The sequence below is a fragment of the Stenella coeruleoalba genome (genome assembly GCF_951394435.1).
Source record: "Stenella coeruleoalba genome assembly, chromosome: 17".
Classification (NCBI taxonomy): Eukaryota; Metazoa; Chordata; class Mammalia; order Artiodactyla; family Delphinidae; genus Stenella; species Stenella coeruleoalba.
Genome location: NC_137163.1, coordinates 52,223,661 through 52,367,839, shown reverse-complemented (window position 1 = coordinate 52,367,839; position 144,179 = coordinate 52,223,661).

The following is a 144,179-nucleotide window of genomic DNA, read 5'->3' as shown; positions in this document are numbered from 1 at the left end:
CATGCTGTGTACTTTAAACTTATACCATGAGGTATGTCAATTATTTTTAATAAAACTGGAAAAAATGGGAAGAAATGAATTCCTTTTGTGAAGCAGGGATAGTGAAGGCCATATGATGCATTTGAAAGGCCAGTGGAGATAGGTTCTAAGCCAGACTCTAACACTGACTGGTTGTGTGACTTTGGATGTGGTTTTTAACATCACAATACAGCTGAAAAGACAAACCACTCAGTTTCACAAGTAGCAAGCAATAGAAACAGAATTCTTAAAAGAAATAAAAATGTAAAATAAACATGAGAGATGCTCAACTTCACTCACGGTTAAAGAACTGCAAATTAAAATGGTAAGAACAAATTATTTCCATTTGTCAGAATAACAGAAAGTGTTTAAATATTGTTAAAGGTAAGAAGAAATGGGCACCCTCACACAGTGAGGGTAAACATAAAATAGTGTAACCTCATTTTTCTTAATTTAAAAGTTTTTTCTTATGAAAAATTTCAAATGCACATAAGAATAAAGAGAATACTATAAAGAAATTCCATGTGTGACACCTAATAATTGTCACTAATTCCTCGGTATCACCTAATAACTGCTGATCTCTCTGATTGGCTGAAAAAGTCTTTTTTATATTTTGTTAGTTATTATTAATAACTAGATGAGCTCTGTTAGGTCTGCCTTAACTCTTTAAGTCTCTTATTTAAAGCTATCCCTAATCTTTCTTCCCTTGTACATGATATTGGTGCATAAAAAACCAAGTCAATTGTGGGATAGAACGTTCCACAATTTTGATTTGTCCTTTACATTTCCTGTAAATGGGCTTGATTAAATTTTGGTTCATCTCTTTTGTAAGAATACTTCATAGGCAGTGCTATATACTACATAGTGCCTCACACTGAAGATCATACAATCTTCTATTTCTCACATTTAGAGATGCTGAGATTGATTAGTGGATTTAGGAGATAACTCCCTGATGTTTCCTTTGTAAAGATCCCCATCGATATTCTACTTAATGATTACATCTATTGGTGTCTTTCTTCTGAATTGATTGTCTTAGAGATTGCAAAATGTTGATTTCCAATTCTAATATCCCTTTAACATTTACTAAGCTGGAATTATTTCATAAAGAAAAATGTTTCCCTTATCAAATAGGATTATTCAGTTATTTGGAAATATAATGCATATAGAAATGCCATAGGATGAGTACTCAATATTTCTCCCTTTCTTGACAATTTTATTATGTGTTATTAGTGCCTAGTGTAATCTTTCTGAAAGATTATACACACACACACACACACACACACACACATACACATATTGATGGTTAGTTGTATGTGTCAACTAACTGGGCCATGGGGTAGCCAGACATCATTTAGTCAAACATTATTCTGGACGTGTTTGTGAGGGTGTTTCTGGATGAGATTAATGTTTGAATGGGTAGACTGAATAAAGCAGATTGCTCTCCCTAATCTGGGTGGGCCTCATCCAATCAGTTGAAGGCCTGAATTGCACAAAAGGGCTGAACCTGTTGTGAGCAAGAGGGATTTCTCCTGCCTGATTGCCTTCAAACAGGGCATTGGCTTTTTCCTGCCTTCTGACTTGAACTGAAACATCAGCTCTTCCTGGGTTTCAACCTTGCTGGCCTTTGGACTGGTACTGCGCTATCAATCCTCTTGGGTCTTCAGCTTATTGAATGCAGATCTTGGGACTTGTCAGCCTCCACAATCATGTAAGCTAACTTTTTATAATAAAGTTCTTTTTTATTTTTCCTTATAATACATCTCTTTATATATATGCTTTATATATGTGTGTGTGTGTGTGTGTGTGTGTGTGTGTGTGTGTGAGTGTGTGTATGTAATGCTTGTGTCTTCCCTCTAAAATTCATATGTTGAAATCCTAACTCCTAGTGTGATGATATTTGTAGATGGGGCCTTTGCGAGGCGATTGGATAATGAGGGATCCTATGGGTTTAGTACTCCTAAAAGAGACCCACAAGGAGCTCCTTCATCCCTTCCACCATAAGGGGACACAGCAAGAAGTCAGCCAACCATGAACCCAGGAAGCAGGTCCTCACCAGACACTGAATCTGCCAGCACTTTGCTGATGAGCTTCCCAACTTCCAGAATTGTGAGTAATAAATTTCAGTTGTTTATAAGGCACCCAGACTGTGTTATGCTATTATAGCAGCACAAACAGACTAAGATATATATATGCAACACCATCTAAGTATAATGCTATCTAGTTTCTAAATGCCAAATTAGAGCATTGACATTATAATATGAGGTACCCCTAGGTCTGAGAACCTTGATTTATTTTAATGATAAAGAAAAAATTATTACTTGCCAATGGGTTTGGAAATTAATAGAAATCTATTATTTGTTGTTAAGTCTACTTGTCTTGGTACTCTGGGTCAGTCCTTGAAGATATACACAACTTGATTTTTGAGATGTTATCTGAATGAACAAATTAATGTAAAATATTTAATAACCAATTTATGTTAAATAAAAATAAGTTATATTGTTAAATTTGTTGTTTAAAAGTTAGAAGTCTCTTGAGCCCCTATGCTGCCCTTGGGTGATTTTTATAAAGGCCATGAGTAAGTCTGGTTGTCACTGGTGACAACATAGAAAAGTCCTAAAACCGAGTTAATTGATTTATTTGAATTTTGAATTAAAAATACGTGCCACAAAGTCCTTTGCAGAGGTGGGATGTCAAATCATAAAGCTGCAAGCAAAATATTTGAAATCATACACTTTAGTAATGCTTCAAGGGAGAACAGTATAGACTTAAAAACAAGCAAGGAAAAAGCAAACCAAACCCTAAGACCTTCTTCAGAACTCACTGAGAGATCATCAGGGTCAACATGAACTTCATGTTTCCATTACAGCCTGGTAGTCCCTCCCCTTCTGATACTCTGAGGAAAGAGATTAAAATTTATACTTTAGGAGTATTTTTTAGTCTTAGACTCTTTTAATTTTGTCTCTAGATCTGAAAAAAAATCAAATCTTAACTTTCACTAGTTAAATGAGCATTTGGATCCTTAAAACTGTTTATTGAAAATCTTGGTATGCAAATCCCTATGGGCTATTCCCTAAATCGGTTCAGATTTCTGCCTAGGTGGTTTCCTCAACAAATAGGAGAGGAGGAGAAAAAGGATACTGTAGATCTTTTATCATTCAGGATGATGGACTAAAACAGAAATGAGTTCAAGAAAAGTTAAAGACAAATATATTGCCAAAAGAAAAACTGAGGCATATTAAAAATTTTAACCATTTATTGAGCAAAAATCAATTCAAATTGGGCAGCAACCAATCTAGCAGATAGACAAGAGCTCTGTAGGACTTCCCTGTGGTGCAGTGGTTAAGAATCTACCTGCCAATGCAGGGGACAGAGGTTCAAGCCCTGGTCCGGGAAGATCCCACATGCCGCAGAGCAACTAAACCCGGGCACAACTACTGATCCTGTGCTCTATAGCCCGCGTGCTACAACTACTGAAGCCTGTGCACCTAGAGCTCCACAACAAAGAGAAGCCACCGAAATGAGACGCCCGCGCACCGCAAGGAAGAGTAGCCCCCGCTGGCAGCAAGTGGAGAGAAAGCCTGCGCGCAGCAAAGAAGACCCAACGCAGCCAAAAATAGCTAAATAAATAAATTTATATTAAGAAAAGAAAAGAGCTCCAAGGACCTGTACAAAATGAAAGACTTGTAGAGGCAGAAGGGAGCAGGAACAAGGAACTTACACTAGGAAAAAAAAGCGGGTTGGTTATTCCAAGGTTACTGTCCTTTGGGGGATGGTAGGGGTCTATCAGGCAGATTATGTAACAGTGCTGAATCATGCAATTCCTGATTGACTGGTTTAAGATTCCACTTCTGGGAAAGCCAAAACTATAATTAAGTCTGTTTGGTGCCGTGGGACTTAGCATAAGCAACTCCATTTGGGGCCAGTTGTCTTGTTTTTAACAATATCCTAATTTGGAAATCAAAGAAACTAAGGCTATGTTTCGCCTCTCAGTTTATTTTCCTTTTTAAATTGTTATTTTGATAAAATTTTGGCCTAAGTTGTTGAGATTTAGGGGGAAAAAAGGGAGATTTTGATTTTAACCAGATATTTGTGTCCCTTTAGGCTACAGATAAAGAGAATCTCAGAGGGCAAGGGGCAGGAAGAGAGACAGAGTGCTGGAGATAACTATAAAGGAAGTGGAAATAAACTTTTTTTTTTTTCAGGTTAAAAATAGTTTGGCAGGTCTAAGTCTTAATGACAATAATTTGCTTTTGGGCTTCCCTGGTGGCACAATGGTTGAGAGTCCGCCTGCCGATGTAGGGGACACGGGTTCGTGCCCCGGTCCGGGAAGATCCCACGTGCCGCGGAGCGGCTGGGCCCGTGAGCCATGGCCGCTGAGCCTGCGCGTCCGGAGCTTGTGCTCTGCAACGGGAGAGGCCACAGCAGTGAGAGGCCTGCATACCGCAACAACAACAACAAAAAATTGCTTTGCCTCTCTTGTCATTGAATAGAGTTGGTTAATGTTCTCTCTCACCCTCAAGCCTTTAGCTCCCTCACTTGTTAACCCATCCGTACCAACCATTTACAATGTTGACAGTAGTACAAAATAGAAAGCAAAAATTGGACCTTGTTTGAATGCACTTAAATTCTATTCAGGCAGCAGTAAAATTCTGCAGAAGCCAAAAAGCTTTTCAGGAGTATTCAGGAAGTTAGAAATCTAATTCAAGCCCTTCGGGAAAAAGACTTTGCTGATGAGTCCAATAAAATTTTTCTGAATCTTGTTAATGACCACGTTCATGCAGCTTCATAGATTTTAGGAGGATAAAAGGAGTAAGTGAAAGCAAAATAAAAGTAAATTTGAAACACACTGAGTAAGAAATTTATAGCACTTTCTAAAACAGTGCTGTCCAGGAGAACTACAATGTAAGCTACAAATGTGAGACACATATAATTTAAAATTTTCTAGTGGCCACATTAAAAATGGAAAAAAGTAAAACTAATTTGAGTAACATATTTTACTTAATCTTGTATGTCCAAAATGCTGTTTGAAATACTTACATAATTTCAACATGTAATCAATATAAAAATTATTGTGATATTTTCACGTGTTTTACACTTACAGCGTATCTCAATTTGGACTAACCACATTTCAAGTGTTCAACAGAGACATGTGGCTAGTGGCTACCCCACTGGTCACTGCAGTCCTACAGCATGAATCCTGGGGTAATGAGCAAAGCAAGTGGTTTGTGGTCATCAGGTGTGAGAATGGAAACCTGGTTTGACTACTTGAGCTGTTTCACTTGGTCAAATTACTTATACTCTCTGAACCGCAGTTTTCTCATCTATAAAATCACAATAATATTTACTTTGAAGAACTTTGTAAATCTAAAACCAGGAAGCATGGCTTTGTCATCTTGGTTTCTTTCCTCATAGCCTAGGGAAGGATTTTTGCACAAAGAAGGCATTCAATGAATTCTGATGGAACTGAATAGAGTTTGAAAATATCCTCTCAAATGAGGTGAATTGTTGTATCAATGGTCTTATATCCTCCCTTTTCTGTAAAATATTTTGTTTCATATTCAAGGTACAATTTTAGAAGCAAAACAACACAAATCCCTTTCCTATAACACCTTAAAAGCAAGTGCTTTAACAATTAAGAGTAGCAAGTATAGCAGCATATTTAATAGATGTGTTTATTTTAAATCCTGAAATAATTTTCTGCTTTTCAGATCCTAAAAAATTATTGATGACAATTATTTTTAGATTTTTCTACTAAAATATGAGACAACAAATGTAGTACTTGACAATATAAAACATTATTTGGGAAATATTAAATAACAATAAACAACATGTGCCCAAAATGTAGCAACTTTCAAAGATGATTTTTATTATCTTGGCAAATAAATTTTGCAAATGAGAGTCTTGGACATGAGACAGAACTATGTTTTGTCAGTAGCTGGAATTCAGTTGTATAATCAGTGATCAATCTAAATCAAAATTATGTAATGAATTACTGATCAGGCAAGAGACCCAATGAATTTCTAATAATTTCATAGGGAAACCAAGTAGTACTGAAGTGTTGCCATGGTTCAGAACACATTTAAATCTAAAACATGGGCTTAAATCTAGTGGGTAAAATAAAAGGAAAGGAGAAGGGGCACATCAAAAACAATATAGGAAATCACAGCTGCTCAAGAAGATGAATCTTCAATTGGCTCCAGTTCATTGTGGTTTGTTCCCACTGAACCTGAACTTGAACTGTGGGGCATGGGACTGTACTTAGGCCCTCTTGAAGCAGATTAAGAAATAGAAACCAGTAGGACTAGGTCATGATAAAAATATCTACTGGGACCGATGATAGAAGAAATGTAGAATTATTATCTGTGAAAATAAATATAGAAAGCTAAGCTTACCTAAAATGCATCTGTTCTTTCCTCCAGAGGAAAGAAAAAGACGACTTATAATTAATCGACATCTTACTTTGTAAAAGTAAAATGTTTCCAATATTTTGAATCAAATGTGAGAAAAGAAGGCCTTGCTTTAGAAAGCCAAGCATAAAAAATGCTGAGTGGTTTTTGGAGGAATCAGTAATAAATGCGGGCAGGCAAGAATCAAATCAGTGATAATACAATTACATAAAAAGATTTGATTATAATAAACATGAAGACAGCAATCCCCTGTATTACAATTTTTGCAGCATTTGGCATTTTTGAGACATTTGTAATAGCTTAGAGGAAAACACATTACAAAATGCTTCTTCCATCTAACAAGATTTCAAGTCTACCTAACCTAAAGTTAGGATTATAAATTATATCTTCAGTTTAATATTAGCCAAATTAAAGTTGTCAAAGTTTTCCCTAATTAAATGAATGACTAATTTTATTCTTAAAAAATAGGTCTTTACTCTTGTAAAAAAAAAACTTTTGGGGGTAATCTTTATTTAGGAATTACTTCCTCATCTTTAAAAATATTTACTGAACACCTAATTGAGACTTGTACATAATATGTGTCCCATAAATTTTGATGACTGAATGAATTAGTTATAATTAAAAAATTCAAATCAGTTAATAAAACAGAATAATAACATAAATGGAGAAAGATTAATATGTAAAAGTCAGGGTTCAGATTTGTACCTTCTTGAGGAAAGAAAACATTTTGTGAAAAATGCAAACACTCTAAATTTAAGTGGTCATTTATTAAATGCACTTCCTGTACTTCAGATATTATGTAGTCATTCATAAGTAAAATTCTGAAAATAAAAGAAATGTAAGAATTTTGAAATATTGAAATGTAAGAATTTTGAAATATTGAAACACACATTATGTGTTTTTATTTCCAGGGTCAACTGAGGTAAAGCAGCCACCTTCCATTTGATCCCAGTTGCTTCTGACAACTGAAAGCATGAAATTGAAAGTAAAGTGAGACATATCTGTTCTTTTTTTGAATACATTTTGCCTATATATTGCCTTCATTATAATTGTTGTGGTCAAAAGCCATAAGATCTCTTTATAAACTCTATAGCCTATATATATTCATATACCACCTCATATTCACATATATTCATTTATCAATTTCTTAAATTCAATGTGATTGTACAAGCACCTAATTAGAAATCAAATAAATACATTAAAACATTGGCTAATCACAAGGACAAGAAAACGATGTTTTGAATAAACATTGTGGATTATCTTATAGATATTATCAGCTTTCAGTTCTAATTCTAATGGTCTACTAATAATGGCCCTTTAAATTCAGGTTCTGGATATACACACTGAACCAAGGACTTTGCAGTATATTGTATACTCTGGGTTTGTTAAGTGGGGATATTAGTCAAACATGTCCTAATTTATACTTTAGTTGTGAGCATTAGTGGGCTAATGTCTACATAATTCACTCCATTTTGGAAAAGTGGTGCATATTTAAAAGATGCCATTGTTATCTAGGTAGAGCAAGGTAATTGTGCTATTTTTGCTTGGCCATTAAAAACTTGCCCAGAAAAAGGTAAGGCACACTTCAAAACAAACAAAGGACCAACTAATACCCAATGCTAGGATGCCATATCAGCCTAGACTAGGCTCTGAAAAGATTTTCAGGCTAAATATTATATGTTATTATATCTTAAAAAATCATTTAAGTTTGTCTTAACTGTAGTTGGGTATTTTATGAATTAAATGAGAAACTTTATCTTTCTAAAAGCTACAGATCTTTCTACAAATGTGGCAACCTGATTTAAAAAGGTAAAATGTTGGATTACATAGTTTTTGGAAATACAATTAACTGGTTTTTCGTCTATTTTAGCACTATATATAACACCACCTGAAACAGTCTCACCACATAGAATTATATGCACAATTGGTTTCTTGAATCATTTTTGTGTGTGTTCTGTGTACATGTGTCTGTGAATATAGAATTCAATGATGAGATTTAAAATGACTTTAATTAAAATTCAAATTTTCCATGCAGAAATAGATGGTGAAAATGAGATTGTATCTTAGGGATATTATGGAACCTACCTCTCCCATATTGCAGATTTTGTTGGGAGCTCCATTAACTTTAGGATTTTCTTCTCACTACTTTTTTTTTTTTTTTTTTTTTTTGTGGTATGCGGGCCTCTCACTGTTGTGGCCTCTCCAGTTGCGGAGCACAGGCTCCGGACACGCAGGCTCAGCGGTCATGGCTCACGGGCCCAGCCGCTCCGCGGCATGTGGGATCTTCCCGGACTGGGGCACGAACCCGTGTCCCCTGCATCGGCAGGTGGACTCTCAACCACTGCGCCACCAGGGAAGCCCCTTCTCACTACTTTTACTTAACAATTACAAAAGTGATCCAAGCTGTAGATAAAATGAGAGAACAAACATTATTAATTTAATGACTGATTGTGTGGATAAAGCAATATTTTAATAATACTAATAGGAATAGTAATACTATGCCAAATAATAATGGTGTCATATTAATAAGCTTTCACTGTGATGTATGTAAAATATTACATTAATCATCTTACTTCACCTCTACAGGAGGTGAAGGTATATTTTTATCTTAATTTTATAGAGAGGAAACTGAGCATAAGAAATTAATTTGCTTGTGGTATGTATCAGGGCAAGGATATGAAGGTAATTTGACTCCAGAGCTCACACTAATTTTCCCTTTGTTTTTCATACTATGTTTAATATTATAGAAAAATATTATGAAAAAAATCCCGTATAATTAGAGTAGATTGTATTATTGTTCCTAAATATTCACTGCCCTTCCCAGGGGAAAGATTTTACTTCCTGGCCTCATTGATGTCAGGTTTGGCCCTGTGATTTTTTTTTTGGTCAATGAAATGTTCTATTTCCCAGTAGCAGCTTTAAGAGCCAGCACCTGGTTTGCCATACTCTTATTCTCCTTGGCCACAGGAGTAGCCATGGCCCAGAGAGGAACTGTTCCATCAGAACAGGTCCTGAAGTGAACATGAAAATAGGGAGCACAGCCATGATCAACCCATAATGCACATGCAGCAGGAACTATAATAAATACACCTTTGCTGTTGTAAGTCACTGAAATTTTGGAGCTGTGGAGTTATTATTAATGTAGTATAATTTAACTAGCCTACACTGACACTTACAGAAATTGGTGCCCACAAAAACAAAGCCAGGTTGTGAGTAGAAAGGAGCAGTTACTTGAGGTTGGTCAAATGGTAATTCATGGTGTGAAATGGTGAAATAGTTCATAAAACTGTGGCCTCTAATAACTTAAAGAGCAATAATGCTCCTAATGGGCTTGTTGCTGTAGGCCAAAAAGTTGGGAAACAGTGTTGTGTGTCTTAGTTGCTGCTGACTGCATTTGATAAGGTACACTTGACAGAGAAGAGCTAGAAAAACATTGGCCAGTTTGCAAGAAGGAATGAAGGAAATAGAGAAAGTCAAGAGTTTTGGGAACTTGCAAAGTTCCCAAAGGGAACTTTGAATTTCAACTTTGGGTTGGAAGATGCTACCTATTCTCAACTATAACCCATGAACGCTAAAACTGAGACAGCTTTGGTATGACGAGGGGAGCCAATTAAGATTCAGCCAAGAACAAATCAAGCATATGGCTATCACATCCTTTGTTAAAACCCTTGAATTGATCAATGCGATACACAGTACATCTTGCATTGAGCAAAGGGCTCAGAGGAAAGAGACTAATAGTGTGGCACTGCTAAGGAGGCATGATAGGCTCAACATACCTGAATTAAGTGCAGGTAGAGGGGCATGTCGACTGGCAAATAAGAGTTGTTGGAATCAAATAGGCAAGAGGCCAGTTATGTTTCTGAGTGAGTGGTACCATCAAAAAATACCCCATGGACTAAAAGAGACTGTGATTTCTTGAAACTTGGGCCCCTAAACTTCCATGGGTAGAAAGCAGACTGAGAATGCATCTCAGCCCCCAATGAGCATGATCTCCAATATTTCTTTCAGGTGTAACCAAAGAAAATAATAGAAAGGAAGACCTCTCAGAGGGCAGTTAGAGCCTGCGGAAAATAATGAACTTCAGAGCTATTCCCAGGGGTGGAATCAGAGAATTATCAAGGAACATTTCTACCTTTAGGTGACTTCAGACTTTCATAGACCATTGACTGCTGTAGCTCCCATTCTTCCCTCTTCTGATTCAGAATACTTATTGCAATTATCCTGATCCTGCTCAGCCGTTGTATATTGGATGTCCATGGGGTTGAGAATTTATTAATAGGCCTTCAGACCAATGTAAAAACCATCATGAGCCCCTGGATTTTGAGCGTGATGCCATGACTAGTAGGATTATCTCCGATGGGCAGTGGGTAAGTGTGGTCTGTATGTGGGAGTTGAGAGAAGTGAATATTTGTGATATTTAATGTCCCTCCCTAGAATCAGGTTATACTATCCCAACCCACAGATGTCAGGCTTATACATGTGACTTTCCTCAGCCAATGAAAGAAGTGAAATGAATAGAGCAACAGCTGAGGTTAATAAACATAAAGCATGAGCAAGAAATAAACATTTGGAGTCATTTGTTACTATAACATAACTTAGGCTATGCTGACTGATACAATATATATTCATTAACTAGTTGATGTAACACTTATTAAATAATTGCCATATGCCAGGCACCTGAGGTGCCAAGATGTTGTCAGAGGAAAGCAAATGAGGTAGAGTAAAAGGGCAACTACTTATACCCGATCTGAGTGTAGAATACCTGCTGACAGTTCAAGATATGGAACTAGAAAATGCACTTTTATTGCTTATGATTAATCATATATATTTGTGTGTGATTTGTGTGTGTATATTTTTAAGCTAAGGGGAGCAGAGCGGGTTGAGCAGTACTATGACATATGTAGCATACCTCTTAGATGTGTATTTCCTATCAAAAGTTCATTTTTTAGACTTCCAATAAAGCTTCATTGTCTCATAGAAAGAAAAAAGAGAGAGAGAGAGAGAAAGAAAGAAAGAAAGAAAAGAGGGAGGGAGGAAGGAAGGAAGGAAGGAACGGAGGAAGGAAGGAAAGAAAGAAAAAATGAAAAGCATCCTCAGAGCATCAGGGGAGCCCTGGCTGGCTTTGTTGCTTCTATTTTCAGCCTGCCCTGCATCTGTCAGACTGGGTCAGTGCTGAATGCCAGAGGCAAGATGGCCTCCTTGGCAGAAACAAGACAGTGTAGTAGGGATGTTTTATAAAAGCTGCACCTAAAAACTCAGAGAGTATATAATGGAGTAATTTTTACTTTTAAAGGGACTGTGTTGTGAACTCTTAAATATCAAAAGACTTCGAATTGAGGAGATCCCACAAATGCCCTTGATCGAGTGAAATAAGCACAACCAGCCACCTTGCTTTTCTTTCAACACATTTTAGTCTGGGCATTGCAGTGCTGATGCTTCACACTCCGTAAAGGTCAGTGCTCACTAGATCTTTATTTGGAAAGATTATCTGTCATCACAATGTCTTACAGTACAATTTAGTGACAGGGTCAGAAACAAATCCTGAACTGTAGATCAAAGGAATATCTTAGAAGGATAAGAGGGATTAACCTTGATTCTTGGGTTCTCATAATCATTACACAGAATTGCTAATTAATTGTGATACCTTCTTCCCAAAAGGCACTACTTTGTTGTTTTTGTTTGTTTGTTTTTTCTTTTTTTATTTTTTCGGTACGCGGACCTCTCACTGTTGTGGCCTCTCCCGTTGCGGAGCACAGGCTCCGGACGCGCGGGCTCAGCGGCCATGGGTCACAGGCCCAGCCACTGCACGGCATGTGGGATCTTCCCGGACCGGGGCACGAACCTACGTCCCCTGCATCGGCAGGCGGACTCTCAACCACTGCACCACCAGGGAAGCCCTGTTTGTTTTTTTATTAAGTGTTTCTTAAGAAACCAGATTGATCATCATACAGTTTCTTTCTGGCTAATAGTCCTAGCCTTTCAATTCTCTTTTAATTCACTTTGGTTTTTATTCTATCTGAATCCACAAAAACCCACTAAGTGTTCAGGAAGTTGCTGTCTTTAATGTCTTTGGCCCTGGCTGTGCAGGAAGATTTGTTTCCCCATTGGACTAACTACCATATCTTTGCTAGATATTTCATCATGTATCAGAATATTATTTTTAATAATTGTGGGACCTTCCCTGGTGGCGCAGTGGTTGAGAATCTGCCTGCTAATGCAGACACGGGTTCGAGCCCTGGTCTGGGAGGATCCTACATGCCGCGGAGCAACTAGGCCCGTGAGCCACAACTACTGAGCCTGCGCATCTGGAGCCTGTGCTCTGCAACAAGAGAGGCCGTGATAGTGAGAGGCCCGTGCACCACAACGAAGAGTGGCCCCCGCTTGCCACAACTAGAGAAAGCGCTCGCACAGAAATGAAGACACAACACAGCATAAATAAATAAATAAACTCCTACCTCCAACATCTAAAAAAAAAAAAAAAATTGTGGTAATAATACTATTGTTGTTTCCTTTATCAAGCACATAGTCATTTATGAGCCCTGTGAAGAGCACTTCGTAAATACTTATCAGTGTGTTCCTCGGAATACAGTAAATAGATCCTCAAAACACTCTGTACAAATAGAGGTGATTAGGCAAATACATTTCAAAAATGTTCCTTATTATATACCTTGCTTAACTACTTAAACACTCTGAAATTTTTTTGTAGTTTTTTTAAACGATTTTTTAAAAATTGAAGTATAGTTAATTTACAACGTTGTGTAGTTTCAGCTGTGCAGCAAAGTAATCAGATAGATAGGTAGATATAATTCAGATAGACAGGTAGATATATAGATTCTTTTTCAGATTCTTTTCTATTATAGGATATTTAATATGGTTCACTATGGTATACAGTAGGTCCTTGTATAGTAGTGTGTATAAATTAATCCCAAACTCCTAATTTATGCCCCTCCCCCATCCCCCTTGGTAACCATAAGTTTGTTTTCTATGTCTGTAAATCTGTTTCATAAATAAGTTCATTTATATCATTTTTTAGATTCCACATTTTATATTTCCTAATTTTTTAAACCAGAATTTTCTCAAATTAGTACCTATCAACATCTCAAAACCAGTGTCTTGTGGTACACTCCTTGCAAAAGGCAATATTGTGTCAATTCTTTTTTATAGAAAACTGGGAAGTTAGACATTATTATCCTCATTTGTAGATATATAGTTAATTTCAGAATGATTGGAATTCTTGCTCGGTTGAACAAGTCATGAAATAACAGGGTTGGACATCAGATATAAGACTGTCAGATTCCAAGGCCCATGCTCTTAATCACTCTGTTATTACTACTTCAACATTGCTAGTGTTTTAAAAAACTTAGTTTAAAACAAATATTTTCTGACATTTAGCTCTCCCAATCCCCACAAATTGATTGACTTCAAATGTACCACCTGGATTTGAAGGGAGATAAGATTTGCAATGCTCTGTAACCTCCTTAGCCAGGTGTTTTGCTTCATAGCACTTTTGTGACTTCCCTTTTGGCGACTCAGTTTAGTGATGTTCTGAAGCAGTCCTATACTGGCTTCTGAGAGTCAATTGTTAAATTTCCAGAAATTTTCTGAGTTAAACAGCCATTATTCAAAATTAAATTACATAAACCTGTAATTAAATGTTATATTGAAAACAAAGGCATTAAATGCTCCTAACTCATCAATTCCTAATTATTTTACAACATTTCACTATTATCTATGCTCTTGAGATTGTAGGGGAGTGAAATTAGCCACCCAAAATATCTCTTTTGTATGTGATTTTGAGCTGAAAACAATTAAGAAACAGAAGACTCCGTAAATCTTTCTTTTTACCTCTCCTTTAGCTGCCTAGTAGACCCGAAACTAACACAATGTTATAAACCAACTATATCTCAATAAAAAATAATTAAAAAACAGAACAAAACAAAAAGAGTTTAGAGAAAGGATCTGTTCTGGAATAGAACTATCACCAGAGCTACTGCAAAGAATACGGTCCTGGTGTTGTAGGGGCAACTCTAGGCAACTGTGTTCAAATGCAGGAGGCTAAGAAATGAATGTTGATACTTCTCTGACTTTAAAATTCAATAAAAGTCTTTCTAAAAATTGAATTTAAAAGGATTTAGGGCTTCCCTGGTGGCACAGTGGTTAAGAATCCGCTTGCCAATGCAGGGAACATGGGTTTGAGCCCTGGTCCAGGAAGATCCCACGTGCAGTGGAGCAACGAAGCCTGAGCGCCGCAACTACTGAGCCTGGGCTCTAGAGCCTGAGAGCCACAACTACTGAAGCCCACACGCCTAGAGCCTGTGCTGCACAACAAGAGAAGCCACCACAGTGAGAAGCTCACGCACTGCAACGAAGAGTAGCCCCTGCTCACCGCAGCTAGAGAAGGCCTGCACGCAGCAACAAAGACCCAACGCAGCCAAAAATAAATAAATAAATTTATTTAAAAAAAGGATTTAAAATCTTAAATTCATTTAGATGATATTTGGTACTTGCTGTTCTCTGACACAAGTGCTTTGATGATTGCTTATTTTTAGCTCACAACCAAGTATTTCTTTATTAAATTTAAAATATCCCAGCTGTGAGAGGTGGCACTTGCTCTCAAAGTGCTTCCTTAATCAAATTATCACAGAAAAAGTGTAAAATTGTCACTCTTTCGAGTGTTACGATGAGTGGCTGGACTCATAGAGGTCAAGGAAGGCTTCTCTAAGGAAGTGGTACTGTGAGGTGTGAAGTATTAGGAGGGAGGAGGGGGGAGGGTGAGCTACCTTCTGGGTAAAGGGAGTGGCATGTGAAAAGGCCCTGTGGTGGAAGGGAGCATGGCAAGTAGAAGGGAAAGAGACTTTTGTGGATGGAACAAAGAAAGCAAGAAGAAAGGGGCTTCCAGATGAGGCCAGAGAGGTAAGGATGACCCAGATCTACATGAAAGCCATGTTGCTGATTATTGTATTTTACACTAAAAGCAGTGGGAAACCTTAGGTTGGATGTGGCAGTAGGGGTGGGAGGGGAGCAATGCATACTGACCTGAATAAGGTATGGTGTGCATTCTAAAAGATCAAAGCTACCTACAGGGTAAAGAAACAATGGGGGAGGATGCAGCGTTGAGGCAGGTGGATCAGTTAGGAAGCTGTTCCCAGGTAGGTGAGAGAACAGAATACTTTAGAATAGAGAAGTAGTGGTGGAGAAGGAATAAAGTAGATGGGCACATTCAGGAGGCAAATCGCCAGGATTTTATGTAATCTCTACTGAAGCACAAACATTAGTGTTTCTCACAGAAGAATAAAAAAGCCATTGGCCAGGCCTCACTAGAGTGTGTGCAGTAGACACTTTTTCTAGCAGTTGGAGGGCATTTGTGCTGATCAGACACTCATTTGCCATGTTATCATGTGGATTGAGAAACACAGGCTTACATGTATCATCTGTGTCCAAGAAACAGAGCAAAGCACATTGGTTCAGACATGAAGATGTCAGGCGCTGAGTTTGCCTTTCAGGCTCCCATGGGGAATAACCACTGTGCCAAATGCTGTGCTTTATACCTCCTTGTCTCTGAGCTCTCAAGTCTTCTCCTAAGGGAAGGCTGGTTAAGGCTTTCACCTTTCATATATTTAGATCAGTTTAGTGTTATTTGGATCAAGTAACGTCGAAATATGTTGGTACTTTAAAACAAACTTAGCGTACAGAAATTAAAAAATAAAATGTTGAGAGCATTAAATTTATTACCGGTATAATTTCTAAGTCCTATATATTGTGACTTAGCTATCTTAAATAATTTTAAGGCAGACACTTTTTTACTTGATTTTTAAAATATTTTTATATTGGGGAATATTTTCAACTAACAAAATTAAAATTAACATCACCCATTTTCCCTGCACCATACACATCTCTCTCTCTCTCTCTCTCTCTCTCTCTCTCTGTCGTCTGGTTAGAAATACACTTTCTGGTGTTTCTAGCAGCTGTGAAAACTCCGAAAAAAATATACATGTATTTACTCAGAGAGCACTAAGAAATGGCAAATTACTCAATTTCAAAGCTTTCAAAAATCAATTGTGCAAAAGAACTCTTTAAGTATCCACTTAAATGACATAATTTTTTTTTTTTTTTTTTTTTTGCGGTACGCGGGCCTCTCACTGTTGTGGCCTCTCCCGTTGCGGAGCACAGGCTCCAGATGCGCAGGCTCAGCTCACGGGCCTAGCCGCTCCACGGCATGTGGGATCTTCCCGGACCGGGGTACAAACCCATGTCCCCTGCATCGGCAGGCGGACACTCAACCACTGCACCACCAGAGAAGCCCTGATGGTATTTTTAAAAGGTTCACTAAGTTTCTGTTTTTTCCCCACAAAGGAAGTCATCCTCTTTGCTTTTTTATTTTTTGTCAGTTAGAACATGGTGGGAACGTGTACCTATTGAGCAGGCTGAGAGAAGCTATGACATTGATTCTGTGAAATAATATACTCCAGTGGCTGTTGAATAAAGCTTATTGCTTTTGAAAACCACCATCAGATTCTTAAAGCTGTGTGTTTACCTTTCATTAGGTAATTGTTATTCAAAATCATTGTATCCTTGTGTCCTATTATTGATACAAGGGTTTCTCTACTTGGTTAGGGAAATCCTTGGGCTGAAATTTATTTTTTTAAGGGGTAAAAGCTACTATGGTTGTAAGCATGAATGTACACTAGATATGTTTGCTCTTCAGATTCAACATATACCTTACATCCTCTATACATAGTGCTCAGTTTAATGTTATACTCTACTGTATAGGAAAGCAAGACACAGCCGTGCTGTAGCTGGATCACCAAGCTCACAGACCAGTTCTAAGGAAGACTTCATTTGGTAACTAATGGAACAAAAAACAGGAAATAGAGCTTTAGCTATCTCAGTGAAAACAGAGAATGATACTCCCGATTTTATCCCACTTTTTACAATGAGATGAGAAAGGAAATGGTCAATAAACACTGTATCAGAGGGACTTCCCTGGCAGTCCAGTGGTGAAGACTCTGCTGTTTCGACTGCAGGGGGCACGGGTTTTATCCCTGTTCCGGGAACCACGATCCTGCAAGCTGTGCAGTGTGGCCAAACAAAATTTAAAAAAACAAAAAACACTGTATAAGAAAAAATCGCAGAATAATTTTACTTGTAATGCATATTGTCAAAAATTTTTTTGCATTTCCCATCCTGATGCCCTTTTACAGATAATCAAGGACATGGAAGCTGCTGGAAAAAGAGAAAGGAAGGAGGAATGTTTGCTATTTTACAGTGATGTAATTGTGTTTTAGAAAGCCTAGTGAAATGAGGTTCCAGGAGTTAAATAGCCACACTTACTATTAGATGTTTTGTAAGTATTTTCATCTGTTACAAGACTTTTCCTAAGTTAAGTCTGATATTGGAAGAAGTAACATTTTGATTACTTAGTGTCATGCCCTCTTATAAGCACTTTGTATGTTTTATTTCATCCTCACAACAGGTTTGTTAGAAGGATGTCATTATTAGCTTCATTTGCAGGTAAAGAATCGAGGTACGTACAGGGAGTTACAGGGTAACTTATTGTCAGAGGCCTGATAAAAGGGTGGTAAATGCATGTTCTCAATTTGCTGAACCAGTTGCTTATAAATATGTTGTGAAGTTGTGAAATATATGCAGGTTGTGAAAAAGGTATCATGCAAACTTCAGTGTTTTGTAAAAGAGAGGTTCTTTTCTCAAATATCATATAAATCTATTCCTGCCTGCTTTGTCTTATTTATGCATGAGTGTGTGTATCACGTTTTGCTAAATAGGATTACACTGAAGACTAGAAGCCAGGGCTTTACACTTCTAATTATTCTAGAATTCAGTGAAGACATATTCAAAAGAAACAGCATACAAATTAACTCTCTAATTTGCCCCTGTTCTTTCTCAAGGAAAATTAAGTTGTCTTCCAAAATCTGGATGAAGGATAACATATAATATCAGTAACACAGATTTGGTCAGGATAGATAGCACTGAGTCACAGGTTTAAACAACTAAGCTTTATTCTTAGAAAGCATGACTGTAAGCAACTCAAAATCTGTACTAATAATCCCTGGCTTTACTAAGAAATATAATTAAAGCCATAAGCTCTTTAAATAATGGAGTGCTATTTTTCTGTGCCATGAACTCACAACATGAACTGTATGTTGTGGATACAGTTGTATTCGCATGTGTATCTTATTTCCCACCCATCCTGTTAACAAATAGCTCCAAATATTTTCATTAAAAAAAAATCTGTCTATAGCTAAATTCAAACGAACAAATTAAACAAGGTAAAGCCACATACTGAATCCTAACTCTTGATATATCTCCTCATGAAGATAGATTGCTCTCTAATCTGAAAAGGACTGGTTATATGATTTGTTTTATCCTCTTTAGTGAAGGGTAGACAGACCCTGTTGTCACAATCCCACCGTCAGAATGTAGAGTATTTCTTCTGTTTCCTTTTGTGCTCCTTTGCTAAACAATGCCTATCTAATTAAATTCCTCTCAGTCAATACATTAACTTTAGGTAGAATTTTGAGAGATTTTAAAACGTCTCACTGTACAGCTCACTCACCTACCAGTGAAGTGTACACAGACATGCACTCACTGTACTTTAAGAGCATGTGGTTTTCATAGCATCCTTGCGAGAAACATATAGTCTGGAGTACCACTTCCTGAATGTGAATCCTGTGACCACCTTTGTAAACTTGGGCAAGCCATTTAAATTCTTTGAGTCTCAGTTTTCTCATATTTAAAACTGAAAAACTAGTAACTATGATGATTTTTCACTAATATGTTCTAAGCAGTTCAAATGTGCCAGGCACTGTTTTAATCACTTTACATACGTTAACTCACTTAATCCTCACCACAGCCCTAGGAAATAGGTAGTATTATTATTTCCCCCATTTTAGATAAAGAAATGGAAGCACAAAGATTTACTCAGGGTTATACCAGATAACTGTCTCATCTTTATTTCAAATATTGATATTTTCTTCACCATGGATTTATTTGTGTTACTTCTTATTTTTTAAAATATTGCATTATTTATCTTGATAATTGAACTTTTTGTTGTCCCCTTAATTTTGTACCTGAAGTGAGTGCCTTCTTGTTTTACCCTGGTCCATGGCCTTGAATTACGTATCTCTGAGTCTTTGTAGGCTTTAGATGATGCATGTAAAATACTTTGCTTTGCCAGTAGCTTGTTAAGTGGTAGCCGTCATTATTATTATTCTTTCATGTAAATGAGGAAAAAGAAGATCTAAGTAACTTATAAATAAGCATATAATGGCACATAATGAAGAAGAATTTAGAGGTCTTACCTCTCTCTTCACATAATAGTATATAACTTAAAAAGTCTGCTTTTATCACTACAGTTACCAAAATTTGTATAATGCTTTCTCCTTTTACAAAACACTTTAATGTATAATATATTAAATATGTAGTATATAAGTAAATATATAATATATGTAAATATATATTTGTATGTATATAAATATGTATATGGTTTGTGCTTTATAAGAAGAAGATTAGGTAGATAGGGAAAGTAATTTTATCTTCTTTTTAATATACAAGAAAACAAGGACTCAGTGGGATTAAGTGGTTTGCTCAAAGGATGCAGCTAACAAATCATGAAAAGCTTTACATTGTCTTTTGCATCCATTTAAGGGAAACTCTTAGTAACTGCAGGAGCCAGACACTTTCCTGCCTCAAAGTCTATACAATGTCAGTTTAACACAACTTCTGCCCATTCCACTTTCGGTTCTTCTGCAGAAAAAGTGATGAAGGGGATAGAAAGGATGGGGGAAGTGCTACAAATTACTGAATCTCACAAATCCTTTGTTTTCTCCCTAAAGGAGCCATAACCGCTGATCCTGTGGGGGCCAGGCTAGGATGAGCACCAGTGGAGGTGATGGTTGTACTTAGCAATGAAATAAAGAATTAAAATTTTTTTTTCTTCTTTGTTGCTTTTACATTTTCAAAGTTCTCTGTCAGAAACTGCATTAGTTTTGTAACTTCATTTGGGAAATGGTAAAAAACAAAAAATGTTTTAGTCTTTAGTCTGAGTGTCTTTAAACCCTGTTACCCTTTATAGATATGCCTAGAAAACTTGGGTAAATGATTGTTGTAATTTTATTTCCTCAAATAATTTAATTTTAAGGAGTTTTATTTTCAGCCTGGGCTTTATGATTAATCTGATCTTGTCCTTTCTCATTTCAGATTTTGATTATAGGTCCCTAAATATGGAAGGCAATTAACCACAGTACAGAAGGTAATGCCCTTAATTTTTCAGAAACAACACCTAGTCTCATGACTTCTGAAATCAGCTGTTCATACTTTGCTCTTATAGGGAAAGGGCAGTTTTTGTGCCCCTCTACAAGAAAAATGGAAACAGCAAAGATACAATGTATAGCATCAATAAAATAGTCATAGAGGAAAGTGTTTTTTTCTTAAGCTTTCATCTATGGATTCTCTCTTTTTTATTATTCTAATACTATGAGATGATCCCTATTACTCAAGTATTTTAAATTCTGATCTTTTTTTCTTTCATTATTTTTTATTGGCGTTTCTCACTTTGAAGTCAAAACACCAAGATCATAAAATAGTGAGGAATTATAATTAACAACCATGGAAAAGTCAATGACATTTGGTATAGGATAAGTTCATTAAATTGACTAGTTTTCATAATTTAATATTCATTATTGAACATTCCTTTGATCAGAAGTATCACCTAGTGGCTAACAGAGTGGACACTGGAGCCAGTTTGCTTGGCTTTGCATCGGGCAAGCTCTGTGACAGAAGGCAAATTCTTTAATCTTGCTAAGCCTTAATTTTGTCCTTCATAAAATGGGACAAATAATAATATATATCTCATAGGATCTCTTTGAGGATTAAGGTAGTTAAATTATTAAAGAACATAGAACAATGCCTGGCACATAGTAAGTACTCTGTAAATGTTAGCTATTATTATGATGGTCAGAACTGAATACAATGCCTTATGGTATAGTGGTTCAGAATGAGCTCCCCCAAGAAAAGAATTTTGTTACTTTTGCATGAGGATTATTTTGAGATAAGGGCAATTGAGACCCTGTAGTTTCAAGAGAAACTACCACCCCTCCTTTACCTACCTAGAGAAATTTTAATTGAGTATTTTTCCCAGAAAAAGAGTTATCACTGGAGGTAAATTTTACCTAAGTGGCTGAATCTATAAGGCAGGGCACATATCTAATTACCAAACATCTACTCTTCTTGTCATTCTGTGAATGACCCTCCTGTCCTTGGATGCCCCAGGCCCATATCCCATTCCTTAGCTCAGGATGGCATATACACCTCATTTTACCCTACTGTTTCTGAACCTCTCATATACGTGGGGTTCCTGTATATGCAAAAGCTAAATTTGATTTTCTCCTATTAATCTGTCTCATGTCAATTTAATTCTTAGTACAGCCAGAAAAAACAAGTAGAGGAAAGTTTTCTTTTTCTCCAACACTGGTTACTATAATGAAGCTGTAAGATAGACATTAGCTCCAATTTTGTACACGAAAATTACTCACACTCTATGAAGGTTGACTGGCTGTAGTATGAAATAATAAGGAAGGTTGTGACTTAGGTTATGGTATGGCCATCTACCATATTCCCTAAACAGTCAACCAGTAATTATCTCATTCAGTCATTCATCTACACGTACTTCCTTCAGTATGTCTTTACCACTATGAAAACACTGAAGAAATAACATTTTACAGACACCAACACACAAAAACATTGAAGAGAAATCTCAAGTCCTTTGGAAAGACTGAGCTTGGACAAGTCAGATAAAGCTTGAGATAAGCATTTTGTGAAGTGTAGGACTTGGATTTTGGAAGAAATGGAAAGTCTCTACAGGTAGAGAAATAGCGCTCATAAGGCAAGGTGAGGGGATCATATTACTATATTGCTAGTTTAATGTGTGTCTTCATCAGACTTTATGAGAACAGAGACCACTCCCATCTTGCTAAACGTGACATATTTGGTGATAAGCATCATGGTGATAAGCACAGCAGGTATTTAATAAATATTTATTAAATGAATGAATGGGAATGAGCAGTGCATTTAGGGTACAGACCAGTAAGAGGACAGGCAGAAAAGTCCCTTTTGTAAGTTGATCCCTGGACAGAATAGAGGAGAGCAAGGAAAAGGAACTGTAATTCCAGTTAGAAAACTTACCTAATAACTGTTTTATCCTTATGTTTAACAACGTGATTTACTTTCAGTTGCTTCAAGTATTATAATTTATATCACAATTTCTCTTAAATCTCCCCTTCCCCTGAACATTCAAAGAAATAAAATTTGAAGTCAATTAAGTAGAATGAGTTCCCTACCCAATATAGCCAGAATTGATTTCCTATTACATAAAGAATATAACACTTTGGAAAACATTTTACATTTTTATGGGTTTTTTAAATTTAGTTTTTATTTCTATTAAATTTTTACATACACACACACAAACACACACAGAGTCAATTTTTTAACCTGCATTTTTTTCCCACAAGCTGTGAAAAAATGGAGCACTTTCTTGAAGGTAATCAACTTCACTGCAATTTCTTTTGCTATCCAAAAGCAACCATTTTCAACTTTTTAAGTTAATTATTTGGAGATTTACCACCACTTCTCTTAATAAATGCTGACAAACTTTCTTCTTAATTTTTCATATTGGTTCATTATTATGGACTCTCCCCTATGAAATATAAGGATTGGCTCTTGTTTATTCCCTCCACACTCCTTTCCACAACACTTGCCCTGTTCCCAAGCACTGAATATCATCAAACATTTGAGTATTTCAAACAGAAGACTCTGCTAGAGCCTTCTGACCTTCTCCAGTTTAGAATGGAGTTGTGTGGGATCACTGACAGCTATAATTTTGGAATCTCCCTTCACTATAATCCTGGAAATCCCCTTTGCCTCTCTTATGTTAGATCCCTTGATTCCTGAATTCCATGTCTACCTCTTCCTAGGTTCATTTCCTCTTTTGATGAAATACATCTTCTAGTAGATTCCTTATAAGTGGTATATAGAATGTAAATTATTGACATACTGCATATCTGGGAATATCAACATTCACACATAATTAATAGTTTGGCTTAAAATATTTGGAAGTATATATTTTTCAGAATATTGAAGATATTGTTCTACTGTCTTGTATTTTCCAATGTAGTTTTAGAGATACTCTTTGTCGTTCATCAAAGGAATTCTTTACCCTTTACTCTTTAATAATAGACTTTCTCCAATTCTTCCTTTTTTCCTTTCTCTCTCCCTTCCGTCCTTCTTCTTTCTTTCTTTCTTTCTTTCTTTCTTTCTTTTTCTTTCTTTCTTTCTTTCTTTCTTTCCTTCTTTCTTTCTTCTTCTTCTTTCTTCTGTCATATCTTCTCTCTATCCCCAGTTGTCTGAATTTTCACTTACTGTGGATTTATCTTCATCTATTGTGCTCAAAATTTGGTCAGACTTTTTAATTCACAAATCAATGTCTTTCAAGTCTGGGAATGTGTCTTGAATTACTTTATTTGTTATTTATTTCCTTGTTTTTCTCATTCTAGACCTCTTATTATTTAGCTGTTGAACTTCCTTGAATTATCCCCTAATTCTTTTATCTTTTCTTTCTAAATTTTCCATCTCTGTTTTTACCTTACTTCCTGGGATATTTCCTTATCATTACTGTCTAACCCTTCTATAACATCAAAAAGATACATTAGAAAGAAGAAACACTGAAAATCAATGGTCTAAGCGTCCATTTCAAGATGTAAGATCAGTGAATTAAGTCACAGAAAGTAAAAAGAGGAAAATAGAATTTTGAGCAGAAATTGACGTAGAAAACAAACATTTACAGGAGAGATCAACAAGGCAAAAGTTGGTTGTTTTGGAGAGAAAACTAAAATGTTACAAACCCCAAGGAATACTTAACAAGAAAAAAAAAAGAGAGGAAAAACAAATAACAATTGTCAAGAATAAAAATGTCATCACTGTATATCCTACAAAAATCAAAACAATAATAATAGTACAGATAGAGAGGGGAAGATGGCGGAAGAGTAAGACGCGGAGATCACCTTCCTCCCCACTGATACACCAGAAATACATCTAAACGTAGAACAACTCCAACAGAACACCTACTGAACGCTGGCAGAAGACCTCAGACATCCCAAAAGGCACGAAAGTCCCCACGCACCTGGGTAGGGCAAAAGAAAAAAGAATAAACAGAGACAAAAGGATAGGGACGGGACCTGCACCAATGGGAGGGAGCTGTGAAGGAGGAAAGGATTTCACACACTAGGAGCCCCTTCACGGGCAGAGACTGCGGGTGGCGGAGGGAGAAAGCTTCGGAGCCACAGAGGAGAGCACAGCAACAGGGGTGCGGAGGGCAAATAGGAGAGATTCCCTCACAGAGGATCGGTGCCAACCGGCACTCACCAGCCCGAGAGGCTTGTCTGCTCACCCGCTGGGGCGGGCGGGGCTGGGAGCTGAGGCTTGGGCTTCCCTCGGAGCTCAGGGAGAGGACTGGGGTTGGCGGCTTGAACACACCTTGCAGGGGGTTAGTGCACTACGGCTAGCCGGGGGGGAGTCCGGGGAAAAGTCTGGACCTGCCAAAGAGGCAAGAGACTTTTTCTTCCCTCTTTGTTTCCTGGTGCGCGAGGAGAGGGGATTAAGAACGCTGCTTAAAGGAGCTCCAGAGATGGGCGCAAGCTGCGGCTAAAAGAGCAGACCCCAGAGACGGGCATGAGACGCTAAGGCTGCTGCCACCACCAAGAAGCCTGTGTGCGAGCACAGGTCACTATCCACACCCCGCTTCTGGGGAGCCTGTGCAGCCCGCTACTGCCAGGGTCCCGGGATCCAGGGACAACTTCCCTGGGAGAACACACGGCATGCCTCAGGCTGGTGCAACGTCATGTCAGCCTCTGCCGCCGGAGGCTCGCCCCTCATTCCGTACACCACCCTTCCCAAAGCCTGACTGAGCCAGAGTCCCCGAAGCAGCTGCTCTTTTAACCCCTTCCTGTCTGAGCGAAGAACAGACGCCCTCCAGCGACCTACACGCAGAGGCGGGGCCAAATCCAAAGCTGAGCCACCGGAGCTGTGCAAACAAAGAAGAGAAAGGGAAATCTCTCCCAGCAGCCTCAGAAGCAGCGGATTAAAGCTCCACAATCAACATGATGTACCCTGCATCTGTGGAATACCTGAATAGACAACGAATCATCCCAAATTGAGGAGGTGGACTTTGAGAGCAAGATTTATGATTTTTTTCCTCTTTTCCTCTTTTTGTGAGTGTGTATGTGTATGCTTTTGCGTGAGATTTTGTCTGTATAGCTTTGCTTTCACCATTTATCCTAGGGTTCTTTCCGTCCGTTTTTTGTTTTTCTTGTTCTTTAAAAAAATTTTTTTTGTAATAATTATTTTTCTTTTTATCTTACTTTATTTTATTTTAAATTCTTTCTTTCTTTCCTTCCTTCCTTCTTCCCCCTCCCTCCTTTCTTTCTTTCTTTCTTTCTTTCTTTCTTTCTTTCTTTCTTTCTTTCTTTCTTTCTTTCTTTCTTTCTTTCTTTCTTTCTTTCTACACTTTGTCCCTTTTATTCTGAGCCGTGTGGACGAAAGGCTCTTGGTGCTCCAGCCAGGAGTCAGTGCTGTGCCTCTGAGGTGGGAGAGCCAACTTCAGGACACTGGTCCACAAGAGACCTCCCAGCTCCACATTATATCAAATGGCGAAAATCTCACAGAAATCTCCCTCTCAACACCAACACCCAGCTTTACTCAACGACCAGCAAGCTACAGTGCTGGAAACCCTATGCCAAACAACTAGCAAGACAGGAACACAACACCACCCATTAGCAGAGAGGCTACCTAAAATCATAATAAGTGCACAGACACCCCAAAACACACCACCAGACATGGACCTGCCCACTAGAGAGACAAGATCCAGCCTCATCCACCAGAACACAGGCACTAGTCCCCTCCACCAGGAAGCCTACACAACCCACTGAACCAACTTTCACCACTGGGGACAGACACCAAAAACAACGGGAACTACGAACCTGAAGGCTGCCAAAAGGAGATCCCAAACACAGTAAGATAAGCAAAATTAGAAGACAGAGAAACACACAGCAGATGAAGGAGCAAGATAAAAACCCACCAGACCTAACAAACAAAGAGGAAATACGCAGTCTCCCTGAAAAAGAATTCAGAATAATGAGAGTAAATATGATCCAAAATCTTGGAAATAGAATAGACAAAATGCAAGAAACATTTAACAAAGACCTAGAATAACTAAAGATGAAACAAGCAATGATGAAGAACACAATAAATGAAATGAAAAATACTCTAGATGGGATCAATAGCAGAATAACTGAGGCAGAAGAACGGATAAGTGACCTGGAAGATAAAATAGTGGAAATAACTACTGCAGAGCAGAATAAAGAAAAAAGAATGAAAAGAACTGAGGACAGTCTCAGAGACGTCTGGGAAACTATTTAACACACCAATATTCCAATTATAGGGGTCCCAGAAGAAGAAGAGAAAAATAAAGGGACTGAGAAAATATTTGAAGAGATTATAGTTGAAAACTTCCCTAATATGGGAAAGGAAACACTTAATCAAGTCCAGGAAGCACAGAGAGTCCCATACAGGAAAAATCCAAGGAGAAATACAAAAAGACACATATTAATCAAACTATCAAAAATAAAATACAAAGAAAACATATTAAAAGCAGCAAGGGAAAAACAACAAATAACACACAAGGGAGTCCCCATAAAGTTAACAGCTGATCTTTCAGCAGAAACTCTGCAAGCCAGAAGGGACTGGCAGGACATATTTAAAGTGATGAAGGAGAAAAACCTGCAACCAAGATCACTCTACCCAGCAGGGATCTCATTCAGATTTGATGGAGAAATTAAAACCTTTGCAGACAAGCTGAGAGAGTTCAGAACCACCAAACCAGCTTTACAACAAATGCTAAAGGAACTTCTCTAGGCAAGAAACACAAGAGAAGGAAAAGACCTACAATAACGAACCCAAAACAATTAAGAAAATGGGAATAGGAACATACATATTGATAATTACCTTAAGTGTAAATGGAGTAAATGCTCCCACAAAAAGACACAGATTGGCTGAATGGATACAAAAACAAGAACCATATATATGCTGTCTACAAGAGACCCACTTCAGACCTAGAGACACATACAGACTGAAAGTAAAGGGATGGAAAAAGATATTCCATACAAATGGAAACCAAAATAACGCTAGAGTAGCAATTCTCATATCAGACAAAATAGACTTTAAAATAAAGACTATTAGAAGAGACAAAGAAGGACACTACATAATGAACAAGGGATCAATCCAAGAAAAGGATATAACATTGTAAATATTTATGCACCCAACATAGGATCACCTCAATACATAAGGCAAATACTAGCAGCCATAAAAGAGGAAATTGACAGTAACACATTCATAGTAGGGGACTTTAACATCCCATTTTCACCATTAGATAGATCATCCAAAATGAAAATAAATAAGGAAACACAAGCTTTAAATGATACATTAAACAAAATGGACTTAATTGATATTTATAGGACATTCCAACCAAAAACAACAGAATACACATTTTGCTCATGGAATATTCTCCAGGATAGATCATATCTTGGGTCACAAATCAAGCCTTAGTAAATTTAAGAAAATTGAAATTGTATCAAGTAACTTTTCCGACCACAACACTATGAGACAAGATATCAATTACAAGAAAAGATCTGTAAAAAATACAAACACATGGAGGCTAAACAATACACTACTTAATAATGAAGTGATCACTAAAGAAATCAAAGAGGAAATAAAAAAATACCTAAAAACTAATGACAATGGAGACACGATGACTCAAAACCCATGGGATGCAACAAAAGCAGTCCTAAGAGGGAAGTTTATAGCAATACAATCCTACCTTAAGAAACAGGAAACATCTCGAATAAACAACCTAACCTTGCGCCTAAAGCAATTAGAGAAAGAAGAACCAAAAAAACCCAAAGTTAGCAGAAGGAAAGAAATCATAAAGGTCAGATCAGAAATAAATGAAAAAGAAATAAAGGAAACGATAGCAAAGATCAATAAAACCAAAATCTGATTCTTTGAGAAGATAAACAAAACTGATAAAACATTAGCCAGACTCATCAAGAAAAAAAGGGAGAAGACTCAAATCAATAGAATTAGAAATGAAAAAGGAGAAGTAACAACTGACACTACAGAAATACAAAAGATCATGAGAGATTACTACAAGCAACTCTATGCCAATAAAATGGACAACATGGAAGAAATGGGCAAATACTTAGAAATGCACAACGTGCCAAGACTGAATCAGGAAGAAATAGAAAATATGAACAGACCAATCACAAGCACTGAAATTGAAACTGTGATTAAAAATCTTCCAAGAAACAAAAGCTCAGGACCAGATGGCTTCACAGGCGAATTCTATCAAACATTTAGAGAAGAGCTAACACCTATCCTTCTCTTCCAAAATATAGCAGAGGGAGGAACACTCCCAAACTCATTCTATGAGGCCACCATCACCCTGATAGCAAAACCAGAAAAGGAGGTCAGAAAGAAAGAAAACTACAGGCCAATATCACTGATGAACATAGATGCAAAAATCCTCAACAAAATACTAACAAACAGGATGCAGCAGCACATTAAAAGGATCATACATCATGAGCGAGTGGGGTTTATTCCAGGAATGCAAGGATTCTTCAATATATGCAAATCAATCAATGTGATACATCATATTAACAAATTGAAGGAGAAAAACCATATGATCATCTCAATAGATGCAGAGAAAGCTTTCGACAAAATTCAACACCCATTTATGATAAACACCCTGCAGAAACTAGGCATAGAGGGAACCTTCCCCAACATAATAAAGGCCATATATGACAAACCTACAGCCAACATCATCCTCAATGTTGAAAAACTGAAAGCATTTCCATTAAGATCAGGAACAAGACAAGATTGCCCACTCTCACCATTCTTATTCAACATAGTTTTGGACGTTTTATCCACAGCAATCATAGGAGAAAAGGAAATAAAAGGAATCCAAATCAGAAAAGAAGAAGTAAAGCTGTCACTGTTTGCAGATGACATGATACTCTACATAGAGAATCCTAATGATGCTACCAGAAAACTACTAGAGTTAATCAATGAATTTGGTAAAGTAGCAGGATACAAAATTAATGCACAGAAATCTCTGGCATTTCTATACACTACTGATAAAAAAATCTGAAAGTGAAATCAAGAAAACACTCCCGTTTACCATTGCAACAATAAGAATAAAATATCTAGGAATAAACCTACCTAAGGAGACAAAAGATCTGTATGCAGAAAATTATAAGACAGTGATGAAAGAAATTAAAGATGATACAAATAGATGGAGAGATATACCATGTTCTTGGATTGGAAGAATCAACATTGTGAAAATGACTCTACTACCCAAAGCAATCTACAGATCCAATGCAATCCCTATCAAACTACCACTGGTATTTTTCACAGAACTAGAACAAAAAATTTCACAACTTGTATGGAAACACAGAAGACCCCGAATAGCCAAAGCAATCTTGAGAATGAAAAACGGAGCTAGAGGAATCATGCTCCCTGACTTCAGATTATACTACAAAGCTAGAGTAATCAAGACAGTATGGTACTGGCACAAAAACAGAAACATAGATAAATGGAACAGGATAGAAAGCCCAGAGATAAACCCACACACATATGGTCATCTTATCTTTGATAAAGGAGGCAGGAATGTACAGTGGAGAAAGGACAGCCCCTTCAATAAGTGGTGCTGGAAAAACTGGACAGGTACATGTCAAAGTATGAGATTAGATCACTCCCTAACACCATACACAATAATAAGCTCAAAATGGATTAAAGACCTAAATGTAAGGTCAGAAACTATCAAACTCTTAGAGGAAAACATAGGCAGAACACTCTATGACATAAATCACAGCAAGATCCTTTTTAACCCACCTCCTAGAGAAATGGAAATAAAAACAAAAATAAACATATAGGACCTAATGAAACTTCAAAGCTTTTGCACAGCAAAGGAAACCATAAAGAAGACCAAAAGACAACCCTCAGAATGGGAAAAAAAAATATTTGCAATTGAAGCAACTGACAAAGGATTAATCTCCAAAATTTATAAGTAGCTCATGCAGCTCAATAACAAAAACAAACAACTCAATCCAAAAATGGGCAGAAGACCTAAATAGACATTTTTCCAAAGAAGATATACAGACTGCGAACAAACACATGGAAGAATGCTCAACATCATTAATCATTAGAGAAATGCAAATCAAGACTACAATGAGATGTCATCTCACACCTGTCAGAATGGCCATCATCAAAAGATCTAGAAACAATAAATGCTGGAGAGGGTGTGGACAAAAGGGAACACTCTTGCACTGCTGGTAAGAATGTGAATTGGTACAGCCACTATGGAGAACAGTATGGAGGTTCCTTAAAAAACTACAAATAGAACTACCATATGACCCAGCAATCCCACTACTGGACATATACCCTGAGAAAACCATAATTCAAAAAGAGTCATGTACCAAAATGTTCATTGTAGCTCTATTTACAATAGCCCAGAGATGGAAACAACCTAAGTGTCCATCATTGGATGAATGGATAAAGAAGATGTGTCACATATATACAATGGAATATTACTCAGCCATAAAAAGAAACGAAATTGAGCTATTTGTAATGAGGTGAATGGACCTAGAGTCTGCCATACAGAGTGAAATAAGTCAGAAAGAGAAAGACAAATACTATATGCTAAAACATATATATGGAATTTAAGAAAAAAAATGTCACGAAGAACCTAGGGGTAAGACAGGAATAAAGACACAGACCTACTAGAGAATGGACTTGAGGAAATGGGGAGGGGGAAGGGTAAGCTGTGACAAAGCAAGAGAGTGGCATGGACATATATACACTACCAAACGTAAAATAGATAGCTAGTGGGAAGCAGCCGCATATCACAGGGAGATGAGCTCGGTGCTTTGTGACCACTTAGAGGGCGAGATAGGGAGGGTGGGACGGAGGGAAACGCAAGAAGCAAGAGATATGGGAACATATGTATATGTATAACTGATTCACTTTATTATAAAGCAGAAACTAACAAAAAATAATAATCATAATAATATTACAAACAAGTTTGAGCCAAAAAATGTTTAGATGAAATGAGCAATTTCTTAGCAAAGTGTAACTTTCCATAGGAAGAAAAATATCTGAAGCATTTCATAGTTACCAAATAAGCTAATCCATCATTTTAAATATTACCATAAATCAGAGAATGGACTAGGTTTTGTGAGACCTGATATTGACACAAGTTTGAAGACCTTATTTAAGGAAGAAAATACAAAATTAGAAATACAAAATTGAAAATTTCTTTGGATGAAAAAATAAATCACAAGAAAATATATGTTACAGAAACTGCCCAGTATCAGAATAAAACCACATCTAGAAAAATAATATATTACTTTTACTAATTAGATGCCTGATACACTTCTAATAATTTTGTTCTATATCATCTGTCTTAAACACTCTGATCACCTTTATAAATAATAATAATTTTGTAATATCATTTCTGTAATCTGAGAATAAGATTATTTGAGTCTTTTTTCTAGTTGAGCAAATTGTGTCATTTTATTTCTGATAGGTTAGTAAAGTTTCATATTTATAACTCATTATTTTAATACCACATAAACTTTTAGAATTACTGTCATATTTGGGAGAAACTTTTACCAACTTTCTTTAATATGTGAGTTATAAGATTTCAGGGCATTATCAAGTATATTCCTGACAGGGGAGGACTTTTATTTTGACTACTCATTGAGAAAAACTATATTCTCTGTTTACAATCTATGTATCTGATGGATGGTGGGAGAATTTTCCACATATCAGCTTCAAGTTCCACATTTGTTTCCTTTTGGTGCTAGGTGCCATAGGATAAGATTACAAAGTATACCTTTGTATTAGGATACTTGGTAAGGCAGTATAATAGCTTTATGGTAAATCTACTCCTAACACAAAGAATATCCCAGATATTTTTCCAAACAATTAATGAAGAAAGGGCATCAATCTTTCACAAATCCTTCAGCAAATAAAAGTGGAGGGGATAGTTCCCAACTTGCTTTACGAAGCTATTAAAATTCTGATCCTGAAATCTAACAAGGACATTGCAAGAAAGAAAAAATTGCAATTTCTCATGATTATAAATATAATAATATTAAACAGAGTATTAGCAAATGAAATCTAATAATATGTAGCATGAACAAGTTGGGTTTATTCCAAGAATTCTAGGTCTCAAATTAAGCTTTGAAATTAATCAGTGTAGTTCAAGACATTAAGCATATAGAGAAGAAAAATCACATGAATATCTCAATGGAAGCTTAATTGCCTTTATGGAAATATAACATTTATTCAAAATAAAAGTCATTAACAAATTAAGAAAAAAGAAAACTTCCTTAACCTGGTAAAGGACATTTATAAAAATCTTACAACAAAATTAATGGGGAGATCAGGTATGAGATAGGAATGCCTGTTAGTCAAAATTGTACTCAAGGTCTTAGCCAGTGCAACAATACAAAAGAAAGAAACAAAAGAGATGAGGATTAAAAAAGAAGAAGTAAAATTTTTATGCACAGGTGGCTCATTTGGGTATGCAGAAAACCCAAACAAATCTACCCAAAGGCCATTAGAAGTAGTAAGGGAGTATAACAACATTGCTGGATATAAGATCTCTATCTAAAAGCAACTGTAGACTCCCTCTTGTGAGAACACTGGAATCACAACTAACTGCTGAACAATCATCAACAGGAAGATACTGGAACTCACCAATAAGATACCCCACATCCAAAGACAAAGGAGACACTGCAATGAGACAGCAGGGGTGCAATCACAATAAAATCAAATCCCATAACTGCTGGATGGGTGACTCACAAACTGGAGAACGCTTATACCACAGAAGTCCACCCACTGGAGTGAAGGTTTGGAACCCCATATCAGGCTTCCCAACCTGGGGATCTGGCAACAGGAGGAGGAATTCTCAGAGAATCAGATGGTGAAAGCTAGCAGGATTTGACCGCAGGAATTCGATAGGACTTGGGGAAACAGAGACTCCACTCTTGGAGGGCACACAAAGTAGTGTACACATCAGGACTCAGGGAAAAGAGCAGTGACCCCATAGGAGACTGAACCAGACCTACCTGCTAGTGTTGGAGGGTCTCCTACAGAGGCAGAGACTGGCTGTGGCTTGCTGCGGGGACAAGGGCACAGGCAGTAGAAGTTCTCAGAAGTACTCCTTGGCATGAGCCCTCCCAGAGTCTGCCATTAGCTCTACCAAAGACCTGGGTAAGCTCCAGTGCTGTGTCGCCTTGGGTCAAACAACCAAAAGAGAGGGAACAAAGCCCCACCATCAGCAGACAAGTGGATTAAAGAAACACTCACCAATGCAACACCCAGCTCTACCCACCACCAGTCCCTTCCATCAGGAAGCTTGCACAAGCCTTTTAGATAACCTCATCCACCAGAGGGCAGACAGCAGAAGCAAGATGAACTACAATTTTGCAGCCTGTGGAATGAAAACCACATTCACAGAAAGACAGACAAAATGAAAATACAGAGGACAATGTATCAGATGAAGGAACAAGATAAAACCCCAGAAAAACAATTAAATGAGATAGGCAACCTTCCAGAAAAAAGAATTCAGAATAATGATAGTGAAGATGATCCAGGACCTTGGAAAATGAATGGAGGCAAAGATTGAAAAGACACAAGAAATATTTAACAAAGACCTAGAAGAATTAAAGAACAAAAAAACAGAGATGAACAATACAATAACTGAAATGAAAAATACACTAGAAGGAATCAATAGCAGAATAACTGAGGCAGAAGAATGGATAAGTGACCTGGAAGACAGAATGGTGGAATTCACTGACACAGAACAAAATAAAGAAAAAACAATGAAAAGAAATGAAGACAGCCTAAGAGACCTCTGGGACAACATCAAACACACCAACATTCGCATTATAGCGGTCCCAGAAGGAGAAGAGAGAAAAAGGACCTGGGAAAATATTTGAAGAGATTATAGTCAAAAACTTCCCTAACATGGGAAAGGAAATAGCCACCCAAGTCCAGGAAGCACAGAGAGTCCCAAGCAGGATAAACCCAAGGAGAAACAGGCCAAGACACATAGTAATCAAATTGACAAAAGTTAAAGACAAAGAAAAATTATTAAAACAACAAGGGAAAAACAACAAAAAACATACAAGGGAACTCCCATAAGTTTAACAGCTGATTTCTCAGCAGAAACTACAAGTCAGATGCGTGCGGCAAGATATACTTAAAGTGATAAAAGGGAAGAAACTACAACCAAGATTACTCTACCCAGCAAGGATCTCATTCAGATTAGATGGAGAAATCAAAAGCTTTACAGACATGCAAAAGCTAAGAGAATTCAGCCCCACCAAACCAGCTCCACAACAAACGCTAAAGGAACTTCTCAGAGAGATCTTCAAGATGGCAGAGGAGTAAGATGTGGATATCACTTTCCTCCACACAAATACATCAGAAATACATCTACATGTGGAACAACTCCTACAGTACACCTACTGAACGCTGGCAGAAGACCTCAGACTTCCCAAAAGGAAAGAAACTCCCCACATACCTGGGTAGGGCAAAAGAAAAAAGAAAAAACAGAGACAAAAGAATAGGGATGGAACCTGCACCTTGGGGAGGGAGCTGTGAAGGTGGAAAAGTTTCCAAACACTAGGAAGCCCCATCACTGGTGGAGACAGAAGCTGGGTGGGAGGGGGAAGATTCAAAGTCACGGAGGAGGCACAGCAACAGGGGTGCAGAGGGAAAAGCGGAGAGATTCCCACACAGAGGATCAGTGCCGACCAGCACTCACAAGACTGAGAGGCTTATCTGCTCCCCAGCTGGGACGGGTGGGTGCTGGGAGCTGAGGCTCACACTTCGGAGGTCAGATCCCAGGGAGAGGACTGGGCTTGGCTGCGTGAACACAGCCTTCAAGGGGCTAGTGTGCCAAAGCTAGCCGGAAAGGAGTCTGGGAAAATGTCTGGAACAATGGCAAGAGACCATTTTTTCGGGGTGCGAGAGGAGAGGGGATTCAGAGTACCACCTAAATGAGCTCCAGAGATGGGCACTAGCTGTGGCTATTAGCATGGACACCAGAGATGGGCATGAAACACTAAGACTGCTGCTGCAGCCACCAAGAAGCCTGTGTGCAAGCACAGGTCACTATCCACACCTCCCCTCCCAGGAGCCTCTGCAGTCCGCCACTACCAGGGTCCTGTGATCCAGGGACAACTTCCCCAGAAGAACACATGGCGAGCCTCAGGCTATTGCAACGTCAAGCTGGCCTCTGCCACCGCAGGCTCGCCCTGCATTCTGTACCCCTCCCTCCCCCTGGCCTGAGTGAGGCAGAGCCCCCTAATCAGCTGCTACTCTAACCCCATCCTGTCTGAGTGAAGATCAAACGCCGACAGGTGACCTACATGCAGAGGTGGGGCCAAACCCAAAGCTGAACTCCACAAGCTCTGCAAATAAGAAGAAAAAGGGAAAATTCTCCCAGCAGCCTCAGGAGCAGTGAATTAAATCTCCACAATCAACTTGATGTACACTTGCATCTGTGCAATACCTGAATAGACAACAAATCATCCCAGTGGACTTTGGGAGCAACTGGAGACTTGGGATTTGCTCTCTGCAACTAATTTGTTCCTGAATTTATGTTTATCTTAGTTTAGTATTTAGAGTTTATTATCATTTATTATCATTGGTAGATTTGTTTATTGATTTGGTTGCTCTCTTCCTCCTTTTATTATAGATAGATAGATATTTTTTTCCTTTTTCTCTTTCTGTGAGTGTGTATCTGTATGCTTCTTTGTGTGGTTTTGCCTGTATAGCTTTGCTTTTACCATTTGTCCTAGGGTTCTGTTTGCCTGTTTTATTTTTTTTTAGTATAATTTTTAGCATTTGTTACCATTGGTGGATTTGTTTTTTGGTTTAGTTGCTCTCTTCTTTCCTTTTTTCTTTCTTTCTTTTTTTATTACATTAAAGTTTTTCTATTTTTAATAATTATTTTTTATTTTAATAAATTTATTTTATTTCATTTCATTTTTTTTCTTTCTTTCCTTCTTTTTTTTTTTTTTTTTTTTTTTTTTTTTTTGTGGTACACGGACCTCTCACTGTTGTGGCCTCTCCCATAGTGGAGCACAGGCTCCAGATGTGCAGGCTCAACGGTCATGGCTCATGGGCCCAGCTGCTCCGTGGCATGTGGGATCTTCCCGGACCAGGGCGCGAACCTATGTCCCCTGCATCGGCAGGTGGACTCTCAACCACTGTGCCACCAGGGAATCCCCCTTGTTTTTTTCTCCCTTTTCTTCTGAGCCATGTGTCTGAAGGGCAGGCAGGTCCTCCTGCCGGGTGTCAGGCCTGTGCCTCTGAGGTAGGAGAGCTGAGTTCAGGACATTGGTCCACCAAAGACCTCCCGGCTCCATGTAATATCAAACAGTGAAAGCTCTCCCAGAGATGTCCATCTCAACATCAAGACCCAGCTCCACTCAACGACCAACAAGCTCAAGTGCTGAACATCCTATGCCCAACAACTAGCAAGACAACAACACAACACCACCCATTAGGAGAGAGGCTGCCTAAAATCATAGTAAGGTCAGAGACACCCCAAAACACACCATCAGACATGGTCCTGCCCACCAGAAAGACAAGATCCAGGCTCATCCACCAGGAAGCCTATACAACCTACTGAACAAAACTTAGCCACTAGAGGCAGACACCAAAAACAATGGGAAATACGAACGTGCAGCCTGTGAAAAGGAGACCCCAAACACAGTAAGTGAAGCAAAATGAGAAGACAGAGAAACACACAGCAGATGAAGGAGCAAGGTAAAAACCACCAGACCAAATAAATGAAGAGGAAATAGGCAGTCTACCTGAAAAAGAATTCAGAGTAATAATAGTAAAGATGATCCAAAATCTTGGAAATAGAATGGAGACAATACAAGAAACATTTAACAAGGACCTAGAAGAACTAGAGAGCAAGCAAACAATGATGAGCAAAACAATAAACGAAATTTAAAATTCTCTAGAAGGAATCAATAGCAGAATAACTGAGGCAGAAGAACGGATAAGTGATCTGGAAGATAAAATAGTGGAAATAACTACTGTAGAGGCAAATAAAGAAAAAAGAATGGAGAGAATTGAGGACAGCATTAGAGACCTCTGGGAAACTATTTAACACACCAACATTCCAATTATAGGGGTCCCAGAAGAAGAAGAGAAAAAGAAAGGGACTGAGAAAATATTTGAAGAGATTGTAGTTGAAAACTTCCCTAATATGGGAAAGGAAATGGTCAATCAAGTCCAGGAAGCACAGAGAGTCCCATACAGGATACATTCAAGGAGAAACACGCTGAGACACATATTAATCAAACTATCAAAAATTAAATATAAAGAAAAAACATTAAAAGCAGTAGGGAAAAATAATATACAAGGGAATCCCCATAAGGTTAGCAGCTGACCTTTCAGCAGAAACTCTGCAAGCCAGAAGGTAGTAGCAGGACATATCTGAAGTGATGAAAGGGGAAACCTTACAACCAAGATTACTCTACCCAGCAAGGATCTCATTCAGATTCGATGAAGAAATTAAAAACTTTACAGACATGCAAAAGCTAAGAGAATTCAGCACCACCAAACCAGCTTCACAACAAATGCTAAAAGAACTTCTCTAGGAAGAAAACACAAGAGAAGGAAAAGACCTACAATAACAAACTCAAAACAATTAAGAAAATGATAATAGGAACATTCATATTGATAATTACCTTAAATATAAATGGATTAAATGCTGCAGCCAAAAGACATAGACTGGCTAAATATATACAAAAACAAGACCCATATATATGTTGTCTACAAGAGAGCCACTTTAGACCTAGGGACACATACAGAGTGAAAGTGAGGGGATGGAAAAGGACATTCCATGCAAATGGAAAAGGTCATTCCATGCAAATGGAAACCAAAAGAAAGCTGGAATAACAATTCTCCTATCAGACAAAATAGATTTTAAAATAAAGACTCATACTAGAGGCAAAGAGGACACTATACTATGATCAAGAGATCAATCCAATAAGAAGATATAACAATCATATATATGTATGCACCCAACATACGAGCACCTCAATACATAAGGCAAATGCTAACAGCCATAAAAGTGGAAATTGACAGTAATACAATCATAGTAGGGGACTTTAACACCCCACTTTCACCAATGGACAGATCATCCAAAATGAAAATAAATAAGGAAACACAGCTTTAAATGACATATTAAGCAAGATGTATTTAATTGATATATATAGGATATTCTATTGAAAAACAACAGAATACACTTTCTTCTCAAGTGCTCATGGAACATTCTCCAGGATAGATCATATCTTGGGTCAAAAATCAAGGCTTTAAGAACTTTAAGAAAATTGAAGTTGTGTCAAGTATCTTTTCTGACCATAATGCTCTGAGACTAGATACCAATTACAGGAAAAAATCTGTAAAACATACAAACACATGCAGGCTAAACAATACACTACTTAATAACCAAGAGATTATTGGAGAAATCAAAGAGGAAATCAAAAAATACCTAGAAACAAATGAAAACACGACGACCCAAATCCTATGGGATATAACAGAAGCAGTTCTAAGAGGGAGGTTTATAGCAATACAATCCTACCTCAAGAAACAGGAAACATCTCAAATAAACAACCTAACCTTACACCTAAAGGAATTAGAGAAAGAAGAACAAACAAACAAACAAAAAACCTCCAAAGTTAATAGAAGGAAAGAAATCATAAAGATCAGATCAGAAATAAATTAAAAAGAAATGAAAGAAATGATAGCAAAGATCAATATAACCAAAAGCTGGTTCTTTGAGAAGATAAACATAATTGATAAACCATTAGCCTGACTCATCAAGAAAAAATGGAGAAGACTCAAATCAACAGAATTAGAAATGAAAAAGGAGAAGTAACAACTGACACTGTAGAAATACAAAGAATCATGAGAGATTACTACAAGCAGCTATATGTCAATAAAATGGACAACCTGGAAGAAATGGACTTATCTTATAAAAGCACAACCTTCTGAGACTAAAACCAGGAAGAAATAGAAAATATGAACAGACAAATCACAAGTAATGAAATTGAAACATCAATTAAAACAAACCAAAGTCTAGGATGAGATGGCTTCACAGGTGAATTCTATCAAATATTTAGAAAAGAGCTAACACCCATCCTCACAGCAAAAAATTGCAGAGGAAGGAACACTCCCAAACTCATTCTACGAGGCCACCATCACCCTCATACCAAAACCAGACAAAGATACTGCAAAAAAAGAAAATTAAAAACCAATATCACTGATGAATATAATTGCAAAAATTCTCAGCAAAATACCAGCAAACAGAATCCAAAAACATATTAAAAGGATCATACACCATGATCAAGTGGGATTTATCCCAGGGATGCAAGGATTCTTCAATATATGCAAATTAATCAATGTGATACACCATATTAATAAATTGAAGAATAAAAACCATATGATCATCTCATTAGATGCAGAAAAAGCTTTTGACAAAATTCAACACAGATTTATGATAAAAACTCTCCACAAAGTGGGCATAGAGGGAACCTAAATCAACATAATAAAGGCCGTATACCACAAATCCACAGCAAACACCATTCTCAATGGTGAAAAACTGAAATCATTTCTTCTAAGATCAGGGACAAGACAAAGATCTCCCCTCGCTGTTACTATTCAACACAATTTTGGAAGTACTAGCCATGGCAATCAGAAAAGAAAAAGAAATAAAAGGAATACAAATTGGAAAAGAAGTAAAACTGTCACTGTTTGTAGATGACTTGATACTATACATAGATAATCTTAAAGATGTCACCAGAAAACTACTAGAGCTAATCATTGAAGTTGGTAAAGTTCAGGATACAAAATTAATGCACAGAAATATCTTGCATTTCTATACACTAACAATGAAAGATCAGAAGGAGAAATTAATGAAACAACTCCATTCACCATTGTAACAAAAATAGTAAAATACCTAGGAATAAACTTACATAAGGAGGTAAAAGACCTGTACTCAAAACTATAAGACACTAATGAAAGAAGTCAAAGATGACACAAAGAGATGGAGAGATATACCATGTTCTTGGATTGGAAGAATCAATATTGCTAAAATGACTATATTACCCAAAGTAATCTACAGATTCAATGCAATCCCTATCAAATTACTAGTGGCATTTTTAAACAGAAATAGAATAAAAACTCTTAAAATTTGTATGGAGACACAAAAGACCCCTAGTAGTGAAGGCAATCTTGAGGGAAAAAAACGGAGCTGGAGGAATCAGACTCCCTGACTTCAGACTATACTACAAAGCTACAGTAGTCAAGACAATACGGTACTGGCACAAAAACAGAAATATAGATTAATGGAACAGGATAGAAAACCCAGAGATAAACCCACGCATATATGGTCAACTAATCTATGACAAAGGAGGCAAGGATATACAATGGAGAAAAGACAGTCTCTTCAATCAGTGGTGCTGGGAAAAGTGGACAGCTACTTGTAAAAGAATGAAATTAGAACACTCCCTAACACTATACAGAAAAATAAACTCAAAATGGATTAAAGATCTAAATGTAAGAACGGACACTATAAAACTCTTAGAGGAAAACATAGGAAGAACACTCTATGACATAAATCACAGCAATATCTTTTTTGACCCACCTCCTAGAGTAATGGAAATAAAAACAAAAATAAGCAAATGGGACCTAATGAAACTTCAAAGCTTTTGCACAGCAAAGGAAATTATAAACAAGACGAAAAGACAACGGTCAGAATGGGAGAAAATATTTGCAAATGAATCAACAGTCAAAGGATTAATCTCCACAATATACAGGCAGCTCATGCAGCTCAATATAAAAAAAAATAATAATAATAACCCAATCCAAAAATGGGCAGAAGACCTAAATAGACATTTCTCCAAAGAAGACATGCAGAAGGTCAAGAGGCACATGAAATGCTGCTCAATATCACTAATTATTAGAGAATTGCAAATCAAAACTACAATGAGGTATCACCTCACACCAGTTAGACTATGCATCATCAGAAAATCTACAAACAACAAATGCTGGAGAGGGGGTGGAGAAAAGAGAACCCTCTTGCACTGTTGGTGGGAATGTAAATTGATACAGCCTCTATGGAGGTTCCTTAAGAACTAAAAATAGAATTACCATATGACCCAGCAATCCTATTGCTGGGCATTTGCCCAGAGAAACCCATAATTCAAAAAGACTCATGCACTCCAGTGTTCATTGCAGCACTACTTACAATTACCAGGTCATGGAAGCAACCTAAATGCCCATTGACAAACAAATGGATAAAGAAGATGTGGTACATATATACAATGGAATATTACTCAGCCATAAAAAGGAATGAAATTGGGTCACTTGTAGAGACGAGGATGGACCTAGGGACTGTCATACAGAGTGAAGTACGTCACAAAGAGAAAAACAAGTATCGTATGTTAACGTATATATGTGGTATCTAGAAAAATAGTACAGATGACCCAGTTTGCAAGGCAGAGATAAAGACACAGATGTAGAGAACAAACATATGAACACAAAGGGGGGAAAGTGGGAGGGGGTGAATTGGGAGATTGGGATTGGCATATATACATATTAAAAAAAAATTGTGGCAGGCTGGTAAAGGCTAACCAAATAATTTCATCAGAGGAAAATCTGCAGCCTTCATTTGGGTAAAATAATCATTTGAAACACCTGCCCTGACAGCGAGATTAATTTCACTTTTCCAAAAGTGTGTTGTGAGCAAATATACTTCCAGGAGTTGCTTCCCAAAGGAAGAGCCCTGGGGAAAACTAAGTATGGGAAACGCTATATGTTAAATGTATCTTAAATCATCCACAACACATATTAGCATATTAAAAGTTTGTAGTAAAGAAAAAAAATAAAAGCAACTGTATTTTTGCATAACAACAATATCAGTTAGACATTAAAAATTTTAAAGGTACAAATGCAAAAAAATCCTATCAAATACCTATGAATTAAAGACGTGTAAAACCTCTATCAAGAAAACAATAAAACATTTTTGAGAAATTAAAGAAGATAGAATAAATTGAGGCATATACCATGTTCATGTATTAGAAGTTTCAATAATATGAAGGTTTGATTCCTCCCAAATTAATGAACTCAATGCAGTCCCATTAAAAAGTCTCTTCCAGCTCTTGTACTATTGACTGGCTAACTGGGTAAACATAGGCAAGTTGACTTCTGTGTCTCAATTTCCTCATCAGTTAAACGTGCCAGTAATAGAATCTACCTCATAGGCTGAAACAAAGTTGTCAGAGAACTGACGTGTGGCCTTATCGTTTTGTAAATTTGCAAAAGTAAGATATTTAAAGCGCTATAGATAACCAAAGTCACAATTAAACATGAAAACTGCAACACTAGTTATTTATCCACAATTCTTTATTCATAAAAAGACACATGAAAATCTAAATTTTTTAAGTAAGAATTTCATTTGGTGAGTATAAAATCGAGGAAGGGATTTTAATTGGGGGAAACAACTCCTCTCAAATCTAGGGAAGTTAGATGAAATAACTCTGCCACCCACAAAGTTCCATCTCTTTAGTGAAAAGATTGCTCTTCCCTCCCAAATGCATTCTCTCTCACTCACTCAACTAGTCCTGTGTGACCTCTGTGGTTCTTGTGGCTCCTTCTTTCTTCAATTGCAGTCACTTTCTTTAGATATAGTCAAGGTCTGCACTGGTCAAAGGCACATTGTGTCTTTAGGCCTTGGAGGCATTTTGTCTTCTCCCATTATGTGCTGATTTATTTAGGCAATTTCTCAGAATTCCCTGGCAGAGCCCACAAAGGACTATGGAGTTCTCTACTTTCACAAATCCACAAGCATTCAGCCAGCACCTGTGTGGGCAATGTTTTACAAAATACAGCTTTTCTCAACTTAATCCCCATTTTAGTATAAAGGATATGTATGCTTGAAGCCCTGGAAATTATTTTGATTACAGGTAGGGAGTTTGTTTTCAAGTACTACTTATAATGTTCTTTGAAATATGGCATCACATTGATCATAACCATGGGGCAGAAATACAAAGCAGCCTATAGGTGGTAGAAAAAGGGTATGGATCCAGCAAAGACTGGAATAGTTTAGTGCACAAATTACACAATCAGCATGGCAGAGACAAAGGACTTGCCATATGATCCCAACCACAACTTCACCTAAGACAATGGTTTGGTGCCAAAAGAAATCCCCCCAGTGGACTGTAGGAGGATATGGTCATCCCCACTTTGTCATTCCCAGAGACCGAGGGGATTCCACCTTCTCTTCTTTGCCATTTATTGCCTCTGACACACACAAATTAGTGCAAAGCTTTTAAAAATCTAACTTATCTCTATTCCTCATTGGGAACAAATTCTATGATTAGTTCCTTAGGTGAAACACATTCTATGTGACAATGTACTCACATTATATTTATTTATTCATTTGCCTCACTCATCTCTCAAAGTTTACTCATCGTGTCAAATGTTTCAAGAGCTGGTCAACAGGTTTGTGTTCACTTTATTTAATACTATTTTTTGTTTTCTAGATTTCACCTTTGATCCTTCTTAATATTTGAGTTTACAGGCTGAGTTCTAAACCCTACTAAGGTGCTAATACGGGCATCATTGATCTGTTACTAAGAGGAATCATGACAACTCTTGTATTAGAAAATTTTAGAAAGTTTTCAAAGGGCAACTTAACTAGTGTCAACTGAAAAAAAATCACAACCTAAAACTTGAGAATTATGTTTTATTTGTCAGACAAAACTGAGGACTTAAGCTCTAGACACAGCATCTCAGATAACTCTGAGAGACTGCTCCAAAGAGGCAAGGTGGGGAACCAGGATATATAGGAGTTTTTGCAACAAAGACCAGGTAGTCAGAACATCAAACGATTAATGTCAATTAAAGAAAACCAGATATCTCAAGTTAAGGAATTTAGGGCTTTTCTATTTATGGGAAAATGCAAGAGTCTGGGCTCACTGAAATCATTCTTTTGATATGCACCTCAGCTATTTGAGGTCAGTATCTCCTGCTTTCTCATCCTGAGTCTCCTCAGGGTGTACCACTGAATGTGGCTGCAGCAGTTGACTGCTAGATGGCAGGCATCCTGCCTCCATCCTGAGCTCCCTCAGGACTCACTATCAAGGAGGCTGTAATGTGATGGTTTGATGACTGCAACATCCTTTGTTTACTGATATGTCAGGCAATATTTTTCATTCACACTAGTAATTAGTAACTTTTATATAACATAGAAAATGAGATGGTGGCTAATAGCATTGGGAGAAGGTGACTGTATCATCTGTTTTCTAACAAATTATCACAAACTTAGTGGCTTAAAACAATACAAATTTATTATCTAACAGTTTCTGCAGGTAGAAGCCCAGGCGTGGCGTGGCTGGATTGCTGCTCAAGATCTTACCAGGCTGAAATCAATTTGTCGGCCTGAGCTATGCTTTTCATATGGGGCTTCAGGTCTTCCTCCAAGTTCACTGGTTGTTGGAAAAGTTCACTTCCTTGTGGTTGTAGGACTGAGGCCCCGATTTTCCTGCTAACTTTCACCTAGGGAACATTCTCAGTTCCTAGAATATTCTCAGTTCTTGGCCACATGGCCCCCATAGGCAGTTTACACACAGAGGTTTGCTTTGCTTTCTTCCAGGCTAGCGGGAACAAATCTCTCTGATTTTCTCTTTTTGACCAGCCAGAAAACTCTCTGTTTTTAAAGGGTTCACCTCATTAAGTCAGGTTCACCCAGGATAATCTCTCAATTTTAAGATCGAATGATCTGAGAACTTAATTATATCTGAAAAATTCCTTCACTTCAGTAAACTGTTGTTTAATTGAATAACTAGGAGAAAGTGTGAGTATACCAGGGGCCTGGAATCTTGGGGACATCTTAGAATTCTACTTATCAAAATTATCTAGGAAGAAATGGAGTTTTTTTAATGCTAGAAATCTAGAATATACAGAGAACAAGCTTCTTCTAACAGATGGATGTAAGAGATGAAGTCACAGCCTAGTCTAGGTGCAACTTGTCTCTCAGTAGAGGTTTCTGGACCAAGAGAATTTCCTCTCCAACAACCTTACCCATTTCCTTTCCACTGATGGCAAGTTTATAAAGAAATCCCTACCTATAATGAAAATAAGGGTCTTCAAGTCTTCTGAATTTGATATGCAATTATAGATCTGTTAGTTGGCCCATTTTTTTTTAAATAAACTTCATTGGTGAAGTATTACATTCATACAGAAAAGCAACAAGCTCAGAAGTGTACAGCTCAACAAATTATCACAAAGTGAACGTACGCATATAACTGCACTCAGCTCAGGAAATGGAAAATTGCCAGCACCCAAAAGGTTCTCCAATGTCCCCTACCAGGTCCTATGGCCTCCTACCTCCCCCAGATTAACCACTACCCTGATTTTTAAGACCGTGGATTAAGTTTGCCTCTTTTTCTGAACATTTTTATAATTAGAAACTCACAATAGGTAACATTTGGTGTCTGATTTCTTTCATTCAACATTATTTTTGTGAGTTTCTGTTATAAGAATATGCCACAGTTATTTTCTCCATCCTGTTGTTGATGAATCTTTGAGTTGATTCTCATTCTTGACTACAAATAATGGCTGTTGTGTGTATTCCTAGAGGTGGAACTGGTTATGAATACTCATGAGGTCTACTTTAGTAATTACTGTGAGGAGAATCCCTACCCTTAACTGTGTTTAATGTCTCCCAGTTTGAAGACTCTCTTTACCTTCTACAGAGAATAAACTTCTAGTTTTCTGCCAGAGTGGGGAGGCTCAGTCATCCAGCTTGTGGAGTGAAGGATCTGAGGATCCAGCTGCTTCTTAGTTTGCAATTCATTCTCCTTATTTTAGCCAGCCCATCTCTCTTTATCCCCCTCCAGGGGTACTTGGTGCTGTCAACTCCAGAACTTTTGGGGTTTCATCATATAAATCAGATTGGTTTTTAGCTTCTCCCACTACACATTTTAAATTTACCTTTCTCGGGCCTGCTGCCTTTTCCATCTTCCCAGTTTTCAAAATTCTGATGCTGTCATGCCCTTCTGCATTTCTTGGTCCCTCTGGGGTTTATATCTCTAAAACAAAATCCATTGTCTTTTGTTTTGGTGGTCAGTTGCAAGAGCACAAAAGAAAAGAGCATGTGTGTTCAATGCAGCCCATTTGGTAAGGTAATTTGTTTATTTTTTATTCGTTCAATGTTCCTCCTATAGTAACAGAAGTTACTTTGTATTACGTGAAATGGCTCACAGCTTCACACAAGATTATCTCCTGCTTCCTGTGGTTTGGAATTTGTTTACCTTTTTTCTGTCATTGTTTTGGACATATTTGTGCATTTTTAGCTTGCTCGTAAAGTGTCATGAGGAAACATAGCATCAGCAGCACCATTTAATATCTCAAAACCATATGTTGATAGAACCAAGATATTTATGAGCTATGACTTCCACAGTGATGGGTTAGTTATTAAGATAATAATTATTACATGTTTTATTTACATGTTTCATTTCTGGAATTATTTACGTTTCATTTCTGTTTTATGCCAGTCATCTGAAAAATGGTGTAGCTTAGATAGAAATATAAACTGTTCTGCTGGATAGATTTGGGAGGAACAGATAACACTGGTGTGATTAGCAATATCTTCCAGTTGATGGATTCCCACAGGAAGTAAAGGGGTATCTTGTGAGATGGACTCTGAAAATTATGTCAGGTTCTTCTATGCCTAGAGCCAGAGTCACCTTGAAGCAAATTAAAAAATATATATATTTTAGGTGAAATTACTTAGGGTGGCCTACATTAGTTATGGCAATGTAAGGCCAATATGTACCTTTCTATTGGAGGGAAAAAATATAGAACCATGTGTGGTCTCCCAAAAGTGACCCTCTAAATACCACCTGAATGGGAACTGGTCCTGGAAAGAAGGTAGGAAAATTTACCCAGGCACCAAGGAACTTCTTGGAAGTAAAGGGATAAAGACCCCTCTCCCTTTTGAATCTCAGCCTTAGAAAAACCTCCCTACTATGCTGGAATTGCGATGACAGGGGTCCTCTGGTAGGAAAGGACAGCACAGGCCTTGGAGGAGAAGCTACCATGAAGGAAGGTAGAGCCGGTATGGTCATTTGGGCCTAGAAACTCATGGCCAAGAGCTGATTTGGGCGCTGTGGGCAGATGAGGCTGATGCCCCTGCAGACCCAGGCTCCTCAGGCACGTTGCTCCTGTTTTGGAATCAGTAGTTGAGGATGTGAATGTAAACTAAACAGCCCAACTAGGTCGGTTTTCCAGCAGCCTCTGCAAGAATCAAAACCAGCAGAAGCTTCACTGGCAGAAAGAATAATTGTCCTTTGGACCTTGGGACCATGGGAACATCAGAGTGTTCACTAGGACACTGAGGGACAGTAATAGATACTATGGGACGGTTGCAGAATCAATGACATGAGTGGACCGTCTAGACGCTGCAGTTTTCTCTCTGCCTGGCACTCAAAGGGAGGATTGATTCTTCTGAACTGAGTAGGTTTGTGAGACTCACTATGAATACAATCCTAGACATTTTATTAATGAGTGCATGTGAATTCCTAAACAGTTAATAGAAAAAATATGAGATATATGTATATTTTCAGCTGGCAAAGCAAGTTGTACCAATATTCATTAATGAGCTCCCACCTTCCTGCAGTATATATAGAGAGAGTGTTATTAGTTAATGTCGAAAATGACAGTACCCACATTACAAGATTGTTATTTGCATTAAAGAGAGTAAAGAACACAAATGTTTAACAAAGCGCTTAACACAGGGCAGATGCTAAATAGATCTCTGCTGCTGCTGCTTGCCCAGGTTCATTCTGGTAGCTCCAAAGTGTCTGTAGCACCAGGGCATAGAAAAATCATCTATGTCATTGGCTCTGTTATCTTAAGCAACTATAATCATCCCTCTGGACCATGATTTCTTGATCTTTAAACTGCGATACTACAGCAATCTCATAGGAATCTGCAAGGATTAAACAAGGCAAGAGTCTAAAATACTAAGGGTGACGCAAATGGAAGCTCTTCTGATTTTTAGGATCATTCCAAGGAAACAGAAATCTGGTTCATTAATCAGGCATTTATATAGCTATTCCTGAATCGATCTCTGCATGTAAGTTTTTCCCATTGAGACTTCAAAGGACGGAAAGATTGCAGGTGCGTTCAGACTTTCTTCATTCCTTGAGGAACGTGCTGTTTTCCGTGATTCTTCAAGGATTTTTGTTGCTGGTATGTCTCTATGGACGTAAAATAGTGGCCAAAATATATGTTAGTAAATACTGTTTGAGTGGCTTTGAACTGTGAGTTTGACTGACTGCCCCCCTGCCTCGGGCATCCTCCTACTCTCCGGGCACAAGTTCCACTTCCTTGCTCTGTACCAGGAAGAGTTTCACAGTCTGTGCAGGGAGGGAATAATTGGAAACAGCAGAAAAATTAGTTAAGAAGAGACTCCGACTTGATGACTCAGTGACAACCCACTGAAGGAGAGTGGCAAGGTTCCACCAAGGCCACTATTTAATTCTTTGAATGCTGGGCTAATTCCAAAAGAAAACCAGGAAAAATCCCACGAAGCCAAATCTCCAGGCAGGTGAAGTTCCATAGGGCAGAGGGCCAGGCTAGCTCCTTTCTAAAAAAATTCTTGGAAAAGTGGAAAGGCAGCCCCGTTTCCCACAGGTGCTGGATAAATACCACACACCCAGCGGGAAGCCAACTCCCAGGATGCCCCACGCATGGCGCTACTCTTGTTCGTTCTCAGCGCTGAGCTCCCATCGCAGCCTCCGTGCCACTACTGGGAAGCCAATTAAGGCACTGGGAGCACTGCTGCTCATATGAGGAGGTTGCCAGCTCGGAGCCCCAGGGCTCTCTCTTCCACTCTGCTGATTATCTATTCTTTCTTACTTTCTATCATTCTTTCTGATTGTTTCCCTGGCATGAGAATGCATTTTTGTTGCTTCTGCCATTGGAATTGATTCCCTGCTCTTCCGAACGTCAGCTAACGAAGCCTGGAATGCTAGCCTCGGTCCAGGCAGTCGCTACCACCGAGTGATTCAACGCATCTCCTCCAGCCGACCCTCTCCTCCCTTCCCTGCACCCCTTCCCACAGGTCTGGCGATTAGCAAGCGAGGCAGCACACAGCTCTTCCTCCTTTTAGCTGCTCTGCAGTAAATTGAAGACTCCTTAACGGCTGCTGAATTACCTTGGAGAGAAGACAGCCCTTCTGCAGTGGGAGTGCTGTTTTCGCTGAGTCTCCACAGGGTTTCCAAACACAGTATCTCGTGCAAATCAGGCCACGTGGTGATTGTGAGAGAGATGGGCAATAACAAGGCGTGCCAACACTGAACAGAGATTTCCCATACGTGCAGGAATTTAATTATTATTCTTGAGCTATAGCACGGTGCTTTTAGATCTGCTTTATGCCTTATTCAGTATTAAGCTTCACAGTGTTTGTCATACAGGGCATAGAAAAATCATCCATCTCTCCCCTCTACATTGCCTCAGGCACATGGGCAGGTTTAAAGGTTTCAATCTTCTTTATGTTGCAAGATTCCTCGTTTTCCCTCTGTTTTGCCTCACAGGTTTCATCCTTTCCCTGGTATCTTACACTAGTGCCGTTTTTCACCTTCAATACTATTGACATTTTATGCCAAATATATATATTCCTATTTGTGACAACCAAAAATGACACCTGGGGCAAAATTAGCCCTAGCTGAGAACTGTTGGTCCAGTGGAGGACAAAATGAGGAAAGGAAAAGGATGAAGAAGGCTGGAGTCCACGTCTTAGTCCAACGGCTTCCTGGGGCATCTTCTCACTCTCAACTTTGATTCTGGAATGTGCTGTGTATTGTAGTCTGAGAGCTGGCCAGTGCTGCTGGCAAGCCCTCTGGGATAATGAGGCCAAAGCCGTCTGTCTGATCCTGAGCTGGGCCCCAAACCTGGTCAATTCCATGACACCAGACTGTGCCTCTAATCCCATGCAGCTGTAGTTTTGGAAACTCACTCTTTTGGACGACTAAAATTCTCCTGCCTGTCCTCATCCTCCAACCCTCCACCTCTCAGGGGGCTAGTGTTAGAAATACCTTAGGTGTCCATCCCCAGTCTCTTTTTGAGTATACCAACAATGTGAGTATAGAGTTTTATTTCCCATCTATTTACCCAAAAGGGAGGCATATTTTACTGAACGCTTTCTTCCTTATTAATGAAACAGAGAACTCTTTCCATATCCGTCTATACAGTGTTACCCTCTTTTTTCTGTGTACAGCTGCATAGTATTCCATCACATAAATATATATTTAACCTCTCTCTCACAAGAGAAGGATACTTGTACTATCCTTGTACAAGAAGGATACTTGTACTATTATTTTTAAAAGTGCTGTAGTAGAAAATGTATATATATATCAAGAAGTGGAATTGCTTGGTCAAATATAATATGTATTTATAATTTTGATAGATAGTGCAAAATTGTTCTCCGTAGGAGTTATAATAATTCACCCTCCCACTAGCAGTACATGTCAGCACCTATTTCTCTTCAGTCAGACCAACAGAGTACCTCTACTTTGGATTTTTACTGATTGGTGGAAAATTGTGTTTCAGTGTAGTTTTAATCTGCATGCATCTTAATTTGATGAGGTTGAGTGTCTCCTCATATGTTTGAATCATTTTAATTTACTTTCCTGTGAACCATCTGTTCATCCCTTGCTCATTCTTCTTCTGGGTTGTTGGGTTTTTTCTCATGAATTTCTAGAAGCTCTTTATATATCAGGGAGGTTAGTCTTTTGTGATATGAGTTGAAAATAATTTTTCCAATATGTCAATTGTTTTGTGTTGTTGCTTAAAGCACTTTTTCCCCTAAACAGGCTTTTAAAATAAAATTTTAGTTAGACTAACAATTTTTCCTTAATGCTTTTTGATTTCAGATGATAAAGAAATTCTCCACATTTTTCTTCTAATAGTTTTAGGATTTCCCCATTTTTAACATTTAAATTTTTGATCCATGTGGAATTTATCTTGTTAGCATAATGTGAGTTATAGATACAACCTTGTGTTTCCCATATGGTTACCCAGATGTCCAACACCATATATTAAAATATCCATCTTTCCTACATTTATTTGAGATACCACCTTTATCTGATACTGAATCCCTTCTTGTATCTGACTTTCTATGAATTGGACTTCCTACTCATTTCTGGACTTTCTATCCTGTTCCTTTAATCTGTTCATGCAATGCTGCCTCACTATTTTATACACACACACACACACACACACACACACACACACACACTCACATGTTTTAATATTTGGTCAGGCTAGTGCTCCATTATTGCTCTTTTTTTTTTTTTATCAGAACGCATTGGCTCTCTTGTTTATTTTTTCAATACATTCATTTTTAAAGGGAGCACACTAATACAAGGGTATTTTCCATGCTTCAGTAGACCCTTCAGGATTCAGGGGGCTGGACTGGGGTTCAGGGCTATGGGTCATCACCTGCTGCAAACTACTTCAAAGTCACTTACTTTCCTTTCACAAAATCCTCATGTAGTTGTTCATAGGATTTGTGGGATGTGATGAGGTGAAAGAGCATATAGAATAGGAAAATCCTACTCTCTGATTTTATATAAACCTGGCCAATTTGAAAGGAATACCCAGCAGATGAAGTGAATAGGAGTTAGTAAGCTCATTCTTGAATCACTGAATCTAGCCTGCATATCTCAAGCATTTGACTTTCAAATGTTTCCCTTCAAGTAAAAGCACTCACTCCTCTGTTGCTGCCCTCGGTTCTTCTTTTTCCCTATATTAACCTGTCTTGCTTGAGTAAAAGAAAAGATACTATGAGGACAGATGGTTCTTTCAGTCCTTTGCTATTCTCAGGAAGACGTCTAACCTAATGGTCATTTTCTTGGAGGGAAAATAGAGCAAGATCCCATATTCACTGTTTCCTATAAAAGTTCTTACTATTTCCTTGCCAACTTTTGAAACTCGTTGTTGAGCTGGTCTTGCTCGACGCCTTCATGTGCATGCCAAAGCCTGACTACAGACATGTCTATTACCCCTTCAGGCCCATTTTGTCAAGCTGTACAGAATAAGAGCTGGGATTCTGGTTGACAAGCAACAGCACCCGCACACCTTGGCAGCGACGCATGAGCACGGAATTACTAATGTGAGAAAAGAAGCGTAGCTTAAGAAACATCAATAATTCCAATGATTCATTAGGATGACATCATTTAACTATACAGTCCCAGACGCATCCTGTATTTGTTATATACTGTGTACCTGCAAACGATAATCCTGTCCTTTATTTTATAGGATTAAAGTCAAGAATTCTTGAAGCATGATACTGACTTTGAAAGTCCCAGTCACCTTGACTCATGGCAAGAACTGTTTTGTCTGAACTGATACCTAAAGAAATGATTGACAAGCACTATGTTTTGAAGGCTATGAATATATTTGTCTAAGAACAGCAGGAATTAGTCCTTTACCTGTTTAATGTCTCAAGGTGTTAGAAAAAACAACAAAACGAGCAGAACCCTTTGATTTCCTTTGTTTTGAAGATAATGCATTTGTTTAATTTGAAACATTATTTTTAGAGAGCATTATATAGTATGAAAATGATGACGGCAGCAGTAGCTATACACAAACTCTGGTGTATGAGCTGCAAATCTATGGGAATAGGCTGCTTGGAGACTGCTCCGTGGTGTAAAATCTCCTCACACGCTGAAGATCAATACTATTCTCACCTGTTAGTCTGCATACCTCAGGCTCAGAAAGGATGAAGGGAAAGAAAGGGCATGCCGTGGATGTGGTGGCAAGGCTAACACCCTTCTGCCCCACTGTTCGCACTGTCTGAGACCTCTTGCCAGCTTTGTGCCTTGGGCATCTACCTCTCCAAATGGAAGCTCACATTACTGAGTTCCTGCTTTGCTAACAACAGGAAAGGAGAAATAGTCTGTTGCCCCCCACCCCATGAACTTGTGAACACCTTAAAGTCAGTGACCACACTGTCTTAATTTCGACTTCTTCCAACTCCAGCTTTGCACCTGGTACAAAATAAACTGGCGATACATTTAGAATCATCCTCGATTCTCTGACAGGTAACTTGGTTTCTCTTCACAGTGCAGGCATCAGCGTGGGGCTTCCAACATTTCACAGTCATTCTATGTTGTGGATTTCTTCTCTAAAAATGAGGTTCAGATTTAAGTAAGTGCCATATAAAGCATTTTAAGGTTTCCTTGCCATGTTCCTACTATGATTGATTTTCTTAGAATTTACGCTAAGAACAAAAGAAATACGTGTGTTGCAAAGGTGAGGGCAGAGGTGGGTGGGGAGAATCAACCTGGGAAATGGGAGCAAGACCATTTGACCTTAGGGCTTTGCATTCTATGAAAGGTTTCTTCCAGCAAGCTGTCCAAAGAGACATTGCCCAGAAAGACAGCTTGTCTTAAGTGTTCTTTATGCCATTGTCAGATTTACTGGATAGTTAGGAGCTTTCATATTAATGTTGTTTATCAAAAGTCTGAGTTCAGAGGGTAAATTTCTTACCTCTTCCTTACCGTGGATGACGTAAATATACAAAAAAAGAAGGGTTTTTTTTTTTTTTGGTATATTTAAGGATTTGTCTGTATTAAGGTTTACATCATGAACACCTTAATCTTTTCTCCTGGGCCATGATCCTGCCTGTTTCCTCTCATTTCTCTGCAATTTGGCTGTGCCAGCTTCTTTCAGCTCATCCAAGCATTACATCAGCATCATTACAGTAGCCCTACTGCCCACATTAGAAGGATCTCTGTGTTCTATTTTAGCTCTTCGGCCCCACAGGTATGGTATAAATATGGACTATCAGACGGGCAGAGTGCCTGCACGCTGTTATCCACTATTGCTCCGTCTTTAGTCGTGGCTGGCGCAGGCCCCGAGACTCCTGTCTGTTAGACAGAATTGGTGGTGTATTTAAGGTCTGGACCTGCTGTTTAAGCAGAATGTGTACCTGGCTACGTAATGAGGTTTCAAGGGTGAGAAGCCAAATCTGTCCCTCATCCCTGAATACTGCCTAAAATTTGACTTTGAGAGTACTATCCCTTTATCTTTCAGCACTAATACACTGCACAGTGTGGAGAAAGCGGGAAAGGAGCTAGCATTTTTGAAATCTATCATGTGACCAGTATTCTTTCAGGTAGAACCACTTAGCATGATATTATTTGTTTAATCCATACAAGAAAACTGTGAAATCAATGTCTTTGGACCCATTTTATGGATGAATAAACTGAGGCCTAGCAAGAGCCCAGGTAGCAAGCATGGCCCCACCATCAGCACAGTCAGTAATTAGAGAAAACAGGATTTGAACTCCACTCTGCCAGACTTCACATTCCTTATATGCTGGGAGGAATCTCAGAGCAGTTTTCCCCCTTAGGGCATAGCATCTCTGGGAAGGGAAAGGGACAAGAGGACTGAGTTTGCGGGATATCATCAGCTGCCTATGGGTATGTTGGCCCGGAGGTGGTTCTGCAGGTGGTGGCAGCAGTAGGTCTCTCTCAGGACTCCAGTGAGAGCAGGTCATGCAAATAGATGACCAGAGAGCACCAGAGCTGTATGGGACACTGGAGACCACCTAGCCCAGTTCCCTTTCCTCACTGCAGATGAAGAAACAGGAAAAGATTTGCCAGGGAAGACTTGCTCAGAGAGAGTTAGAGGCAGCTCTGAGTCTACAGTCCTGCCCTTCAATCTACCAGCCACTCCAGCTTCTCAAACTCTCTGTCTTCTCAAAGTGCTGTCTTAGGTTATTATTCTCAGTCCACACTTCAAAATCCAGCACTTGATAATGTGCCAGCTTCCTACAACTATAGGAGTGAATTGCGAAGAGTCCTGTATTAATTTATTTATGTCTTCCTGGATATTCAGACTTCTTTTACCTAGGAATACCTTAATATATATATATAAGTTACTCCTAATGCACACCATAACACTCTCTTACATCATTATACATCTATCACAAGTGTCTGCGTCTCAGCAGCAGTCGGGACATTAGCATGGCTTCATAGCACATGCACGACTCAAAGACATTCCACATTTCCACTCAGCCTTCCTTTAACTTATTTCTTGAAATTATAAGAATGTTTTCATTATTCCAAAATGAATAGGATGGAACAAAGCTCCAGCTTAGAGAGTTAATTATAGCTTCTAATTTCAAATTTACCTCTTCATAAGGTCACTCACTGACTTAAGAACAGTCTTACCCCAAATTGCCTGCAGCTCTTATTTCCTCCTGGCTTTCCAGGGCTCTGCTGACTCATAACATAAAATCACATTACCTTCCAGTCCCTTGGGTTTCTCATCTGTAAACTGGAGAAGGTAATACAGACCAGCTTTGGGGTATTTTTGTGACAAGCAGTGAAACATGAGAGCAGGCTAAATTGTAGCTTGCTTGTACTCAAAGGAAAAGGCTTTTCTCAAAGGTCTAAGTGATTGTTGAGGCCAGCAAATCAATAAGACATTTGATTCAATATTTTTTCCATTTTTGTTTTGCAATTCCATCATATAATTTAATATAAGAGGGGATATAAACTTGAGACTTCTTCAAAGACATATAGGAAAAAAGTTAACTTCCTTTGTTGAGTTCTGACATAATATCACATTAAGTAAAAGTAGATCAGAAAAATGATCAAAATGTTCATTGTGCAGAATCATCAGAATCTGTAAGGAAAGGGAAACTGAATTATTACGGTGGATCAAAAGACACTTGAAGGGTGGATATGACAAAACTTCCTTCTCTCTGCATATATTCTGTTATTTCTTAAATACACTTCTTTTACTGTTACTGTCATTTTTTGTCTCTGTGTAGGAAAACTATTCTAACCTAGTTGTGGTGTGTATGTTCAGAGAATGCTACATATTAGATTTGAAAGGATTAATGAATGGTTTGAAACACCTTCTCCTTTGCTAAATCACCTTAACAGAGATTAAAGGCGTTCTGTGTTCAAAATAATTCCTCCAGGAAGTATTCACAGACACATCCATCTAGTATTACTTTCTTTGCCACCTTTGTGCTTCTTTGTGGCTCTATTCCTGCCATGCCTCAGTAGTTTATGGCATTGGTTTGCAGGCTGTCCCCTGTCTTTGAGGATTCTTTTTCTGTGTAATCTCACTATCAGCATTATATCTGCTATAAAATGGATGCTCAAAAAAAGGCGTATTGCTTAAATTAGTGAATTGGTGAGTGGGCAGATGGATGGTACCAAACTAGAAATGTGTAATTGATCATGAGAGGTGTTTGACATGTGAAAATCACTTAAGATGCTTCCAGTGTAACCAGAAGAAAAAAAAAAGTGACCAGTGAGATAACTATGGGCATGATGGAAGTGCCTTAAAGCAGTGCTTCTCAAACTTCAGTGTAAATGTGAACCACCTAGGAATCTTGTTTAAATACAAATTATGATTCATTACATCTGGGTTGGGGCCTGGGGTTCTGCATGTATAACAACCTCCTAAGTGATGCTGATTCATGGTCTGAGTAGTAAGACCTCCAGGACCTGGCCTGGCAAAATAACTGGCTGCCCTTGAGAGTGGCTGACACTGGGCACAAAGTTAGCAGGACCCTGCTTGTGGAATTGTAGTGGATTCTTGTTCTTTGTGGTAGTTACCTTCTATAAAGTCACTGAACACTGAATTAGCAAATACTGAACTATTGATCCTGGGGGAAATACAGAACTAGATCGCTGTGAGCCTCTGGTCACAGCATTTTTTCCAACTAATCAATACATGACCTTGTTTTACATGTTTTTCTGTTTACAGGCACTTTATTAAATATATATTATTGATTCGTTAGCATTAAACTCATGGCCATCAGCACTGTAACTCATGCCTGAATGCAACTTATTTAAAACATGTACTTTCTCTGTGAAGCACATCACAGCCTTCTTGCACTCAGGGATACTTCAGACAGACAGTACTCTGTTTGGAGGCCATTATAAACAGCAAAGTCACCCCAAAAAGCACAAAAAAATGTGTGAAATATGACACTAAATACACTGCAAAAAAAGACATGTGTTTACAGTCTGAGAGCTAAAATAAGAAGGCAGAACATCACCTTGTTTGACCTCAGCTGGGAATGTGTGAATCGGGTAACTCAAATGTTTCGCCTCTTTGTACGTCTGCTACGACTATGAAAATGCCATCACTATTGATTTGGGACTTACAAATAAATTTTGTAAAATTTATTTGAGTAGGTGAAACCACAAATATGGACTCTGTGAATGATGAGGATTGACTGTATAATATTCAGATGTGTGATGAACCAGAAAGACCTAATAATTGTAGCAACTTCAGCAGAACAACAGCAGAAAATTTCAGGACACCATGATAAAATAATTGGATCCTTCTGGGAAACTACAAAGAGAGCCTGTGAGTCTCACTGGCCACCAGTCAGGGACCACTGTGAAATCCCAAATGCAAAACTTGTCAGCCTCAAGACAGTGCAATAGGTGCAGCTCTAGTCACGCTTCAGGCTTCCTTGGGGAAATGAAGACACTGCAATTAGACAAGACCACATTGGTGTTCCCGTGTAGCCATTAGTTATAGAAGTGTCTCCCAATCAGCATTTCTCAAACTTTCAACCCAAGTTCCTCTAATAGCAGAGGAGAGTCAAAAATGTATTCCCAATTAAGAAGAAGTGGTATATACAGATACAATGGAATATTAATTATTCAGCTATAAAAAAATTAAAAACTGCCATTTGCAGCAACATGGATGGACATAGAGAATATTAGGTTAGTGAAATAAATCAGACAGAGAAAGACAAATATTATATGATATCACTTTTATATGTGGAATCTAAATCTAATACAAATGAATGTACATGCAAAACAGAAACAGGCTCACAGATATAGAAACAAACTTGTGGTACCAAAGGGGAGAGGGAAGGGGGAGGAACAAATTAGGGGTACAAGATTAAAAGATACAAACTACTAGTGTAAAATAGATAAACAACAAGAATACACTGGATAGCACAGGGTATTGTAGCCATTATCTTGTAATAACCTAGAATGGAATATGATCTGCAAAAATACTGAATCACTGTGCTGTCTTCCTGAAACTAACACAATATTGTAAATCAACTACACTTCAATTAAAAAAAAAAGTATTCCCAAGAGCCTGCCTCAACAACGTCCAGTGTTATATTCTACTCCATAAAATATCTGGGTTTGTTTTAATATAACAGTGTTTTCATACTATTTACCACCAGATAAACTGACCTTCCATCAAGATGGATCTCATGCCTTTTCATCCTCCTGGCACACATAGCCTGGGGAGAGGCCCTTCCTCAGCCTGTGTGCTGGTCATCTAGATCGGAGTCCCCAACACCCGGGCCACAGACCAGTACCAGTCTGGGCACGGCCTGTTAGGAACTGGGCTGCACAGCAGGAGGTGAACAGCAGACGAGCAATCGAAGCTTCATCTGCCTCTCCCCATCGCTCCACATCGCTCGTATTACTGCCTGACCATCCCCCTATTGCTCACATTATCGCCTGAACCTCCCTCCCACACACCCCCGGTCCATGGAAAAATTGCCTTCCACGAAACCGGTCCCTGGTGCCAAAAAGGTTGGGAACCACTGATCTAGATCAGTGGTTGGCAAACTACTGCTCATGGGAGAAGTCTGGCCCACCACCTGTTTCTGTAAATAGAAGTTTTTTGGAATACAGCCATACCTACTCATTTAAGATTGTCTATGGCTGCTTTCACACTAAAAAACAGAGTAGAGTAGTTGCAACATGAGACTATAAGGCCCACAAAGCCAAAATTATTTGCTATCTGGCTCATTATGGAAAAAGTTTCCCCACCTCTGGTCTAAATTGTTGTGTTGCTCTTTCTTAATAATTGATGTTATTACTTTCCCAACTTCGTATGTAAAGAAGCCCTTCAGATATTAAAAACCAGGCAAGCCTGAATTCATTAGTTTCAACTGATTATCAACTCAGATATTGATCTCTATGGAGTGAGCCAGATCTTCAATTAGACAAGAATCACATAATGCAAGTGGAACCAGACAGGATCTGGACCTGCTAACATGAACCAGTTTTTTTATCCTGAGCTGAGCCTGTCCCTTTGGACTGGGAGAGCCAAGGGTGTTTTATATAATGTAAATGCAAATGCTTCACTATGTAAATGATTCTGTAATGGGTGATGAACAGGGGGAAATTAGAGCTTAGACTGCCTAGTACTGATAAATATGGATTAAAAGATGGAATTTAAACATAAAGGGGCATAGGAAAGGGAAGAAGTATCCATATGTAGGCCAATGGAAGGGATTTAGCTGCCTAGAGTCTGATAGCCCAAGGCAGTCGAGGACAGAACCAGCTAGTGCAGAGTTCAAGCAAAGCTTTGAGGAAACACTGAGGGTTTAATCAGGGATAAATGTGACTGATAAATCCAAAGGATAGGCATTAGGCTAAAAATAGCAGATAAGCCAGGGGAAAGGAAACACAGATTTGAAACAGAGCAAGAGAATGGGTGACAGCAAAGCTAGGGTCTCTGGAAGGTTGCATCCCAAAGAGAGGAAAACTAGCTTGCCTTTAATGGCTTTTGGGTTAGTGTTTGGAGTTTGGGCAATTTGAATCAGTTGGAAGAAACTGAAGGTGTTTGGGAGGGCCATCTATTCAATAGATAGAATTTTCAGTAGGCTTCTGAAACTCTTTTTTTTTTTTTTTTTCTGAGATTCAGGGCAAGACTTGGAGAATCACACAGAAAAAAGCTTGATTCCTCAGGGATTGCGAGGTGGAGTGGAAAAGCAGAATGGAATTTGTAAGAAAAATCACATTACTTGGAGCAAAGTTTGAAAACTTACTCCTAGAAGGGCTTGGCTTAAAGGAATAAAAAGAGAGATTCATACCTGGGTAAAATGTCGAAGTTTTTTTTTTTCTTAAACAGGGTACTATGGTTTATATAATTATATTATGTGTGAAATTTGATTGGCTTTATATATTATATTATCTACCTCAAGAATTTTCATATCTGGGTAAAGTACTCCAAATAGGTGTTCCTCCCTCCTGCCCCCTGCATGTAAAATGACTGGGCCAGTTCTTGTTGATTATTCACTATTAATTAGAGGTACAGAAACACAAAAGGACAGGAATTTCTTCTTGAACAAGGGAACATTGTAGTTTCCCTTGATTCCCACTGCCCTTCATGTTGATGAATGAAATTGGCATTCAGGTGAAAATGACCCAGAGGATAACTAAGTGGTGATACTAAAAAGAACCTTAGTTCTTGCTGGCATTATGGAGCCCCTGGTATACTCTTTGCTGGACTTCCAGTTATGTGAAAGATTACATTTCTTTTTTTGTTTTGGTCATTTGGGGTTGGAATTTCTATTACTTCCTGCCAAAATCATACTGATAGGTGCCAGGTTCTCCTCCAGATACTGAGGCTACAATGGTGAATAAGAGCTAGACACAGGCTAACTGGGAGAGCAAACAAAGAAACCAGATGATTTTAGTAGAATAATCGACTATGGATATTAGATCCCCAAATTCTGGTTATCCTGGTGATGCTACTCTTGATTGAATGATTTGAGTTTAAGGAAGGGGATGGATTCTGGGGGAGCAATACAAACCCATAGTGGAAGTTAAGATTTCCAAAGGTGAAGGAGATATACATGGTGAAGCTTAGGGGGAACATTGGTGATAGGAGGATGTTACAGTGGGGGGAGACAGGAGGGAGATAGAGGGGTGTTTCTTCTAGGGAACTCCTTTGAAGGAAACTCAGAAGGAATCCAAGAATGTGGATGAAAACCAGAAGAAAATGGAATGAAAGAAGCTGAGAAAAGGGTATTTAAAGGAAACATTAGTCCACGGTGTCAAGAGCAGCTAAGAAACCAAGAAAGTTGCAAACTGTAAATTGTCCATGTTTGACAATGTGAGGTCAATAGGAACCATCACAAAAGTAGTTTCTGTGTAGAGAGAGTGGGGAGAGTCAGAAGGTGTTGCAGGAAGGAGAACTCCTTCCAGGACCCAAGAGTGGGCTCTTGCCTAACACTCGGAAATGAATTGTCCAATGATACACATGTGCTGTCAAAGCAAGAGACTTTATTGGGAAGGGGCACCCGGGTGGACAGCAGCAGGATAAGGGAACCCAGGAGGACTGCTCTGCTACGTGGCTCACATTCTCTGGTTTTATGGTAATGGGGTTTGTTTCTGGGTTGTCTCTGGCCAATCATTCTGATTCAGGTTCCTTCCTGGTGTCACATGCATTGCTCAGCCAAGATGGATTCCAGAGAGGAGGATTCTGGGAAGTTGGTAGGACATATGGACTGGAGTCTCCTCTCTCCTTTTGACCTTTCCCATGTTCTTCCAGTTGGTCGTGACCAGTTGGTCGTGGCTTGTTCTGCATTCTTTACCAGAACATCCTGTCACAAGATAACTTATGTAAATGGTTATCATGGTGCCTGGCCAGGGTGGGCGGTTTCAGTCAATGGTTCCCCTAACAAAGAGAGTGAGTTGAACAGGGAAAGGAGGTAAAGAAGTAGAAATGTCGTTGGTTACTTTTTCAGGCAGATTAGCTGGGAAAGAGAATAGAAAAATAAGGAAGATTGTGTACAATTGGTGGGGGAGAGGTGGGAAGAGAGACCTGAAAGTTCTATGGGAAATTCCTTTTGGCCTGCTGATGGAGAACCTCTAATATAGAGGAATGATTGAGGTCCTTTAGCCCCGATTACAGGCCCATATCATACAATCCGTGTTTGGAAAGGCCTGTTGTAAAAGACCCACCCTGTGATTCACACACTGAACAAAGGGAGTTAAATGAACAAGCAAGGATTTCCCAACAGTACACTTGATTTGTTGAGTCTGGCTGTCAAAGTCATGGCTTTTCATCCATTGTACAAGGCTGCTGTAGGCGCCTTTCTCAGGAGATGTGCTTGCTCCACAGTTTTAAATCGAGTTCAGAGCTTATTCGGCAAAAATTTAAAAAGGTTTTTTTTAATTGTAAGATATATATATATATATATATTATAAGTGATGGAGAAATCACCCTGGCCCCCACACACACAGAGGGAAAACATCTCTAAACGTTGTGGTCTATTGCCTTTTAGTCTTTTGTTGTTCATGTGTTTATTAGTAACCCTCATGTCTTAGTACTTCACTAGGCCTGGGCACCCTGAAAAGCGGCTCTGAGATGTGAGGTCTAGGCCCTCTCTCCAAGCTCTGACAATATGTTTGAGAATACAACACATACAGAAGTGGGTGGGCATTCAGCAAGGTGGACCGAATGTCAGGGCCAAGACTGTGGTGAGGTGACAGAGGCCACATCGTGCAAGTCCAGGAACAAATTCTGTATTTATTTAAAAATTTGATATTTTGTTCATTATGAATTTTTTGCACTAATTTTGATTTTTCTAAAAAATATTCCATTAAAACTTGATTACCAAGTTTTGCACTGAAGGTGAATGGCTCACTCCCCTCACCTTCACCCTGGCCTGGTGTCACCCTGGCTGAAAGACGGACTTTAGTTTCAGCTGTAGGTTTGAACCCATCTCTTGTACTTACTAGAAGTGTGACTTGAGCAAGTTACCTGCTTTCTGTAAGCTCAGTATCCTTATTTGTAAAGTGCAGATCGTTAACTTGAGTTAATACAGGTAAAATGCTTAGCTTAGGGATAGCAAATATTCAATAAGTAGAATACGATTCCAAAAGCATAGATGAGCAATCTAGATAATTACTATACAATAACACTGTCCAATAGAAATTGAATGTAAACCATATATGTGATTTTACATTTTCCAGTAGTCTCTTTTAAAAATGTAAAAAGCAAAAGGTGAAAGTAATTTTAATTATGTTGCTTATCCTAATATATCAAAAATATTATTATTTCAACATGAAATCAATAGAAAAATTATTAATGAATGGGCTTCCCTGGTGGCACAGTGGTTAAGAATCTGCCTGCCAATGCAGGGGACATGGGTTCGAGCCCTGGCCCAGGAAGATCCCACATGCTGTGGAGCAACTAAGCCCGGGTGCCACAACTACTGTTCCTGTGCTCTAGAGCCCATGAGCCACAACTACTGAACCCGTGAGCCACAACTACTGAAGCCTGTGTGTCTAGAGCCCATGCTCCGCAACAAGGGAAGCCACGACAATGAGAAGCCCACGCAGCACAAAGAAGAGTAGTAGCCCCCGCTCGCCGCAACTAGAGAAAGCCCACGTGCAGCAACCAAGGCCCAACACAGCCAAAATAAATAAATAAATTTAGAAAAAAAATTATTAATGAAATAGTTTACTTTTTTAAATACTAAGTCTGTTTTAAATACTAAGTCTGGGAAATTGGGTACGTATTTTATACTTTACAGGACACCTCGATTTGGACAAGCAGCGTTTCAAGTGCTCAGTAGCCACACCTTACAGGTGGCTGCTGTTTTGGTTGCACAGATACAGACATTCTCTGGAGACTGTTGGAGGCAATAGCCACTGAGACAGAAATGCAGGGAAAGGAAAGCAACTTTTAATCCTTTCAGTAAAGAACTTTGGAAAGAACACAACCTCCAAGTCCAGGACAGTTTCTACTATCCTTTAAATAACTCTCTTGTGGCCATTGAAATACAGAAGGCTGTGAACATTTGGGAACACAAATAGAAAAAAAATAATACCCATTAGGAAAATTACAATATCTGCTCTTTCATTTCTACCAACGTATCAAACACTCTTTGCTTATTCTTTTATTCTATTGGACTCTAAGAGCATCATAATATTACTTATAAGCCCAGTAACCATGGATTTTAAATACTTTGAGGTTTGTATCAGTCTGTTCCCTGAGCCAAAAATTGATAATCATTTGAAAGTATAATACCCAGACACTTTACAGATATTTTAAAGTCTCAAAAAATTCAAACCTAAAGGAGGGAAAAATCCAACTAAACTAAAAGTTGGAAAGGATTTATAATTTTAAAGAAAGCCTTGCATAGAGCCAAATTCCTAAAAAGATATCGGTCCTGTGGTAGTATGTCGTTTATTGAAAAGGTGAGAATCTGTGTTTGTTTAATTCACTTAATTCACTTGTGTCAAGAAAAAAAAGAAAACATTTCCCTAAGAATATGTGCAATATCCGTAGGTACAGTGTATGATCAGAAACAATTTTTAAAATGTGAACTCCGAGTACATTTGCTTCCTGGCCTGCCCCGGCACTCTCAGTGTCTTCTTTACCTGGTTCATCACACACATGCCACCTAATGTTAGCAATGAGTGCAGATCAGGCACTGCATTTAAGACAAAAAAACCCAGCCAGATTCTTCAGGGGAAAGTTATTTTCCTACCATGAAAGAAATTGCTGCTTTTTTGTATGTGCATAGTTTATTTACAGCATTTAACATTTTACTTGAAGTCAAGACATAATTTTGGAATGCATGAATTGACTTTTTGGAAATGGCAGGGATGAAATTTCTTTAACCAAAAGTGCTTTCCCATGACCTGTATATCTTTAAGGTAAATGCTGAGTCATTCATGATGTATTAAAAAAAATCTTTTTTCTTCCAGCTCCACCCTCCTGGATTGGGAATGAGTATGCCAAATCTCACACAGAAATCATTTCCGGAGGTTTTTCAGGTCTGAGAATATGGAAAGGAAGCCGTTTAACATTCTACAGCCTCAACTGCTCCACTTGTGTGCCTGGACCAGCAGTTTCAGCCTCATCTGACAGCTCATTAGAAAAACAGAATCTCCAGCCCCACTCAGACCTATCAGATCAGAACCTTCATCTTATAAGATCCACTAGATGGTTCCTTTACACATTAACGTTTGAGAAGCACCAGTCTACAGAGCACAATAATCTCCATGGTTTCAAAACATCATAATAAATTGTTCCGTTACTACTACCATTCTTCAAATTAATATAAAGTTTCCATATTTGGGCTTCCCTGGTGGTGCAGTGGTTGAGAATCTGCCTGCTAATGCAGGGGACACAGGCTCAAGCCCTGGTCTGGGAAGATCCCACATGCTGCGGAACAACTAGGCCCATGAGCCACAACTACAGAGCCTGCGCGTCTGGAGCCTGTGCTCTGCAACAAGAGAGGACGCGATAGTGAGAGGTCCGCGCACCGCGATGAAGAGTGGCCCCCGCTTGCCACAACTGGAGAAAGCCCTCGCACAGAAATGAAGACCCAACACAGCCAAAAATAAATAAATAAATTAATTAATTAATTAAAAAATAGCCAAGCATTTGAAGGCCTTTAAAAAAATAAGTTTCCATATTTAACTGTTTAACTAACTTTAAGATTTCCCTCACAAAAATGTATAATACCATGCTGCTATTTAAAAGTCGCTGTGATTTGACAATTACTTCAAGAAGTTTTCATGTAATCTACAAGTATCATTGTAATCTCTGTGGGTATTTGCAGTGTAGAAAGCTGTTCTTAGGCATCCACGACGCCTCTGTGGATGAGGCCAGGGCATGGGTGTTTTATAAAGCTTTCCTGGGTAGGCTAATATGAAGCCGGGGCCAAGAGCCACTGCTGTCTCCAGAATGTCTGATCCACAACCTCAAGGGCTTTGCAGGATTCAGAACCAATAGGAACAGTGCCTTTTTTTTTTTTTTTAACGTAGCTTTAGCTCTGGTTCATTTAAATGTGTGGTCCCCCAAAAACTGATGAAGTAAGGGGTTCTTTCCTGCCTTTCCCAAGTCTCCCTGGGTTTCAAGTTCTCAGCCACACCCTGAACATTCATTCTTAGACTTCTTCTGCCCTGACTTCACTCATTAATCATTTCCTTTCATACTTCTGGTCTCTTTCCAGCTTTCCAGGGTCTTTCTGGAATCCAGGAGCCTGAAAATAGCATCCCAGATGTGTCTACCTCCGTTTTCCTTCCTCCCTTCTCTATGATAGTCTTCAGGACAGCCTGAAATAGAACTGGCCTTTACTTGCTGGGATTTAAACATTCTCAGGCAATTTTACATTTTTAAAATGAAAAAAATGTCTGGAATAGCTAAGTTGCATATCCAACAATTCAGATCACTGATTGCTTTTCTACAAAGCCATAGGTTATATTTAAAAACTAGAGATGCTGATGGAAAGGTAATGGAGCTCAGAATGAGGTAAGTTGCAGCCTGCTTCTCCTCTCCAGCCCTGAGTCAATGGTTATAAGAAGCAACCCAGGGCTGGTTTCTAGAGAGGATGATACCCTATCCTGCTATATTTATTTTAAAAAAAAATTTAATGAGTTTTTCGATAAATAGTATTAAAAATACAAAGAATGATGAATTTAACCAAAGTTAATTCTATAAAACAAATAATAAGTTAACATATTAAAAACAATTCTGACCAATCACTTTTCCACATAATTTAGAAAACATGCATATTGCACAAGTAGGGAATCAATTTGGATTTGAGAATATAGCTGTGAGAATGACCTGCATATTATATTTCTATCTGCTTGGTTTAGGGACTGTTTTGATAAGCCTTTAGGTCGTAATGGCAGTTCTTAAAGAAGAAACAAGTTTGCTTTCATATGTCTAGAAAACAAGAGTGCTGGATTCTCTTTTCTACTTCAGGAATCACTTTAGATCTTTTTGCCCTCAGGCCTATGCTTCCCCTCACTTTGTGTTCTGGGCTAAGAGCTCCCTGCAGCCTGTAATCTATGTTTCCCCTAGATCAGCCTACTAGTTTGATCTTTAATAATTCACATCTGAATTGAGCCCTAAGACAGGAAGGCATGTCAAGCTGGCACAATGAGAAAACCAATGTAAAGATAGAAAGGAGTATTAAATGATTGCCTTGGATTTCGAGTTCGCTGTGAAGAGAATTGAAAGTGCTCGAGGTCCTGGATTCATACAACTTCTTCCACCAATATTCTGGCCAGCGAAGGGACCCAAATCAAGTAGGGTGGTGTAATTTGCCAGGAAATGTACTTTTCAGGAAAGTCCTTTAAAAATAAAGATTAAAAGCACTATAAGAGACCTTAATGGCAATACCATCACTCAAGGGAATGCTTAGAAGTTCAACTTTTACTACAAAACTATATAAATAGAGATGAGATCATTAAATGTTTTAAAGTGCAAATTATCAAGATTTAAAATTTTAAAGAATGAAATATTGCCATTTGCAGCAACATGGATGGACCTAGAAAATATTATACTAAGTGAAGTAAGTCAGACAGAGAAAAACAAATATATGATATCACTTATATGTGGAATGTAAACAATAACACAAATGAATCTATATACAAAAAAGAAACAGACTCACAGACATGGAAAACAAACTTGGTTACCAAAGGGGAAATGGGAGGAGGGATTAAATTAGGAGTGTGGAATTAACAGACACAAACTACTATAATAAAATAAATAAGCAACAAGGATTTACTAAATAGCACAGGCAACAATATTCAATATCTTGTAGTCAACTAAAATGGAAAGTTATCTGAAAAAATGCACGTATATAACTGAATCACTTTGCTGTACACCTATACCAACACAATATTGTAAATCAACTATACTTCAATTAAAGAAAAGATTTAAAATTTTAAAAAATTGACATAGGAATTTATAAATGGAACCATAATCTAGTGTAAACTGGGGGAAAAAAAGATGTGATGTAAATGAATAAATATATATTTTTTTAATTCTAGGTACTCTCAAATAGGCTATGTAGAACTCATGAAAGCACTTCTAAGAGAGACATTACAAAAGATAACCCTTCACATTTTATTAATATATTGTTAACTCCCCATTATGTAGTTTGCCCTCCCAGTGTATCAGCGAAGTCCAAATTGAAATCCTGAGCTGCCTTCCTCATTGCCAACCCATATTCAATCGACTTCCAGCTATCTTTTCTAATTTACCCAGCTAGTTTGTGCCTAAGCACCAAAACTTGGCTTTAGTGTCAGCCAAGACACGTCTGCGACTGAAAAAGAACAAACTTAACCCTACATGTAAACCCTTATTTCCTTAGACTGGAACAATCACAGCGAAAAATCAGGTCTTCAGTAACAACCACAGCGGGATTAGCTCCAGCGCCACCAACTTGGTTATTTTGAGTCTAGATGCCCCTATCACCTGGCTGGCCCAGTACAAGGCAGCCAGGTCAGCCCAGTGGGACTGACGGGGAGAAGTTTGCTGCACCGCTGCTGTTCCCACTGCTAGCCTGCCTCTCCTCAAAGCCGCTCCCCAGCCAGACCCGTCAGCCCTACAGGGTTCCGCCCCACCCCCCGACCCTTACTACCCGCTGTGGCTATAGCCAGGCCAGAACTGACCTCCATTTGCCTCACTGGAAGCCCAGGTGCTTTCTGCCTGAAAGAAAAAGAGATTTTACTTCCAAATGGATTGTTTCCTATTCGGCCCTGGGTAATGTGGGCTGAAGGAATGACAACTCTTTGGGCTCTTTCAGGAGTATTTTGTGTTTCCCTTTAGCCTGGTAGTTTTGAATCCTCCCAGTACATGGAAATACTGAGGGAGCTTTTAAAAATCTATTTCGACACAGGCCTTAAATGTTAATCTAATTGATCTAGGGTGAGGTCCAGGCTAAGAGCCTTTGAAAAACTCCCAAGGGACTTTAACGTGCAGCAGGAGCTTAGCTTGAAAAGTGGCCCCTTAAGCATTTCTGAGAGTTCAGTGTGCTCAGGATTATGTCTCGTCAGTCACCATTGGACTCTATCTCTCTACCTTCCTTTTCTGGTTGTGCCCTCTTCTGTTGGGCATCTTCCTGCAGGCTTAACGTCACCACATCCCTGCTCTCCCCCACCAGGTACATCTGTCTCTGCCCAGTCACCAACACCAACACCATTTCTACAGGCTCTGCTACTCACCCTAGGGGTGGCCATGGAGTCAACTAGGTACCATCTTCAGAATTAGGGCCACTAGGCCCCAACAATAATAATAATAAACACTTTACTCTTCCTATGTAGAACTGTTCTAGGCACTTTACATATATTACATTATTTGATCCTCAAAACGACCTTATGAAGTAGGCATTATTATTATCCCTATTTACAGATGAGGAACCTGGAGCACAGAGAGGTTAGGTATATGGAGGCAAAATCCTAAAGAGGAACACCCAAGATTCCATCCCCTGATTTTTCAGTCAAAGACTAATACAGATACTGCTGTTGACGGGATTTTGCAGATGTACTTTAAGTTCCAAATATATTTCCCTTAAGGTTCAGAGATTCACCCAGGTAAGTCTGATCCAATCAAATGAGTTCTTTAAAAGCAGAGCGTTTTCTCCAACTGATAGAAGAAGAGGAAGTCAGAGAGATTTTAAGCATGAGAAGGACTCAACATTTTAATGCTGGCTTTGAATGTGGAGGAGGGTATGTGACAAAGAACGCAGGTGAGCTCTAAGAAAAGACAGTGACTGGAGGCTGACAGCAATGAAATGGAACCTTAGATGTAGGGTCGTGAGAAACAGAATTCTACCAAGAACGTGAATGACCTGGAAAGTGAATTCTTCCCCAGAGCCTCCAGATAAGAGCCCAGTCCACATGACACCTTGACTTCAGCCCTGGAAACTCCAGGAAGCAGAGAGCCCAATCACACCTTGCTGGACTTCTGCCCTTAGCACTGTGAGCTGATAAATGGGTGGTGTGTTAGGGCATTAAGTATGATGATCTGGTACACAACAACGGAAAATTAATAGTGGCAACTCACCCAAGGTAAGCCAGACAGTAAGCAATAAACCCAAGATTTAAACCCAAGTAATATGGGTCAACAGCTCTTTCAAACTACTTTAAATTTCCACACCAAGTGGATCCAAGCTGCACTGAATGACAAACACAAACCTGTGCTCTCCCACTCATGACCTCCTGACAGAGGCTTTGTAATTAGGGCGAAAGTGCTGAGCTGGCTGTCTCTTCTGAGGAAGTCTCCTGGCAGGCTGCTTCATCACTTAGGCAAAACATTTTGGTAGGTTTCATCATGTTCCCAAGAATTAACTCCACTTGGACTTAGGTTTGGACATGATGTCCTTTGTACACAGAGTTATAGTTCTCTTTGTTGGGAATGTATAACACTTAATGCCTAAGAAGTCCAGGGCTCTTTGTACGAGGACCCATTCATAGCCCATACTTAGCCTACATTTTGAGGACTGATCTGATATTCAGATAAGGAATGCATTTGCTTGGGCTCTCTTCTGCTTCATTGTGCACAGATCACTGGGCTGTCTACATTTCTCTTTTTCCCACTAGAAGAGATATTGAGAATTCACTGGTCGGTATGTCATAGCTTTTCTTTCTATAGCTCTAAAAGTTTTTATTTACTGAATAACAAGTATGTGCCAGATAGTATACTAACTGCTTTTCAAATATCTCATTTAACCTTCCCAATAATTCTATGATGTAGGTATCATTATTTTCATATTATGGATAATAACTGAAGTACAGAATTAGGAAAGAAGAATCCATCTGAGGTACACAGCTGACAAGGAGGGGAACTAGGTTTCTCCATGGGCTCTTCAACTTCAAAACCCTTCATTAAAATAAAAAGCCTGATGCTTTACTTATCTTCAGATCACCCCTGGCAGTTTAGACCCACCCCAGGGCCCAGTGCTTTAATATGGTTCAACTGAATGGCTCAAAGCCCTCTCACAAACTCAGTCTTCAGGCAACACCTACATTAACTTGCTGTGCTGTCTATCCCATACCTCCACTTCTGGTTCTATCCCACACCTATACATCTGGTTCTAGCTCATACCTTCACTTTTGGTTCTAGCCCATACCTACACATCTGGTTCTAAAAACCATCTTACTTATGGATGCTGGCTTGTGTGGGGTCTCCATTGACATAAAGCTAATTAAGTAAAAATTCCAAGATTTAAAAAAAAAAAAAAACTTTGGGTGAATCCATTCTTAACCATACTTGATTAGTTCATTTAGAACAAATAAATCACATTACAAATAAATTAAATTAATTTTGATTAATTAAAATTAATCAAATCAGACAAATAAATCACATTAATTCTCACACAGAAAGGTGTCATCTATAAATTAATCAAATCAAACAAATAAATCACATTAATTCTCACAGAGAAAGGTGTCATCTATAAATTTCTTGTGTTTTCTGATAAAGATGATGTTTATTGTATGCACATGTAAGAGGTTTCTTGTTATTATCAAGAAACCCTTTAAGGATAAAGCATTTCTGTATATTACCATAATTCGGTCAATAATAATGACTGTTTCTATCAAGAACCTGTCAATTAAGCAATTTTCTGATTAAAATCAAGTTTATTTCTTCATTTGCAAGCAAAACCTTCATTAACCAATGTTAATGAAATGATCACATTTATGTTTTCCACTCTATTCTAGAATGAAGTTTGTGAATTTTTAATGCAGAAATGAAGGGGAAAGGAGTCACCAGAAGAAGGACATCACAGTATGTTTGAATGTGCTCTGGGCTGGGAATTAGGAGGGCTGAAATCTTACCCTGGCTGTGTCACCCCCAAACTATGCTTTCTTGGATCTCTGAGTTCCAGTTTTTATATATAAAATGAAGATAATGCTTAAAGCACTATACAAATTTATTTCTATTTTGTTATTATTATCAAAATTGAGAAATGACAGTGGGTAATTATCCTAGACCCTTATGGTCATAAAATCCTCTGTAGGAGGCTGTTCTGAGGGGCTTCAATTTTCCAGGTAACTGCCTTTTTGTTTTGCCTATAGAGTCCTTTTCAGGCAGCAAAAGGGTGAGACGATGCTCTTATTGTAGAAATAATTGGTGAGGTGGTACCCAGCACTGAAGTTGACTATGATTATCTGTCCACCTTTGGACTTGGGAAAGTTGTAAAGTATAAATGTGAGCTTCACAAAGTTTGGGGGAATGTCTCATTAAGGATCTGCCCAAGCACCCATCACACAAAGTGCTTGATAAAGTGATTAATGAAGGAAAAAATGAAGGAATGGCTTTTAATCTTTAAATGGAGCTCAGAGACAATGATCAGGCTAGAAAAAGGAATCATAGAAATATTTCTTTTTCAGTTCCTCTAGAAGATTGTTAATCAACATTTTTGTCTCAGAAATTAAACTTCAGATATAATCTTTCTTAAGGTATGAAGTGCAAGTGTTAAATAATGTCAGATACCTTCCTTAACATATAAAAATGTATATTTTACCAGTAAGTATTATCATTCATTCATTTATTCACAGATTCTGCCAGGTCATGAGTAAGGCTATTGATTTTTTCCTGAAGTCCCAGTGCTCAGTAAATTTATCCATTTGATAAATAGTCACTGAGTTCCAGGCACTTTGGTAAGCTAAATATTTACTCTGGTGAAGCTGCCAATGATAACATTTTCAGAACTTCTTTTTCATTTGTTTTCAGGGCCTGCAGTCGGTTAGTTATATAACACCTTTTATTCATGGAACCAGTGCACAAACATTGTCTAATTCTTATAAGAACAGGGCATCATCATGATATATGTGAAGGGAGCACACCTAACAGGGGCTCAATACATACTTGAAGGGATCATTGTTAACCATGCTTGACAGTTGAAGACACAGGGACTTGAAAAAGTAAACGACTTTCACAAAGTCAGCACCCTAAGTGTAAGAACCCAGACTTTCAACCTCTGATCCTGAATTGAGGGTCAGAGGTTTTTAAAAAATTCAGTACACCTATATCTTCAACAGTGACAAATCATGACTTGGGAGATGGTTTGGTACTTAGGAAACATGCAAAAATCATTAAGAGCTAGTTATTATAAACAAGGTGGAGAACTAAACTAGGTAAGAGTGGGGGGTTTGTATTGGTTGCTTTGTTTTTATTAAAACTGAGGCATTAAAGGAGGCAAGAATGTACAATGGGGAAAAGACAGTCTCTTCAATAAATGGTGTTGGGAAAACTGGACAGCTACATCCAAAAGAATCAAACTGGACTACTCTCTTATACCATGCACAAAAATAAATTCAAAATGGATTAAAGAATTAAATGTGAACCTGAAACCATAAAACTTCTAGAAGAAAACATAGACAGTACTCACTTTGACATCGATTTAATAATATTTGAGAGGATATGTCTCCTCAGACAAAGGAAACAAAAACAAAAATAAACTAATGAGACTACAACAAACAAAAGACTTCTGCACAGTGAAGGAAAATATCAACAAAACAAAAAAGCCACCTACTGAATGGCAGAAGATATTTGCAAACAATATATCTGATAAGGGGTTAATATCCAAAATATACAAAGAACTCATACAATGCGATATCAAAAAAAGCAAACAACCTGATTAAAAAATGGGCAGAGGATTTGAATAGCCATTTTTCCAAAGAAGACATACAGATGGCCAAAAAGACACATGAAAATTTGCTGAACATCAGTAATCATCAAGGAAATGCAAATCAAAACCACAATGAGATATCACCTCATTCCTGTCAGAATGGTTATTATCCAAAAGAAGAATTAACAAGTGTTGGTGAGGGTGTGGAAAAAAGGGGGTTCTTGTTCATTGTTGGTGGGAATGTAAATTGGTACAGCCACTATGGAAAACAGTACAGAGATTTCTCAAAAAAATTAAAAATAGAACTACCATATGATCTAGCAGTTGCATCCCTGGGTATTTATTCAAAGAAAACAAAAACACTAATTAGAAAAGATATGCGCACCCTATGTTCATTGCACCATTATTTATTAATACAACTGTGGCCAAGATATGGAAGCAACTTAAGTTTCCATCAACAGATAAATGGATAAAGAAGATGTGGTGTGTATATATATATATATATATATATATATATATACAGTGGAATATTACTCAGCCATAAAAAAGAATGAATTCCTGCCATTTGTGACAGCATGAATGGAATTTGAGGGCATTATGTTAAGTGAAACAAGACAGAGAAAGACAAATACTGTATGATTTCACTTATACATGAAAACAAAACCACTGAACAAACACAACAAAACAGAAGCAGAGTTATAGACACAGAGAACAAACAGGTGATTGCCAAAGGAGAGGTGGGTAAAGAGGAGGAGAGAAAAAGATGTGGGAGATTAAGAGGTACAAATTTCCAGTTACAAAATAAATGAGTCACAGGTATGAAATGTTCAGTCTGGGAAATACAGTTGACAACTAAGTAATATCTTTGTATGGTGACATATATCATAACTAGACTTATCATGAAATAAGTCATATCATTTTGAAATGTATAGAAAAAAATCACTATGCTGTGTAACAAGAACTAACACAATGTTGTAAGTCAATTATACTTCAACAAACATACAAACAAACTATAGAAAAAGAGATCACATTTGTGGTTACCAGAAGCGGAGGGTTGGGGGGAGGGGGAACTGGATGAAGGCAATCAAAAGGTACAAACTTCCAGTTATAAGATAAATAAGTACTAGTGATGTCAAGTACAACATGATAATTAGCACTGCTGTGTGTTACATATGAAAGTTGTTAAGAGAGTAAATTCTGAGTTCTCATCACACACACAATTTTTTCCATTTCTTTAATTTCGTATCTCTATGAGATGATGGATGTTCACTAAACTTACTGTGATAACCATTTCATGATGTATGTAAGTCAGATCACCATGCTAGACACCTTAAACTTACATAGTGCTGAATGTCAATTATATCTCAATACGTAAATGTAAAATTAAATTTTAAAACTTGAGGCATTGACCAAAATAATAAACCATATTTTCTTGAGTGACTTATGAAGTGGCTTTGTAGACAATGCTGGGAAACTAATCCTAAATTTTTGTGAGCAGTGTCAACATCTCTAAAAGAAGCACACCTGTGTGTTTCTACAAGACTCTTTTTGGAGGAGTGCAATATTTTTATGGGATGTAGAAGGGATCACAATTAGTTCCAGGAATCTTGGTTCTGTGGTCCAGACTGGATCTTTCCTTGAGCATCCACAGCACTAATTGCATTGGTTGGTTACTTTAAAACAGACAATAGAGCAGGAGACCTGAGGTTTACTGATCACACAAACAATAGTAATTTATAGAATAAATATAGAAAAATACACACATGTAAAGAAATATATATTAAAGGCATATATAAATCAAACAAACAAACAAAAAAACCCACAACTTAAAATGAAACAAACCTAGACCCAATCAAGACAGGAAATAAGGGTGGTATCATATACCAAGAAAACTCTGCCCATGTCTTCCTTTTCTGGAGATTATACCATAAGCACAGGAATGAGGCAGCTTAGGCTAGCAGTAGGTAATTCTAAATAGAAGCCTGTCTAGTGTCTTTAGACCTTAAAGTAAATGGAGTAAGCAACTAAGGCAGGATCACTTAGTTTCTGATAAGGTTTCCAGATAAGGGTTGCAGCCCTCTGGCCTACCTGTGATGAGGCCAAGGAGAGAATGTTACATAAATACAAGCCAGGAGGGTTTTTCGAAATAGACATCTTTGTGCTGCCAGCTGAGCAGGCTGAACCATTGCACCCTCAGGGGTAAACACAATACGCAGAGTGTGGTTTCAGAGCATAGGAAATCTCAAATTCTTAGACTTTCCATTTGTTAATTTTAACTTTTAATGTCCATAGCTAAATTCTGACATAATCTCAAGATTTCTACATCCCATAGCTATCAAATAACAGCAAGCAATCCATGGCTAGTGATTTTGCAGGAGGTCCTTGGAATAGCTCATGGAAATATCAAAAGTAATCTTTGACTCTTGGCATGCTAGTGTTCATTTGTTTTTTTCTGCAAGAAACTTTGTTAAGTGAACTTTCACATTGCAGTGAGGTTGCTGGAGGTTACATGGAGAGACAGTCGAGTGCCAGATAAATCACTGGGCTAAGTTTTATTATTCATGACCTGAGAAACTCACCTAAGGAAATAAGCATTTCTAAATATCGAGGCTGATATTCAAGGAAATGGATGAATAAAACAAAGCTGGATAAAAATACAGCAATGATTATCATCTAGCAGAAGAAAATTTATAAGGCTGGGACCATTGGAAAAAAGCAGTTATTGAATGTTAGGCCAGAGATAGATAACCAAAGATCAAAGTACACTTAATTAAGAGCACCACCACGAAGAGTTAATCTGAAGACCTATTAGAGGACAAAAATGTTGGAAGGTCCGATTAGTTCAATGGGAACCAGAGAAGATGACTTTTCTCTGGAAATGGAAGAGTCTAGAATTGATGGATCATTTAATCATTCTTTTATTTTTGATATCAAGACCTCCAAAGAGACATCCAGCACACTGTAAAATATAAAGGGAACATTATGCTATTTAGAAATTTTCACAGTCCCTTTCAATTAGAGGACCACTCAACACTCATCCTGAGAAGATCAGAGGGAAGTTGACCACCACCTGGAAGCACAGCCATGGCAACGCCCTTCCTCTCCTCAGCCCTGGGATCATGTGACTCACTAAGGTGCCCCATCCAGGACCACTCTTAGTGCTTCCCCAACCACACCTGCCACACTCATTGGAATTCCTTAGAAGAGAGGACCACTAAGAAAATAAGACCTGGTTCCACACCACAACCACTGGCATTGCTACCAAGCCCAAACACTTACCCTTCCTTAAGGGGGAATCAATCCACCTTTCACTTATTCCTGCTTTTACCAGTTATTACTCATGAAAAGTCTCCTTTGTTAAACCAACCTGTCAACTCAAATACAGAGAACAGATTGGTGGTTTCCAGAGGCTGTGGATGGGGGAGGAAATGGATAAAGGTTGTCAAAAGATAAAAACTTCCAGTTATAAAGTAAATCAGTTCTGGGGATGTACTGTACAGCATGGTGACTATAGTTAACAATGCTGTATTATCATATATTTGAAAGTTGCTAAGAGTAAATCTTAAAAGTTCTCATCACAAGAAAAAAATTTGTAACTATGTGAAGTAGTTGATGTTAACTTATTGTGGGGATCATTTTGCAATATATACATATACCATGTTATATACTCTGGACTAATACAATGTTGTATGTCAATTATATCTCAATAAAACTGGGAAAACAAAAGAAAAATAGTACCTCTGCTTTGAGGCTTCTACCTCTGAGCTGAACCATCCTCTCTCCTCCTCATTGTAGTCCTCCACTGGCTTCCCAGTCATATCCCCTTCAATGAAGACTCGGAGTCTGAGAAGCACTTCTTCTCCATCCCAACATCAGCCATCTCCCTAGAAGACTTTAACTTTTATATGGATATTTACCTTCATTTCTGCCACAGCCACTCTTCCCCATGGTTACACCAAGAACCGTGTCTTTAAGGTGAAAGAGTCCGACTTCCTAAATCACTAATTGAAAATCACGCTCCTCTTAACAATCTAGCTAGCTGCCCTGTTCACCCACTCATGACTGCAATTGTTCCTTTCCATTATTGAGTTCACTAAAGCCTTGATCACCCCTTCTTTGCAAGGAAGCTACCTGTCTACTTATTCATTAATCCCCTTCAGTATTCAGTGCCTCTGGCTCAGATTCCACAGTATGTTCAATCATTCTCTTGCAAATACTCTCCTCTCTTCTATCGTCTGTCCCTAGGAAAAAAAAATCTCATGTTAAGTCCTCTTCTCATATCACCCTCAACAGTCTCACCAAGTAATATGATCCACTCTCATGGCTTTACATACCATCTCTATGCTGACAGCCCACCCCCATGCTCTCTTCTGCATTCTGAACATGTACACAGTTAACTCCTTGCTTGATACCTCTCAATGGATATTGCACAAGCACCTCAAATGCATTATCGCCCAGAACTGAGGAACGTCCTGAGACATGGGACTTTCAGTTTTAAAACCAGGAAAACCCTAGGCACATTGACAGTGTCTGTTACTTTAATCTTCAATACCTAGAACAATCCTCAGCACTTGCTTGTAAATTGAATGATTGAAACGAGGAGCTTCTCCTTCTAGACCATGTGAACATGGTCTCTTCTCTTGAAATATTTGAAGCCCTTCCTGACCTTTCCACCCTGTCTCTACCTTTCAACCCAACTCCACTGTTAGGTTTTCCCTTCTCTGGATTCCCATAATACTGTGTGTAGAACTCTGTTTTAGCACTTATGATATTGCATTGTACTTGTACTTGTGCAGTTATAGATCTATCCTCCCCGCTGGACTTTGAGCTCCTTGCTGATAATGACCATGTGTTTCTAATCTTTCTATTTGCAGTAACTGTTACAGTGCCTGGTACATGATAGACACCAATAAATATATGAGGAAAGAAGGGGGAGAGGAGAAGAGACAGGAAAGGAAGGGAAAAGAAAGGAAAGGAAAGGCAAGGCAAGGCAAGGAAAGGAAAGGAAAGGAAAGGAAAGGAAAGGAAAGGAAAGGAAAGGAAAGGAGGAAGGAGAGGAGGAAGGAAAAGAGAGAGGAAGGAGAGGGGTAACAAAGCAGACAGTGACCCTCCGGTTACTTGACACAGTGTATGTAGCCATATATAGCCTACTTGTGCTAATCATGCCTGGTTGTGTGATTCCTCTAGTGAGAAGTGACAAGCAAGGGAGCAGACTAACAGAACAGAAGTTTGGGATGAAAGCTTTCCCAATTCACCCCAAATACTTGCCATCTTCTGTTCTTATACATACAATATTTCCAGATCTGTATAGAAGCATTTTTCTCCGTTCCAACATACTTAACCTTGAAAAAGTAATTTGATGATATGGGCTTGGGAATAGACATTACTTAAATATTAGCTCAGAGCATGCAGCCTTAACGCAAGAGCTCCCATCACCCATCTTGTTCCACATGCCCTCGATGAAATAACAATCTTGAGTACTAATATCAATTTGCCTATTTACTAACTTTGTAACTTATGTCTGAATTACCTGCTTGGGACAAAATTAGTTTTTTTATCTATAAAATGAGGAGGTTGGATTGTGCGTTCTTATCAAACTCTGAAAGTCTATGAATTTCTGGATCTAGTTTGCTTTTGTATGGTTCCCTATATCTGCCTATGTTCTTTCTTATTCATAAGCTAATGTGAGTGCTGTGGGTCTTCCCAGGTATATTAACTAGAATACTCTAGAGATGGAGAGAAGAATGAAAGAAATGGGAAGAATTCTGAGCTGTTTAATATAACTAAGTAAATGGAGACAGTTGATGGATTTTCTTAGGATTCCTCTTTTGAATAATAATCATACAAATTATTCATCAGAGTGCATTGGGTTGGAAAGATTTAGAATCTATTGATTCAAGCACAAGTGTGCTTTTGTAATCCCAGGTACTGTCTCATATGGTTGGGTTATAAAATGTCTGTGGTCTATTTGGCTGCCTAGCTATAGCAGGTGTCATTAACTAGACTCTTCAACTTCTTTGAAATAAAAGGAAAGTGTGGATTTTTTAAATAGTGGCCAAAGAAATTATAAAAAAGGTAGATAGAATTGGTGAGCCTGTGAGGAAAATTACAGAAAAGAGAATAAAGGGAGTGAGAAACTTATCCCCTCTTCTAACCTCCAGAAAGTATCTGTGCCATTTTTCAGAGGTCAGAGCTGTCAGCTGCAGTGTTGATATTTATGAAGTAATGTCTCAGAACTGTATTTTTCATGAATGGAAGAAAATGAGATAATCACACATGCAGTTGCATGCATGCCTGGCCATGCACGTACCTACACACACACTAGACTCATACATTCTAGAACTTCTCCCAGTGAATGTAACATGAGTTAATTTTTATAAATCTTTGCTTGTAAAACTTTAAAATGCTTGTACATTGCTAACTTCACTCTTTTCTTAGATCTAAATAAACATTTTTAAATGGGGAAGATAGAAGATAATGCCATTTCTGTATTTTTATATCTATATCTGACTATAAATGTTGCTCCCAAGTAAGTGACGAGATTACTAATACGTTTCAAGAAAATTATCAAAACCTATTTAATTATATGTCCAGAAAGGCCAATCTACACATGCCACCTTCCCCTTCCCTTTCTCCCACGGTATTTAATGAAGGAGGAGGCATAGAAAGCGTATTGAGAGTAGAGAACTCAAGCAGCAGCTTATAACTTGGCCTGTAACATAAGCCAGTTTCCTAAGCAAGGATCTATGGTAACTACTAGATTATATAGAATTTGAAAGAGTTCTGGTAACCAAGTAAATATGACATTTCCTGTTGCCAGAACAATAGAAAAGATTGGCTAGTGACCTGAAAGAGGACAGGAGATGCAGGAAATTTGTGGTAAATTAATTAGGAGGCTGTTGCAATACAGAGGAAATGATGAGAACCTGAACTAACGCTCTGCAGGGAAGACGGAGAGAAGGTCATGGATGCAAAAGATACGAAGGAAATAATGTCTCTAGGACTTGGTGACTGATTTGATGTGAGGGTTGGGGGAGAGGAAGGCACTCAGGGTGATGCACATACTTTCAGGTTAGGAAGCGTTGGTGAGGACATTCCTGAGATAAGAATTCAGGGCTCAAGATGATGAGTTCAAATGTCTCCATGATAAGTTTCAGGTCTCTAAGGAAATTAAGAGAAAAGGTGTCCCATAGGCTGTTGTATTTATGATGCTAGACTTCAGGACAGAGATCTGGGTTAGAGATGTGTATTTCAATGTCACCAGCATATAGATCGTTGTGGGCTTTAGAGAATAAGAGGACCAAGGACAATCAATGTGATAATAATACATTGTGTGTATTTTCTCAATCTAATAAGTGGCATGAGTGTGGGTGAGCTACCCCCAAACACCAGGATCACTTCACATCTTGGGGTATTCTGACTCAGTGTGTTGCTACCATGTTATTTACAAATATAGTCAGTGCATAATAAACACTTATAAACTCTATGACTTCATGCTTTTTTAAAACCTATTTGATCAACAGAAAATAAAAATGTGGTTTATAGAGATTTCTATGAACTATCAGCACGTTGTCATGAGAAAACTACTGGTCTGGGAATTAGAACATCCAGGCTTTGTTCTAATTTTTGCCATTAACTTGTATGTAATCATGAGAAAATCCATTTCCATCCCTAACCTTCAGTCTCTGCAGCTATAAAATTATGGGGTTGAACCCTTCCAGTTGTGATATTTTGTATTGTCTATAACTTTCAAAAGGGAAGTACTGTATATCTCTCACTAGACAGATCAGTTTCAACTAATAGTTTATAACCTTTTAAAAATGTCCGATGTGCAGAACTTCTAACCATCAAAGTTAACTAGTAAAGGAGGATTTATTCTCTGTGCCTAGTAATTTTCTCAGTAAGAGAATTTAATTGTTATGTGGGTTCTAAAATGAAGATAGGCTAGAATCTGCATTATACCTTAGATAGTGATCCCAAAATAGCATGTTTGTATGACTAAAGAGAAGAGAATGCACTGAGAATGGAAAAGAACTAACTACTGCAAAGGTGCTACTTGGAAAATATTTGGGGGAGAACTTCTGGCTCATACACAATTCATTCATTGATGCTCGTTTATTTGTTTGTTTGCTTGGGGAAAAAATAGTCCTGGGGAGGATTTTGTACATCTAATAATAGAGCCAGAAGGCTCGCAACAGTGTTTCTTTAAATATCTTTCTTTAATTTCCTGTCTCTTTAACTGAAAAAGGAACCTAAGTTAGAATTTGTTAATTGTTCATTTCTATCTAAAGACTAAATACACAAGGCTCACGGAAAGAGTGTTTGGTGTATATCTAAGGAATGTTTGTCTTTTAAGTTTAATCATGGTGTAGCCCTAAAATGATTAACTAGTTCAGTTAAAACAGAAAAAACACTGCTCAAAAAACCTCAACCACCAGCAGTTTTAAAAAAATTAATATTCAATATTTTTGAAAATTTATACATGAGTATGGTTAATATGATGTCAGTAGTATTTTAAATAGTCATTTTTTTAATATTAAAATGGACATTTTCTTGTATTCCAAAAGGAAGAGCTTTTGTTTGACCCAAAGTAAAATATTATTGAATTCCTTAGTGAGATTTAATTCAATTTCACCTAATTTCCACCATGATTTTATGAACAATCTAGAAGCTAGTATAACTTCTAATACATTAAGAAAATAAGAAAATGCATTAAGGAAATAAGATAAACATTTGTGTTTGCTTCATCCAATTAATTTTATTTTTTATATATTTTCATCTTATTTATTTTATTTTTGGCTGTGTTGGGTCTTCGTTGATGCAGGCAGGCTTTCTCTAGTTGTAGCGAGCAGGGGCTACTCTTCATTGTGGTGTGCGGACTTCTCATTGCAGTGGCTTTTCTTGTTGTGGAGCACAGGCTCTAGGCACGCGGGCTTCAGTAGTTGTGGCACGCGGGCTCAGTGGTTGTGGCGCATGGGCTTTGTTGCTCCACGGCATGTGGGATCTTCCTGGACCAGGGCTCGAACCTGTGTCCCCTGCATTAGCAGGTAGATTCTTAACCACTGTGCCACCAGGGAAGCCCTGATTCATCCAATTAATTTTATTAACCTCTAATCTGTTCCTTAAACATAGTGAAGTGGCCCAAGTGATGAACTGGGAGACAAGAGCAAACCAATGAAAAGAAAAACCAGTTCTATGTTTAACATGTTTGTGAGGAAAGTAGTTAAACAATGGTGAGACTGTTTCTTTACTGAAGGACTGTTCAGAGTCCTTATATGCCAATGTGCGTTTTTCAATCTTCAAAGAGAGTTTGCAAATCCAAATTAATTTGGTCATGGAAGGTTTTATCCCTCCCGCCAACATTTCCTGTAACTAATGAGTCATGGAATACATACTGCTGCACCCTAGCTTCTACAGTTCATCCCCACACTAACTAACAACAGCACATCATGGCAGCCCTCTAAAGTTACTTTTACCAAACTGGCTTCGGCATGATATAAGTTCCAAAGTACAGACCTTTAAAAAAGTCTTATGTGTGGCTGTTTTTTGTAGAGATACCACTCAGAATGCTGTACATGGTTGGGTCTCCTTCGGGGGATTAATGGGAGAAATTCCTCTCAGTTCTCAGCCCCGAGAAATGCTGCCCTGAGCCTTGGTGCCACTTGTTTGTATCCTTTGGATACAGTGGATCAGCTTTCCCCTGAGGCATTAGCTGTTACACTGGTTAGAACCAAGCTTGAGTCTTGCCTTTTACTAATGTGCAGGAAGGACCTCATCCCATTTGTTATGAACTTAACTCATTCGTGACTTCTCTCTTACTACCTTTATTTCCCCAATCACAAAATTCTAGTTTGATTTGCTCTATTCATGTTGTATTTCTTTGTTAAAGCTGTTTTGTGTCCTTTCTGGGTGGAGAGGAAAGGGGCAAAGGGAAGGGAATGAGAAAGGAAGCAGGAGAGAGAGGGAAGGAAGGAAAAATCTACCCTGTGAGACTCACAAGCTTCCTTGTGAGCCTTCTGGATTCCTCCTTCCTATGTGTAACCAAAATCTTAAAGCAAAAATCACCAAGAAGTTTTTGCAAACAGGTAGTTTTCCAGATACTTCTGGCAAATGGAAATTTCTTTCAAGTGTACCAAGGAACATGAAACAGATTAGGCTATATTTAAAGAGAAGTGGGAAGCAAAACTCACTGACTGTAATAAGAGAGAAAAATATAGTTTTGCAACAGGGCAGATCAAAGGTGGATTCTGCAGCAAGGACCCCAAAGAGCGTAAGGTCACAGATGAGCACAGGAGACTGGGAGGGGAGAGCTGACCTGGTTATCAGACAACATAATTTTGGCAGAACAAGAAATTGGAATGCGGCAACTGAGAAAAGTGATGACAGGACAAAGCAGTGTCTCTGAATCAGAGTTCATTGCAATCAGGAGAGCCAAAGAACAAAGGGTTAGTATACGCTACAGTAATAACATTTTATGAGCACCATGCTTCACTAATATATAATTTGGTTTTACCCACACGTACACCTAACTTGTAATTCTACTACTGCTATGTCATTCCCTAACATCACCACCATCTTCTATATTGAAGTGAGTAAAGGGGAGCATTATTCCTTTAAACCGTAACTACCCAGGGTTTCACTGGACTTTGCTTCTATATTGAGCTGAGGCAGAGATACATAAGCTTGGTAAAGTTTATTTTTAGAAAGAACTTAAACACACAAGCAAGAGACTAAAGAGGTGGGATAAACAGATAGAAAGCTCAACTAAAAGGGAGATAAGTGATCATCTTAAATCAGAATGAGGAAACTGAGGCCCCCCAGAAAAATGACTTGACATTTACTCAGCTTATAAACTGTAGGTCAAAGCAATATAAACAAACAATAAAACAAACATACAAACAAAAGCCCCACAAAATGTAGTTGGATATGAGGAACAGGATAAGATCCAAGTCTCCTAAGGAAGTCCGCAAGGCCTAACCCAGTGAAGCCCTACACTTTGTCCAGCCTCACTGCTAATCCCCATCTCCCTCCCACTTCACATCAATTTCCCTGGGACCCCACCCAGCAGCAGCAGGAGCACATAGGCCCCTTCACGATGGATGCTGTGTGTCACTCTCAAGCCTTGTCTTGACTCACATTATTCATTTCTATGATGTCCCACTTGTTTTTCTTTATCCCTTTGCTAGCTAACTCCTACTCAGTCTTTAAAGCTCAGCCTGAGCTCTGCCTTATTCTGAAAGTCTTCCCCCTGAGCTGCCTCCATCACCAGCCTGGGTAAGGCACCCTCTCTGCATAGTGTCTGAGAACAAAGTCAGATGGCCTGCACTTGAGTACTAACTCTATGCCTTATTGTCCTGTATGATCTTGGTCAAGTCCCTCTTTGCCTCAGTCTCTACACCTGTGAAATGGGAATAATAATGTGTTTATCTCCAAAAGGACACTGTTATATATTAGAAAAAAAAAATATTTTACCTATAAAGTTTCTTAGAATCCTACCCGGTACATAGCTCAGTAAATATTAGCTACTATATGATTACCTCCATTACTGATCTGACCAAACATTTATGAGTTCCTTGAGGATAGAGAGAATGACTTAATCATCTCTATCTCCAATCCCTAGCATGGTACCTGTCACATGGTAGATGCTCAGAAAGCGTTTTATAAATAAATAAATGGACTAGTAAAGGCTACATTTTTTATTGTCATTCAGTTTGCAGAAAAGACTTAGGGTAAGACATATTTGAAAAATGGTGGTAAAATGGAGTAGTTAAGTAGGTCAATTACATTTTAAGGCAGGCAGATCTGATCTTATACTGGAATATTGATAATTTCTGAGATAATTTTTTCATACAACTAAACCTTTAGCTGTTACTAGAATCCAATTGCTGGGTCTAACAGAACAAGGATGGGAATTTAAACCACTTAGCCATTATATCAGAATGGGCCTGTTGCCTCTTTTAACTTCATGCCTGAGAGTTTTATATAAAATCTCTCTCCTTTTATATCGACATAATTATTTTATTGTTAATATTATCAAAAGACAATTTTAATAATAAATATTATTTAATTAATATGTTAATTATATTTTTAATATATTAACTTAGTATTAATATTAAATATTCAAAGGCAACTTGGAAAGGATGTGTTTCAAATGGAACTAGTTAAAATTAAGGGGGAATTTGTTGACCCTCTGTATATATATTCAAGTAAACTCTTACCTACCTCCTCTGCACTGAGGTCTGAATGGACGTTTATTAGAAGGAATGAAAGAAAGTATTATGAGCTGCAATTGTCACTAACTATGCTGGTGAAAGCACAGACAATAAGAATAATCTATGGTTGTGTTTCATCCCCATTTAAAAGGAAAAAATAATAGTCTCTCTATTCTGTTGCAGCTTTGACATTGTCTCATGAATGAAATTTTGTCCTTCCCTGGCTACTGTTTTGTTCATACATATGCAGCCTGGAGCTTTTGTAACCAAATATAGAAAGTGTAGTGACCATGAAGATTAATGCTAGTGGGCAGACTGGAGTATGACAAGACTGGCAAAGAACAAAAGACAACATATCTATTGTGCTCTCTAGTTTGGGAAACACAAAATTATAGCTTATAAGAATCTAGTCCTTGCTAAACTTGGGGTATAAAGAGCACCAAACCTGGAAAACTCTGTAGATCATTGGTTTGATTCCTCTTTGTCAGACAAACAGAGTCAACTTTGAAACAGAGCCTATAGTGATGATGCCATACAGTAGTAGGTGACTGACATCCAAAATAGTAATCCCTGGTCTTCCTCTGTACATTTCTGCTTGCTATCACCTGTCTCTTAAACTTCGCTTGGGAGTTTAGTGATCTTTTCTAGGGTAACCTCCTCCATCTGGTTCTTCTTTGGCAGACGAGAAACAAGACCCTCTGTACCAGGCCCCAGATGACCTTAGAATCCAGTTGGAGATTTGGAAAGAAGAGATTTGCTAGAGATATCAGCACCAAACCTCTTGCAGTGCCTTTGAATCCCCCAAAGAAGTTTGAATCCATACTCAGAAACCTTGAGGTAGAAAATGATTTTTGATGAGTAAAGACTAGTTTCATGAAAGTTTAGAAATAACGTGAGTCTCCTTTGATTCTCTGGTGCTTTCCCACGTACATCCACCAAGGGGTTTCCCAGTTGTCCCTGCAATAATCAGCCTCTTCCTCACCTGCTTCACCACTACTATTAGGAGTTTCATTATCTTTTCCAAAAATTACTTTAATAGCTTCATTTACTTTGAGTGATGCAGGAATTGCTATTAAACAATTTCTTTCTCTTCAAAATTTAGTTAATTTTAGTACCCACTCCAGAGGGGTGATGTCCAGATTAAATTATGAAATAATCCCTGTAACAATGTTAAACTTGGCACATAATAAGTGTTCAATAAGACACTAGAATTATAATACTCTAATACCTATTTCTGTGTGCTTGATTTCATAAAAATAATACAAGTTTTTGTTTTTTTAGATTTTCATGAAAGACTGATTTTTTTGTTGCTGACACAAAGTCTATTTTTCCCAAACAAAAGTTGAATCATGGTGGAGTAGCCCAGAAGCACAAAAGAAGCACATGACCCAGTAATTGTGTGGTGAGGAAACTTTTTTTCTTTTTCTTTTTTTTTTTTTTTTTGCGGTACGCGGGCCTCTCACTGTTGTGGCCTCTCTCGTTGCGGAGCACAGGCTCTGGACGCGCAGGCTCAGCGGCCATGGCTCCTGGACCTAGCCGCTTCGCAGCATGTGGGATCTTCCCGGACCGGGGCACGAACCTGTGTCCCCTGCATCGGCAGGCGGACTCTCAACCACTGCGCCACCAGGGAAGCCCGAGGAAGCTTTTGAGTAATGACTTCTGGTCATTTTAAGAACTGTACTCATAATGCTTAAATGTTCACAGAGCAATTATCAAGAGACCATTTACTGAAAAGGACATTAGTCCTGGAAAATATTGGAAATTTCATTCATAATATTGTTTCCATTAATGAGGATTGTGTCACTAAAATGCTAAAGGTTTTTATTTCTGATTTCAGAGGTTTAAGTTGGTAACAACCTAAAAAGAATCAGAATGAGCCCCCAGCTGAGTGAGTAACTGAGGACCAGGGTAGCCAGGTCTCATTGGATGACTGGGCTAGGCTGAAATCTTCTCTTACAAACAATGGTATACTTTTGGGAAAGAGGTGGGAGCTCAGAGTGATTGTATAGTTCAAACTGCAAATCAAAGTTTAATTTTTTAGCTTTTCTAATAATTGCTTTACTATGTGAGGTACAACAAGTGGTTTAATCACTCTGAAATTCATTTTCAAAATCGAATGAACTCTGTTTCTAAGTGTATTTCTAAGTGATGTGGGGGAAGTAAGACTGTGATTTCTGAGACTTTCCAAGATGTTTAATTATTTGTCTTATTTTTCAACCTGAACACATGGGTTAGAACTAATTAGAATAAAGATTAGATTGATTGATTTCTCCTGTCCAGTCAACACTGAAATTATGGGATAAATTTTTCAGGAAAAGTTTGCCAGATTTCACTAAATTCAAGATTTTTCCCTAACTTTTTTGTTTTTCTATTACACAGCATAGAGATTTTTTTTCTATATATTTCAAAATGATAAACATGATAACTCTAGTTAGGATATATCACCATACAAAGATAATACTTAGATATTGCTTGTATTCTATACACTGTACATTTCATAACTGGGATTCAATAATTTTGCAACTATTAATTTGTACCTCTTAATGTCCCTCATCTATATCCTTCCTCCCCCACCCTCTCTCCTCTGGTAACAACCTAGTAACATAATGCCCTCTAAGTCCATCCATGTTGTTGCAAATGGCAAGATTTCATTCTTTCTTATGAATAATGTTCCATTGTGTGTGTGTGTGTGTGTATACTACATCTTTTTGTTTTTTACATCTTTATTAGAGTATAATTGCTTTACAATGCTGTGTTAGTTTCTGCTTTATAACAAAGTGAATCAGTTATACATATACATATGTTCCCATATCTCTCCGCTTTTGCGTCTCCCTCCCTCCAACCCTCCCTATGCCACCCCTCCAGGAGGTCAAAAAGCACTGAGCTGATCTCCCTGTGATATGCGCTGCTTCCCACCTGCTATCTACCTTACTTTTGGTAGTATATATATGTCCATGCCTCTCTCTTGCTTTGTCACAGCTTATCCTTCCCCATACCCATATCCTCAAGTCCATTCTCTAGTAGGTCTGTGTCTTTATTCCTGCCTTACCCCTAGGTTCTTCATGACATTTTTTTATCTTCTTAAATTCCATATATATGTTAGCATATGGTATTTGTCTTTCTCTTTCTGACTTACTTCACTCTGTATGACAGACTCTAGGTCTATCCACCTCATTACAAATAGCTCAATTTTGTTTCTTTTTATGGCTGAGTAATATTCCATTTTATATATGTGCCACATCTTCTTTATCCATTCATCCGATGATGGGCACTTAGGTTGCTTCCATCTCTGGGCTATTGTAAATAGAGCTGCAATGAACATTGTGGTACATGACTCTTTTTGAATTTTGGTTTTCTCAGGGTATATGCCCAGTAGTGGGATTGCTGGGTCATATGGTAGTTCTATTTGTAGTTTTTTAAGGAACCTCCATACTGTTCTCCATAGTGGCTGAACCAATTCACATTCCCACCAGCAGTGCAAGAGTGTTCCCTTTTGTCCACACCATCTCCAGCATTTATTGTTTCTAGATTTTTTGATGATGGCCATTCTGACTGGTGTGAGATGATATCTCATTGTAGTTTTGATTTGCATTTCTCTAAGGATTAATGATCTTGAGCATTCTTTCATGTGTTTGTTGACAGTCTGTATATCTTCTTTAGAGAAATGTCTATTTAGGTCTTCTGCCCATTTTTGGATTGGGTTGTTTGTTTTTTTGTTATTGAGCTGCATGAGCTGCTTGTAAATTTTGGAAATTAATCCTTTGTCAGTTGCTTCATTTGCAAATATTTTCTCCCATTCTGAGGGTTGTCTTTTCGTCTTGTTTATGGTTTCCTTTGCTGTGCAAAAGTTCTGAAGTTTCATTAGGTCCCATTTGTTTATTTTTGTTTTTATTTCCATTTCTCTAGGAGGTGGGTCAAAAAGGATCTTGCTGTGATTTATGTCATAGAGTGTTCTGCCTATGTTTTCCTCTAAGAGTTTGATAGTTTCTGACCTTACATTTAGGTCTGTAATCCACTTTGAGCTTATTTTTGTGTATGGTGTTAGGGAGTGATCTAATCTCATACTTTGACATGAACCTGTCCAGTTTTTCCAGCACCACTTATTGAAGAGACTGTCCTTTCTCCACTGTACATTCCTACCTCCTTTATCAAAGATAAGGTGACCATATGTGCGTGGGTTTATCTCTGGGCTTTCTATCCTGTTCCATTGATCTATATTTCTGTTTTTGTGCCAGTACCATACTGTCTTGATTACTCTAGCTTTGCAGTATAGTCTGAAGTCAGGGAGCCTGATTCCTCCAGCTCCATTTTTCATTCTCAAGTTTGCTTTGGCTATTTGGGGTCTTTTGTGTTTCCATACAAGTTGTGAAATTTTTTGTTCTAGTTCTGTGAAAAATGCCAGTGGTAGTTTGATAGGGATTGCATTGAATCTGTATATTACTTTGGGTAGTAGAGTCATTTTCACAATGTTGATGCTTCCAATCCAAGAACATGGTATATCTCTCCATCTATTTGTATCATCTTTAATTTCTTTCATCAGTGTCTTATAATTTTCTGCATACAGGTCTTTTGTCTCCTTAGGTAAGTTTATTCCTAGATATTTTATTCTTTTTGTTGCGATGGTAAATGGGAGTGTTTTCTTGATTTCACTTTCAAATTTTTCATCGTTAGTGTATAGGAATGCCAGAGGTTTCTGTGCATTAATTTTGTATCCTGCAGCATTACCAAATTCTTGATTAGCACTAGTAGTTTTCTGGTAGCATCTTTAGGATTCTCTATGTATAGTATCATGTCATCTGCAAACAGTGACAGCTTTACTTCTTCTTTACCGATTTGGATTCCTTTTATTTCCTTTTCTTCTCTGATTGCTGTGGCTAAAACTTGAATAAGAGTGGTGAGAGTGGGCAACCTTGTCTTGTTCCTGATCTTAGTGGAAATGCTTTCAGTTTTTCACCATTGAGTACGATGTTCGCTGTGGGTTTGTCATATATGGCCTTTATTATGTTGAGGAAATTTCCCTCTATGCCTACTTTCTGCAAGGTTTTTATCATAAACGGGTGTTGAATTTTGTCAAAATCTTCCTCTGCATCTATTGAGATGATCAGATGGTTTTTCTCCTTCAATTTACTAATATGGTTTATCACATTGATTGATTTGCATATATTGAAGAATCCTTGCATTCCTGGAATAAATTCCACTTGATCATGGTGTATGATCCTTTTAATGTGCTGTTGGATTCTGTTTGCTAGTATTTTGTTAAGGATTTTTGCATCTATGTTCATCAGTGATATTGGCCTGTAGTTTTCTTTCTTTCTGACATCCTTGTCTGGTTTTGGTATCAAGGTGATGGTGGCCTCGTAGAATGAATTTCAGAGTGTTCCTCCCTCTGCTATATTTTGGAAGAGTTTGAGAAGGGTAGGTGTTAGCTCTTCTCTAAATGTTTGATAGAATTCGCCTGTGAAGCCATCTGGTCCTGGGCTTCTGTTTGTTGGAAGATTTTTAATCACAGTTTCAATTTCAGTGCTTGTGATTGGTCTGTTCGTATTTTCTATTTCTTCCTGATTCAGTCTTCGCAGGTTGTGCATTTCTAAGAATTTGTCCATTTCTTCCAGGTTGTCCATTTTATTGGCATAGAGTTGCTTGTAGTAATCTCTCATGATCTTTTGTATTTCTGCAGTGTCAGTTGTTACTTCTCCTTTTTCATTTCTAACTCTAATGATTTGAGTCTTCTCCATTTTTTTTTGATGAGTCTGGCTAATGGTTCATCTATTTTGTTTATCTTCTCAAAGAACCAGCTTTTAGTTTTATTGATCTTTGCTATCGTTTCCTTCATTTCTTTTTCATTTATTTCTGATCTGACCTTTATGATTTCTTTCTTTCTGCTAACTTTGGGTTTTTTTTTTTTTTTTTGTTCTTCTTTCTCTAATTGCTTTAGGTGCAAGGTTAGCTTGTTTATTCAAGATGTTTCCTGTTTCTTAGGTGGGCTTGTATTGCTATAAACTTCCCTCTTAGAACTGCTTGTGCTGTATCCCATAGGTTTTGGGTCATCGTGTCTCCATTGTCATTTGTTTCTATATATTTTTTTGATTTCCTCTTTGATTTCTTCAGTGATCACTTGGTTATTAAGTAGTTTATTCTTTAGCTTCCATGTGTTTGTATTTTTTACAGATATTTTCCTGTAATTGATATCTAGTCTCATAGCGTTGTGGTCAGAAAAGATACTTGATACAATTTCAATTTTCTTAAATTTACCAGGACTTGATTTGTGGCCCAAGATATGATCTATCCTGGAGCATGTTCCATGAGCACTTGAGAAAAATGTGTATTCTGTTGTTTTTGGATGGAGTGTCCTATAAATATAAATTAAGTCCATCTTGTTTAATGTATCATTTAAAGCTTGTGTTTCCTTATTTATTTTCATTTTGGATGATCTGTCCATTGGTGAAAGTGGGGCGTTAAAGTCCCCATTCCCCTATGAATGTGTTACTGTCGATTTCCCCTTTTATGGCTGTTAGTATTTCCCTTATGTATTGAGGTGCTCCTGTGTTGGGTGCATAAATATTTACAATTGTTATATCTTCTTCTTGGATTGATCCCTTGAACATTATGTACTGTCCTTCTTTGTCTCTTGTAATAGTCTTTAAAGTCTATTTTGTCTGATATGAGAATTGCTACTCCAGCTTTCTTTGGGTTTCCATTTACATGGAATATCTTTTTCCATCCCCTTACTTTCATTCTGTATGTGTCTCTAGGTCTGAAGTGGGTCTCTTGTAGACAGCATATATATGGGTCTTGTTTTTGTATCCATTCAGCCAATCTGTGTCTTTAAGTGGGAGCATTTAGTCCATTTATATTTAAGGTAATTATCGATATGTATGTTCCTGTTCTCATTTTCTAAATTGTTTTGGGTTCATTATTGTAGGTCTTTTCTTTCTCTTGTGTTTCCTGCCTAGAGAAGTTTGTTTAGCATTTGTTGTAAAGCTGGTTTGGTGGTGCTGAACTCTCTCAACTTTTGCTTCTCTGTAAATGTTTTAATTTCTCCATCAAATCTGAATGAGATCCTTGCTGGGTAGAGTGATCTTGGTTGCAGGTTTTTCTCCTTCATCACTTTAAATATGTCCTGCCAGTCCCTTCTGGCTTGCAGAGTTTCTGCTGAAAGATCAGCTGTTAACCTTATGGAGATTCCCTTGTGTGTTATTTGTTGTTTTTCCCTTGCTGCTTTTAATATGTTTTCTTCATATTTAATTTTTGACAGGTTAATTAATATGTGTCTTGGTGTATTTTACCTTGGATTTGTCCTGTATGGGACTCTCTGTGCTTCCTGGACTTGATTAACTATTTTCTTTCCCATATTAGGGAAGTTTTCAACTATAATCTCTTCAAATATTTTCTCAGTCCCTTTCTTTTTCTCTTCTTCTTTTGGTAGCCCTATAATTTGCATGTTGGTGTGTTTAATGTTGTCCCAGAGGTCTCTGAGACTGTCCTCAGTTCTTTTCATTCTTTTTTCTTTATTCTGCTCTGCAGTAGTTATTTCTACCATTTTATTTTCCAGGTCACTTATCCGTTCTTCTGCCTCAGTTATTCTGTGATTGATCCCATCTAGAGTATTTTTAATTTCATTTATTGTGTTGTTCATCATTGCTTGTTTCATCTCTAGTTCTTCTAGGTCCTTGTTAAATGTTTCTTGCATTTTCTCTATTCTATTTGCAAGATTTTGGATCATCTTTTTTTTTGTTGTTGTTGTTTTTTTTTGTTTGTTTTTTTTGTTTTTTTTTGGCAGTATGTGGGCCTCTCACTGTTGTGGCCTCTCCCGTTGCGGAGCACAGGTTCCGGACGCGCAGGCTCAATGGCCATGGCTCACGGGCCCAGCCGCTCCGTGGCATGTGGGATCTTCCCGGACCGGGGCACGAACCCGCGTCCCCTGCATCGGCAGGCGGACTCTCAACCACTGCGCCACCAGGGAAGCCCTGGATCATCTTTACTATCAATATTCTGAATTCTTTTTCAGGTAGACTACCTATTTCCTCTTTATTTGTTAGGTCTGGTGGGTTTTTTATCTTGCTCCTTCATCTGCTGTGTGTTTTTCTGTCTTATCATTTTGTTTATCTTACTGTGTTTGGGGTGTCCTTTTTGCAGGCTGCTGGTTTGTAGTTTCCATTGTGTTTGGTGTCCGTCCCCAGTGGCTAAGGTTGGTTCAGTGGGTTGTGTATGCTTCCTGGTGGAGGAGACTAGTGCCTGTGTTCCAGTGGATGAGGCTGGATCTTGTTTTTCTGGTGGACAGGTCCACGTCTGGTGGTGTGTTTTGGGGTGTCTGTGGACTTATTATGATTTTAGCAGCCTCTCTGCTAATGGGTGGGGTTGTGTTCCTGTTTTGCTAGTTGTTTGGCATAGGGTGTCCAGCACTGTAACTTGCTGGTTGTTGAGTGAAGCTGGGTGCTGGTGTTGAGATGGAGAACTCTGGGAGATTTTCGCTGTTTGATATTACGTGGAGCTGTGAGGTCTCTTGTGGACCAGTGTCCTGAAGTTGGCTCTCCCACCTCAGAGGCACAGCACTGATTCCTGGCTGGAGCACCAAGAGCCTTTCATCCACACGCCTCATAATAAAAGGGAGAAAAAGTGGAAAGAAAGTATTAGTAGAAGTAGAAAGAAAGGAGGGAGGGAGGGAGGGATGGAGGGAGGATGGAAGGAAGGAAGGAAGGAAGGAAAAAAGAAAGAAAGAAGATAAAGTAAAATAAAATATAATAAAGTCATTAAAATAAAAAATAATAATTAAAAAAAAAACGGACAGGTAGACCCTAGGACAAATGGTGGAAGCAAAGCTATACAGACAAAATCTCACACAGAAGCATACACATACACACTCACAAAAAGAGGAAAAGAGGAAAAAAATCATGAATCTTGCTCTCAAAGTCCACCTCCTCAATTTGGGATGGTTCGTTGTCTATTCATGTATTCCACAGATGCAGGGTACATCAAGTTGATTGTGGAGCTTTAATCCGCTGCTTCTGAGGCTGCTGGGAGAGATTTCCCTTTCTCTTCTTTGTTCTCACAGCTTCCAGGGGCTCAGCTTTGGATTTGGCCCCGCCTCTGTGTGTAGGTCGCCGGAGGGCATCTGTTCTCCACTCAGACAGGACGGGGTCAAAGGAGCCGCTGATTCGGGGGCTCTGGCTCACTCAGGCCGGGGGGAGGGAGGGGCATGGATGCGGGCCGAGCCTGTGGCGGCAGAGGCCGGCGTGACGTTGCACCAGCCTGAGGCGCGCGTGCGTTCTCCCGGGGAAGTTGTTCCTGGATCCTGGGACCCTGGCAGTGGCTGACTGCACAGGCTCCCCAGAAGGGGGATGTGGATAGTGAAGTGTGCTCGCACACAGGCTTCTTGGTGGCGGCAGCAGCAGCCTTAGCGTGTCATGCACATCTCTGGGGTTCGCGCTTTTAGCCGCGGCTCGCGGCCGTCTCTGGAGCTCCTTTTAGCAGCGCTCTTAATCCCCTCTCCTCGCGCACCAGGAAACAAAGAGGGAAGAAAAAGTCTCTTGCCTCTTCAGCAGGTCCAGACTTGGACTCCCTCCCAGCTAACCGTGGTGCACTAACCCCCTGCAGGCTGTGCTCTCGCTGCCAACCTGCGCTCTGACCAAAGCCCAAGCCTCAGCTCCCAGCCCCGCCCGCCCCGGCGGGTGAGCAGACAAGCCTCTTGGGCTGGTGAGTGCCGGTCAGCACCGAGCCTCTGTGCGGGAATCTCTCCTATTTGCCCTCCGCACCCCTGTTGCTGTGCTCTCCTCTGCGGCTCCGAAGCTTCACCCTCCGCCACCCGCAGTCTCCGCCCGCGAAGGGGCTTCCTATTTTGTGGAAACCTTTCCTCCTTCACGGCTCCCTCCCACTGGTGCAGGTCCCATCCCTATCCTTTTGTCTCTGTTTATTCTTTTTTCTTTTGCCCTACCCAGGTACGTGGGGAGTTTCTTGCCTTTTGGGAGGTCTGAGGTCTTCTGCCCGCGTTCAGTAGGTGTTCTGTAGGAATTGTTCCATGTGTAGATGTATTTCTGGTGTATCAGTGGGGAGGAAGTTGATCTCCGCGTCTTACTCTTCCAGCATCCTCCCCTCGTCTCAGAGCATTCTACCACATCTTCTTTATCCATTCATATATTGATGGACATTTGGATTGCTTCTGTATCTTGGTTATTGTAAATAATGCTGCAATGAACATAGGGGGATATATTTATATATATGTAAGAGTGGAATTGCTGGATCACATAGTTGTTCTATTTTTAATTTTTTGAGGAATCTCCTTACTATTTTCCTTAGTAGCTGCACCAGTTTACATTCCACCAATAGTGCACATGGGTTCACTTTTCTCCACATCCTCACCAACACTTGTTATTTGTTGTCTTTTGAATAATAGCCATTCTGATAGGTGTGAGGTGATATGTCATTGTGGTTTTGACTTTCATTTCCCTGATGATTACTGATGTTGAGCATCTTTTCATGTGCCTTTTGGCCATGTGTACGTCTTCTTTGGAAAAATGGCTATTCAGATCCTCTGGCCATTTTTTAATCACTTTGTTTGTTTGTTTGATGTTCTATGTTATGAGCTCTTTGTATATTTTAGATATTAACCCCTTTATTGGATATAGTGTTTGCAAATATCTTCTCCCATTCAGTAGGTGGCATTTTCATTTTTTTGATATTTTCCTTCACTGTGAAAAAGCTTTTTAGATTGATATAGTCCAATTTGTTTGTTTTTGCTTTTACTTCCCTTGCCCGAGGAGACATATCCAAAAAAGTATTACTGTGACTGATGTCAAAGAGAGTACTGCCTATGTTTTCTTCTAGTTTTATGGTTTCAGGCCTTACAATTAAGTCTTTAATCCATTTTAAGTTTATTTTTGCATATGGTGTGAGACAGTGTCCAGTTTGGTTCTTTTGTATGTAGCTGTCCAGTTTTACCAGCACTATTTATTGAAGAGGCTGTCTTTTCCCCATTTTATATTCTTGCCTCCTTTGTTGTAGATTAATTGCCCATATAAGTGTGGGTTCATTTCTGGGCTCTCTATTCTGTTCCATTGATCTAGGTATCTGTTTTTGTGCCAGTACCATACTGTGTTGATTACTGTAGCTTTGTAGTATAGTTTGAAATCAGGGAGCATGATACCTCCAGCTTCATTTTTCTTTCTTAAGATTGTTTTGAGGTTTTTTGTGTTTCCATACAAATTTTAGAATTATTTGTTCTATTTCTGTGAAAAATGGCATTGGTATTTTGATACAGATTGCATTTTTTTACCTATGTTTTTTAGGATGAGTTTGGCCTGTTCCTGAGTGTCAGATGGTATTCAGTTTTGTTAGTTTCTCTTATTCCCAGGTGATCCTGGTCTTTCATTGTTTGGAGCATTCATTTAAATTAGCTCCAGTTGGTCAGCAGCTCTCACTTCAGTTGAGCTGAAGGCCAACATGACTAGATGCTTTTGCTCCAGTCTTTCTTCCACCAAAGGGCAAGGGATATTTTTCCACCTTCGAAAATCAATAGGAGAGTTGCAGACTAAGAGCTCTATGCCAAGAGAGCTGATGCATGAACGACCAAAATAATGGAGCCAGAAGAAAGGTTGGTTCATTTTTGTTGTAATACACAGTTACTTACAGCTGTGCCTATTGAGGAGATCAAGACAGAGCAGAGAATTTAATAGGCCTGCCAACAAAATAGGTAAATAGAAACCAGTAAAAAAAACAGTCAATATCATCTGATAAAGAAGAAAGCATTTGAGGAAAGAAAGCCCACGTGGAGTGACTCAGAAGCTTCAAAAGGTTAACAGCTGCTAAGAACACCAGTGAGGCTCTCAGTAGTTTTCCATAGAGGTGTGCGGGCAGCTTCCACCTATTGACATGATCTGAGCTTGTCTTGTATTTCCTTTTATTAAGAACTGGACACTATTTTTCCAGATGCTACAGTCTAAATATCAAGTTAGTCTCAAACTCTAGAAGAATGTTTTTAGGAGACTGGATGGAACCTATTTAGAAGAGGCTTTTTAAAGTCTTTCATTAATTTTCTGAGTTTATTGCTTAGAACTTAAGTCCTAGAGATTGATTTAAGAACTGCAAACAAATCTTGATTTTTTTCTCAGTAGGTTTGTTTTTCATAGTGGCATGTATACAGCAATTCTGTAGCTGCTTTTTGTGTATTATTATACTGAGCAACTGAGAAGAAAGGAGATACAAACAAAGGAGAGCATTGTGGGGTTGGAATGAAATTGGAGGCATCAGTATAAACTCATTAGTTCTGATATATGTAGTGGCTTGACTTCAAAGATGGCTAAACAGAGATTTCGGGTGATTTACTACTGAAGCATAACCTAGCCTATTCTAACTGACTCACAAGCATTATATTAAAAAATAATAAAGTACTTAATAGCTAATAATGAGAAACCACTATCACTTTTCTAGCTCCTTCCCTCTCTCAGGAACAATCCATTTTTAAAGCTTTTAATTATTTCTTCTGATAGCCATCACTAAATTGTATTTTTATACTGCTGTTTTTTGATTTATCAATTTCAGACACTATTTATTTCCTGCTGTAACAGACAATAATTTAGTTCTCTTTCACTCCCATCTCATTATCTACCTTCCCACAGTAGTTGTAAAATAATCATTTTTTTGGCATTCAGATGTTATCTATTATCATTTTTTTTCTAGATCTCAGGTCTTCCTCTTGATTTATTCTTTCAAGAAGCTTCCTGAAAGAAAGAAAGATTTCATGGAGATGTTTTCTGACCCCTTGCATGTCTTAAAATATTTTTTCTACCCTCCAACTTTGATTGATATTTTGGCTGAGAATAGAATTCTGGATGAAAACTATTCCTTCAAAAAATTAAAAGAACAGCTCTACCATCTCTGGCATGCTGTGGACAAGTCACTGAGTAGGTCATTGAAAAGTCCAGTGTTTTTCTGATTCTCCTGTGTTTGTAGATGATGTGTTCAAGATGTTTTTCCCTCTCAGAGCTTTTAGAAAATTCTCTTTTGTAAAATTTTACACAATGTTCTTTGTGTCATTTTTTGTCATTCAATGAGCTAGGCACTTATTTGGGCCTTCTCTTCCCTTGTGTGTGAGAGAGAGAGTGTGTGTGTGTGTGTGTGTGTGTGTGTGTGTGTGTGTGACTCCCCCTATTAGCCTCATGTAAACTCACTAGGATAGACTCTTTTGTCTTTTCTTACACATATTTCATCTTTTTTCTTTCTGTGTGTTATTTTGACTTTGTATTTTTGTTGTATTTCCAAGAAGATTTCTTTGAATAAATTTTTCAACTTTTTTTTTGAAACTTTTATTTTGACAAACATATTTTTAATGTCTATTAGCTTTTGATGACTGTCAACATCTCGCTTCTCTTCCTCTTTCCACAACTTTTCTTGTCAAGGCTACAGAGTCAGTTCCTGTCCCCACTGGGTCATCCAAAGTTTCTGCCCATTCAGTGCTCCAAACTGGTCACTTATTATCTTATTTTTCTTATTGTGTTATAATCTTAATTATGTGAAAATTGCCTGGCACTTTTCTTTTACCTCCATATTTAAATCCATAATATCCATTGGAATATCTTTAGACTATATGAAGTGTATTTAAGAAATTCTTAATTTTGTTGTTGGTAGTTAACTTTTTCTGAAAGTGGAGGAAGCTGTGGGAATATATTTTTCTAATCCTCAATTTCAAAAATAAATCCGCTCATGAAGTGTCAATGCAAGACTTGTGATAAAATGTAATCTCTAAATTTGGGAAACCCAAGGAGGAAAATCTAGTCACAATCACACATGCTTCCTAAAATTTAGGAAGTTAAATATCAAAAAGTCCAAAGAAAAAGTCAGATGTAGATTTATTTTAAAGGGGAAATAATGGCTCAGAAGAGCAGAGAGATTAATGTACACTTAACACCTTTGAATAACAAGAAAGGGCTTATTAATATGGTTACAAAAGGATCTGTCCAGATGGCCTAGAGAAAACATGGAAGGAAGAACCAATATATCATAGTGGCATACAGACTGAAATAAAATTGTTCATTTTTGTCCAGCTTTACTGCATACCAGATGCCTGACTTTGCTGAAATACTTAACTTCTTACCTGTAAAATGGGTTAATGATACATGCCTCATAGAATATTGTGAATTTCAAATAAGATAATGTTTATAAAATGCTCAATAAATGTTAGATTAAATCGTGACATATGGTTAAGATGAATACAAAGTATGAAACAAGCCTTCTATAAGAATAGTCTAACAAAGGTTAAAGCTAAGAATGAACCAAGGCTTGAAAAAATATCAAGAACAAATTAAGAAACATTTTTTTGAGATAAGTGCAGCCCCAGGAAGATAAAGAATAGGCCTGGTGATTAGGATGAATAGCATCATGTTAATAAATGACAAAGTGAAAATGTTCTGGCATTTTCTCTGCTCTGTCAAGGAGATAATTGTCATATTGGGAAGAAAATTTTTTTAATTATTCAATGAAATTAAACCAGAAATTAGGGTAGAAAATTGTAAGAGAGAGCCAGTTTTTTATTCTGAATGAGCTTAGATCTCTTGGATGAATCTCTTGCAAGGTACAGTGAAAAATTCCAGCTTAACCATTGAACTATTGTCCACAATCTTTAAGGAAATGTTGACCTCATAAAAGGTATTCAAAGACAGGAAAGAGGTTACTATTCTTCCAAACTTGAAAAACAAAAAGGTAAATGTTGTAAACTGTAATCTGGTGATCTTGACATACATCTCTCACACAAAGCTCTGGAACAAATATGATTTGGGCACTGCTTAGAGAATAAAGACTCATTACTGTTAATAAGGGATTAACTAAGAAAATATCCTCCATTTTTGGTGAGGGCTTTAGCAAGGTGTCTGGCAAAGTATATTGTTTTACTTAATACAAACAAAATATATTGTTTTACTTAAAACAAACAAAAGACTGACTAATGAATAAATCTAATTTGATTGATGTTTTATAATGGTATAGGCCCAGTATTCTATCCGAGACGAGTTGTGTGTGCATGTGTATAAATGTTTTTGGTCAGTGACTTCAGTGAGGACATGCAGGACAAATTGGGAAATTTATTAAACCAGTAATTATTGAGATAGCATGAAGGTAGAAGGAAAGAAAATGTTAGAGAAATTGATTTTAAGGTTATGATAGACAGATATAATAAGACAAAATTTAATGAGGTGAATAAATATTTATGACATATAATATATAAATGAATATGAAATCAAAATATAAAATAAAGCTCATTTCTACATTTTATATAATATGGTTATATAATACATAAATGCTATATAAATGTTACAGATTCATATAGTAATAAAAAATAAATATATAAATTAAAAATCCATCCCATCAATAATCACAATTTCAGGACAGATGGTCATGGCTGAGTAGTTCACCTGTGAAAATCAATTTGGTGCTTTAGTTGCCATCAAAAATTAAATACAGTCAATAATAGAATGGGGCTGAGCCAACAAGTCATATAGTCTAAGCTACACACATTTTATAGAGTCCAGAACAAAGGAAGGGATTTTTTTTTTCTCCACAATTGTGTACATATTAGAAGATCATCGAATTTCTACATACATTTCAGGGAGACACTACAGGGGTGTTTGACAAATTTTAATATTAAGAAGACAGAGGAAGAGAAAATGTAACTATTTGGTATGAAGAAGAAAGGTCTTTGAAAAAAGAAACCATATGCTGGAGAGACTTTGTTGAAGATCACTGGATTTGTAGATGCAGACGATTAGACATATTCCTTTGTAGCTCAATAGTACAGAATGGGCATAATAAGTGGAAAATCATATCCACGCATATAGTCTATGAATCTATCTACTTCAAAAGGTCTGGAGGAGAGGAAGATAAGAAAGTTTATGCTAATGACAACACAGTGCCTGAGACCCTCAAACCACTCAATACACAGCATTCACTTGTCTGTTAGAGACTCTGGCTGAGAAGAACAGTTAATAAAGTTATCTTTCATTAAGAAAAGCTGTTCTCATTTTTATTATTCCTGGATTTACCTCTGGGAGCTATTCTAGACACTTTAAAACTAAATACTTGACAAGCCAGCCCTAAGCAAATGTACCATGCTTATTTATGTAACCTAATAATGTGACATTGGTGAGTATGTATTTCAGAGAGGAAACATAGTTAATGAATGATTATAATAGCTTAACTTTACTGAAATAATTGCCTTGCATTAAAGTGGTTCCTGAGTCATTAGGTCTCAAGGATATTTATTTGATCATGTTTTCTTGTAGTATTCAAGACTACCTGTGACTCTGTCCCCAGTTAAGGAAATGAACTACATATTTATGAAAATATTCAATCATCCAAGTTTATGGTAAGTCTGATATCTTAACAATAAGCAAACTTTAAAAGACATTATCTTTCAATAGTATGATTTATCATCATCATCATTAAAGGAAAGAGAAAATAATTAGAAATGGCCAGAACTTTTATCATAATGACTATCCAGAATTAATACAAGTTCCAACTTCAAATTAATTCTGTGAAAATCTATGGGATGTTGTAAGAGTACATAAATGCTTTTCTCTACTCTGCTCTTTTTCTCCTTTATCTCTACATCCTTCCTCCTCTTGTTTTCTCTCTTTCAATTTATTCATTCATCCTCGTCCCCCACATTGATTTTTCTCTCCACCATTCCTTATGGAAAAGTCAAAGAAAAGCCATAGTTTATACATGAATATCTACATGTGGCCTAATAAGAAATATATTTGGTGTTTGTCCCCAGTCTGGCACCGATTTCCTAAAATGCTTGGAATTTCCTGAGTGATAGAAGTACATTTTGTTATTCATAACAAGTCCCTTTCAATCACACCTGAGTTTATAATAAGATGTCTTACAGTGGGGACCCTAGATAATTTCAGGATGGGACTGGTCACTACCAAGAGATGACAGGGTTGGAATTTTTAGCCCCATCCATCTGCCTCCTGGGAAGGAAGGGTTTTCTGGAGATCGAGTTCTACTAAAACTCTTGAACAAGATTCAGGGAACTTCCAGGTTGGTGCACAGATGGAGGCTGTGAGAGGGTGGTGCTCCTGGAGAGGGCACGGAAGCTCTGTGCCCTGCTCCCACCTTGCCCTATACGTCTCTTCCATTTGGCTGTTCCTGAATTATATCCCTTTTAATAAATTGGTAAACGTAAGTGAAGTGTTTTACTGAGTTCTGTGAGCCATTCTAGCAAATTACCAAACCTGAAGAGGGAGTTCTGAGAACCTACAGTCAATCAGAAGTCTGAGTGACTCCGAACTAGCAACTGGTATCTAAAGGGGGAGCAGCCTTGTGGGACTGAGCCCCTAATCTGCGTAATCTGATGCTAACTCCAGGTAGAGAGTGTCAGACCTGAATTGAATTGTTGGACACCCAGCTGGTGTTGGAGAATTGAAGAATTGTTTGGTGTTAGAGAACACCACTCTACAAATGCTTCAAAATTAATGCCTGATTAGATAACTGCCTGTGATAATTAGGTCATTGCTTATTAATAAATTATTCAAGGGTCATTTATTATATTTGCACTTTGTATTCAAGAGCTGAATTTTGCTCACTTTTTAAATGACTTAAAAGTAGAATAGGTGGGAATTTCTGATGTAACCTTCTTTCTTAAAGGCCACTGAATTTGTAAATGCCAAGCAGTATGAAGACATTTTATGCAAAATTTATTAGAATAGGTTATGTTTAATACACATGCAATATCTAATTATTATTGCACTAGCTGAGAGAATCTTCTCAAATTACATGACCCATTGCTTAACTTGGGAGCAGCACCAGATAGCCAAACATATGCCTTAGATAAAAATGAATGAATTATTAGGTCAGGGTGCTTGTTTTTTTTAAAGAAAAAAACATATTAAAATAAAATTTGTAAAACACTTCTATTGGGATGAGATTTGCACTATGGACAATTTCCTTTCATTCCCAAACTATTTACAAAGGTATCTTTTATAAAATAATGTGAAATAGGGCCTCCCTGGTAGCGCAGTTGTTGAGAGTCCGCCTGCCGTTGCAGGGGACGCGGGTTCATGCTCCGGTCTGTGCTCCGGTCCGGGAAGATCCCACATGCCGCGGAGCGGCTGGGCCCGTGAGCCATGGCCACTGAGCCTGCGCGTCCGGAGCCTGTGCTCCGCAACTGGAGAGGCCACAACAGTGAGAGGCCCGCGTACCAAAAAAAATAATAATAATAAAATAATAATGTGAAATATGTTTTCAATGGTTGAAATAACTCAAATGCCTTTAAAAACTAGCTAAATAACAGGCTAGATCTAGGCTAGTGAGTAGTTGTGAAAACTATGAAATAGTACATTTCAAACTAAAATCATTCATAATCAATCTATTTAAAAATCATGAGTAGGGGGCTTCCCTGGTGGTGCAGTGGTTGAGAGTCCGCCTGCCGATGCAGGGGACACGGGTTCGTGCCCCGGTCCGGGAAGATCCCACATGCCGCGGAGCGGCTGGGCCCGTGAGACATGGCCACTGAGCCTGCGCGTCCGGAGCCTGTGCTCCGCAACAGGAGAGGCCACAACAGTGAGAGGCCCGCATACCGAAAAAAAGAAAAAAAGATGAGTAGGCAAATAAATGCAAGTTTAACAATATTATAAAAGATAAAGTTCTATTTACAAAAACAACAAAAGAGCTGAAATCATTAAGAACAAACAATAAGAAAATGGTAAAGGTGTATGAAGATTTCAATTATAAACCCCCAGTCTACAAAAATAACACAAACAAATCTTGATCTCTTGGCACTGGGTTTGTTTTTCATGGTATATGTATAGCAGTCCTGAAACTATTTTGAGCATGTGGTTAGATTGAACAACTGAGAAGAAGGGAGATACAACGGAGATCATTGTGGGGTTGGGATGAAATTGGAGGTACCAGTATAAACTCATCATTTCTAAAATAAATAGTAGCTTGTCTCTAAAGATGGCTACTATCAACATCTTCCCTACCTGTACATGCACACCAGACTGCCATAGAGAGGTGGTATCTATTTCTCCACCTGCTTCAATCTGGGATTGTCTGTGTCTACTTACACCAATAGAATATGCAGGAAAGGACACTGTACCAGTTCCAGGCTTTGCCTGTAAAAGGATTGCAGTTTCAGCTTCCTCCTCTCACCCTTGTCACGCTTCTTCTCAGAACCCAGCCATTGTGCTATGGAAGCCCAAGCCTCGTGCAGAGGCCACTTAGAGATGCTCCAGCTGACACCCTCAGCTGAACTTTCAGCTGACAGCCAGCACCAGCTGCCAGCCCTGTGAGTGAGCCGTCTTGGATGTCATTCCAGTCGAGCCTTGACAACTCCAGTCCCAGGCACCATTTAACTACGACTGTGTGAGAAAGCCCAAACAAGCACTTCCTAGTTGAGGCCAACCAACACAAGATTTGTGAGAGATAATAATAAATTGTTGTTTCAAGTCATTACATTTTGGGGTCACTTGTTATAGAGCAACAGAGCCAAAAACTGCTGAAAGACCATGGAAGTAATACGTCGCAGAAACAATGATCTCAGTGCCAGGTCGGTGTCCAGATTTTTCTAATCATCATTTCCCACCAAAAGAAATCAGTTTTTGTTTGTTTATTTTAAAAATGGCTGATTCTGGGGCTGAGGCAGGGAAAGTACAAGATGAATACAGAACATATTGTGCCAGAAAATAAAGGAGTGCTAATTAATTAATTAGTTAATTAATTGACTAATAAGTCAAAGGACACTAGTAGACAGTTTGAAGGAGACAGATCTGGGAAAATTTCAGAATCAAAATAAATGAAGACAGTAATGGATTGAAACAAAATTGAATAAAAAAGAATCCATGGGTTCACACTGATAAGAAAGAGAGAGGGAAGAGGAGGAAAGGAGGAAAGAAAAGAAAGAAAAAGAGGAAAAGAAAGTCAACTTCTTCCTTACAGTACACTGCTGACTAGTATAGAGAAGGAATGATGGAATTAGAAAATCATGACTTTACGACTATCATAAGAAAAAATGATTTTAGGCAAGAATCATTAATGGATGCTAAATTAAGGTGGGGAAGGGAGTTGGTTAAGGAGCAGGATGCTTACATAGTCTCAAAGCATCTTCCACAAATTGCTTAATTACAAAAGAGAAAACAGTATCACAATACAGTGGAGAAAATCTTGACCAGGTGATTAAAATTAATATCACCTGGGTGTGGATGAGCATCTTGCACCACCAGATACGGTTCCCTGAGAAAGACACATCTGTTATGTTATAGTCCAGCCAAAAATGCATAACCTAAATCCAGTCATGAGGAAACTGGAAAAACCCAAACCGAGCAACATTCTGTAAATTAACTGACCTGAATTCTTCAAATATGTTGTTGATGTCATAAAAAACAAATAAGCAAACCCAAGAAAATGCTGAAGAACCATTCCGGATTGAGGAAACTAAACAGACAAAATAACTAAATACAAAATGTGATCTTAGACCAGATTCCATACTGGGGGGAATTGCTTTAGGGAACATCACAGGAACAAGTGGATAAAGTGGAATATGGAAAGTAGATAAAAGAAATATATCAATGTTAAATTTTATAATTGTACTGGAGTTATGGAAGTTATCATTGTACCCGAGTTATCATTGCTCTTAGGAAATACACATTGAAGTGTTAAGGTGTAAAAGGAAAGATATATGCAATCTACTCTTAAATAGTTTTCTTAAACTATCTGGGAAAAAAAAAAAAACTGTGGGGTGTATGTGTGTGTGGAGAGAGAGAGAGAGAGAGACAAAGAGAGAAAGAAAGAGAATGATAAAGCAAATGAGGTGGTGAGTTTAGGTAAAGCATATATAGATGTCCTTTGTTCACATTTTCAAAATTAAACATTTCTCAAAGTTTAAAAATTATAAAACAAAGTCTATGGGGGGAAAACAAAGACAAAAGAATCTATAAGTCAAATTCTATGCATGAGCTCCCAGTTTGTGGCCTCTGATTTAAAATATCATTGACTTACCTGAAATAGTTAAGGAAATAGTTCAAACAAACAAACAAACCAAAACCCACCTAACTGCAGTGAAACTGAAATCAATGAAAATAAAAGGCTTTTAAGCCTTCCAGGTCAAGGCTGATTCTTCGCAATGCCTGTGTGTGTTTTCTTCCCAAAAGTTACTTTTAAAAAGATGGAGGGGGCAAGTTTCAAAAAAGCCAATATTGTGAGAATTTTAACTAAGAGTCAAAGACTTGAGGATTGTCCAGGGCCCCAAGAGTCAGATTATCTGCCTGCCCAGCTCCTTCTTCTTATCAAAAAACAAAAGCAATGTTCTTGCTGGCAGTTTGGAGACTAAGAAGTTATACCATGTGACTTTTTTTCCAGATAACAAGCATTCACTTTAAATGCTCTCTTAAAAATAAAGATTTTTTAAAAAAATACTTCCTGTCATTAGGGTCCACTTTTACATATCTTCTGTTCATCGTGCTTCAGTTAACGTTATTTGGGTTTTATCCATCGGTGCCATGAACACAGGATTTATGTTCAATTTGCTGCTAGAATACTGTTAAAAGGCAAGAATGTCCTTAGTTAAAGAAAAAATATGTGGGCTTCAAGAGAGAAATGCAGATGGATTATCCAGACCTGTTGGTGGCTTATCTTCCACCAACACTCTATGTAAATCTTGGCAAATGATTTCTAGTCACTGGACACTAGTTCATCTGTAGAAAGACTGAATCAAATTATATCACCTCCAAGATCCTCCCAGATCTAATAATCTCCGTCATCTAATTCTGAAGTTAATCTGTTACATCCTCTGCTTGAGACTGGAGAAGATGTAGTCATTCATACCAGTCATCCGCATGTTTTTAACTGTGCTCTCTATGAAAAAGGTTAATTATGGATGTATATTAATCCACATAAGATATCCATTTACTGTTCCACTAAGAGATAAATAGAAAAAAAAGCATTAAAAATAGACATTTAAAAAGAAGGAGACAAAAAGCAAATTTTAAACGGGACCCTAGTACTCCTTGCCCACTCTATTTTGGAGACACTGTTTTGTAGAAAAAGTCTGAATTCCTTCATGTGTCAGAGTTCACCTCCTCAGTCTGCTTCCCACTTCTCTCCTGTCCTCTACGCTCCTGCCACCTGGGATTACTCACTGTTCTCTGGACCAGTCACACTTTGTCACGCTCCTGTCTTGACTCCTGCTTCTGCTGTTTTTCTGGTCAGGGGGAAAACAAACATCACACACATGCTACCTAGTCTTTAAGACTTTGACCCAAAGTCACCTCTTTGTGACGCCTTCCTCCTCCCATCAGTTTTTTTTTTTTCTTCTCTCTGAGATCACAGTGCAATATAGTTCACCAAAGTAATTTATGTAAATTATTATGTATATAAATTACATGAGTCTGTGAACTCTTCCACAAAATGTTAGTCTCTGAAGACCAAAATTGTCTTATTTTTATCTTTGCCTAATTTCCAGCACCTAGTACATGGAAAGAGCTCAATAAAAGTTAATTTAATTTAGTGTCTTTGGACTTCCCTGGTGGCACAGTGGTTAAGAATCCACCTGCCAATGCAGGGGACGTGGGTTCGAGCCCCCATGCCGTGGCCCACAACTACTGAAACCCGCATGCCTACAGCTCATGCTCCACAACAAGAGAAGCCACCGCAACGAGAAGCTTGCGCACTGCAACGAAGAGTAGCCCCCACTCGCCGCAGCTAGAGAAAGCCTGCGCACAGCAATGAAGACACAACGCAGCCAAAAATAAATAAATTTATTTTTTAAAAAAATAATAATAATTTAGTGTCTTAAGGGAAGTTTTACCCTAGTCGAACTCTTCGTTTTAAAAGACCCTGTTCTCTAGTAAAGCTGTTAAGGCACTGATCCACTGCAATGAAGATTAAAAGTCTAGTCCACAGGCACCTTGTGTGGATCAAAGACTATCTGTTATTGAATATAATAACTGTGATGAAACTGTAATTCTTGATTTCTTCTTTCAGTAATATCTTCCAAAATGTTGTTCAAGGAATGTTATTCCTGTGAGATTGAGTCTTTAGCAACTATGGAGACAGACAGCAGACCAGAGCGACAGGAGAAAACATCATTACTGAAGAAAACACTTGAAAATTTGGAATAAATTAGAAGGGGAAGAAACAAAAAAGTGCCATGTTCACTGGGGGTTGAAATGGTGGTATTCTTTGTGGAGAAAAGTAAAGATTAATCTGTAGCATGCATCATTCCTTGGCTGAAATTTAAAAAAAAAAGCCTTAAAAAATAATATAAAATAAATAGCAATTTAGTAGATAAATAGCAATTTAGTAAAGCATTAGTTAAATATGCCTGCTTCATTTAACATTTAACTGAATCAAGCTAATAATAACACATTTCAGGAATAAACTATGACCATTAATCTATTTTTTCCCCAACCATTTTTAGCTTTTCTGATTCACGGTGAGTGTGGCCGAGTGTCTCGTGGCAGCAACTGTGAGGGGACCAGATTAACCCAGAAAGGGGGCGGTGAGTCAGGGTCATGGAGTTCCTGATTCACACAAACGACTGTACTGCCTTGAGCATGTAAGAACCAAAGAAATCCCACAGCCTGGGGTTTAATGAATGATATTACAGCAAAACTCATGCAAAGAAAGAGGTGCTACCTTTGTGGTTACAACTTTCTGTATGTAAAAATAAGCATGGGTCACTCCAGGGACTAATATAGTGTTTGTTGTTTAACTGGGTGCTAAGCTAATGGCAAAACTAAGATTGATTACGTTTAGAGCAATGGGAGGTCCTAGATCAGGGGTTTTTAACCATTTGTTTGCCCAGGACTCCTTTGAGAAGCTAAAGAGAAGAACCATGAAAACTTTATGAAGATGTGTCATGCTCTTGGGAAAAATCTATGCCTGGGATGCCAGGCTAAAAGGTCCTAGAGCCTCCTTTCTTGCCTATGGTTTCATGACTTTCATGGGAAATTCAACATTTTTGTGTTGTGCTTTTTCAAAATCACTCTTGGGACATTGAAAAACTTCTTAGAACTCAGAACATTCACGTAAGGCCTCCAGAAGCATTTTGACAGAAATATTAAAGCCCAAGTATCAATTCAAACTTCCTAGGAGTTTTAGCAATGCTTTTTTTTCACATAAACAAAACATCTTGAATTACAGAGTTCATAATTTCCAAGATACCCATTTTCCTAATAAAATGAAGAATGCATAAATAAGGTTTTAATATATTACTAGAATTAGGTTGACTCTCTCCATGTTAAACCTGGACCCTCCTAAGACACCTCTCAGTAAAAACAAATCACAGAGATTCCTAGTTATGTGGCTAATATCAAAAGCTCATGTGACTGTTCTAATATATTTGAATCAATATATTAATTGCTTTATTAAACCTAGACCAGCAAAATGATTTATATGAACAATACTGTATTATATGAAACTCTTCTTTACAATAATACATTCATTTATTACTACTATATCCTGAAAAAGAAAAGAAAACTCAGGCCATAAAATTCAGCAAAAGGATTAGCAGCTCTAAGAATTCAGCTGAGGGGAATAGTAATAAAAAAGGAATGATTTTTAAAATTTAGCACAGGAAACTCTACTCAGTATTCTGTAATAACCTATATGGGAAAAGAATCTGAAAAAGAATGGACATATGTATAACTGAATCACTTTGCTGTACACCTGAAACTAACACAACATTGTAACTCAACTATACTCCAATATAAAATAAAAATTAAATTCAAATAAATAAATAAAAACATAAAATTTTGGTCTTTGACCTCAAACTAGAACGGCAGATCTACAAAAATCTCAAGCTTATATATGATTCTGATTAATCCTATTTTCTAAAGTAGACACATTAAATTATTAAATTTAAAGGTATCTATTACATTTTTTAAAAATTCAATTGAGCATGTCCTTATAAATCAAAGGGAACATTTCAATCTGATTTCAACAAGATCTGATTTAGAAAGCAACTCTAAGAAGAGTAAAAAAAAAAAAAAAAAAAGAGATCCTAAGATATATAACTGACTTCGCCTATAACCTAAAATATGGAGAAACTTGAATATCTCATCCAATTTTTCTGTTGCCATGCTTCCCTTGTGAGGCACTGAAGTCTTTATAAACACAAGGTTGGTGTGTCGTCGGCCAAGATCTCAAAAGGCAGGCTATTTCTTACTCTGTTTGTGTTGGGACTTTGATCTTATCTCTTCTGCTTATCCCAAACCAAGCTCCTGTTGCCCCAACAGTTAGTCCAGTTTGGGAGCTAAGGGGAGCAACAGTACCATTAGGGCTGGAGAGACCATGACTGGAGGGGTGGGAAGTGGGATCCAGGGAGGAGAGAATGCAGAAAGCTGGCTGAGCAGCGGCCGAGGTGGTGAAACCACAAACATCCTGTCCCAGAGAACTTTGGGGACTATCACATGAAGTCAGGGTCCATTGAGAAACTATATATTTATTTGGCCACTATTTTTACCCAGTGAGGTAAAAATTAAACTGTAATAAATGGTAGCTGATTAATAAAGCTATCTTATTAAATGCCTCCTTAATTATTCAAACTGCCCAGAATTAGATGTATAGACTTAAAATGAGCATGCAGGTTTAGAAACTTAACTCTATCAGATGGAAACAAGAAGCTATATGCCGCCAACTATAAGTCACAGGGGAAAACTAGTTGATCCGAACGCAAACCTAGCTACACTACTGGTTGGAATCTAAGAAGTAAACCTATGGTGCTTGTTTGGTCATGGCCTAATATTTCATAATTATGCAGTAAACCCTATGATATACACTTATGATATTCTAAACTCTCTCTTCCTCAATCTCCATATCCACTTAGTCACCAAGATTTACCCAGTTGAAGTGATTCTTGAATAAAGTGCCTCTTCCACCATCCTGTGTCACTACTTTAATTCACTCTTCCAGGTGGTCTGTACACAAGGCTACCAAGGTTATGATTCCAAGCCAGTGGAAAATATGCTCTCTTTTGCACACAGGATAAAGCCCAACACCTTGGCATGGTCTCTGGGACACTTTGCGGTCTGGCATCACTCTAACATCATCTAGCCTCACTCTCACCAAGCCGTCTCTGTAATCTATGCACATGAGATTCTTTACTGTTCCTCCAACATCCCTCTCAGACATCCAGACTTTTACATAGACTAGTCCCTCTCCCCAGAAAGACATTTCTTTGGTCTTCCGGTTCAAATGTCCTCTTTTCTGTAAAATTTTCTTTAATCCACCCACTCACTCCCACAGGGAATGTAAGTGGCTCCCTTGTTCCTGAAGCATTTTGCTCATATCCCTATTCCGATACTTAATCTATTTTCATGCCATAGTAGAGCATAAAGATCAACTTCAGAGTTGACTCTGTCACAAATTGCTGTGTGACCTCATTGAAACAACTGTACCTCCGTGAACTTAATTTCTTCATCTGTAACTGCGAATAAATATAGCTACCAAACAGAGCTGTTAAAACAATTCAATATTGCGTTAAAGCATCGACACTGCTCCTGACCATAGTAAAAATTCAACAAATAGAGCTAAAATATTATTAATAATAATTATTACTGTGTTAATTATACATGTAAACATCTATATAAGGTTTATTAAAATTACACCAGGGTAAGAACTATGTCTATTTATACCATCTTTATCACACATACACATAAATTTACTTTTTTGGTTTATATCCTAGATATCTGAATGATTTTCTCTTTTCTGTTGTAACACCAGATGTAAAATTTCTTCCTAGGTCCTTGCCTCTGGAAAACACGCCAAATCTGAAATGGATGTACCAAAGTCCAGCTAAACTATGATAAGACACAGGCCCTGATGAGAAATATAGTTTTCAGTAACTACAGTGGTTCAGTGATGAGCTAGAAATATTTATTCTAAATATTTATAGGTCCTTTCTTTTAAATAAAAGCCTAAATTATTTTTGGTGAAGGAGATAGCAATGGGTAGGGTAAGTGAATATGCACATGTACAGAATATATATTATCATGGAACAACAAAAATGTTTAAATTATGTTTGTATTGCTCATTCCCAATACTTCCAAATGTCTTAAATCTTCCCCAATACCCCCAAAGAGATTAAATTAATACAGCTATATTGAATACTTGGTTTGAACAGAATTTTAATCATAAACATCCCATTAGAGCTTTATATTTTAGATCATACTCAGACCACTCAAGAAATATGCCCTTTCAGGAACTTTATTTCCAGCCTCCTACCACATCCCCCAAAGTGATTTGTGTATTACAAACTGAGGAGTTAAGGTTAAAATTGCACTGATGAAAGAAGAACACAGCACATCTCTTGGTTTTCCATTTTTATTTCTGCTGTGATAGCATTTATTGACATGAACAAAACCCACTTCCTGCATCATCCAGAATTGTCCAGAATTCTTTTAAATTATATATTTTAATTATATTTATATTATATTATATATTTAATTATATTTATATTTTATATTACATATATCTTTTCATTCTTCAGATATTTAAATATTATACATATATCTGGCTTATCTTGGTTAATTAGGCAACACTTTTCCAAATTCTAGAGCATGTAAGACCATTACTCTCTGACCAGAGAGGTACAATAATAACATATACATTAGCTGCTAGGCACTGTTGAAAGCATTTTACATGTATTCAAAGACTTTACACACCGATGAAGGTCACAACTGCCCATATTCTTTTCTTCAATAATTTCTCATGCTGCCCAGTTCATTTAATGATTGTTGCCAGTAGCATTTTCCACTAGAAATATTTTTAGTGACTAGTAGTGTCTAACAGTTACCTGTCTTAAAACATAGGGTTTAACAAGAAACAAGCCAGGATACCCTGATAAACATTTTTGGAACTGAGGATGCCTGGTTGTCTATCTTGAGATGTGGACATGGAAGGTACACTAAGATCTCCATTCACTGGAGCCCTCAGAACGTTGGTCGCTGCTCTACAATGTGGGAGACCTGAGCCATCATTTTCCCTTCACCACTTACTACCTGTGTAACTTTAATTATGTCTCTTCACATGGGCTCAGTTTTCTCAGGTGTAAAAGTGTATCCTAAGGACAGAGTATTTAGTCTCTGATATTTTAAAAACGCCAATGGTTCTAAAATCTAGAATTTGTTTTATTTCTGTGAACACCAGAAAATACATACTAGAGTTTTATTCAGAAAAGCAAATATTGGGATATGTCCTAGGTCTAGCACATATATAATCTAATAGGTGTCTCTGCTTCTGCCTCTAGAGTAATCAACTCTACCTTTCTTTATGCTATTCTCTTGTTCCTGAAATATCACATTTTCCCAACGAAGTCCTACCTACCAGTCCTCATGTGCCACTCATGAGCAGTTATCATCTCTGTTGCCAACAAGTTTTTTGATTACAGTTTATCCTCTCTTATGTCCAATATGCAGTGTGTTGTTAATTCTGAGACGCACACTTTTTTCATACTTAACATCTCTCAATTCAGAATACAGCTTAATCAATGACATATTGCAAATATACTTGACTATTCTTTTATCTTTTTAACATCACAAAAGTAATTGTGTATATCATAATCTATGGCATCTTACATTCAATGAAAATATCTTGCTGGTATTTGAAATGTCATATCCTCTCTGTATATTTTATTTCCCAAACTTGTATATAAGATTATATTTTTATATTATTGTTCCTCTAATCACTAGAATATTATTAATGTGGTAGGAATTCAAACAAGAATTTGATTAACAACTATGGAAACACCATGATCCAAGGGACCAAAAGATTCTAGATTTCTAAAGAAAGATTCAATACTATTCAATTGTACATCAACATAATGTATTTATTGAGGTAAAGATATAGACCAATATATTTTAAAAGATTTTCAACAAGGATTAAGTTAAAAAATATTCATCTTTTCTTTATCACTAAGACACAACTAAATGTTTTTCTTTTCCTTATCCTTTCTTAGACTTTCCCAGAATCTCAAGGATGGTAGGAATCTCTAACAGTGTTTTGACCATTCCTTCATTCTGTTCAGGACTTTACCTAGAATGTTAGGGGAATATAAGACAAACTTTAACACAGACGTGGAGAATGGACTTGAGGACACGGGGAGGGGGAAGGGTAACCTGGGACGAAGTAAAAGAGTAACATTGACATATATACACTACCAAATGTAAAATAGATAGCTAGTTGGAAGCAGCTGCATAGCACAGGGAGATCAGCTCGGTGCTTTGTGACCAGCTAGAGGGGTGGGATAAGGAGGGTAGGAAGGAGAGGCAAGAGGGAGGGAATATGTGGATATACGTATGCATATAGTGGATTCATTTTGTTAGACAGCAGGATAATTGTAAAGCAATTATACTACAATAAACATGTTAAAAATAAAAAAGACAAACTTTAAAAACTAGTTTTCTTCTAGTTCACATTTTAATGTTTCTTCTCGTAGCAAGAATTCATTCCAAGGTGTCCTACACTGGACAGTAGAAGTAATGATGTCCATTCAGTTTATAAAGCTGCTTCAACAGCTGTCTTGCAACCAAATAAAGTCCATAATTAACCCACAATGCAGAGATAATATTAAACATTCATATTCCAAAGGTCTGGGCAATAGTGGCTCACCTTTAAAAATCTCCACTTAAATGTATATCAAATAAATTGAGTAACCAGAAATTAACTTTCAAAACTATGCTGAGCTGCATTTCTCTTATGTTCACTCACTGCTGCCTCTAGCCTGACATAATATGGCACTGGCTTTACCTCTCTTCCTGGCCATAGAGAGATTCATTTTATAAACAATTGTTAAACACTGGCTATGTGTAGGGACTCTGCCAGCTCAGTTAAGATGCAAAAATAAATTGCCTTCAAGGGTTTTACAGTCTAATACAGATACACAGGATGTGGGACCCCACCCACCTCCTGAGAACTTCATCATTGATGGGGAACAATAACTCTGGGAGGTCTCCTCAATATAAGCATAAATATTTATATTGATGCTGTGCTGGAGTAGACATTGAAGAAATACTGCTTCAGCCCCCTTACCTTATCTAGCTGTCAGAGGCCTAAAATAGTGTAGATATTTTTAAAGGAACCAGTGCAAGAAGAAATACAAGATATTTAAAAAATCATATCTATTTGGCATAAAGAACAAGTTTTTACAGTTCAGAAACAGATGAATTTTCTGAGCTCAGAAAAACCAGGCATCCAGGCAGGCACTGAGATTCCAAGAAAAAGAACTCACTTCATAACTCTCAGAAACATGTGAGAAGAGTTGCAATCTGCTCTCGCCTTCGTGGTGTCAGAGGGACGCAGGAGGAGATGGTGTGTTATTTGACATGAAGCTTATGTGAGGGCACGCACGTCACAGCCTCACCCTGGCTGGGCAAGATCTGACTGCTATCAGACTATGCAGACTGGTGGCAACACAGAGACCCCTTCTAGACAGCTGGGACCAACAACAGAGCAGCACAGAGTTTCTGAGGACATACACTTGTGTGTGTGTGTAAATGTTTAACTAGGGTACAAACTAACATGAAAGGAAAGTACATCTTGGGGGTCATATATCATTTTAGAATAACTGTTAAAATAATCTTATTTTACTTTGGAATTCATGAATGTGGTAACCAGATCAAATGAATGTTAAGGACAAGAATGTGCAGAGTCAAATAAATTTATGGGAGAATTTGGAAAAATAGGTCCTGCAAAATTTGGATTGCAAAGATGTCCAATTAAATAATAAAATAACGTTAAGAAAATGTTAGGTGAAAACAAGTAGATAAAGATATTAGTCATTTAGAAACCATTTTTTAAGTCCTAGAAATCCATTTAGAATTACTATGAACTTAATTCTATCACATTTACCACACAAAATATACCACCTTGAGTCTTCATACTTCATAAAGAAAATGAACCAAACTGGGAGTTAACCATCTAAATTGCAATTTCACTTAAAAAATATCTTTTAAAAATTTACTTTGATTTAAAAATTCATGTAACTACCAACACAGCTACACTACATATAATCATATGGCTTCATAGATGCAAACATAGTTTAAACTTTGTCAAACTGTACATTTTAAACATGTATCCCTTGTTGTATATCAGTTATATCTCAATAAATCTGTAAAAAGTATCCATGTAAGTATTTATGAAGTTATACTAATAAGTGAGACAGCATAGCAGACACATAGTATTACTTAAGAGATAATGTTTCAGAGATTGGTATCAGTGCTTTAATCAAATCTTAAATTCCATTTATTCAGATATCCTTTCTTTCAGAAGTAGAATTTGTTGAAACAGCTATGAAAAAAGGACAATAATTCTAAATGATTAGCCAAATTAGGGACAATTATAATAAAAAATAAATAACGAATGAATAAAAAAAATTTATAATAAAAATATATGAATAATGAAAATAAAATTATAGCTGCAAAACTTCCTTGCTAAAATTGGGAGAAAATGCAAGGAAGAAATCAAAGACTACAGAAGATCATCTTCCGGCTAAAAAACAGATATAACAAAGAGCAAGCATAGCACTTTATTTAAACCTTACCATACTTAATTCTGGCCTCCAAATATATTGACTTTTTTATAGTTGTGGGAAGAAAAATTTCTCTTAAACTAAGGAAATTTAATTTGTTACGTTCAATAATTTCTGTTGAAGAGATTAGGCTGCCTCTCTGGTGAATTAATTTCTACAAGTTCTTTTATATAAACTCAGAAGGAACAGACCAGGAAAAAGTATGTCTAACTTAAGTGTCATTCTAACAGGAAAAGACATTAGGTTAAAAAGAACTGTCTTTGCCAGTGCTCTCCACCCCTGTGAATCGTTAAATATCATAAACTAGACACCGGATAGCCTAGTATAACTAAGGGAGAATATACGTGTAAACAGTTAATAAGTTCGTTGTTTGAAGTTTTTGACTCAATGGGAGATAAAAATAAAGCAGGAAAAGGAATGAGAGTACCAGGGTAAGAAAAATAAACCACTTGTTTTGATTTTATATACAACATACACATAAAAAAATAAAAATAATATATAGCATGTGACTTTGATATTTTTTAAAAAGTACGAAAGTGTGTATTTTGTTCTAAACAGTTTTCAAAGACCTTCAGGGCCACACCTTGTCACACTCGGTGTGAAGGCACAGTGAGAGACCCTGTCTGCTGAGGGTATCTCAGTGGATGCTGAGTCACAGAACTTATTGGCAATGCCAAGACTTAATGGTCTTCAGCAATTGTCACATGTACTAGCATTTTGGCAGATTTATGGCTCTGATTTTGTAAAGGGAGGGTCTTTCAGGAAGCAATAAATATAGATTAGCCCCTCCTTAAATAATCATAGTCCAAGAGGATCAACATCACACAATTTGAACTTTTCATGGCAAATTCTTTTAGTCTATATAAATGGTTGATAGTACAAAAATTAAGAAAATGATTATCACACTATTTAATCTTTGCATATGTAAAGATGAAAGAATGAGTTGACTACAGTTTTATGTGACTAAAACATTAATTTAGAAACATTATAATTTTCTGTTCTCATGAAATGTGCTTCTCTCCTCCCCACCAAATAACACTTTTCCTGGAATAACATGTAATGGGCAAGGTAGACATGGAAATGGCACATATATAATAAATTTTTTAATGATTTTGGATAATGACTACTCTTAGGAGAAAGATACAGCAATTATATCCCTCAAAGAATTAGTTTTTAACTTGACTTCATCTTGGTAACTATCAATAATAATAACAAAATAATCCATCTCTACACCACTTGGAGTGGTGGATTACCCCAGCTTTTGTTGCCTGTCTTCATACTCTTGGCAACTTGATTCCATCACAGAGGAAATGTGAGATTTAAGTGAAGTAATTTTTCAACTGAAATGAAACTTGGTGGAAAAATAACACTATAATTAATATGTCATGTATTATTATCAAAAGAATCAGTAAACTAGGGTGAACTAAGCACTGTCTCTGGAGAGCCCTACCCTACTTGTTCCAAATTCCCTCTTCTTGCCTAGTAATTGTGCAACCTTGGGAAATTTGCTCAGTTTTTCTGAGTACCCTTTTCTTTTTTCTGTATAATATGGAGAATAATGTCTGTTATAGAAGTTTTGCAATAATTAATGTAGATAGTATCTTTAAAGCACAATCCCTGGCACATAAGAGAAATATAATAAATGGAAGTTATTACAATCATTTTTATTATCTCAGTGTTCATTATGATGTTCCCCTTTATAGCTTTCACTGGTAATTGAAAGTTGTTTCATGAATGGCATTAACAGTTAACTTTGCAGAAGCAAGTTAGTTAGCAACTGCATAATAATGAGTAAAAGAATAAGGGTCTTTCTCAAGTTGTCCCAGAAGCAGAGCCAGATAGCTGAGCATGGATGCCAGTCTAGAGAAAGAAAGACAACCAGAACTGTTGGTAGGAAAAGACTATTGTACTGAAAAATTACTATATATAAAAGGTAGAAAGAACTAAAAGGAACACTCTAAGTCTGCCAAACTTCTCCCTCAACCACCGATGCCTAGGAAAGAATACCAGGGATGACTCATCTTAAAATAAAAAATCATTCAATGGAGAAGTCTAAGGTTTAAAGAGGAAAAAGCTTCAAAACACATACCATCCATCCTCTCATCCTGCCCCTTGCTCCCAGACCCCAGGCAAACAATAATTTACTTTCAGTCACTATATTTTATTTTGAATTGTCTAGAATTTTCTATAAATGGAGTCATATAGTATGTACTCTTTTTGAGTACAAGGGAATGGGAGGCCTATCCAGAGTTTTACCCCAACTGCTGTAAGGTGCTTGAAATTCCATTCTAGTTCATTACCTCCTTACTGTGGTTCTTAACCTTGATTATGCCACAAATCCCTTTGAGACCCTAATAAATTCTGTGAGCTAACATCTCAGAGAAACAAAACAAAAATGCACTTGTGTACATTCCCACAAAATGTTGCATACAGTTTCAGGGCATTCAGAGGAAAGAATTTGCTTTATCTTAAAACTTTTGTACCTACCAAATATACGATCAGACTAAGAAACTCTGTTTATCACATCAAAACTGGATAAGAGGAACCAAAGGCTGTACAGAGCTGTGCATTCATATTTTGGATGTTGACCAGAAGGATTTATATTGCTTAGTAAATATTTATCTCTTTTCCTTTTTAGGGAGTACTAGACACAATGGCACCAATTTTCCTCTGTTCTGTAACAGAAAGGTTTCCTTTTTTTCTTCTTCTTCTCCTTCATTTCTGTACCTGGTTTTATGTGTGAGTTTTTTGAGAAGGAAGCATTCTTGTTCTGTTTAATATGAAAACCAGGTTTGAATTAATTTTAGACTTCTAAAATTCTTAGACTAAATTTTAAAATATTTATACAACTTTTCTCTCAGATTTTTTCTTACTCATTAAAAAAAAGAAACAACAACAACAAAAACTTCTGTCAGCAACTGAGAGTGTGATTTGATGCTTATGTCACTTTCAGTTGGTGAATTATCACATGCAGCCTATATAAATGATACCTCTTAAATGTTTTGCTTAGAAGATTGACTATTTACCTACAGCTTAGATCATTGACTCCAGTAATGCTTCTTACAACTATGGTCCAGAAGTATAGAGATAATACATTAATGTGATATTAATGTATATATATATATATATATATATATATATATATATATACGTGTGTGTGTGTGTGTGTGTGTGTGTGTGTGTGTGTGTATAGAACTTTTTATATTATAATATATATAATATAAGGGTGAGCTTACTCAACCATTAGCAGATGTAAATTATCTTGGAAAATGATGTGTGTATCTACATGGAAAAACACCCCTCAGATTAAAACACTATTTGCTATGTCTCAAAATATTTCATTTTATACCTAGATGATAACTTTCTCTCTTCCCTTCAGCAATAAATGCTGCAAAATTATTTACCAAAGGAATAAGTACGTAAAAGGATCATACACCATGATCAAGTGGGGTTTATTCCAGAAATGCAAGGATTCTTCAATATATGCAAATCAATCAATGTGATAAACCATATTAACAAATTGAAGGAGAAAAACCATCTGATCATCTCAATAGATGCAGAGAAAGCTTTTGACAAAATTCAACACCAATATATGATTAAAAACCCCACAGAAAGTAGGCATAGAGGAAACTTTCCTCAACATAATTAAGGCCATATATGACAAACTCACAGCCAACATCCTCCTCAATGGTGAAAAACTGAAAGCATTTCCACTAAGATCAGGAAGAAGACAAGGACGCCCACTCTCACCACTCTTATTCAACATAGTTTTCGAAGTTTTAGCCACAGCAATCAGAGAAGAAAAGGAAATAAAAGGAATCCAAATCAGAAAACAAGAAGTAAACCTGTCACTGTTTGCAGATGACATGATACTATACATAGAGAATCCTAAAGATGCTACCAGAAAACTACTAGAGCTAATCAATGAATTTGGTAATGCTGCAGGATACAAAATTAATGCACACAAATCTCTGGCATTCCTATACACTAATGATGAAAAATCTGAAAGTGAAATCAAAAAAACACTCCCATTTACCATTGCAACAAAAAGAATAAAATATCTAGGAATAAACCTACCTAAGGAGACAAAAGACCTGTATGCAGAAAATTATAAGACACTATTGAAAGAAATTAAAGATGATACAAATAGATGGAGAGATATACCATGTTCTTGGATTGGAAGAATCAACATTGTGAAAATGACTCTACTACCCAAAGCAATCTACAGATTCAATGCAATGCCTATCAAACTACCACTGACATTTTTCACAGAACTAGAACAAAAAACTTCACAATTTTTTTGGAAACACAAAACATCCCAAATATCCAAAACAATCTTGAGAATGAAAAACGGAGCTGGAGGAATCAGGCTCCCTGACTTCAGACTATACTACAAAGCTAGAGTAATCAAGACAGTATTGTACTGGCACAAAAACAGAAATATAGATCAGTGGAACAGGATAGAAAGCCCAGAGATAAACCCACGCACATATGGTCACCTTATCTTTGATAAAGGAGGCAGGAATGTACAGTGGAGAAAGTACAGCCTCTTCAATAAGTGATGCTGGAAAAACTGGACAGGTACATGTAAAAGTATGAGATTAGATCACTCCCTAACACCATACACAAAAATAAGCTCAAAATGGATTAAAGACCTAAATGTAAGGCCAGAAACTATCAAACTCTTAGAGGAAAACATAGGCAGAACACTCTATGACATGAATCACAGCAAGATCCTTTTTGACCCACCTCCTAGAGAAATGGAAATAAAAACAAAAATAAACAAATGGCACCTAATGAAACTTCAAAGCTTTTGCACAGCAAAGGAAACCATAAACAAGACCAAAAGGCAACCCTTAGAATGGGAGAAAATATTTGCAAATGAAGCAACTGACAAAGGATTAATCTCCAAAATTTACAAGCAGCCCATGCAGCTCAATAACAAAAAAAACAAACAACCCAATCCAAAAATGGGCAGAAGACCTAAATAGACATTTCTCCAAAGAAGATATACAGACTATCAACAAACACATGAAAGAATGCTCAAGATCATTAATCATTAGAGAAATGCAAACCAAAACTACAATGAGATATCATCTCACACCAGTCAGAATGGCCATCATCAAAAAATCTAGAAACAATAAATGCTGGAGAGGGTGTGGACAAAAGGGAACACTCTTGCACTGCTGGTGGGAATGTGAATTGGTTCAGCCACTATGGAGAACAGTATGGAGGTTCCTTAAAAAACTACAAATAGAACTACCATATGACACAGCAATCCCACTACTGGGCATATACACTGAGAAAAACAAAATTCAAAAAGGGTCATGTACCACAATGTTCATTGCAGCTCTATTTACAATAGCCCAGAGATGTAAGCAACCTAAGTGCCCATCATTGGATGAATGGATAAAGAAGATGTGGCACATATATACAATGGAATATTACTCAGCCATAAAAAGAAATGAAATTGAGCTATTTATAATGAGGTGGATAGACCTAGAGTCTGTCATATAGAGTGAAGTAAGTCAGAAAGAGAAAGACAAATACCGTATGCTAACACATATATATGGAATTTTAGAAAAAAATATGTCATGAAGAACCTAGGGGTAAGACAGGAATAAAGACACACACCTACTGGAGAATGGACTTGAGAATATGGGGAGGGAGAAGGGTGAGCTGTGACAAAGCGAGAGAAAGGCATACACTACCAAACATAAGGTAGATAGCTAGTGGGAAGCAGCCGCATAGCACAGGGAGATCAGCTCGGTGCTTTGTGACCGTCTGGAGGTGTGGGATAGGGAGGGTGTGAGGGAGGGAGACGCAAGAGGGAAGAGATATGGGAACATATGTATATGTATAACTGATTCACTTTGTTATAAAGCAGAAACTAACACACCATTGTAAAGCAATTATACCCCAATAAAGAAGTTAAAAAAAAAAGGAATAAGTATGAAAGAAAAGACATTGCTTTGAAAAGAAGATAGATAGATCCCCTAGCTAACTACAGTTTGTGGTGCAATTTCCTAAAGTTCAAATTCCTGAAAAATGAAAGACTCTACTCTTGAGAAAGCTTTAATGCCAGCTTTGATTTCAATTATTGGAAGTTATTAACAGAAAGCGTGTTTTTACATTTATGATTCAAAAGGGGATATACTATGAAATATTTAATAAAATGTTGAGAAAAGAATAATGGATGGCTTTGTACTACTAATTTGAAAGAATTATCTATCTTTTTTTAAACAACTGAGAACATACTCACACTCCAATAAGCATATGTAGAATCTTAGCCTTGATAGAGACAATTTTTTAAATGAATAACAAGAATTAAATAGAAATCATAGATTTGTTCATTCAATGGACAATGGTGGGGTTCAGTTAGAAAAAGCACACAAAAAAATCAAATTCTAGTCAACTTTTAGTATATAAACACTATACAGTTGTAGACATCTAAGAGAAATCTTTATCAGACTCAAATGTTCTAAATACTGTTTTCATATTCTTTGGCCTGTCAAAAGTTTTATTAAACTTAGTGAAGAAATTATTTCATATTCTTTAGGCAAATATTTTTGAGGTAATGGAAAAACATCTCAGAAAATTCAGAGGAGCAAAAGGATTAGAAAGGGAGAGAGAGAGAGAGAGCAATATAAGTTACAATATGGAAAACGTTGTCTCCTGTTCATACTGGAGAGTAGCCAGCTTAAATCAGGGAGACAAAAACAAAAAACAAAAAAAACCCCAGCAAACCCATGAATAAACCAATAGCTTCAGATACTAAGATACTTTCATTGCTGGGTTAAAATGTTACTAGACGTGTTCAGACTACAGCTGTCTTTCTTTTTCACCAGAGAATCTCTTCTTTTTTTCTGAGGAAACATATGCCATGTCCAGACAATCTGAGAATGAATATTCTTCTTATTTCTACTCCAGTCTCCTTTTCTTTTCTAGCTCCTTTCCTGTTCTTTGCAGCTCACAAGGAAAAGGCAGGCCAAGTGGGAGGCAAGGGAAGCATATTCATTCCAACATGGCCCCTGGAGTCATGGTCCTGTAGATCAGCTCCTCCTAGCACCAAAGGGGTGAGTCAGATTCTCACTTTGCCATTCAGAGTACCTGAGATCTGAAGGAAAAGTGGCAGGTCACCTAGTCTGGCCTTTTCCCAATTCAGAGCTATTCGATTGCCACAGTCATATCTTTTTCATGTATGGGTATCAGTTGGGCTGTTATTTAGTAAATACTTTTCTTTAAATGGCTCATTATTTATTTCAAATACTTTTAAATGGTATTGTACTAACCAGTTTAATTTAGCAAAAATAGAAATTATACATAAACATATACACAATGAAATCAATATGGTATTATTTAATTCCCACTAAATACTGTTGCCTCCTAAAACTGCAGCCTGATCTCTGCCAACTCCATTAACAAAGATTACTAAGATGATAAAGTCTTATCAACTTAAAACTGAGACACCTTTCCTTGAAAAATCAAAGGGAATGGAAGATAATTAAGAAAGGATTGTCTCAATTTATGATTCAAGATTATTTAATGCCCTGTCTAGAAATCATTAATAATCTTTCCATACAAAGCAGAACTAAAAACAAAATGGAAATTAGGTATCTTTTGCTGTTATCAAACAAAGTGAAAAAAAATCCATTTATTCTACAAAGACTCATAAATTTTAGACTGATACATTTGAAAGCAATCTAGTTTTCCACTTCACACAGCATTTACTCTTGCTTCTGCATTAAAAATCTCAAGAAGATTTTTTAAAATAAAAGTGAAAACAAAAATCTTTGTCAATAAAAATATTATGATTTGGTTTTGGAGAGAAAGCAATCACATGAACAATAGAGAATGAAGCAATTGTTTGAGTGTCAGATAACATAGAAATAACTGTCCTTTGTCCTTCTTTTAATAAATTGACATTTACTATGGGGTAGGCAAGGTGTTAAGTGCTTTACAAACATTTACCAATCCAGTGACGTAGGTACATTGTTGTTCCCATTTTTGGATGAGGCAACTGAGGTCCAAAGAAGAAAACAAGCCCAAGGCAACACAACTGACAATTGGAGGAGTAGGATTCAAACCCAGCCTATCTCAGTTTTCTACATTAGTTATTGGATAAGGAATAAAATTGTCTAAAGGAATAAGCCAAGAGAACTTAAGTACTTGCTTTTCATTTTATTTTTGGTTCCTACCTACTATATATCATAGTTTCATCTATATAGAATGGTGGCACATTTAAGATCCTCAACATTCAGGTGCAGTTTAATTCCTGACAGCTGTCAGAATTGTCAGAAGAACTCTCCTGGACCCCAAACTCACTGGGCTAATACATTGTGTGTGTGGCCCAATGCAGTGTCCGGTGCTGGGAGGGTTATCAGAAGATGGTGCAAAAATCCTCCTTCCATCTGCCCAACTGGAACATAGGCTATGAAATTAGTCCAGGTGCTTAGTTTTAAAAACAAAACAGTGGCCTCTACACTGACCATTCCCCAGCCTGTGTGGAGGGGTCAGCAAAAGCATATAGCTCTTAGGCATTACCATGGGGACAGAGGGTAAACAGTTTGCTTTTTCAAAGCTTCAAGCTTTCACTAAAGTGTGACTCAAAGAAGGCACATTAAATAAAAATCATGAACTAAGACATGATGAAGGGACTGTTAGTAAAAGATCCACCTGAACACCTGGGAGAAAATTCAAATTGCCACACAGCCTGCCTCAGCTAGAGGGTATCACGTGAAGCTAACTCCCTGTCCTGGGTGGAATATTCAGGCACTGTGTCGCCATGTTTTAGGATCTACAGCAGATGTTCTGTGGAGTTTGCCCAAAACAAGAGGGGGCCTGCTGCAAACTGAATTATTCCTGAAGCTGTTCTAACCTCAACTACCATTCTTTGTACTCTCTCCACCTTCTCTCCTCGAATCTGGTCCAACTCCTTAGGTTCACATCATTTAGAAATCCATGTATATAACAGCAATTAAAAGCAATATTAAGACGGAATGTTGATAAATATTAATATTCACTCTGTCAGCAAGCCTAACCTGTTTCCTAGGCTAATTTCTAGATGTGAAAAATTATTTGCTTTTAGAAATTAAAGTGCAAACAAATTACACTGTTTGTACACTTAAAGCATATGTAGGTTACAATGAAGGAGCAAAGAATATACAATAGGGAAAGGAGGATCTCGTCAATAAATGATATTGGGAAAACAGAACAGCCACACGCAAAATAATGAAATTGGACCCATATTTTATACCACAAACAAAAATTAACTCAAAATGGATTAAAGACTTGAACATAAGACCTTAAACCATAAAATTCCTGGAAGAAAATATAAGCATTAAGCTCCTTGACCATTGGCCTTGCAATGATTTTTTTTGGATTTGACAACAAAAGACAACAGAAGCAAACATAAATAAGTGGGACTACATAAAACTAAAAAGCTTCTGTGCAGCAAAGAAAACCACCAAAAAATGAAAAGGCAACCTACTGATGGGAGAAAATATTTGCAAATCATATATCTGATAAGGGACTAAGAACTCATATAACTCAAGAGCAAAAACACAAACAATCTAATTTAAAAATGAGCAGGGAAGCTGAATAGACATTTTTCCAAAGACATACAGATGGCCAACAAATACATGAAAAGGTATTCAACATCACTAGTAAACAGGGAAATGCAAATCAAAACCACAATGAGATATCACTTCACACCTGTTAGAATGGCTATTATCCAAAACACAACAAATAACAAGTATTGAAGAGGATGTGGAAAAGGGAGAACACTTGTGCCCTGTTGGAGGAAATGTAAATTGGTGCAGCCACTATGGAAAACAGTATGGAGGTTCCTTAAAACACTAAAAATAAAACTACCATATGACCCATCAATCCCACTTCCGGGTATCTATCTGAAGAAAATGAAACACTACTTTAAAGAATATATGTACCCCTATGTTCATCACAGCATTATTTACAATAGCCAAGATATGGAAGCAACCTAAATGTCCATTGATAGATGGATGCATAACAAAATAGTGGTATATATATATATATATATATATATATATATATATATATATATATATAATGGAATATTACTTGGCCATAAAAAAGAATAAAATCTTGCCATTTGCAACAACATGGATGGATCTAGAGGGTAATATACTAAGTGAAATAAGTCAGAGAAAGACAAATACCATATGATCTCACTTATATGTGGAATCTAAAAAACAAAACAAAACAAAATAACCAAGCTCATAGATACAGAAAACACATTGGTGGTCACCAGAGCTGGGGGTGGGTGAAATGGCTGAAGCGAGGATCAAGCAGTAAAAATTTCTAGTTATAAAATAAATGTCCTAGAGATGTAATGGACAGCACGGTGACTATAGTTAATGATACTGTATTGAATTTTTGAAAGTTGCTGAGAGTAGATCTTAAAAATTCTCATCATAAGAAAAATAAATTTTGTAACTATATGTGGTGATAAACTCTAATGAGACATTCTGGTGATCATTTCACAATACATACAAATATTAAATCATGTTGTAGCCTGAAATTAATATATATAATATAATATATAGATATCTCAATTTTTAAAAAAAGCATATGTGTATTTTTTAAGTGGCTTACATGAAACCACTGAAGCCACAGCAAGCCCTCAGGACTAATAGACTATTCCTGCAGCTGCTATTCTTACCAAAAACCTGATTGCTAACATCAGCAGCAAAGGACAGCAAATGAAGATGAAACAGCTAGGATATGGGTATGCCTTAGAAACTTTCTTTAAATTTCATGTTTTTATTTAACATGCTTTTGTAATTATTATTTAAAATCATTATAGTCCCTCAGTAATCAATCTACAAAAATCAGTAATACAGAGTCTTGTGTAAAGAGGAACTGTTTCTCATATACCATCCTTTTGGCTTTCTTCAGCAACAAAAGTCAGATCCATCAACTAAGGCTGTCAATACAGAGAAACAGCTAGGGAGCTTTTTTAAAATACCAGTGTGGGGACCTACTCCGAGCAAATTAAATCAGAATCTTTGGAGATGGGGTCCTCACATGAGTGGTTTTACAAGTTCCCCAGGTGATTCAAATGTGCAGGAAGAGTTGGGAACAGTTATTTTAGGTTGTGAAGTCCTACACATGAAGAATAACATAATGCAATGGCTTAAAACAGAAAAGATAATGTTATTTATTTTGCACTTATGCAGAAATAAAATATGTATAAATATATATTTTTATTACACCAAGAACTTGGTCAAATTCTCTGAAACAAGTTTTGTGTAGCTTCCTATTCCATTATTTTTAAAGGGAGAGAATGAAATTATTGGATTAGGAAACAAAGAAGGCTAAAATTAATTTTAGCCTTCTTTGTTTCAAAATTAATTTTAGTCATAAATTTTTTTAATGTTTCATTTTGGGAAGACTACTAAATATTGCACTAGTTTTTATGTTATAGATAAAAACTTACTTAAATATCAGTCTGACTTGTATTCAGGATCTGCTTAATAAAAGCATATGGATTGTTTTGTACACATATATTTTAAATTTAGTAGCCTGAGTCCCTGGACATATTGTTGACCTCTTGCAATAACAATTAAGTAATAAACTTTAATAAGAATACAAATCCTTTAGAGATGATGATGATGATGGTGATGGTAATGATGAAGTGATAATGATCCCCTTTACACTGTGCTGGCCTCTGATCTGGATAAAAAAGTGTATATATATATATATATATATATATATATATATATATATATAGTTGCCTAACATGTTTAGAAGACTGGAAGAATTCTTAGTGTTCTCTAAAGAAGAGAAGGATGGAAGACTAGTATTTGTTGAATGCCTACCATGTGACATGCATTATATTAAGCATATTATTTTACTGAATCTTCAAATACCCCTGTAGAACAGGGTTCAGCAAACTATGGCCAATGGGCCAAATCACCTACTTGTAAATAAAGTTTTATCAGTACATAGTCACACTCATTTACCTCTGCTTACAGCTTCTTTCTTGCTACAAAAGCAGAGTTTAGTCTTTGCAACAGAGACCATATAATCCAAAAAGCCAAAAATATTTACTATCTGACCTTTTACAGAAAAAGGTTGCCAATCCTACTACAGAATGTGTGTAATTATCTCTTTGAACCGTCTCTTGAGAAAACTATTTGTTGACTTAGAACATGGCCTAAAGAAGTGAACTAGCTAGAAAGAGGCTAGTGATTAAATAAATATTGTCTCCAAATTGAATATTTCTTCTCTAGTTTTAAAACAACAGGTATTTTCCCTTGTGTTTAGATGTCACATGAGCCTCTCACTGTCTCTTCTGTGACAGAGAATCCAGAAATAATGAGTTCAATAGCAAGTTAATTATTGAACTTGTATAAATGTATTATAGGTAACAGCTATGAGGAACAAAACTTATAATTTAGTCATGAAAATACTCCATTACTTGAAATGTGGATACATGTCAAGGGACAGAAAGTAATCACAAAAGACTTCTGCAATAAACAAAATTATCTGTTGAACTTTTATTTTATGTTAGTGAGAGGACACTTCCTTCCCATTCTTGATGTTTTCTTCCATGTGGAGGGGACTGTACTAGCATAACTCACCTGGCCCATCTCTGTACTTTCTCTTTCCTCACCTGGGGTTGTGGTGAAAGAGGGACTTAGATTAATGAGTTTCGAAGGTAAGCCAAGGCAGGAGCCCAGGCTCTCCTCTCTCCTCTCCTCTCTACTCCTCACTCTGATGTCATGAACACCCACTAAGATCTTTGACAACATTGAATACAGTGGGTTTTCTCTAGATTCTGGGAACAAATCTTTGCTTGAAATAACTGGTCCAGGGTCCCAAAGACTGGCTTGTTTTCTAAATTTGATCAGTTGGTGAGGCAAATAATCTTTTGAGACTGTCAAGTGAAGCATGAGGAACTTGGCTTGAGACAGACATGCCTGTAGCTGCTGAAACAATCACACTTCCTAGGCATCAAGAACCATCTGGCTGAGACTGAGCAGAACCAGAAGGTGAGGTAGTTAATGAAGTTTGGACTTTAGTTCCTGTGAAATTAGCGCATAGGACAAGAAGATTTGATGGTGGACTTGATGCTTTGTACTTTAAATTCCAGGGATTTAATCTTTGGATTTAATTCTCTTTGGCAATCTGAAAATGCAATGGGGTTTTATATCCAAATGTGGGACACTTTATTACTCTCACTTTACTGTTGGGTTATGTAGTAGATTTGATGACTCTTCCCAGCTACTACTTGTCCAATTAGCTTAAAAGAATGTGACTATTGGGAGGAGATACTTTCCATTCATGTTATTCTTTTTTTCACGCAAGGGAGGTATCATTTCCATTACATTCCTTGCTTCTCTGATTTAATTTGACTGGTGAGTTTTGGAAGAAAAACTGGACAAGGGGAGTCTGACCCTCTCCTCTCTCTCCTTTTTCTCTTGAGTACAAGCTGCCCATGTTAGTAATGCATTCTGCTCAGCAACTCTGTACTGTAAGATTTATAGAGTCAATCTTTGCCCCTAAGTAGGAAGGTTGCCCAAGTTTTGCACTACAATGCCTTGAACATGATAATATGAATTAACTATGATATGAATTAACTACACTGTTGAGCTTCCTGAGGCAGCATTATAAGATGAAAAATTTCCTACGACTATTGCTGTCAAGCACTGGAAAAGCAGTGTTGAGTGTGTGAAAGGCTATGCTGTTCCATCACAAAGCATCCATCAGTCAACGGTTTTAGGGAATTGTGCAGGGAAGTCAGATGTGGAACTGGTCATGAGAAAGACATGAGTTTTGCTTGGAATAAGCTGAAATTGAGATATAGTGAGAAATCCAGTAACTGAGAGAGAGATGAAAAGTCAGCGTGAGATTTGGAGTCATCAGCATGATTGATATTGAAACCTCTTGGGTTAGATGAAAATAATTTAGAAAAGAAGGACACAAGAACACATACAGCATTACCCTCAAGCAATACCAACAACTTTGGAAAAGGAGGAGAAAAAAGCTTCGGTGAAACACTTCTAGAAGGTTTACACATGAGGAAACTGTAATATTTCAAAAAAACAGGGGTGGAATTTTCAGAAGGAGAGATCACTGAATACTGTGAGATTAACAAAGAGAATGGATTGAAAATCTATCATTAGGTTCAACAATCATGTGGTAATTTTTTAAGAGAATGGGTAAATAGAAATATTGTCAGGGGCAAGCCGACTTTTTCTTATTCATGTTGGGAGATACCAGAATATATTTGAAGACAAAGGAAGTACAACCTAAGAAGAGTTTTCTAGAAGTTAATGGAAGTGTTTAACTACAGTTCATGTCTTTAGTTATTCTTAACATACCTTCAGAGAAACGGTTCTTAGTAATCATTGGAGACTAATCATTTCCATGTTAGAAGTACACATTCTTTTTGTGTTCACTACACATTTACAAATATTAGAATTTTTAGCAGAATACTTGAAGGGATTATAACCTTTACCATTGTTATACAGCCGAAACATATAGAGTGCAAATCTCATAATAGATATAAACAATCCAAATAGTCATGACACAAAATCACTGTTAAAGAGCCACAGTATTTTGTAGAATCTCTGTACACATCCATAGTACCTGCACTATTTGTCTGGTTGTCCTTTAGCAACTGTTTGAATAATATTGTTTACAGCCTGGACACACTCAATATACTCAAAAGGCAAATTTCTCATAAGTTCCATAAGCATAATATTCTTTTTAACATTAAACTTAGCAACAAAGTATGGCTCTTTCCTGGGTGACCACATGTCCCAATTTACCTGAACAGTCCAGTTTGTGCTCATTGTCCTGATGTAATTATCAATGGCACTTTTTCTCTCAACAGTGTCCTTGTGCAAATGATAAATCATACAATTACCCTACTCTTACCTCTGAGTTTCTCTGCGTTATAGTCCAATGCAAGATTCCTCAATGTCACATTCTGCCTGACGAATGTAGTTGTCAAAGTATTTAAAATCAGTCACAATAAAATAAATATTACACATTGATCAAAATGTGTGAGCTCATAAGAATATTAGGGCTTATTAATTGAGAATAACTCTTCAAGGTAAATGTAAATAATGGTATAAAATAGATGGGCGATAGAAATCACAAAGATGTGGCAATGGCTAGTAATTCTAATTTAGAGTTATAAAACCCTGAACCTGAGGTTCACAAAGAAGCCTAAAACCAAAATATTAACTATCAAAGTTGAGATGAAAGACAACTTTTACAATGGATTACTTTCAAATTCCTTTCTTTAAAAATTGCTACCATATTTAATACTCTCAAACATCAATTCAATTCTGTCTCATTCAGGTTCAGAAGTGCTCTGTGACTCTGTTACTTACACAGCCTTAGCTGGACTTGCCAGGTTTGCAGTATTCAGATTCAACCTCCTTTTTCAAATACATCTCCCCCTCATCTAAGCAGCTTGGGATTCCTTTTCGTATTCATTACCATCAGTTGGCTGCGTTGCTCATGAGGTGGCAGCAAAGTTTCCTAGCTTCTCTCTGCTTCTTCAACTTAACTTTTCTGCTCCAAGTAACATTGTGTTGCTCACCTTGATTACTCTTTCTCCTGACTGTGAATCACCTATAGGATACCAAATCTGGCTGATCTTCTGAATGAAATGGAAAATTTTATAAATAAAGTTTCCCAAGCACCATTCGATACTTACAGGGTCAATTTTCTGGGAATAGAGTCCAGAAATCTATGCTTTCTAGGTTATCCTCACGTGTAGGATTTATACCACACACTGGGCACTTGAGTTTTGCTCCAATAGTATTTCTTCTTTATATGTGCTTCCCAAGGTCACCATGTTGCTAAATGCAATGGCCAGCTCTGAGTCCTCATCTCCTTGACCTTTAAGTTGCATTTGACACAGTTTACAGTTGACACCTCTCTCTCTCCCTCTCTCTCTCTCTCTTTCTCTCTCAGCAATTTCTACATTTTGTTTTATCCCTATTTTGGTTTTCCTATTACCTCACAAATTTATTCTTTCTCACTCACTTTTGATGGATTCTCCAATTTTCTGCACCACTAAGTTGGGAAGAGATCCCGGGCTCACCCACTGGATCTTTTCTCTTTTATACAAAAAACTTATTCCCTAGATGACTTCATCCATTTGTATTGCTTTAAATACCATCTCTATGCTGACAACTTCCAAATTTATATCTCCAGCTTGGACTTCTCCCCTCAACTCCAGCCTCCTATATCATGGCCACGTGGCTGTCTAATAGTCAACCAGAGCCTAACATGACTAAGGCTGAACTTCTGATTTTCACCACCTCACCCAAACCTGCTTGTGCTTTGGTCTACTTCATCTCATGCTTTGCTCAGACTGAAAATTCCAGAGGAGTCTTTGACATTTCTCTTTACCACATTTAATTGACCAAAACCTCCTCTGGATATACTTTCAAAATGTACACAGAATTTGATCACTTCTTACCCATCCCCACTCTATTACAAGACACCATCATCACCTGGTATATTTCCGTAGCACACTAAAGGGTCTCCCTGCTTCCACGGTCTTCCTTCTCCCTAGTCACTACACAGCAGCCAAAGTAACATTGTTAAAACGGAAGTCAGGGTTTCCGGATGCGTCAGATGCTTCTGCCTCTTTAGGGGAAGATTCCTGGGCAAGTAACAAAAAGAAATTGGTTCAAGATGGCGGAGTAGAAGGACGTTCTCTCACTCCCTCCTGCGAGAACACTGGAATCACAACTAACTGCTGAACAATCATCGACAGGAAGACACTGTAACTCACCAAAAAAGATACCCCACATCCAAAGACAAAGGAGAAACCACAAGGAGACGGTAGGAAGGGTGCAATCACAATAAAATCAAATCCCATAACTGCTGGGTGGGTGACTCACAAACTGGAGAACACATATACCACAGAAGTCCACCCACTGGAGTGAAGGTTATGAGCCCCATGTCAGGATTCTGAACCTGGGGGTCTGGCAACGGGAGGAGGAATTCCTAGAGAATCAGACTTTGAAGGCTAGCGGGATTTGATTGCAGGATTTCAACAGGACTGGGGGAAAAATAGACTCCACACCTGGAGGACACACAAAAACTAGTGTGCACATTGGGACCCAGGGGCTGGAGCAGTGACCCCATAGAGACTGACCCAGACTTACCTGCTAGTGTTGGAGGGTCTCCTGCAGAGTTGGGGTTTGGCTCTGTCTCACCACGAGGACAAGGACACTGGCAGCAGAAGTTCTGGGAAGTACTCCTTGGCGTGAGCCCTCCCAGAGTCCGCCATTAGTGCCACCAAAGAGCCCTGGTAGGCTCCAGTGTTGGGTCGCCTCAGGCCAAACAACCAACAAGGAGAGGACCCAGCCCCACCCAGCAGCAGACAAGCGAATTAAAGTTTTACTGAGCTCTGCCCGCAACAGCCAGCTCTACCTACCACCAGTCCCTCCAATCAGGAAACTTGCACAAGCCTCATAGATAGCCTCACCCACCAGAGTGCAGACTGCAGAAGCAAGAAGAACTACAATCCTGCAGCCTGTGGAACAAAAAACACATTCACAGAAAGATAGTTAAGAAGAAAAGGCAGAGAGCTATGTACCAGAAGGAGCAACAACATAAAACCCCAGAAAAACAACTGAATGAGGTGGAGATAGGCAACCTTCCAGAAAAAGAATTCAGAATAATGATAGTGAAGATGATCCAGGACCTCGGGAAATAAATGGAGGCAAAGGTCGAAAAGATGTAAGAAATGATTAACAAAGACCTAGAAGAATTAAAGATCAAGCAAACAGAAATGAACAACACAATAACTGAAATGAAAAATGCATTAGAAGGAATCAATAGCAGAATAACTGAGGCAGAAGAACAGATAAGTGATCTGGAGGACAGAATGGTGGAATTCACTGCTGCAGAACAGAATAAAGAAAAAGAATGAAAAGATATTAAGACAGCCTAAGAGACCTGTGGGACAATATTAAGTGCAACAGCATTCACAATATAGGGGTCCCAGAAGGAGAAGGGAGAGAGAAAGGACCCAAGAAATGATTTGAAGAGATTATAGTCTAAAAATTCCCTACCATGGGAAAGGAAATAGCCACCCAAGTCTAGGAAGCACAGAGAGTCCCATACAGGATAAACCCAAGGAGAAACATGCTGAGATACAGAGTAATCAAACTGGAAAAAATTAAGGACAAAGAAAAATTATTGAAAGCAACAAGGGAAAAAAGACAAATAACATACAAGGGAATTCCATGAGGTTAAGAGCTGATTTCTCAGCAGAAACTCTACAAGCCAGAAGGGAGTGCATGATACTTAAAGTGATGAAAAGGAAGAAACTACAACTAAGATTACTCTACCCAGCAAGGATCTCATTCAGATTCGATGGAGAAATTAAAATCTTTACAGGCAAGGAAAAGCTAAGATAATTCAGCACCACCAAACCAGCTCAACAACAAATGCTAAAGGAACTTCTCTAAGTGGGAAACACAAGAGAAGAAAAGGACCTACGAAAACAAACCCAAAACAATTAAGAAAATGGTAATAGGAACATACATATCGATAATTACCTTAAACGTGACTGGATTAAATGCTCCAACCAAAAGAAACAGACTGACTGAATGGATACAAAAATAAGACTCATATATATGCTGTCTACAAGAGACCCACTTCAGACCTACGGACACATACAAAGTGAAAGTGAGGGGATGGAAAAAGATATCCCATGCAAATGGAAATCAGAGGAAAGTTGGAGTGGCAATTCTCATGTCAGACAAAATACACTTTAAAGTAAAGACTATTACAAGAGACAAAGAAGGACACTACTTAATGATCAAGGGATTGATCCAAGAAGAAGATATAACACTTGTAAATATTTATACACCCAACATACGAGCACCTCAATACATACGGCAAATACTAACAGCCATAAAAAGGGGAAATTGACAGTAACACAATCATAGTAGGGGACTTTAACACCCCACTTTCACCAATGGACACATCATCCAAAATGAAAATAAATAAGGAAAAACAAGCTTTAACTGATACATTAAACCAGATGGACTTAATTGATATTTATACGACATTCCATCCAAAAACAACAGAATACACTTTCTTCTCAAGTGCTCAACAACATTCTCCAGTATAGATTATATCTTGGGTCACAAATCAAGCCTTGGTAAATTTAAGAAAATTGAAATCGTATCAGGTATCTTTTCCAAACACAGCATTTTGAGACTAGATAACAATTACAGGAAAAAAATCTGTAAAAAATACAAACACATGGAGGCTAAACAATACACTACTTAATAACCAAGAGATCACTGAAGAAATCAAAGAGGAAATCAAAAAATACCTAGAAACAAATGACAATGAAAACACGACCACACAAAATCTATGGGATGCAGCAAAAGCAGTTCTAAGAGGGAAGTTTATAGAAATACAATCCTACCTTAGGAAACAAGAAACATCTCAAATAAACAACCTAACCTCATACCTAAAGCAATTAGAGAATGAAGAACAAAAAAAAACCTCAAGGTTAGCAGAAGGAAAGAAATCATAAAGATCGTATCAGAAGTAAATGAAAAAGAAATGAAGGAAACAATAGCAAAGATCAATAAAACTAAAAGCTGGTTCTTTGTGAAGATAAACAAAATTGATAAACCACTAGCCAGACTCATCAAGAAAAAAAGGGAGAAGACTCAAATGAATAGAATTAGAAATGAAAAAGGAGAAGTAAAAACTGACACTGCAGAAATAAAAAGGATCATGAGAGACTACTATAAGCAACTATATGCCAATAAAATGGACAACCTGGAAGAAATGGACGCATTCTTAGAAAAACACAACCTTCTGAGACTGAACCAGGAAGATATAGAAAATGTAAACAGGACAATCACAAGCACTGAAATTGAAACTGTGATTAAAAATCTTCCAACAAGCAAAAGCCCAGGACCAGATGGCTTCACAGGTGAATCCTATCAAACATTTAGAGAAGAACTAATACCCATCCTTCTCAAACTCATCCAAAAAATTGCAGAGGAAGGAACACTCCCAAACTCATTCTATGAGGCCACCATCACCCTGATACAAAAACCAGACAAAGTTACTAGAAAAAAAGAAAATTACAGACCAATATCACTCGTGAATATAGATGCAAAATCCTCAACAAAATATTAGCAAACAGAATCCAACAGTGTATTAAAGGATCATACACCATGATCAAGGGGATTTATCCCAGGAATGCAAGGATTCTTCAATATACACATCTCAATCAATGTGATACCCATATTAACAAATTGAAGAAGAAAAACCATACGAACATCTCAATAGATGCTGAAAAAGCTTTTGACAAAATTCAACACCAATTTATGATAAAAACTCTCCAGAAAGTGGGCATAGAGGGAACCTACCTCAACATAATAAAGGCCATATATGAAAATCCCACAGCAAACATCATTCTCAGTGGTGAAAAACTGAAATCATTTCCTCTAAGATCAGGAACAAGACAAGGATGTCCACTCTCACCACTATTATTCAACATAGTTTTGGAAGTCCTAGCCACGACAATCAGAGAAAAAAAAGAAATAAAAGTAATACAAATGGGAAAAGAAGAAGTACAGTTTTCACCGTTTGCAGATGACATGATACTATACATAGAGAATCCTAAAGATGCCACCAGAAAACTACTAGAGCTAATCAATGAATTTGGTAAAATAGCAGGATACAAAATTCATGCGCAGAAATCTCTGGCATTCCTATACACTAATGATGAAAAATCTGAAAGTGAAATTAAGGAAACACTCCCATTTACCATTGCAACAAAAAGAATAAAATAACTAGGAATAAACCTACCTAAGGAGACAAAAGACCTGTATGCAGAAAAGTATAAGATACTGATAAAGAAATTAAAGATGATACAAATAGATGGAGAGATATACCATGTTATGGGTTGGAAGAATCAACATTGTGGATATGACTATACTACCCAAAGCAATCTACAGATTCAGTGCAATCCCTATCAAACTACCACTGGCATTTTTCACAGAACTAGAAAAAAACATTTCACAGTTTATATGGAAACACAAAAGACCCTGAATAGCCAAAGCAATTTTGAGAAAAAAAAATGGAGCTGGAGGAATGAGGCTCCCTGATCAGACTATACTCCAAGCTACAGTCATCAAGACAGTATGGTACTGGTACTAAAACAGAAATATAGATCAATTTAATAGAATAGAAAGCCCAGAGATAAACCCATGCACCTATAGTCAACTAATCTATGACAAAGGAGGCAAGGATATACAATGTACAAATGACAGTCTCTTCAATAAGTGGTGCTGGGAAAACTGGACAGCTATATGTAAAAGAATGAAATTAGAGCACTTCCTAACATCGTACACAAAAATAAACTCAAAATGGATTAGAGACCTAAATGTAAGGCCGGACACTATAAAACTCTTAGAGGAAAACATAGGAAGAACACTCTTTGACATAAATCACAGCAAGATCTTTTTTGATCCACCTCCTAGAGTAATGGAAATAAAAGCAAAAATAAACAAATGGGACCAAATGAAACTTAAAAGCTTTTGCATAGCATAGGAAACCATAAACAAAAGAAAAAGACAACCCTCAAAATAGGAGGAAATATTTGCAAGTGAATCAATGGACAAAGGATTAATCTCCAAAATATATAAACAGCTCATGCAGCTCAATTGAAAAAAACCCAACAACTCAATCCAAAAATTGGCAAAAGATCTAAATAGATATTTCTCCAAAGAAGCCATAGAGATGGCCAAGTGGCACATGAAAAGCTACTCAACATCACTAATTATTAGAGAAATGCAAATCAAAATTACAATGAGGTATCACTTCACACCAGTTAGAATGGGCATCATCAGAAAATCTACAAACAAATGCTGGAGAGTGGGTGGAGAAAAGGGAACCCTCTTATATTGTTGGTGGGAATGTAAATTTATACAGCCACTATGGAGAACAGTATGGAGGTTCCTTAAAAAACTAAAAGTAGAATTACCATATGACCCAGCAATCCCATTACTGGACATATACCCAGAAAAAACCATAATTCAAAAGGACACATGCATTCCAATGTTCATTGCAGCACTATTTACAATAGCCAGCTCATGGAAGCAATGTAGGTGTCCATCGACAGATGAATGGATAAAGAAGATGTGGTACATATATACAATGAAATATTACTCAGCCATAAAAATGAACGAAATTGGATCATGTGTAGAGATGTGGATGGATCTAGAGACTGTCATACAGAGTGAAGTCAGAAAGAGAAAAACAAATATATATTAACGCATGTATGTGGAACCTAGAAAAATGATACAGATGAACCGGTTTGCAGGGCAGAAACTGAGACACAGATATAGAGAGCAAACTTATGGACACCAAGGGCAGAAAGCGGCAGTGGCAGCGGGTGGGGGTGTGATGAATTGGGAGATTGGGATTGACATGTATACACTGATGTGTATAAAATTGATGACGAATAAGCATCTGCTGTATAAAAAATAAATAAAATTAAATTTAAAAATTAAAAAATAAAAAACGGAAGTGAGGGAATTCCTTGGTGGTCCAGGGGTTAAGACTCAATGTTCTCACTGCTGAGGGCCTGGGTTCAATCCCTGGTCGAGGAACTAAAATCCTGCAAGCTGCACCACACAGCCAAAAACAAAAACAATAAACAATAAAACAAAAATGGAAAGTCACATACATCTCTCATCTGTAAAAAAAATAAGAAAAACTAAACTAAACAAACAAAAAGCCCTCTAACAACTTTCTGACTCAGAGTGAAATGACCTGGTTCTCCATTCCTCCTGTGATTGCATCTCCTGTGGCTCCACCCCTCCTCCACCCTGTTCAGCCATCTGTTTCCAGCTCTTCCTGCCAGGCACACTTGTTACTTAGGCCCCTAGCACCTGCTGTTTCCTCTGCCTGAGCTGCTCCTTTCCCAGGTATCCATGAGACTCACTCCCTCATTTCCTCAGGTCTTTACACAAAACACACCTTCTCAGCAAGGCCTTTCCTGGCCACCTTATCTACTATTTCAACTCCCTTCGCACACCCTTCATTTCTCTACATTATGTCTTATTCTTAGCATGTATCCCTCATCACTCTCTAATTTGTCTGCAATTTACCTATACTCACTGTCTTCCCCAATTAGCCAACTAGAATATAACTAGAATATAATATAGAGTCTGGCACATGGTAGGCACTCAATGTCTATTGAATGAATTAATGTGCGTATGCCTTATTTCCCCAACACAATACTTCAGCCCAGCATAATATATGACATATAGAAGAAGGATCTCAATAAATATCTGTGGGGTTTTTTTGTTTTTGTTTGTTATTTTTTAACAATTAAATAAAGCAGAGTTGTTTTTGTCTTCTCAACTTTGGCAGGAACCAATACTTCATAGCTTTAAGACTATCTTTCCTGGCAATGGTGGTCCACTGCAGTGAAGGATTTTTTAAGGAAGAAAATATGTTGCAGATATATCAGTGAAATTTTACAAGAATTTTCCCAGATAATTCTCATTTAATAACATGTTGTTTATGATGTAATTCACATCCATATACTTTCAAAACTCACCACTTCTAAGAGTGTCTGAAATATTAGACAAGAACTCTTATGACAAAATAATCTAAAGAAGTACCAGGGGAATTCCCCAGTGGTCCAGTGCTTAGGACTCCAAGCTCTCACTGCCGGGGGCCCAGGTTCCATCGCTGATCAGGGAAATAAGATCCCACAAGCTGCAAGGCACAGCCAAAAAAAAAAGTACCAGAAACCAAAAATGCAATATGATACCCACATCAAATATCAAGAAGGGTATTTGCATCACCATCTGCTTCAGATACTATCTTCTGAAAATCCAAGCATCATTCTAAGCCTGTGTTTCTGCTTTAGCTCACATCACCAAATTCTTGACAGTTCCACACAGGGGCAGGACCCAATTCATTTCTTTCTCTATTTTCAAAATTTAATTTAATTTGATTTAATTTTTTTAAATATATATGTCTCTATTCTTTTTCAAATATTATTCCTATTTAGGTTGTTATAGAATGATAAGCAGAGTTCCCTGTACTATACAGTAGGTCCTTGTTGGTTTTTCTATTTTAAATATAGCAGTGTGAGCTATTTGTAATGAGGTGGATAGACCTAGAGTCTGTCAAACAGAGTGAAGTAAGTCAGAAAGAGAAAGACAAATACCGTATTCTAACACATATATATGGAATGTAAGAAAAAAAATGGCATGAAGAACCTAGGGGTAATACAGGAATAAAGACACAGACCTACTAGAGAATGGACTTGAGGATATGGGGAGTGGGAAGGGTAAGCTGTGACAAAGCGAGAGAGAGGCATGGATATACATACACTACCAAACGTAAGGTAGATAGCTAGTGGGAAGCAGCCGCATAGCACAGGGAGATCAGCTTGGTGCTTTGTGGAGGGGTGGGATAGGGAGGGTGGGAGGGAGGGAGATGCAAGAGGGAAGAGATATGGGAACATATGTATATGTATAACTGATTCACTTTGTTATGAAGCAGAAACTAACACACCATTGTAAAGCAATTATACTCCAATAAAGATGTAAAAAAAAAAAAATAGCAGTGTGTACATGTCAATCCCAAAGAGGACCCAATTCATTTCAATGGCAGTTGCCAGCATTATTTCTTCTCATTTTTTCCTTCCCCTTCATGACATCTCTTACTTTTCAGACTTTTAATCTTTTCCCCAGATTTGCATTTCTTACCATAACTTTGTGGTACATTTCCATGCATCAGCATATTTATATATGAAAAGGAAAAATAGCACATTTATACTTTCTTCTTATTTATAAGTGATGTGAACTTGAGAGGCGCAAGAGTAATAAAGAATGAACGCCAGTAAATATCACAGTCATGTTATCACAGTCAATATTAATAGGAAAGCAGCAAGATAAACCCATGATAAAGAGATGTACTTTCTTCCTCTGATGCCATCAGAACTGTATTTGTGTTGATAATTCTCACGGACTGAGAAAAGCTGACTCATTTCTTCTTTACATTTGCTCCTAGTCATGAACTCAACCGTGTTACTCAGGGAGGCTACTTCTTTTGATATATATATAAAAAAAAGACTCTATGAACCTGTAATTACCAACAAATAAGGAGGAAATTGCTTTGGTTGACAGTTCTAGAGCCATTCACTAACCCTTTAAAGAGAACATTATGCATTGAGACTTCAAAATTTCTAAAAACTTTCCTGGGGAATTTCTATTTCGAGCATCTACCAGCCCCTCAAAATGTGCCAGCCCCTCCCAATAACACAACGAGGTATATATTCACAACTCCGGTTTTTATAAATGAGGAATCACAGCTGCAGGGAGGTGAGGTCACCTGCCCATGAGCATACACGTAGGATGTCGAGCTGGATTCAAACTGAAGTCTTTCTGACGGCCAGGCCTTTCACCCCTGCAACAATTATGTGCCACCCACACAGGGTTCCAATCTGGCCAGCACTTAAGTTGCTGCAGATCTGGGGCTTGACTCTTACTTATATTTCTAGTCCTGCATTTCTGAAGCTGTGAATCCCCAAAATAAAATCAGTATTCCTGGGGCAAGGATGCTGTTACACAATGTCAAAGGGTCCACTTAACTGAAAGCTTTGCAGAGGCTTTAATATGCTTAGACACATCATGAATCACCAAGGGACGCAGCTTTCCAAACTTATTTACCCACACTTATTTGCCACGAAACTCTTTAAATGTATGTGTGGGTGAGTGCATGTGACTCTGTGTGTGTGTGTGTGTGTGTGTGTGTGGAGAAAGGGGAATAGTGATTGGGGAAAGTGAAAAATATTTTTTACAATCTCAAGAGACATTATGCTCTATAACATTTTTAAAATACTGAACTAGAGATGAAATGTCACATTTATATTTTAATTTGGGACAAATTTTCTCGGTTTGGGACTTTGTTTACTTCACCTTTTCAGCCTCATATATTTTCACTTGAAAACTGACCAATTTTAAATGAAATACTAAAAAAAGTAAATGTTAATATTAGGCAGAAGTTCTGCTATTTTTGCAATTAAATTCTTTCTTTACTTTGACTTTATTGTCAAGGGTGGTGGTAGTGGTGGGGGGAGGTTGGGGGAGATGGGTGAAGTAAGAAAGAAAAAATAGGCTCAAATGTGAGATGTATAAATTCAAGAAATTATACGGAAAGAAGAGTCAGTGATTTCTCTCAGGTAGGCTTCATACCTCTGGGGGTAACAAGATGATAAAATTCTAACACAACTTTCTTGTTTAATTTACAGTGCTCTATGTTACATTTGATTATTTTTACTTGTTAAAAACATCAGTGACTCCAGTGATATCAAAAAGTTTGAAAAGAAAATAATAATGGCTGTCTAAACAGCTTTCTGCTGGAAGTCTGGCAGGAATGGCTGCCTTCTAGCAATCCCACATCTGGCTTTTAGAGCTAGAACAGACAGACAGAGAAGACACAGACATTGGACATTTATCCTCTTGTCAGCAATGGTCAGACTCTTCCATCAGGAAAATTCAGCTCCATAAACTGCAAATACAAAC